Here is a 139,985-nt window from a genome sequence, read left to right on the forward strand (position 1 = left end):
GGGCACCAGGATGCATCTTAATACTTGTATGTTGAACATCAGTGGATCTGAACATCACAATCCCTCTCCATTATCCAACTTACAGAAATACGCTATATAAAACAGTAGTATGAGCTATCCAGCTTATCTATTGGCTGTGTAACATAATGTTATATGCTATACTTTGACATTTTATTTGAGATGTTTTCAAGAGAGAACTTATAATTTCAATTATATAAAGAATCTAGTAGTTTTGGGTGGTATCTAAAAACAATATTACATTGTTTATAAATATAAGCAACCAGTTATTAATGATAAGTGAACAATACATGAAAAGCTATTGAAATTAGTGAACTATTCTGTGAGCTTGTGAGTTCAAAGTCAGAAAAACTGTTCATATTTTAATGCTAAAAGTGAAAGATATCACCTCTATCATCAAAAACATTCTGCACTTATTTGTGAGTTAAGCTTATTTACCATAGTTTAGAAACTTCTGTTGCAATATTGTTTGTGTACTTTTGCCTACAGCTATAAGTAAAAATAGTCTGTTGCAAACATTCAGGAAAAAATCAACTCATTTGTTTTTACATGGACTGGATTTTACTAGATAACCCAAAATAACCTGCCCAACAAAAGAACACATCACAACAATAGTAAGTATCAAAGGGAGACACCAATCTTTGTGAATGTAAATAAATATGTTTAATGTTAGAATGTATGTTTTATTTTTTTCTATTTGTGTTTATGTTATACGTCTACAAACGTATTATGTTGAGTATCATACTTTTGGATACTATTTTACTTTTATATATCACAAATAGAATAAAGCAAGCACAACAGAAAAACCAAACACAAGAAACTGATAATAAACAAGTTAATATTAACAAAAATACAAGCTTTATTGATTCATGGCATGAAAATAAACATAATAAACTATTATTTTAATCTGCTGACGTCTTAGTTTTCGTACTACAAGCTGAAATTAGGTAAAACGCATTTTCGTTAGAAACTGGTGGAAGAATGTCATGTAATGTTTATACCTAGCGTAGCAGGCCTAATCATACACTTCTAACGTTATAGGCCGTGCTTTAACATACATAAATAAAAATAACCCCCTTGCTCATGTTGACAAACGCAGACTAATATAGCAGCCCAGACTATTATCATATGCCATATGCTAATTATAGTATTCTGTGTATAGAAGCACGTTGTTATAATATAATAATAAATTGGTAAAAATGATTTATAAGCATAATGAAGCGGTTTCATTACAGTGAAACGTATTATGCGTTTCGACTAAACATTGGTCTGTCTTCTCCAAGCACGATCTCAAGCATGTAGGGTTTATATACATGTATAAAAGACATGAGGATTTAACGTTAAGGAATGTTATAACCTAATCAAAACTAATCAAATGTGTAAGCGAAAGTTAGATGATTAAATGTAGCAAATTCAGTTGATGTTGTAGTAGAGGGCCTCGTTCCTAGACATTTTTTTTTCATTCTCGCTAATTGTATTGTTTGTAGTTAAGCTCAAAGCTACACAATGGCCTATCTGTGCTCCGCCCGCCACGGGTATCAAAACCCGGCTTTTAGTGTTGTAAGTCTACAAACATATTCCCGGTTACACCTTGGATACTGGGAATTCCCAATGAAAGTTGATTTAAATACTTTTTAAAACTATATTTTCAAAGTGATTATTAAAATCATGTGTGGTATAAATTCACTCAAAATAAATATAGAAAAAGAAACTATATTTTCATTTTACGACATAAAAAACACTATAATTAGTCAAAATTATTTTTTGTTTTCTTTAAAAAATAGTATTTTAAGAAGCATAGGGCATTAATAACTTTATCCTTAAGAGATGATCGCTGCGTAATTAAAGTTTCCTAAGACTGGAAATACTTGTTCACTTTCTGTTGAAGTTGGTTTGATTGTTTATAATCCATATTAGAGATTCTGAGATCAGCTGTTGGCTTTACAATAAATTCATACATTCCAATTTCCTTGTTTAAAATGTTATTGTAATCTGAAGTTAAGGCCTTAGTTTTCTTGGCAGCATTGATTTTATTTTGCACAGTGAGAAATCACTATCAGATTTGTCTGTAACACTTTTTTTATTTTTTCTTCAATCAATTTAATTTGAAGATTTTCCTTGACTGGAAAACATGGTAATAAAAGATTTTCCGCCATCTTTGTAATTTTAGACTTAAAAGACACGACAATGAAGGTGACTTTTTTATCCATTTATGGGCCGTAAATAAATTTAATTAACGATATAAACTTTTTATTTTTCTTTGTCCGATTCGTGTTCGAACAACAATTGAAAACTCTATAGCCAGATTGGTGTTTGCTTCTTCCAGCTTATTGAAGAGGAATTTCGAAGCGCCTTCTCTTCCAATAGTGTTGCATTTCTTTCCCCAAGAGCTGCTACAGTCACTTTTATTAGTTGTAGTAATGATAGCAGTTCATGCAGCGTTACTTTGTTTCCCTCAACTCACAAACTGGATGATTGAAAAATTTTCATTGTAGCAATTATATAATATTTAACACTTAAAAAGATTAGTTTACTGATTCGACGCTGTTTCACCTTTTTTTTTTCAATCTAATAGCACGCTTCAATTCCTTTATATGAGTAGATGTCACATATTTTTGGAGAACTGAATTTCAGACTGGGGAGTTCTGAAAATCTTTATCATATTTTGCATTTTCTTCAGCAAAATTGAAGATATTCTTTCAACTTAGGCAATTTCTTCGTAGGTTTATCAACAAATTCACTCTCACTTTTGCTTCAGCAGTTTTACAGTCCGCTTTAATTATGATATTAAGCTGAATCATTGTCATCTGATTCACCTGAGGTAACAGATTTGAAGAAGACACCAACTGTTTCTAGAAGAACTATATGATTGTAGCATTTATGATCAAATTCCTATCACACCAAACATGTTTGTCCTTTCAACCGTAGTGGCGTTATAAAGTGACGGTCAATCCTACTATTCGTTGATAAAAGAGTAGCCTAAGAGTTGGCGGTGGGTGGTGATAACTAGCTGACTTCCCTCTTGTGTTACACTGCTAAATTAGGGACGGCTAGTACAGATAGCCCTGGTGTAGCTTTGTGGTAAATTAAAAACAAACCCATTCTTTCCTTTCAGTCTCTTCCATGTTCCCAATTCTTAAGATTGTATAGGCTCTGTAGTGAACAAACTTATTACCAGCCGATGTCTGAAGATATGGAATATTTCTTTATAATTTGATCTTACTCCAAGTTTTTAATAGAAAAAGCCACTCAAGGTGCCCATCCTGTAACTCGACAATGCACCCTAACACTTAAACTAAAGTCTGAAAACTCAGATCATCAAACAAAACTTCAACATCTTTATTAACAGCCCTATAACTTCCAAAATTTATAAAGAACCCCTCTTTTTTACAGTTATGTACAAGATTACAGTAAATAAAAAAAATTTAGTGTGCAGTGTCATCCAGAAATCTACCCCTAGTGTGGACTCTGATATAATGTGTTGTTACAGAAAAAGAAAACATCATCTGCCCAGATGTTTACTCCACAACATCCATAACTGGTCCCAATGTAAAATTCCAAATGCAAAAATCATTCACCTGCCTTTCAACAAGCCCAATATCCATTGTATGCTGTGAAAAGTGTAACGGGTGATACGTTGGTCAAATGGGTCATTGCTTAGGGAATCGTTCACGTGAACATCCCTCTTACATAAGAAATAATGACGCTACAAAATCCGCAGGTAGTCACTTAGTAACCCTTCACATTACATGTACGACTTTTCCATACTTAAACTCATATTTGCTTTATCTACTGTAATGCAAAAAAACAAAAAACGTCTGGAAAAAATTCTCAATTTTTAGATAATATATGAATGAATGAAGAGTTCTCTTTTCTTTAACTTTATCATTTTCATTTCCCTTCTCTATACTTTTTCGTTACTTTCTCACACTGACATTTAGTACCTACAACCTCTTCCTTCAAGGCTTGCACAATTTTCCTTCTTTCGCCCGTTCCCTTTAGTTACCTTTATATTCGTTTTTCATTCCTATTAACTTTACATACACATTGAACAATATTACCTGTCACACGTATTCATTCATTTTTCTTCATTGTTGTCTGTTTTCATTCTACATGTCTATTTTTTATTTAATTTATTTACTGAGATTAACTGTATTTATACATTTTTATACTTTTATATATATTATTATTTCTATTTTTTACATGTTACTTTATCTCATTTCTAGTTTTAGGAACATATTGTTAAGCACTCGAGCTTCGTCTTATTTGGTCTTTCAACCTATACCTTATGTTAACAGCTTCATTGACACTGGTAACCTAATGAAGGGCTGTTGCCCAAGAAGTCATTTTCTTGTTTTATTAATAAAGTCAGGGCCGGATTAAGGGCAATTTATGCCCTAAGCACTGCCCAACAATGGTGCTCCCCTCGGCCCCTCCACTGTCTAACTGACAAGACATTAAGACTCAATAAGTGCTGAAGTGAAATAAAGCTTGAAAATTTATAACCATTCTTCAGTTTTTTTTTCCAGGCCAGACCCCACAACTATATTAAATAAAAACCTTTTTCTTTTATTTATTTAACAGATTGTACATGGGTCAAAGTCAAACAATGACTGAGGCCTTTTATTTAGAAATGATTAGGGAAATCACTTCTTTGATTAATGATAATTAAAAATAATTATTTTTAATGTATATTTGTTTTCACTCTGAGTTAATAATTCCCACTTTGATGTTAAACGTTCTCATTTTGATGTTCACAAATTCACACTTTGATGTTAACAAAAATGAAAAATTTACTCAAAGCCTTTTTATTCAAAAATATTTTCACTTTGATGATAATAATTTCTCACTTTGAACTTAAAACCCTATAAACAAATTATTTACTTATACCTTAATATTTATTTAAATTTTAAAAAAGTTTTCATCTAGATTTTTTAATTGCAAAGTCTTTTATCAAGTCCTCAAAACTAATTTGGCGTAACAAATCTGCTTTTATACTCAGCAGAGACAATGCATTCAGCCTGTCTTGTCGCGTAATTATTCTATTGGGATTTTTAATATGCTTGAATTGAGAAAATGAACGCTCGGCTGTGCAATTTGTGACCGTTAATGTTAAAACTATACGCAATGCAATATCTACTTTTGAAAACGCATACTAAATTTTATCTTCTGAAATTAGTTTATAAAGCTCAGCATGACTGAATTTGGGTTTTACAGTTTTTCTTGCACTGAACTTATGGTGCACAAATGAGTGAAACTGTTAAAGTTCGACAGAGAGATTAGTGTCCAAGCCCTCTTGGTAAACATCAATTAGCTTTTGGGAACACTGAAATTACCTTTCAATTTCAGCAGATGAAGTGAAATCATTTGGTACATCACTTAGGAAAGAAAATCAGTTTGCTATTTCTTTGTACACCTCTCCTCTTCTTCTCATCTGGGATTCTAGTTTGTCAACAATTGTATAAAGGTGGTGATACGAAATGTATTTCTAGCATTCAGATCTACTTCTTGTGCATATTTGTCATTGAGTACCTTCTTTCTGACACGTTTGCAAGTTGAGCTGCATTGTAGTCAACATCTGGTAGTGTTTCCTTTGTAACTGCTTCAAATCTTTCAAAGTAATTCCTTAAAGTGCGTAGATGGTCAGCTAATGACTCGTAGAGATGTGCATGTTTTTTTAAGTTCACATCCTCATTTTGCAGACCGGGCACCCTTGTATTTGTCCCTTAAGTAAATCTCTGCTTCAGATCTGTTTATATTATTACATAATCATAAGGGAATACATACATGCCCAAATACTCTTATAAGTTATATGTAATCAATGAACGGTGGCATTGTACAGTGGCATTCCTTTCTAAATTTTTTTTTTGGTATCATAAATTTCAAAACATGTACTGACACACAAAGTAGTTTTTTTTTTTTACAGCAAGTTGTTTGAAGCAAAAAAATAATACGGTTCAGAAAAGCTTCAGTGAGAAGCATTTATATAAATATTACAAAACGCATATGAATAATACAACAGTAACTAAAAGAACAACTAAAACAGACGAGACAATAACCCAAATACAACGTATGAAAACATAAAACTAGCCACTCCTCTGTACACATCTGTCACCATTTAGTTTGACTTATGTTTTTGTGGTATTATACTCTTATTTTTCTGTAGGTGTGACTGAATAAAGCAGTAAAAGGTAAAACTACTGTCTATAATTTATTATAAGTAGCCACAACAGAAGGAATGATTGAGAAAAATATTTCACCTTCAAGGTCAGACATCATAACATACAATCATCTTTTACCTGAAGTTTTATCAACATTTTGTACTGCTCTTTACAATAATCTTTCGCAAATCAATGACTTCTTACTTCAGATACATAGTTTAGTAGTTTTTCGAAACTTTAGTCACTCACCGAGCTAATGCAGAATAAAGTCGAACACGGTAAATAAAGACAATTACAAAAAAATCGTCTAAAGTTGGATCTGGCAGAGTTAAAGTTAAGAGCATTACAGCTAGGGGAAAACTCTGTGGTACCCCCCTTCCCTTTGTGCCATAAGTAGGTGCTTATTTTGTTTAATGGTTAATCCAGGGCTGAATAAAGTTATATTGGCAAGTTTTTCACTACTACCTTGCAATCTAATTCACTACATTTGCTTGGGATACTTGCTTTTGTTTCTTCAGTAGAAGTTATTTCAGGTTAGGCAGTAACAGTGTTTCCTTTGTTGCTGCTAAGCGTAAAACCACACAATGGGCTATCAGTTTACTACCTACCGCTGGTATTGAAAACTGACTTTTAGAGATATAATCCTTCAAATAAATGCTGAACCATTGTGGAAGCACCATGTAACGAAAGCAAATTAGTTATTTGGTATATTTTTAAGAATATTGCTTTTAAAATCATTGGTTTGAATAATGTTTCATTTTGTATAAACATGTGTTGTAACTTTAGACAAATCACGTAAAGCAAAATAAAATATAACGATTATATAAATGTATTGTATAATTCTTTTCCCCTATCATATTTTTATTTATCAACAGGTGGCGTCTAAGCTTAAACATCTTAAGACGGTTGGTTTGATGTGTATTAATGATGCTATTCGCGCCAATAATTTGATTGGACAAATAATTTTACTTTGTATGATCTGTTAGTTGGTTTGATCAATGTATTCTGAAATAAGCCTGCTTCATTCAGAAAAATCATGCTGACGTTTTTTTCGTGTTTTTCCTTTGATTGTTTTTTCCATAGTGTGCCACTGTTGTGGTTGATGAGTATGCCCTTTTTTGGTGCAGTATGGGGCGAATCTGTAGTGATTCAACAGTGTTTAATTACATTTGTATTAATTGCAAGTGGTTCTGTAGTTCCACCTGTTTTGGTGAGTCAGTTTACACACATGCGTATCACGTAATAAATATTTATGACTAATTAGAACGTGTATAATTGCGTAGTGCCTTAAAATTAACAATAACTGAATAACAACTTTTTCATGGGCTGGGTTATGGGATGTGCCAGTTGACACAAACGTGCCAAAACATACTAAATGAAATTAAGAATAACTTGAACCATAAATACATTTAATGGAATACATCTCTTTGTAGTCTTTATGTAAGTAATTGAGATTCACTTAGATTCTTTTGTAGTCTGGTCAATATAGAAACTAACACTGACAGAAATTAAAACGTTAACATAAAATTAAAAAGTTATGTACTATATCTGTCAAAAGACCTTAACATAAAAACATTAATATGATTAAGATAATAGATGATTGTTCTACTTTTGCATTTGTTGGGAATGAAAATCCAGCATTTCTGTTTATTTCATTGTAAGTTGTAATAAGACATAAAACTTATTTGTAAATGTTTTAATTGAATAATCTAATAAATCTACATTCAGGAAGTTTTCTACAAGTGTAATTTAGAATAGTGGTTTTCAGTTTCAACTGTCTGTGGAACAGTGATGGGTCACAGGGAAATTTCAGATAGCAAGACAGTTAAAAACAAATGTCTTTGAAAATATAGCTATTGAAGTATGTTGTTCAACAATGTAACTTAAAAATAATTTTAAAACTTGATATAAAAAGAGACAGTGGAATTTTGGAATTGAAACTAGGAAATCCTCAGTAAGAAAAAATTACAGAACCAATGATTTAGGTTGCTAAGTTTTTTACAGTTTATTATAACACAAGAATTATTAGTATGATGTAGGAATGGCTGCAATATTTCAGTGGGAAAATACCAATCTCAAATGCCTTTTAAAATAATTTCTATTAAAAGACTTTCAAAAAGTGGTTTCATAAACTGAAATATTCATTTAAAAAGGCTTAGTACTTACAGGCTTAGTGTTATGTTACGTTAGAAAGAGTGTTAGTTTGTTTGAAGTTCAGCACAAAGCTACACAGTTGGCTATCTGTGATTTGCTGACCATGGGTATTGAAAGTTGGTTTCTAGCTAGGAAGAAAGAACAGAAGTGTTAAACTTGTATTTAATGTAAAAATTTTTGTTTTTTTTTAGTTTTCTTCCCATGTTAGCATAGGTGGCTCATGAAGTGCAAGAAACATTGGACCATATTTTTATACAAGCAATGATGAGTCAGTGATTTATGAAATCAGAAAAACAGTTGTGTTCTGGTATTTCAGAATAAAACTTGCAAACGTTTGTTTAGTATATTTGTGTTTTGTGGTTGTTACTGGTTAATAAATGCAGATTTAATAACAAAACAGCCAGTTAAAAAGATATTTGATAAATTAAAGAAAGCTGATTAATACAATGAAGCTCTGTCACTATATGCAAATGCTAGATAAACTGTGTGACTAGCTGTCATATATGCACTTACCATACAACTTGGAACTGTTGTAGTTAAAATAACATGTAATGGGGATAACTGTTGTTAAGAATCACCATTGATATAGCAAACATAAATATAAGATGCCAAACTGATTAGTTTATACCACAAAATGTGGTAGTTTAAAATGCTAAATCCAAAAGAATGGCTTGTAAATAGTGAGTAATCAATTCTAACATGGCCTTTAAGGTCAATAAAATTGGAGTTGTACATAGGTAATGCATATAGTAATTTGAATAAGTGTTACTTTCAGTTACTTTATTAAGTGCTTTTATTTTATGGTAGATATTTTAATATTTAACAAGAATCAGTATTATTAGTCAGTGTGTTTTTAGCCATAAATGCTAATTGATGTTTGTTTTTGTTATTTACATATCTAATATTGATTTTTTAAAGTTTTGATGCTCCTATTTAGAACTTGGTTGAATAAAGAATTATTAGAATAGGTTATTAATTAAGTATATCTATATTTGGCTTATGTCTTAATAATTCCATAATGGAAGTCTCTAAGTTTGATGAAAGATTCATTACGTTATTGTCTATCTGATTATTGACAACATTGTTGCTAGCAAAATAATAGTTGTTATTATTATTTAAACAAAAGTAGCAATATTTAATTGCTTTTTGTACTTGAGTCTCTACATCTTCATCAGAAGAGTCTTTGCTATTATGTCAATATACAAAGTAAAGTAACTTTTTTATAAAACAATGCTTTAATAATATTTTTATTTTATTTTTTCAGAGAAAATGGATACCTTGCATTGATAGCTTTTTACTTATGATATTACTGAGTTGGCCATACCAGATTCTACCAAATTGTTTTATCTGGCTGACTTCACAGTTTTTTTGGTTGGTTGAACCTATCATCCAGGGAATAGAAGCTTTTACTTTAGTTACAGGAACATGCTTTCTTAGTGAAAAAGCTGTTGAGGTTATAGATTATCAACCAATGTTTGGCAAGGTAAGGCAACTGCTTATTTCATAGCACAGGAATATCAGCATATACAGGGTGTCAGACAATCATTTCTCCTACAAATGTTCACCCCAATGATAAGCAACTATAGTAAGAAATCCAAGTAAAATGTAGCTTTTCCTACCTGTATGTATACAAAATATATCATCAGGCAAACCATTTATTAAGTTTAACAAAAATTAATCCAAGTCTAGGCTTTTAAAATTTAAATCTGTCACCTCCATATTGAAATTCAAAGTTTCTACCTTTTCATTCTATCACTTAAGCAATTCACCCATAAGAAGATTGCACAATCACATAACAGTTTGGAACACCTGAATTAAATTATTTATAATCATATGTTTCAGTAAAGTTTAAAATGATTGAAAGATCGGATAAAGTTTTCTTTTTTTCTCTTAAATTAAAATTTTTTGTAGTTAAACAAATGTGTTGATTTCTAGGTTTATTATAATTTGTTTATATAGTTTACTCAGTACACTTACATGGAACATAGATTTTGACACTTAAGTTATGGACATTGTGGTGTAGTATTTTGTGTGAATTTATTGATAGTCAATGTGAAAGTTTGAAGTTTCTGCGATCAGTGTGTAAACAATATGTCACAAATCCAAAGGTTTTGTAATAACTCGTTTATTTAATTACTTTCTTTAGTACATAAAAGATTTATAACTGTATAAAAGAATTGTAAGAGCAAACTAATATGAGTTTAAGCATGTAAAGTTGATATGAAATGTTAAACTTTGCTGTAACTTTACTTCCATAGTTGTTTATCAGTGGGTTCAAAGGAAGTATACCAGGTTTATTTCTTGGATGGAAGGGTTATAATTACAAGGATAGGCCTTTAAAATTATTTTATTGTGAGTGAAGAAGGTTTAGAGGGGATCTGATTGAAGTGTTTAAAATTATAATGGGAACAGAATGGATTTATGCAACGTAAAGGAAAATAGGTTTAGAATTTGGTAGGGTATATGTAATGTGGAAATTTCTCAGTTTTAGTTTTTGAACAGAGTTGTCAACCTGTACAATAAATTCCCTTTAAATGTGGTTTATGCAAAATGATTGGGAAAATTAGAGAGGGATTGATGAGCTATAAATAGATAGGTATCTGATGAAATAAATGGAATAGTTATGATCTACCAAGGTATCTCTTTTTGTGCCTTAAATTTTACATTATGAAAATTAGAAAATTAATGTACTACTACAAACTAATTAGGTGACATAACACAAAGAATGTAGAGAATTACTAAGATCTTTTGAACAAAATTAAGCTAATTTCCTATCTGTATAAATCAGAATAAAAGTTACTTATAAAGTGATAATTCCAATTCTCTAGAACAAAATAACGAAGAAATTGGTGTTGTATATTAATATAAAAAAAATATATAATTATTGGAATGAAGTGAATCATAAGTTGGGTACCCTTACCTTGAACAATGTTTTTTTACTATAATCCCCTAATAACAGCTTATAATATTCAGTCATCTGAGCAAAATTAGTTTAGCTCCAAATCCATATAGTAATCAAACAGTACAAAATAAAAATGAAGAAATTCAACATTGTTTAAGCATCAAAACCAATAACATTTATTTGGCTAGCCAGTAAAGAAAATTAGCATAGCTCATTACATATAAAATGCATAAAAAAAGAGTTGGCTCTTAAGATACACACAGGTTACACCTTACTGATAGATAAATGTGTGAAGTTAAAACAAGACTAAAATATAACCTGTCCTGCAACTTATATTAATGTTCTGTTACTGAATACTTAAGAAAATCCTTTTTTTTTTCTTCAAATTTTGGGTCAAAACATTTCTAATTTTTAAAATAAACAGAATTACATGTAAAATCAAGTTACTTTCATTGTTTTAGTAAATTTTTAATATTTTAGTAGATAGGCAAAACCCCAACTCACCATTTTGGCCTTGAATTCTGGTCCTTGGGGGTTGGCCCTTAGGGTTAGCTGGTCCTGTTGGGCTAGATTCAAACAAGTACCAGTTTTGAGTGTTCTCAATGGGTGTTGAGGACGTTATGTATGATGATATTGTTTGAGTATAGTGCTCATAAAACTTGTATTGTTGCAGTGTCCTTGTTTGGCATTTTAGTGTGACCCCTCATAGGATTTCATGGAGGATGGGATCATTAGGCACTGTATCTTTTTCATTGGTTATGGATCCCCCAAATCCAAATAAAAATAAAATAATAAAATCCAGCTCATTGGTAAATGACCACATCTTGAAGACTGACCAGCAGTCTCTACTTTCTACATCTGCAACTCATTTTCTCATGCTGCATTTTTTGTTATACAAATCTTTAGAGCAAATGTATTTTTTTTATTCAGAAGGGATTAGAGGGGCTTGCTGATTTCCTTAGTCAGTCAAGAAGCTATGTTCTAGGGACATCTTGGTGGAAACATCATTCCCAAACACTATTAATTCCTCTTGAATTTGAAGGTCATTGGGGATATACCCATTAAGGTTACTCACCAAGGTACTTTGAATTTCTCATAAGGAATTATTGTTGAGAGGGATTTGAAGAACATCTGTGAGTCAGAGATCCTTGCTGGTTTCTCTACCCAAGGTGTTTCTACAGTGAGGCATATCTCTACTTACATGGATGAAATTATGTTGTCAATCAGTGTTCTGATTATTTATGCTTATGTCACCACATCCACTCAAAGTGTGTTATCTGAACTGTGGCAATGGTTTGGTCACTCAAAGACTTCATGTCATGGTTCTTTGACATGTGCTCATTGCATTAGTAAAACCATGACGCCTATGAGTGCAAACAAGACCCTCACTGTATTGATTGTAGTGGCTTTCACATCCCTCTAACGTTCATTATTGTCCAAGATGGGTAAAGAAGAAAGATGTACAGTATTTGAAAACTGTTCACAACATTTTTTACCCTACACAACTTGAATGTTATTCTCTGCACCTCCATTTCGAACATATGCTGCTGATGTACTATGTTCCTCTGGTACAGTGGGAGTGCAGAAAGATCTTTCATGCCTCCAACAGTGTAGTTTTCAAACCATGTGCAAAGTCTTTTGCACTCTTTGGATAAATGAGTTGACAATTCAATGTCTACTCTTGTCTCTGCTCCCTCCATTCCTACCAGCGACTGCCCAGGTTTACTTCCTTTGGTCCCATTTTCTGGCATCTGTTTGGGTCCAACATCTTTGACCCCTAGATGTAGAATGGTTATTTTTTCATGCCCTTAGTTGCTGGAATCTTCACCTACTGACAGAGCCCTGCCCACTTGATTCAGGGCAGAATCTAATGAAGTCGACAGACCTTTGAATAAATAAAAATGATGTAGTGATAAACCGAAGGGTTCTTTACACAGTTCTTCTCGACCTGAAGAAAAATGGCCACTGTCATATAGTGTAACTGTTGAGGTTTCAATTCTAATCTGGATTCATTAAAGCCTTGATTGCTTTCTATCAACCTGAATGTCTTTCTTTACAGAAAACATTTCTGAAACCTGCCAACACAATCACCTTTCAGCAGTTTTTTTATACCAGAATGATAGGCTGTTTGATGGGCTAGTGCATGGAAGCGTAGCTTTGCTGGTCGACCAGCATGTGTAAACTATGTTTTCGTAGTTAGATACACTCTTGGAGGCCATCGTCATCCATGTTTCATTGGTTTGTACCATCACTGTTTGCTTTTTCTACCTATCTTCTGGAGAGACTTAAGGTCAATCAGACCTTGATATTCTTGTTGAACAGTTGCCGTCTCCCTTTTAAATTCTGGGAAACTTATTGGACACAATCAACTCTGGGGTCGTTCTGTAGGGTATATACTCTCAGATCACAACCTTTCTCTTCTCAGTACTAGTTCTTCTACTTATTTTCACACATCTAGTCAGAATTTTACTGCCATTAATCTCTATTTGCTCCATTTCACTCCATTTCTTGGAGGGTTAACATAAACCCATGGGGCAATGATAATTTTCCTACCATCTTGCCCCTTGGTGTGAATGCCTGTACGTGGTGAGGGGACCTTCCAGGGAAGGTTTTGTTCTTTCAGTTTACATCCTCTGGGATCTAAATATCTGCCCACGTGTTTGCCGTGCGTGGTGATCCGTGAAGGAGAGGAGAGGATCCTGGTTGTTGAGGTGTCCAATCCTAACACATTACTTTGGTCTTGAATTCCTGTAGACGTGTAGCCTTGAGAGCCCCCTATGGTCAATTGGCTGGTCCATTTGTGCTAGGGTCAACCAAGTACCAGTGTTGGATGTTCTCAACAGGTGTTGTGGACATTGTATCTGATGCTGGTGTTAGGGTATAGTGCTGATGAAACCTTGGTGTTGCTGCAGTGTCCTTGTTTGGCATTGCAGTGCGTCCCCTTGTAGGGCTTCATGGTAGGTGGGGTAAGTGGGCACTGAAATTTCTTTATTTTATTATGGATCTTCTAAATAAAAACTTAACTAAAATAGTGAAAAAACAGTCCATAAGTAAACGTTCACATCTAGAAGATTCTGAGCAGCAATCTTCAACCTCTGTAACACCTGTACCTCGTTTTCTGATACTACGTTCTCTTTCAGATGCACTATTAGAGCAAACATCTTCCTTTTCTATTCAGAAGGAACTAGAGGGACTTGCTGGCTCTTCATGGTCAGTCAAAAAGCCTTGCTCTGATGACATATTGGTGGAAACATCCAAACTAAACACTGAACTCCTCTTACATTCAAAGGCAATTGGGGATATACCTATTGAGGTTACGCCTCATACTACTATGAATTCGTCACAAAGAGTTATTGTAGAGAAGGATTTGAAGAACATCCCCGAGTCAGAGCTTCTTGCTGGTTTCTCCACCCAAGAAATTTCTGCAGTGAAGTGTATCTTCACTCACAAAGATGGAATTATGATGCCGACCAATGCCCCATTCTGACATTTTCATCATCACATCCACCTGCTGCTATCAAGGCAAGTTATCTTGATTGCAAGGTATGACCATACATTCGAAACGCTCTCCGATGTTTCCATTGTCAGCAGTTTGGTCACTCAAAGACGTCATGTTGTGGTTCTTTGACGTGTGCTCGTTGCAGTAGCAAAGACCACGATGCCTATGAGTGTGAAATGGACCCTCATTGCATCAATTGCAATGGCTCTCACCCATCCTACTTTCGTTCTTGCCCTAAATGTTTGAAAGAAAAAGAGGTGCAGTGTTTAGAAACGATTCTAAACATTACTTACCCTGAGGCTCGAAAGTTGCTGTCCACCACTTCATCTCAGACATATGCTGCTGCACTACATTTCATTACTACAGGGGGAGTGCAGACGGATCTCTCTGCCTCCAAAAGAATCGTTCTTAAACCAAATGAAAATTCTTTTCACCTCCATGGTTAAAAAAGTTGATGAATCAACTTCAACACCCATCTCTGTCCCTTACATATGTTCCAGCAAATCCCAAGATCCACTTCCTTTGGTTCCAGGTACGAGCATTTCCTCGGGTACATCTTCTCCCACCCCAAGATGTAAAACGATCATTCGTTCACGTTCTTAGTCGCTGGAATCCTCTCCCAACAGCAAAGACCTGCTTAATTGAGCCAGGGCATGACCCATGGAGGTCAATAGATCTACCTCGAATAAAGACAATAAAGAAAAAAATACGTGGATTTAAACAGAAGGGCTCTTCACCCAATTCACCTACATATAAATAAGAATGGCTATCTTGATACAATGGAACTGTCGAGGTTTATGTTCTAATCTGGATGACATAAAAGTACTGATTGCTTCCTACCATCCTGCATGTCTTTCCTTACAGGAAACATTTCTGAAACCTGCCAATACAGTCACCTTTTAGCGGTTTTCTTTGTACAGAAATGACAGGCTGTGTGATGGACGAGTGCATGGAGGGGTGGCACTGTTGGTTGATCAGCATGTGTCCACCCTGACTTTGCCACTCGACACATCTTTGGAGGCTTTAGCCATCCATGTTTCCTTGGGTCATACCATTACTGTTTCTTCTCTCTGCCTCTCTACTGGAGAAACCTATGATCAATCAGACCTTGATGCTCTCATTGAATAGTTGTCATCTCCATTTTCAATCGTGGGGGACTTTAATGGACATAAACCTCTGTGGAGGTGCTGATATTGATGGGATAGGTCGCTCCATAGAACGTATGCTCTCTGATCACAACCTTTCTCTTTTCAGTAGTGGTTCTTCTACTTATTTTCATTCACTTAGTCTGTCCTTTACTGCTATTGATCTCTCAGTTTGCTCTCCTTCACTATTCTCCCACTTTTCATGGAGGGTTGACAGTAATCCACGAGGCAGTGTTCATTTTCCTATAATTTTGAGAGACTGGCCATGGTCGATGCCACCTGACCTGCTTGCCATGGTGGGAGCTGGATCAAGCAAACTGGCCCTATTTTACTGCTCTTGCAGAACTTGGTCCTGCAATTGTCTGTAAGCCATCAATAGACGACTGTGAGTGGCAGCAGTAACTGACTGTAATTTTCAGTGTATTCCTAAAACCTCGACACGTTCTCCACGATATCCTCGTCCATGGTAAAATCCTGCCTGTCACAAGTCATGCAGAGATGCCAACCATTACGATTTTGGTGTATACATTACGACTATATGCTCATACACACAAATATTACGACTTGTTGCAACTCCCAAATTATCATATATTATATAGGCCTGTACAATAAAGTGATAAATTGTTCCCCCAGGGCATGAAAGGGGTGAAAAAATTTCTAGTGAGATACAAATAAATTTTGATAATAAATAAAAGACATAGTCCAAATGGCTACTTGCGATAATCATGTTTGTGTTTGAAATAATAATAAATATTTGTATCTCCGACGTCTACCAATAGTTTGAATGCAGTTCTCCCTACTGGGTACGTGGGGAATTCATAGATACGTCATCAGTGCTTGTCAGCCAATCAGCCCTCGCGTAGATGGGTATTTCTCGTTTTCTAAGTGACATAGAAACACCGATGCAATTGTTCACAAGATGTAAAAAAGTGGTCTCGTTCACCAGATTGTCTTGTTTCTGGCAAATCTAAAAGGACTAAAACTGTGAATCAAAAATATGGGAAATAGTATAGTGCAAAATATCTGGTGATTGCATCCAAAGTCAGTGACAGTCATGCATTTTGTACAGTTTGTTACATCGATTTTTCTGTGGCACATGGCAGGATAAACGATTGTTCCAGACACACAAAAGCTGCATCTCACCAACAAAGGCTGAGGCGAAGACAAAAACGATGCAGATAACAACATTTGTGAGTAAGAATTCAGAATATGAAACCATAAATGCAGAAGTGCTCACAAGATGGAAAAAAGAGACCTCGTTCACCAGATTGTTTTGTTTCTGGCAAATCTAAAAGGACTAAAACTGTGAAAGGGCTCTGTTTACAATCATTACACTCAATCATTTGAAATAGTTGGCATCTCTGGTCATGGAAGGCTCAAAAACGGGCTTGGGATACTTTTCGTAGGTATCGGACACTCTCACACCACATAGCTTTCCAGCAGGCCCATGGATATTCTCGGTAGGTAAGATATCAAAGCCAGCAGGACTCTTGGATTAAGTTCACAACCAGCATATCTTCTACCACTACTTCCAAAGCCATATGGGACAAGATTTGAAAGGTCAGTAGGTAATATAATTTTGTCCCTCTCTCTATCTTGTTCTCTGATGGCCAGGAAGTAACTGATACCTGGAACGTCGCCAATAATCTAGGTGAAAGCTTTTGCCAGGTATTTAGCATTTCTGCTTCTTCCTCTACCTTCTCAGTCATCAATACTCGGGCAGAGCAATCACATCTTTCCTTTCGAGCTGATTGTCTCTATGACTATAATCACCCGTATACACTGGAACTCATATTGGCCCTTCATCAGTCTGGCAGTACATTGGTCGGACCTGATGATATACACTCTAAAATGCTGTGCCATCTAACTCATGCTTTTTTTGCTATTCTTCAGATAATTTTTAACTGGATCTGGCAGGAGAATGTTTTTCCTGATGTATGGCACCGGGCTATTGTCTTATTTTTCTCTAAGTCTGGGAAGGATCCCAAGATTCCTTCAAACTACCGTCCAGTTGCTTTGACGAGCTGTTTGAGAAAGACCTTAGAGAGGACTGTTAATGCTCAGCTTGTTTGGTTTCTCGAATCAAACAACCTCCTCTCACTCACCCAGTGTGGGTTCTGATGATAGCACTCCACGACAGACTATTTGATTTGACTTGAAATGTCAATCAAAGAAGCCTTTCTCAAATGACAACATCCTGTATCAGTATTCTTTGACATTGAGAAGGCTTATCATACAAGATGGAGGTATGGAATTTTGCGAGACCTCCATAGATGTGGGTTACGTGGCCATTTTCCCATGGCCAATGGGAATGGACAAGCTATTCCAAGTTTGTGTGGGTTCGACACTTTTCTGTTCTTTTCTATGGGAACTTGGAGTCTCTCAGGGCTGTATTTTGAGTGTCACACTTTTCAGTATAAAGATTAATGTCATCTCTGAACAACTTTCTCTTACCATTGAAATGGGCTCGATGTCCACGACTCTCACATCTCATATTAGGAGCCTGTGGTTCCTGAGACAAGTTCTTGGGGCTTATCTTTAAGCCCCAAGCTGACCTTTATACCACATCTCAAGCAGCTGCAGGTCAAATGTACAAGAGCACTGAACATCCTCCATGTCCTCTCTCCCACCACTTGGGGAGCAGATTGATCTTTTGTGCTAAAGATATATCGTGCTCATATTTGATTGAAGCTAGACTATGGATCACTGGTCGATGGTTCTGCCAGGACCTTGTTTTTAAAGATGCTGGACCCCATTTATCATCAGGGACTTTGGCTCTCCACTGGGGCTTTCTGCACTTCCCCAGGTCAGCACTTATACACAGAGGCTCATGAACTTTCTTTGCACCTCTGATATTTGCAACTGTCTTTACTATATGCTTCTAACCTTTGTTTTTTACCAAAGCATTCCACCTGGCGTTGTGTTTTCCTTCCTTGGCAGACAATAATTTTTCAGAACATAAGATCTGCCATTGCTCCTGTAGGCTTTCATATCTGGGCACAGTTGGATGAATTGGGTTTGTCCTTGGATAACATTGCTGTATCTACTGGTCAGCCCATCCCACCATGGTTTATTATTGTCCCCAAATGTGACCTGTCTTTAAGTCATCTGTGAAAAACAGACACTCCTGATTGTAAATACTGTCTGTTATCTGCTGAACATCTTTCTAACCATCCTTCCATTCCTATTTATACAGATGGTTCAAAATCAGGTGACTGTGTAGGCTATGCCATGGTTTATAATTTTGGTGGTTGTGTGCAGAACCCTCTACAGCTTCTGTGTTCACTGCTGAACTGTACACCATTTCTCTTGCCCTAGATCACATAGAAGCTAAGCAGTACTCAAATTGCACTATTTATACTGATTTGCTTAGTTCTCTACTGGCCCTGGAATCACTTCACATTATTTCAGACTCTGTTCCCCCTAATATTCAAAATTGACTGGCCCATTTCTCTTTAACATGTACTTCTATTTATCTTTTCTGAATACTGGACCACGTTCGTATTTGTGGGAAGGAGCTCGCCAACACCACAGCTAAATCTGTCTGCTCTGGCACTGTCACTGCTGTGCCTGTTCCATACATAGACTATAGTCTGTATTCAATGGTCCAACTGTATGGTCCATCTTGTTTCCATAAGGATTGGAAAGAGGAAGTTGTTCTAACAACTACACATTGGTCATGGTTTATCTCGTTTTCTTTTATCTTGGACTGATGCACCAATGTGTTGTCTTTGTAACACTCAGGTTACAATAAGCCACATTTTACTGTCTTGGCGTCATTATGACTATCAATGATGGCACCATTTTAAACATGTTCTGTCTTAAGGTTTATCTGTAACGTTATACAGTGTTATTGGCAATGGTGGCACTGTCCACCTTAGAAATGTTTTTAGTTTTTAAAGGCCATTAATCTTTTTAATGCTATTTAAGTTTTTTAATTTATACATTAGACCTTCTTTTAAAGTGATTCCCTTTTAAGAATGAAAGTGGATCTAATTCGATTTGAAATTAGAAAATGGCTGTGACATCAACTAACTCAAAACCAGGACTGGAAAGGCCAACTTCAGGTGACTAACACTGCTGGTTGAACTACCCATTTGTTATCTTGGCGAGTTACAATTAAAATGTTGCTACAAGTCTTTTAAAACTTTTATTACTTTGCTCTCTGAAAATGGGCATAATGTTATATAACTCAAAACCAAAAGTGGAAAGGCGAATTTTAAGTGACTAATGATGGATTTTGGACTTACCTGTTAGTCTTTCTGGTGAGTTATGATAATTACAATTATGCTACAGAAAGTCCTTTACAACTTGTATTACTATAGTTTTTCTCTTACCGCTATGGACTAAATGTAAAAAGTGAATTTAATCCTATTTGTCTTTTTAATTCAAAAATTCAACTTTGTTTTGTTTTACTTTAATTTCTGTTTATGTATTTTAATAATTCTACTTTAATTTTAACTTTTTGCCTGATGTTTGGTGCAGATAGCTTAGTTGCTTTGAGCCATAAAACGCCAACCATCCAACCAATCCTACCATCTTGAGGGAGAATGGTTGTGGTTGATGCCACCCAACTCACGTGGCCTGGTGAAACTTGGACCAAGCCTGCTGGTCAAGAGTCTGTATCATCCAGGCATCTGCTCAGTTTGTTCCTGTGACCTTGATTCGTTTTTTCTGGTATCCTTGTCCATAATAGAGTTCTGCAGTGAAGGCTCAAAAACGAGCCTGATATGTTTTTTGTAGGTATTCCACTATTTTGACCACATTGCTTTTCTATGGGCTCATGCACAGGCATTTCAGGTTAGACACCAAAGCCTAAAAGGATCATGGATTAAGTTCACAACTAGTATCTCTTCTACCACCAGTTCCAAAATCATATGGGACAAGATGGGGAGGGTGAATAAGTAGTAAAACAAAACAAAGTTGAATTTTTGAATTAAAAAGACGAATAGGATTAAATCTAGCACCAGTTCCAAAATCATATGGGACAAGATAGGGAGAGTGAATAAGTAGTAAAGCAAAACAAAGTTGAATTTTTGAATTAAAAAGAAAATAGGATTAAATCTACCACCAGTTCCAAAATCATATGGGACAAGATAGGGAGGGTGAATTGCTAGTATACTTCCCTTCCCCTTTCAATCTTGTTCTCTGATGGCCTAGAGCATCACTGTTACTCTTTGCAAAAACTTTTCTTTTGCATCTAGCACTTTTGTTTCACCCTTTACTTTCCTAGTCATCACAACTCGGGCAGAGCGATTGCATATTTCCTTTTGAGCTAATTGTCTCTATGTCTTTAATTGTCCCATTACACTGATGAAAGTCGAGTTTTCTTTTCATCAGCCTGTCAGCACATCAGTCAGATCTGATTATGTTCTCTATGAGATGCTGCACCATCTCTCTCCTGCCTCTCTTTCTATTTTTCTAGTTGTTTTAATTGGATCTTGCAGCAGAATGTTTTTCAGATGCTTGACACCAGTCTACTGTCCTCCCTTTTTCTAAGCCTGAGAAAGATATGAAGGTTCCGTCTAACTTTCATCCAACTGCTTTGATTAGCTGGCTCTGTAAGGTCTTAATGAGGGTAGTTAATGCTCATCTTATTTGGTTCCTTGAATTGAATAATTTCCTTTTGCCCATTCTGTGTTGGTTCCACCAACAGTACTCCGCCATGGATTGCTTGATTGAATTTGAAACGTCAGTCAGGGAAACTTTTCTCAAGTGAGAACATTTTGTTCCCATATTCTTTAACTTGAGAAGGCTTACAATACTACATGGAGGTACGATATTTTGGGAGACTGTAATTCATATGGGTTTCATGGCCATTTACCCACGTTTATCCAGAACTTTTTAGTGGACGTGTGATTCCAAGTCCATGTGAGTTTTATGTTTTCCCATTCTTTTGTACAAGAACTTGGAGTCTCTCAGGGCTATGTCTTGAGTGTCGCAGTTTTCAGTGTGAAGATTAACGCTACCACTGTACAACTTCCTCCTACTGTTAGAAACAGATTCTGTGTCGACGACTTCCACACCTCATGTGAGTTGTCGAGCATGAGTTTTATTGAGCAGCAGCTTCACACTGCTCTTGACCATTTGTTAAAGTAGACAACTGCAAACGGTTTTACCTTCTTTCTTCAAAACTTTTTGCATGCATTTTTACTGTCAATGGGATGTTCACTCCAATCCTGAGCTCTGCTCCAGTGCTATTGTTCTTTTCATAGTCTAGGAGTCGAATTTCTTGGGGCTTGTCTTTGACTGTAAGCTGACTTTTGTTTCTCACATCAAACAGTTGGGTCAAGTGTATAAAGGCACTAAACATCATCCATGCCCTCTCTTCCATCTTTTGGGGGAAGGGGTTGATGTTCTGTGCTCAAGATCTATTATGGCCTCATTCAATCAAATCTGGGTTATGGGTCTCTGGTCTATAGTTCTGCCCGTACATTAGTTTTAACGATGTTGGACTCCATTCACCATCTGGTACTTCAACTCCACACAGGGCTTTCAACACTTCTCCAGTCCAGAGAGTGTACACAGAGTTCCATAAACCTCCTCTTTACCTTTGTCATTTGTAACTTCTCTTTATAGTATGCTTCAAAATTACGATCTTTACTACAGCGTCCCATCTGGAGTTGTATCTTCGTTCTTCAGTGGGCTATGCTCTTTTGGAATGAAAGGTATGCCATTTTTCCTTTTAGCATCCATATTCAGGCAGAGCTGTCTGAATTGGGCCTATTTTTGTATGACATTGTTGTCTCCACTGATCAACCTATCCCAAATGGCTTATTACCATTCCTACTTGTGACCTTTGTTTGAGTCATCTGAGGAAGGTGGATACTCCCGATTGGAAGTACCATATTGTATTTAAGGAATATCTTTGAACCATTTTTTACTCCGTTTTATACAGATGGTTTGAAGTTAGGTGACTTTTTGGGCTCTGCCATGATATGTTGTGTCTCAGTGGTTGCTCACATTATCCCATCTACAGTTTCTGCATTCACTGCAGAGCTGTATGCCATTTCTCTTGCCTTGGATCCCATAGATACATTGCAGTACACTAGTTGTACTATTTATATTGAATCTGTTAGCCATCTACTCACCCTGTTCTCGTCGATATTCAAAACCGACTGGCTCATTGTTCTTCATCTTTCATATCTATACATTTTTGCTGGATATCAGACCACGTTGGTATTCTTAGGAACGAGCCTGCTAATGCCACAGCCAAATCCATGTGTTATGCCTGTTCCGTACATGGACTATGATCATGTATTCAAGGCTAGACTAATCCATGTGTTATGCCTGTTCCGTACATGGACTATGATCATGTATTCAAGGCTAGACTAATCCATGTGTTATGCCTGTTCCGTACATGGACTATGATCATGTATTCAAGGCTAGACTCCACACAGTCGACATGGAATGAAAAACTTTATAACAAGCTTTTCCAGATTAAAACTTCTGTTGCTCTTTGGTTGTCTTGTTTCTGTAAGGATCGAAGAACGAAGTTTTCCTGGCTAGGCTACGCTTTGGTCACAGTTTTAACTAACTGCTTTATTTTATGTGGGACTGATGCCTCAATATGTGGCCTTTGTGACACTCAAGTCACAATAGCTAACGTTCACTGTCATACCATCGTTACGGCTCTGAATGACGGCACATCTTAGATATGTTTCTTCCAGGGGACGGTGTCATTGGTGATGGTAACAATGTCCAATTACTTGCATTCTTAATGACCAGTGATCTCTTTAATTGTATTTAAATTTTTTACGTTCTTTTTTTAACTTTATTTGGTTTTACCTTGATTCATTTTTATATTTTATAACTATTTTACTTTTACATGTTTGGTGCAGATAAACTTGTTGTTTTGTGCCAATAATCCTCAACCAGTCAATTTTATTTTCATGGAGTTTGCGATGTGTAGTCCAAGAATCGAATCTCGAAAACTACCACCCCAGTTATAGTTGGGTTATATTTTTTATAAACGTTCAGTATTTTTATAGCTGAGCAATAAATAACACAATTCAAATTTTCAAGATGTAACCAATAAAAAGTACAAAAAGTATAAATATAGAACATTCAAAGATCAAACCTAAAAAATTATTTTTCTTTAGCGCAACAGAAAACGAAGCACTTTCATTGATGACTGCGTTTACAACAAATACTTTTATAAAATGTATTTTGTGATATAAAACTGAGATGATAGCTCATTTTCAAACTGAAATTTCAGTGAAATCCTTTCCTCACGGATGGTGAAGTGTGAGTGTAGAACTGTGAAACAATTCCCATAGCCATTGTAACGGATTTACCATTATACGTTTATTTTAATACCTATGTTTGTTTCAGTACATATTTTATGCATGAGACGTATATTGTTGGATGCCTACACAGGCTCTCTAATTTTGTAGGACATTTTAGAGAGTAAGAATCAACAATATATATTTAACGAAAACTGTAGCATGTTCTCTGGTATTGTTTAACGTTCGAGAATCTCTCGTGGATGGCCCGGCATTGCCAGGTGGGTTAAGGCGTGCGACTCGTAATATGAGGGTTGCGGGTTCGCATCTCTGTCGCACCAAACATGTCGCTTTTTTTAAGCCGTGGGGGCATTATAATGTGACGGTCAATCCCACCATTCGTTGGTAAAAGAGTAGCCCAACAGTTGGCGGTGAGCGGCGATAACTCGCTGTCTTCCCTCTAGTCTTATACTGCAAAATTAGGGACGGCTAGCGCAGATAGTCCTCGAGTAGCTTTGTGCAAAATTAAAAAAAACAAAAACTCTCGTGGATATATATAAATAAACCGACTCGTCGAGAGACAGAACAAAATATAATTGTTCAGCTATAGTCAGTGAAGTCTCTAAGTCTCGGAAGCTATAATTGTTAATAACACTCATTAATCGGAAAACTACACAATTTGACCAGGAACGTTGATAGATTTTGAATATTATAAACTGTTCAACTTCAGTATATTACTTCGGATGTTATTATTTCTGTAACGACATTAAATAGCTTTGCCGGAAAAACTGTACTTGTAACTGGTGTGAGGCCAGCCAGAAAAAAAAAAAAAAAAAGACACCGTTAGCTACCGCGAGATGCGACAGTGTCAAATGGGGTTATTTCTTTGGTCGTTGTGGACCTGGAACATTCAGTTTTAGACCATATAGAAGACTCAGTATTGTCTGTAAGTTCATAACAGTTAGTTGCAAACTCTCTCTTTGTTAACCTGAAGATGACGTAGAATAGTCGAAACGTTGTCCTCTGCTTATCAATAAAAGTGTTAATACCCATACCAGCCATTCTGAGATACATTTTTATTTTAAGTAGGTTTCTCGTCATCAAGAATGTCTGTAAGTTCCTAAAACTGTTGTATATAAATCATTATTTGTGGTAATTATTTGTTATGATCATCAATATCAATTATATTATTATTTGTGTTGTAAAGTATATTTGTGTTGAGAAAGAAAATCATGTGTATCAATCTTGTTGGCAAATATCATATATTTGATACATATTAACATTTAGCTGATATCTAAATTCAAATTTTCGATTATTTGAAATTGTAATACATTATATACGTGACATAATAAGTTGAAGACTCGTCTGAGATAAATTATAATACGGAACACAATAAACTGGAATCATCCGGTATCTGAATTAAAGACAAAATTCGAGCTAAATTAAAAGCGAAATATTAATTCAATTTATATTTATCAGAGCCAACAAGAGTTGATCATGTGTGATTTACAAGGTTTTCTTGAACCACTTCCATTGAACAACTACAAAAAATATAACAAAAATGAATTACTCGAAATTGCCCAAATCTTAGAATTAAAGGTGAAAAATTAACTAAAAAGTATATTGTTGAAATATTATTTATTGCCTGAGGAAGCATTATGGGAATTCTCTAGTGTCTCCACTACCCAATAAAAGTTGAGTGATAAATATAATTTAGAAATCTAGCTGAAACAACTCGAACCTGAACTCTGTCTTATCGAAGCTGAGAGAGAGTGAGAGAGCCCGTATTAAAGCCCGAAGAGAGAAGGTAAACGTTTTGAGGCAGAATGAGCTCTTATTCAGCGAGAAAGAAATTAGACTCAATTCTAAATGAACAAGGCAAAATGACAACTTTGAACTCGATATATCAAGACAACACCATTAAATGAAAATGAAGTTGACAAACATTCAAACATTTTGAGAAAGTGGCCACAACTCTGGAATAGCCCACTGAAAATTTGTCATTATTATTACACTGGTAAAGCAAAAAAGCTTATGCCAGTCTCTCTGTCTTGAAGATTGTACAGAGTATTATAAGGTTAAATCAGCTGTTCTTATCGCCAAAAGTTTCGAGGTTATCGTAAGCAAGCTAGCCAAACGAGTATGAAATTCACCCGTGAAAAAGAGGTTTATTTTGATCGATGGCATAATTCTATGCATATTGGTAACAGTTTAGACAAATTAAGACAACTAAGTTTAATTGAGGAATTTAAACGCTGTACAATGACGACCTCAAAACTTATTTGGATGAAAAGAAAGTTGAAATTAAAGGAAGCAACTTTCTTTCCTAAGAATACACTTTAACTCAAAAACAACTTTTCATAAAAAAAAATTCTGCTATCTCAGCAAAACCATGTAGATATTTAATCTAATAATGTTGAGGATTCTTTAGAAAACTCCAACATTTTTAGTTCTAAATCATATTACAGATGGGCCAAAACTTCATCAAAGCTTTTCTGCCATTTTTGTAAAAAACCTGATTATGTTATGTCTGTTTGTTGGAGTTTGAAAAAGGAAAACAAAAGTCAGCACCCAGTTCTTTTGTGCCCATATATGTACGTAGTTTCACCAAATCACCCAATATTGTAGATCTGGCCACTGATAAAAAGGTTGATATAGTAAGGATCTGTTGGTTCTGTGTTTCTGACATATGACACTACTAATCCTATACATATACACATTTTACGTAATACTGGGGCAACTCAGTCATTGTTGCTTGAAGGTGTATTGCCTTTATATTCGAGCTATACCACTGGTGAGTCTGTTATTGCTCATGATATTGAGGATAGCTTTGTTCATATTCCTTTTAATAACATTTATTTGGCATCAAACCTAGTTTCGGGACCAATTAAGGGCGTATTATTATTGTTGGAAAACGATTTGGTTGGAGAAAAAGTTGTTGCTGAACCTAAGATGGTTAGGGAGCTAGTCACTGTTTTATTTAAGGATGATGTTGTTGACGAGAATTCTGACTTGTGGTTGACTCGGGTGCAGGCTAAGGAATTAAGCCAAAAATAAATCATAGACACTTGTTCAGAGAACGATATTATAGATGTGTCTCAGACATTTTTTGGATCCAACAGGGATCTTACGTATAATTTTTCTTCTGAAAATGAATTGGTGAGTGAAAATGAAGGACTTGGATTTGTTTTACATAGGGAAGTTACGTTTGCTAGAAGTAAATTTATCTATAAGAAAGAAAGGGGTCCATAGATCTCCTCACTATTTAAATATGTACTCACGAAAGATGAACTGGATAAAGTTCCAAATGGTTACTTCAAAAATGGTGTGTCTATGAGAAAATGGAGATCACCAGATGTGCCAACTTCTGAAGACCATGTTGTAATTTGCCAAATAATAGTTCTCAAAGCACAATGATCTGAAATATTGAAAGTTGCCCATAAACTTCCCATGGGAGGTCATTTAGGAGTTAATAAGACATGTGACAAAATTACGAGACATTTCTTTTGGCCAAAAATTAGTCAGTATGTTTCTCAGTTTTATAGAACTTGTCACATATATCAATTGGTTGGAAAACCTAACCAGGAAATTCTTGCTACTCCTTTGAAACCTATTCCAACTTTCAAAGAACATCCCATTTGTGTGATTATTGATTGTGTTTAGTAAAAAAGATAATATTTGTGTTTAATTATTTTCACGTGCTTTGTGATTTTATGATCATAAGGCTATTTGTATTAATTGTCATGATTTTTGAAATTGTATAATTTATTGACAGTTTATTGTAATTAATGCATTGTTAGCAATGTATGTATATATATGTGTGTGTGTGTTTGTGTGTGTACTAATGTGTTACAAATTATGTGACTCTAATTTTTAATTCTCTAAGGAGAGAAATGTAACGGATTTACCGTTATATGTTTATTTTAATACTTATGTCTGTTTCATTATAGGTTTTTTAATGCGAGTGACGTATATTCTTGGATATGTATTGCGAAAGGCCCTTCTGTTCTTTAAATTTGTAGAAGACTATTGAGGGTAAAACAATATTTGTTTTACGATTTATTATGTATGTTATGTGTTAAGATTTTAAATAACCAGAAATTTTAATTTAGAAGTTAACTAAATGTTAACATATATCAAATTTGTAATATTTGCCAACATTGCATTGTTACATTGTTATTCTTTCTTAATACAAATATATTTTAATATACGAACAAAAAAAAACATTTTATAGTAACGGTCATTACAAATAGTTACTACAAATAATTATTTATATGCAACAGTTTTACGAACTTGTAGACAATACTGAGTTTTATATCAGGTGTAGAACTTAATATTTTATCGACGATCAAGGTCCATGATGAGCACATTACTTTTATCTTGATACACAGGTATACTTCGCTTGAGGGGAATACTAGCCAAATCTATTCTTGTCTGGCCTCAAACCATTGCAAGCTGAATTGTCAGGATAACGATATTTTATGTTCTCATAGAAATAACAACGTTCGAAGTAATTCATTGAAGTTGAACGGTTTTTAATGTTCGAAATCTATAAACGTTTCTGGTCAATTTTTGTAGTTTTTCGATTAATATCCGTTAATCACAATTATTGCTTCTGAGGCCTATAGCACACTGGCGGTGGTAGCTGACTAATGATAACAATATTCCATTGTTTATCGACTAAGTGCTTTTATATGACTCAAGCGAGTTTCGCGAAGTTTCAACAATGTTCGAAAACGAGCTAGCGTTTTCGTAAAACAAATATTGTTGATTCCTACTCTGAACAATATTCTACAAATTTAGAGAACAGGCAGGACTTGCGCAATTTACAGCCAACAATATACATCGCCTGCAAAAATGAAAACTATAGTGAAACGAGCGTAGGTATTAATATAAACGTATAACGATAAGTCCGTTACAATATTATATCTCGTCCGAGATATAGTATAATAGGTAACAAGATGTTGATGTTTAGCTAAAGAATCGTTTGCAGGAAAGAAAATAAATTTTATTAATGTATAAAATATTATTTTGTAAATTTATACAGATATGTTTTGTGAAGTCAACTGATTTAGTAGTATTGAAATATGAAATACCTTAATATGAAATGTAAATGTGGCATATTATTTCATATTATTGTAAGTTAACTTAAAATTATGAATTGAATTGTAAAACATCTACAATACCTTTTACTTAAGTTAGGCACATATAAGAAATGTTGCTGACAACATTGTAGAAATACCTATAATGTTTATCTTGTATCCCATAGCAACAGTGAACCTGATGCTCGTTTATTACACTGAAATAACTGTAGTAATTGTCTGGTATTGTCTAAAGAAGTCATGGATAAAATTGTCAGTCCTTAATAATAATAATAATAAAAAAAGAGCTAACTAATATTGTCTCTCAAATTTTATTCTTTTCAGTTTCTTTCACATTGAGAGCCACAGTTGCTTTATCTTAAGGTTAACATTAAGTAATTATTTGTTTACCTATCCAGCTGTAGACATCTACTGCATAATAACTATTTCTGAACAGTAAATTTTAATCAAATGTCACAGGTCAATTCAGTGGAGAATTGGGAAGTATCCTGTTGATACTGTGGTTAAAAAATCAAGGTTACAAACAATATGTATACATGCACGCATGCATACACACACACACACATATATAAAGAGAAATTGATTTATGTGCTAAAGAAAACACAACAAAGTAATACACAAATACACCCTATGGACACATCAAAACAAAAACCTAATGAATGGGAGAATCGGTCATTCTAAGGATGGTTGTTTTTATAAGTTTTAATAAATTTGTTCTACGAATATAATTTTTCATATGATTTGTCAGCAGTATGCGAGATAAAAGTAAAAAAAAATCTATAATAGCAAGCATGTGTGTGGGTTTAATTTGAATGTAGACTTTCTTTTAGCTATTATGTTGATTATATGTTAACCTGTTATATAAAACCATTAGTTGTTTATTCCTGTAGAGTGTTTCACTAAAGACAAGCCATGCAATTGTCAGCAGTATTATTTATCTTGTATTTATTTTTGTTTAGCACACCCTGATAAAAGTTTTCAAATGAGTTATTTCTCAAGGATATGAACTAACTTTCTAGTTATTCATCTTCCCTAACAATTTAATAATAATGCTTTTTTTTTTCAAAGTTTTTATAGCTCAAACCTCATAATCAAGCCATACTAAGATACTTTGCATGGATGTGTGTGAATGACTCATCCTTGTGTTGTAACAAGCAGATACACATACCTTTTATGTTCTAAATTAAATTATCTGTGCTATTGAAACTTAACTGATACGTTATATTTAAAAACAGAAGTTAAACATACATAGGAGTTGAAACTAAAGAAATATTAGAGTGACACACACACTGCAGCAAATAGTAGAGTAAACCCAGGTATAAATAAGACATACTAACACATTGGAGTAAAGAGGTGCTAGAGTAAAAAAGAAAGGTTATGTATACCCACAGATTGGGGTAATGAGGTACTGGAGTAAAAAAACAAGTAGAAGGGTTATGTGTACTCACAGATTGGAATAAAGAGGTACTAAAGTGAAGCCATGTAGAAGTATGTGTATGGGTATTTTCTTATAGCAAAGCCACATCGGGGTATCTGCTGAATCTACCAACAAGTAGAAGTAAAATGTGTACCCTCAATTTAAAGGATCTCTAACATAAGAATAGGTAGAAGTAAAACTTGTACCTGCACACTAGCGTAAAGAGTTGCTAAAATGAAAGTAGGCAGAAGTAAAACATTTACCCATACAATGTTTTAGCAATTTGAAGGAATGAAAATAGTAAATAACAAGATCTCTCACAATCTGATTTCTTCAAACCTGTTTCCTTGGTTGTGGTTAGGTATGGTAGTAGGTGGGAACAGAAGATATCTTGCGCATTCATGCACTTTACTGTATTAAAATTCTGAAAGACACACGTAAGTAACAGTCTATTAGATTAGAGCTTGTGGCAATGGATACATGTGATTAGCAACAAGTTAGATAGAGTAAACACTTTTGAAAGTGTATTAGTATACTATATATAACCTCTAATGGAGGACAGATGTATATGGTGTTGATTACTAGTGTATATCTTGAATGCTACATACAGTGGGATTTTGATTTTATTCGCCAGTCACGTGCTTAAATTAAAAAAGTATCTTAGAATATTATGTTGCTGTTTTTAGCAGTCTTCTTTTCATCCAGGTTTAAATATTTCCATTATTATGTGCAACCTATACTTATGGGGTCAAATATCCATGATTCTTGATGTACATCCATTCTTTAACAGTATATTTAAAATATATATTATTCTCGTTTAGTGGTTAATATGTATTTCTGGATAAGTATTTAAAATTTATTGTTGGAACCGATAACCTGTTTAGTGAACTGGTGAGTAGATGATCAGGTTTGTCAAACTTGATTAAAATACCCAAAAATAGACCGATTTGCTGTTTTAACCACCAATTCACAACACCGTTTGCTCATAGTCTTCAACTATGAATTGTCAGGTGATCATGCCTTACAAAAAAAATTGCATTAAAACATTGTGGATCAGGCTGATGATCACTCTTACTAAAGTTAATTTCCATTTTTTTTCATTAGTTTCATGAACAGTATGGTTTCAATATACCTGTGCACATGTCTGTGTTTGTATTATTATTTCTTACTTTTTGTAATTAAGATTATTCTGTATTGATAATGTAGTATATGGATTTAGGATTAAACCAAATCTAAGCTGGTCGAATCTTGTGAGGTATTATTGGGATTATGGTTGAAAGTATAGATAACATTGTAGGTACGCAAAGAATCAACTTTTTCTAATCTTTGTAAATCTTGTTGTTTTATGGCATTGTATAGTTTTGATCTATATAATTAGATTATTTAAATTAATAGTTGTTGTGAAGATATAGTAGTGTGCAAAAGTGTTAGGACAACAGATTATTTTGTCATTCTTTCCATTTTATTGGGTAAATTCATCTATGCTATTACATTCTGTAAATTTCAACACTATAGTAATGCTTTACTGATCCTTATTCACAACTGAATGAGTCAGAGTGAGAATACTTATCATTCTTTAGAATTCCCATATACTTGTACCAGGGGTATGTCATAAAGGCTCTGCTTGAATGAACATATTGATCAAATTTAGGGTATTAAATAAATGTCATAGTACTCGATATATGTTAAATTTAATAGCAGTCCACAAATAAACCTTGATTTTGAAAACACTGTTTAACACTATACATTAAATTTTGTTGTCATGTCACATTTGCGTAGAGAATTGTCAGTAGAGTAGAGAGTTCCTGTAAAAGCTGTACATCAATTGGTTGGACTCTCCGAGAAATTGCTACAGACTTGAAATGCTCCCCATATACTATCAAGTACACCCCAGATTGTGAGACTGAGACAGGTATATTTTAAAATAGGAAAGGAAGAAGCAGAATACTTTAATGGTACTGATGTTAAATATCTTCATTTATGCAGCCTTCTGGACAGAAGGAACACTGCCACTGATCTCAAGCATGAGATAAACAACCTTGTACCAAAGGACAGAAAAGTGTCTAGATATACAGTATCAAGAAGACTTCATGAGAATGGAATATTGGGTCGTGTAGCAGTTGGACAGCAGTTTCAAATGTTGTACAAAAACTGGACTGTTAATGATTGAAAAACGGTGTTATGGAAGGATGAGTCCATATTTGAAATATCTGGTTCAAAGCATATGTTGTATGTTTGGTGGAAAAAAGGTGAAGGATAGTTCAATGTATAGCACTAACCATGAAACATGGTAGAGGCTGAATGGTTTGAGAGAAGTTTTTCTGCTGAGGTAACAGGAGATATTTGTTAAATAGATGGTAAGTCAATGGTTTGGTAAGTCAGTATTGTTAAAGGATTCTTCTGTCAAAAAATAAAGACTCCAAACACTCATCCAATCTATACAGAAATGACTTAACTGGAAAGAAGCTGTCGAAGTCATTCAAGTGATGCAATGGTTCTCACAGAGCCCCACATCTAACTGAGCATATCTGGGGTTTGATAGATCTAAACTTGACAAATCAACATTTACTTTCAAAGAAACTTTATGGGAGTGTATTAGAGACATTTGGAGTAAAATCTCAAAGGGCACTTTGATTGAATATGTTGCAACAATGCCTGAAAGACTGTCTAAAGGTATTAAAACAATAGGTGAAGGACATAAAATATTAACTGTTTGTTAAACTCAAGCACTTCCACTGAGTTTATGTTGTATTAAATATGAAAATTAATAAAATTTTTATGTTTCACCTGTGATTTACTTTTCATTGTTCTTTGAAAGTAGCCTGAAATATAATTTTTGATTTTGTCCTGACACTTTTGCACAGTACTTTATATGTGTAATAAAATCGTTGTTATTATTTTACAGGCCCTTGTTTTGACTGCAGCAGGAGTAGCTTACATTTTCAGTTGTGTTGTTATTTGCCAGTTACTATTGTCAGAATCGACAGCTTTATATTGGTATGATCTTATTTTATTTTTTATTTATATAACTGTTTTAATGAGAAAATGGTTTTATTAGCATTAGAGTACATTATATGAGAAAAACTTTACTAACCTCAACATACATTATTTATTCATACTATTTATTTCGATGTTAATGATTACACTTAAAGAAATAAGCAAATGTCTGTATAGTAAGTGTAGTATTTTGCTAATTCTGAACAGGATATTGGCACTTCTTATGGTTTTCTTGGTTATTCTACATATTGCCAGCATCGTGAAAGATAAAGGTAGGTCGAATAATTAATACTTGACCTTTTTTCTTAGTCGTAGGGTAACGTTGTTGCCGTTTTTTTTGTTACTTTCCATATATTCATGTATACGAATATATCGAGAAAAGTATTTTTAGACCAGTAAGGTTTCTATATCGTTAGATGGCAGCACTAGACTGGCGTCAAGAAATGCATGTGATTTAATAAATGTTTATTCCTCGCTTTTGTTAAATATCTTAAAGATTTAAAATTTTCAAAAATGAATAATGTTATAGTATTGGGAGTTTAGTTTTTTCAAATATCTTCAATGGTAATTGAATTATTAAACAGTATAATAACAATACCATCAAATATTGTATGTTTATAGTTTAGTTTATATTAAATTAGCAAACAATATTTGTACCGATTTCTTTATTTTTTGATTAAATTATCAAACTTATAAACTCTTTCTTATAAACTGTTGGACGCATTCTGACTATTATAATGTTCTTTAAATTTTAAATACATGTGTAGAACATAGGCCATGTTTTCATTAAAAAAAATAATACGAGTAGTGTTGAGAAGCATTTTGTATTTATTTTCCTTCGAAAGCGGGCATCAGCATGTCCTAAATAACTGAGAAACGTAAACTTAAGTAACTTTTTAGCATAACTGAAAGGGTGAATTGTAATGTTAGTAAAAACATGTTAGTCTGTATTTTAAAAACTAGAGGGCGGTTGTTGTAATTTAACAAGGGAAATAAGTCGTTTTGAATTAAGCACAAAGCTACACAATGAGCTATCTGTGCTCTGCCCACCACGGGTATCGAAACCCGGTTTTTGTTGTAAGTCAGCAGACATGAGTCTGGCGTGGGAAATAAGCGATTCTCAGCATGTGGAGAAGAGAGTGGAAATTAATTTCCTGTTACTAATAAGACATTTTGTTCTAAGAGCCACCTTTAGAAGCAAGTTGACATACTGGTTAGTGATTAGTTGGAATATATATTTTAAGTAAGATTGCTGTGTAATATGTTCTTCGACCTCAATGTTATCTCGATCCTGACTTGGTTGTACTTTAATTCAGGTAATAAGGAACGTGCTGTAATAAAACTGTGTTGCTTTTTTTGTCATGTAACGTTAAAGTTGTGAAAAATTAAAATCTTTTAGAAAGTTGGTAGATTTAGAATGAAAAGTGAAAAGTATTATGAGTCTTATTGTGCTTTATAACTTGTCTGCTATTATCTAAGGAAACCTTTAATTAAACCGAGTTTTAATGACAAACTTGATATTGATTGTAGTTTTAAACTCGTGTTTATTAGCTGTGTAAATTATCCCTTTAGTTTATGTTCTTATATACTCACAACTATAACAGAACAAATGTTCACCTAAACGCATGTAGTGTACATTAGCGACATGTAAGACAACATTTTTTAATGATGAAACTTTGTAGAATGGACAGCAACTGCCTGTTGTGGAAACACAAGTGTAGAGGACGACGTTTCGAAAGTCTTTCGTCTTTTCAGCCATAATTTGCTAAACGACTTCTTTACATCTTTATGTTCATTCATTTTCCTTGACAGTTAATGTTTCATTTTTTATTTACTTCAACATACTAACCGTAAACAAATACGAAAATTTAGAAAGATGTAGTATACACAGGTTATACGTTTCTCTTTAAGTTGTTTAAAGTGCATTTGATATAAAATATGGCTAAATGTTCATTCCTGGATTTGTTAACCTTCTGATGGGCATTAGTGCTAGACATTGATATGATCTAAGTATTTCACGCATTTTGTTCACGGTTATGGTTTCATTTATCCGTTCCTTTTTTTAAACCCAGGAATTATTAGTGATGCTGCTGTAATTTGTTTCTTGTCATTACTGACCATATATATTATGAAAAAGGAAATGACGTCATTAGTCATCACTGTCTCTCCACAGACGTTAATAAGGTAGGTGTTTCAGTATTATAGATATGCCTAGTGTTTAGTTATCTACCTCTAATAAACAGGCTTGAGTATGATTATTATAATAACGTAACTAAAAGTCAAAATATGATAGCATTAGTTATTTATAATTTTGGTATATATGATCGCTTTATGTTTTGTTAGAAAATCGCTTGATAGGTGTTTTATTCCAGAAAATATCAGGAGTTTTCTCGCGACGTTTCTAAAATTTCAAGTACTATTTACGTAATGCAAATCGAATCTAAGTAAATTCTCACTACAAATACTCCACCAAATGTAGTGGATTGTCTGTACAGTAATGATTTTACTTGTATGTTTAAACATGTACATTATATATAAAAGGCTAACGTGTTTCGTGATGACCAATAAAAAAAGAAAGGTTATGTGTATTTTTAACAATCATTGAAGTATATTTGAAAATAATAGTTAAGATGTTGGCCCACTTGTTAATTTTACAGGTTCGTTCTTCAGGAACACGGGAAGCTAACTCTGTGCGCATGGTATTTTTAATGGTCATTGACCGTTTTAGGCCAGATGTCTTCCTCTGCTTTTATTATTCTGGCTTTAGTTCAGTAACGTTTTGAAACTCATTTTTTAAGCTGTGACTTCAAATAGTAAGTTAATTATGGCTCCGGAAACTTTTATACGAAAAAAGAAAGAAAGTGAATTATTGCTTTCGATTTGAAATTTACAACGCTGGCTGGTTTCAGTTAACTATTGTAAACCAGATAATTGGACATATGTTTGATATTAAAATCGAAGTGTTGATGCAACATTAGATCATTGTGTATATGAAAACTATCTTTATAAATTTAGTTCTAGCAAAGGAGTCTTGTAATTCTGGTATCAAGTCAAAGTAAACCAAACGTAGAAAGAGATGTTTAGAAATGAACAGTTACATTGACGTCACAGTGACGTAAGTTCCACTAGTATGCACCTGTTTATATTACGATGGCATGGAGCTGGATAAATATATCCTGCTGGGCGAGAATACTTTGTCCCAAGTTCTGGTATATCTATACATTCTTACTTATGTGTTGTTTTCACTGCAGACCACTCAAAGTCATTAATTGGCTTAGTCCAGTTGAACTTGATTATTCTTTTTGTTTTGTTCCATATCCATTTCAATCTTTTCCATTATCGTAATGAAACGTTATGTCTAAAGTATTCATACATGGGTGATTGGTGAATGTAATTTCTCTATCAGGTAAGACGAGTTGCATAGATGAATCTAAAACAAGTCAAAATTTAACTCTGAAAATAATTAGCATACGTTACAACTACATGAATGTAATCTGACCAGTTTTTTTTTTCTTTTATGAGTAAAGTATCTCTGGGTAGAGAAATTGCTGGATTTTGGACATTTGATATGTCTCAATGTCAGCTTGTAACATATACGTGACTGTATGAAAGTAGTAATAAAGGTAGAAAAACTAACAAAACAACTGGTTCGATGATGTGCAACACAAGAGTCATCCATTCCTGTTAAATTCTGAGATTACTTATAAAACAATTAGTAAAACGCCATTAAACAATAAAAACCAGAAATTTCGCTGTATACACATGCATTAATATATTCTGCTAAACAGAGCTTTCTTCTAAGCTTAAAGGAAGAAAGCATACAATGGCTTTTAATAAGCTAAACCCATGTTTCTTGTCACCGAAAAAAAGTTTGAAAATATATCAGGTGAGCCAATAGAAACTAACATCCTAATGAGATGACCAGTCAAACTGGGGAATGGAAATTAGACTCGCGATGAGTACAATGGTTCGAGCCCTTAATTTTCAAGAGAATTGAGTTTTAAGTCATAAATTAGGATATATATGTGTGTGTGTGTGTTAGTTACAAACTGCCTGATATATATATATAACTTACTGTGATTTGACAATAAAATGGAAGACTTCCGGATCTGTCATGGTAGTACGAACTAATATTTAGGACTAACTGGAAATCGGTAACTTTTGTATTAAAAGTTAAACTTCAAACAAGTTTTTTGTTGTACATTGTACATCATAAGTCTAAATATAAATGGGAAAGGTGAAACTACATAATCCAATATAATGCTTATTTTGTTTATATTTTTCATATACTTTGTCATGGAAGGTATGTGTAAGAATTTTCCTTGTAATTGGCGCGATTTTTTTTTCCTTAGTGAATCTACTTGTAGGCTGAAGATATCACACTGATGTTATATTCCCTGTGATTTTACAACGCTTTAACTAGTTTGTACTGTAAACCTTATGGTATTTTCCAGTATTTTAACTGGTACGTACTGTAAACCTTATGGTATTTTCCAGTATTTTAACTGGTACGCACTGTAAACCTTATAAATTGATCCTTATGTTTACGTATATTGTAAACTACTAAGACTCAGATACCAGGCAGGCGTTAGCATTGCCTACGTATGGATAGCTCGGATTGTTAATCAAAATGGTATTTTAAATAAGTTGTCAGAACGTTGCAATTTTATGCACTTTACTTTTATAACAATATATATGTAATGAATAAGTCAGGTTCCGGGAATGTTTGTGAATATCATAGCAAAAAGTTTGAATTTCATCTTCTTTATTACACGATAATTCAGAAATTAAAATAGTTTAATCAGATTACAGTTTCAAACGAAATATCCGCTTTCACGAGTATTATTGAAAAAAACAACAAAATTCCAGTGTAAACTATGTTATCGTTACCCCTTGAAGTTAGCTATCTTATAGAAATTTGGTGTTTCTTTAAAAAGCTTAATAACAGGGTGAAACAGAAATTACCATCTAATAATAGATAGACAATAAATATTACAGCTGGAACTTCATTGTATTTAGGACTTGGTTATAAATACAAACTTCTTATATTTGTTGAAACTGGATTAATATATAAGCAAACAAGTGAAAAAAACTTTTCAAAAAAGAAAGAAAATGTAGATATGCTATTTGCACTATTTTGAAGAATTGATGTTAGGGATAGCATTTACATAATTTCTGAATAAGAGCACAGCAAGAATTAACATATATCAATATGTATAACTATTTAATAACAACACAGTTTAATTTATCCTATTTATGTCTGTTAACATTCTAATACATTGTGTACATATACTATTACGTAGAGATTATGCAAATACCATCCGTATTTTCTTGTTTGTATTGTATTTGAAGGATTAATATTAGTCATCCGTACATTTACATTATTTTTGACAAGGTTTTCCTTTACTTTTGTATATTACAGTATTAATTATTAAAACTTAGATATGCTGTAATCTGAATGATTTGGCATGCTGGTGCTCAGATGTTTATGAGATTTAAATACAAGTTTAGATTTTCTGGCAAAGAAAAAAGAAAATATTAAAACCAAACAACCACCCACACACACACATGTGCGTATAGCTTGTCATTTTAATATACAACTTTGGACCGTAGAAGATCTAACTCGGCTTATCATGACGTCATTAAGCTAACAACTTAAAATAAATAATTGCATCCCCAAATGTACTTAATAGGAACTATCACATAGCCTTCAAATCGCATTTAATACGAATTATAGCAAAGCATTGAAAGCGTACTTAATATGAGTTAACTGCAATATACCTTTGATAGCGTACTAAATACGAGCTCAACATAACTTCGAATTATGTTTTAATTTCTATGAGGTGTATGTTAGTATAGTGAGAAAAGCATTGGTTTACCGCCATGGCGATTAGGCCTGATGTGAAAATAACGCACAAGCTGTTAAACATTAAATGATATACCTAATATAATTATTCATTACATTAACGATTAATAATTATTAATTATATAGCACAAGCTATGTACAAAATTAAACATAAAGAAATTAATTACCTAGATATGAACAGATTTCTTCAACGCTTAATGAAACCAGCTTATGTACAAATTGATGTTTAAAATTCTTTTGAATTAGAACATTTAGACGTCGAATCAATGAAGAAAACAAATATGGCTAAAGACGCGATCCTTTACAAGATTTCTTCCATCTGGTATCTCAAGAGTAAGTCTTTAGGCTTATAACGCTATTAATCGGGTTTCAATATCCGTGGTAATTACTCTGTATAGCTTTGCGCTTAACAACAAACATATATACCCTTATAACAGTTCTTCATAATAATTTTAATTTATCGGTTAAAAAAGTGCACCCAATTTCAAACTTTGTACATTTATTTCAGTTATTTTTACGTAATGAAGATGATTGTCCACTGAGAGGCAGACTGGGTGTCTTATTAACTTTCTTCAGCTCTGTTATTAGATGCTGATATATTGTGACATCATGAGCCTTGAATATTAGTTTGTATAGAGGGGTGAGTAATGACTGGGCAGGGCCCGGCATGGCCAAGCGCGTAAGGCGCGCCAAACATGCTCGCCCTCCCAGCCGTGGGGGCGTTATAAGTTACGGTCAATCCCACTTTTCATTGGTAAAAGAGTAGCCCAAGAGTTGGCGGTGGGTGGTGATGACTAGCTGCCTTCCCTCTAGTCTTACACTGCTAAATTAGGGACGGCTAGCACAGATAGCCCTCGAGTAGCTTTGTGCGAAATTCCAAAACAAAACAAAACAAACAATGACTGGGCAGAAAGGTTTAGGTGTCGTACATTTAATCTCTTGTCATCTGTAGCTTTTTATTCAGTTTATTTTTTTCGTGAAGAAGACCAGCTATTTATCTCACGAAGTTTCAGTCAAATGATAAAAAAACGAGACATACAATGATTGTGTCTTCATTTACTTCTTAACTTATGCTTTACGCTTTTGTTATTTGAATTCCGATTGCCATATTTTGGCGTATTTAATGGTTATTATTATTGGGAGTTTAAGTAATCTTTTTGCTAAATTGTTAAAACAGTAAAATTCGTCAGTCACAAATTTACGGCACTTGGAATTCTTTCAGACAGGATTATAGTAAATTAATCTATACCTTTTTTTTTCGTTTCTTTTAGTTATGTTTTTGTACACTTGCAATACTACGTCTGGGGCCACATATACCCGATTAAATTTTATTACTAATCAGGATCTCTACTAGCTTACCCTCAAATTGAAATTATTTTAGGCAGGATTAATTAATGTAAATTATTTATGAGACATTGAGGTCTTGTCGAGTGCGTTATAAAAATATATAGTTCTGTACATTTTCTGTTATCTAGTAACAGGTATAGTACATTAACAACAATTTCAAGGACAGGCACATTTTTTGTCCACCTCCCTGTATGTGTGAAGAACATTTATCCTTTTTTAGTATTTCACCAAAACATTTTTTGAGTATATTTGGTCATCTTCTGTTTGTGGCCCTTGATTTTAATTTTGACTTTTCCATATTTTTATGTTTAAATGTTCTTGTAGACTGAACCATGCGAAAAATTGATTCTATAAAAATATTATTAGATTGTCAAATGTAAGACCCTGTGGTTTATTTATTGTTACGGCAGAGGCACTGAATTTTACGATGAAACGCATGTACACTAACACTAAAGTACACTAAGTACACTAATTTTTTTCTAAAAATATTTATAAACATTTATAGTTAATTTTTAAATGTATGTATGTATTATTGTAATCTATTTCTTTGAAAGATAGTTTTTTCCATACTTACAACTCTTCGTGTTTATTATTACGTAATGTGATGTTATTCTTTACATAGTCTATAATATTATTCAAAATATTGAAATGTATCTTGTAATAGATATGACAATAAGTATATATATATATATATATATATAATGATAAATTAACAAAATTCCAACTCGACTGGAAGTTGAAGTGTAGAGTTCCGCTTGAGATAAACCACTAAGCCGATTTGAACGTTACTAACAGAGAGTACCTTTTGTATGTAGATATTGTATGAGAAAGTTAAGTATTTTGAATATATATGTATATGTATATTTACATGTGTGTGTGTGTATATATATATATCAGAGGAAATTGGAAAATCACCAATTCATTGCCGTGTGTAGAATGTAAATCGCAAAAATAAAGAAAACAACTGGAAACAAATTTAAAAATTGCAACTTTTATAAAAAGTTTTTCAAGGCATTAATGAGACTTCGTAATGTACCACTAATAGATCGATATGAAAAAGTCTACTAAGCGTACTTTAACGCACCATCTGCTAAAGCAACACCCACAGTGATCAGCAACTTTAAATATCTGAATTATACCTGCGTTTCAACCCTCAACCTTTCATGTCTTTAATTTATTGAACTATAACTGCGTTTCAACTCGCGGTATTTCATATAATTAAATATTTGAACTACAAACCGCGAGCTTTGACTGTAATAGTGAAATTGACTTGTCGCATATAGTTTGCACTATGGTATCGAGCGTCGAAGCAACACAACACAACTAATCTAGGTACAGAAATACATGAACCTTCTATTTAACCAGTTACTATCGTTTTGTTAAGAACGTGCTTCCTTTGTTCTTAATAACAAACAGACAGACTCATTAGTATTAGTAAATGTATCAACGTGGCATAAAACTATACCAAACGTGTTTATTTTCAACCAGCATGAGGAAATTTGTGTTGAATTGCACGGCATGTTGTAAATTGCCTCATAACTCGGAATGTATCCAGTAGCGCAACATTATGCCCATAGTGCTGCACCAGCATTGATCCCATTCCTGCAATAAACTTAGAACTAACCTAAGTCTACTGGACTGCCTGGTACTCGTGACATATTACTGGGTTTATGGCCGAAAGTACCAAACTTTGAAATAATGCATTGTAATAAGTATTAGCGTAAGAAAAGTATATTTAATTTGTTATTTGCATTTCCGTATTATGTGTGTGTGTGTGTGGGGGGTAGTTTTGACCTAAGTTGGGAATTAATCTGCACTGACTGGAAGTTAATATTTAATATGGTTATTTCTTAACATATAATACTGTGCAGTATGTTGCAAGTCAAAGTATTAAATATACCTTGGAGAACTGACTTTCTATGTGTGCTTCCTTATAATAGTAACCATGTGGAAATTATTTTCATTAGTTTGTTCTCACCTGAAACGATACATTTCAGAAAAATTATGGAACCTCATCCACTTTGTATTGTAAGTCGCTTGTTTCATTTTAGCTTCCATTTGTTTGTAACTTGTAATTATATTGTATTATCCGACCAACTCCTAACTACTTGGTTAGAATACAAGTAATAGAATCATTAGCTAGAAACCTATTCGTATATTTAAGTTTTATCGTATTTAACATCAGTAAACTTTCAGTTTCTCATGGTTAGTTGGTTGCTGGAGAAACATGAGGCTAAAAGTTTGAAATCACTAATAAGATAAAGTGACTTTTGTTTCATTGTTTATACGGATAAGAGGAACTTAAGTTTCTAATCGGGTTCAGGTGTGCTCAAGCTATTCTTTGTCCTTTGGGTGGTAATGTAAATTGATTTAGTGCTTTGCCAAGTGCAGGTGGCTTTAGGCAGCCATCGCCAAACACATTGGTGGTCGACATGTGTTCGTAGAGAAATAGGGGTAAGGCCGTTAGTTCGAAACGTACTGTGAATCCAAAAGGATGACTTGAAAAATCGCACAGCTAAATTTATGGATAGAAATATTTAAATAATTTCAGAAGTTTGTTCCAAATTTACCCATGATTCCAAACTTTTTTTTTTGTTTTAGAATGCATCAAATTGTTTGTGAGGTCATAACTTTTCTAATTACAGGATTCTTAATAACGTACAAGTCACCCAAAACATAAAATAAATATCATTAGTATCGCATTTAAATATTACACTAATTACTGTTAGGTTTCCCATGAATATTACATAAAAATGAGTGATTTCTTATATAATACAACTAGCATAACTATCCGCTTTCCTGGCAGATAGATAAATTTACTCAATTAATACAACTAGCAGAAGGCCCGGCATGGCCAGTTGGTTAAGGCGATCGACTTATAATTTAAGAATCGCAGGTTCGAATCCTTGTCGCACCAAACATGCTAGTCTTTTCAGCCGTGAGGGCGTTATAATGTGACGGTCAATCCCACTATTCGTTAGTAAAAGAGTAGCCGAAGTGTTGGCGGTAGGTGGTGAGGACTAGCTGCCATTCTTCTAGTCTTACACTGCTAAATTAGGGACGGCTAGTGCAAATAGCTTTTGTGTAGCTTTGCGCAAAATTTAAAAACAAACAAACAACTAATAGAAATACCCGCTCTCCAGACAGGTATAACAGTTTCTGTGGAAGGTTTTTGGACCTACGACCTTTTCTGGAATTGTCTGACAGCTCTGGAACAATGTGCTTATACTTGACATTCAGTAATGTTCACCATCCATGAGAAAAATGATTTTATTGTAATTTTAGTTTAGGAAAGAGCTGTCATCACAGCATTATGTCACAGGGTAAATTTTATTTATATCTTTGTAGACGCGATTATCAATGAAAGTGCCTTTCATTTCTGTTGCAACACTCATGAGATTTTCATTTAAGAAAAAGAAATATATTTTTAAGTTGAATTTTGATTGTTCTATATTTGGAACTTGTTTTTGTAATTTTTTATTAGTAAAATCTGAAACTCCTTTTTATTTATACTTTTTATTGGTCGAATCTGAGACATCATTTTTATGGAAATTTTAATTGTTTTATTTATTTCTCAGCTATAAAAATGTTGAAATATTGCCTAGTTTATAAATATTACCTAGTTATGATTGGTGATGATAGGTACAGTAGTTTCTGAGATCCGAGTTTTGGATGCATATTGCAAGCTCTATTATAATAAAGATACATGTACCTCGGTAATTTAAGGGCGAAGTTCCAAGAATACAAATTTATTTATTTTTAAAAACGAAAAGCATGAACCAACGGAAACCTTGAGATATCCAAACTTAAATAAAGTTTGTAGTTCCTTTTAACTTTATTTTAAATAAACGATTTTTTACACATAAATAAATTCCAACTTTTTTGTTCTGTAAAACTCTAAATATTCACGTTACGTTTCAGTACCTTGCAGATTTTGTGTATCTTTTACGTTTCAGTTTTAAAGAGAGAGTATTTTGTTGACTATATAAATTATGTATCTTATTGGTAATGATGGTTCCGAAACTTCCTTTTAATAAATATGTTTACAAATTTTACTGAGGTACACCCGTTTCTAACAACCGCGAGTGACTGAAGTTGATTTGTTAATGTAAACAGATTTATAGTATTCCATCCATTGTAAATATGGCCAGTATATATCATGTTTGATTACTTCTTAGTGAACGCATTAAGATATCATATGAGGCCAGTTGAGTTTCTTTGGCATCAGAGAATGTTGGTTATCGGCAGTAAGAGGAGTTATCCATAATTCAAGAAGAGTGTAGAGTTTTTAAAGAAAATATATTGAAGCTATGTTTTTTAAGTATATTAGGAAACATACATAAAGATATTAATTAATTTTCAGATGTGTAAATTTTGGTGTATTCCATATTAGAACTAAAAAATACTCATTTTTGATGAATTTTCGGTGTTTATGTTTGAAGCTTTTAAGCCTAATTGAGGTTCTAAGCTAGCCTAAGTAACAGATTGTAAACATGGTTTTAGCCTGTAATCTTTTTCGGAGTTGTTAATGAATATGATAAATTCTGATTTGTCAAATTGTTTGTTTGTTTTTGTTAAAGTAGGAATATGTAAATAAGTCTTGATTTATTCATGTGTTGCACAAAGAACATTAAAATAATTAACATTTGTGTGTAGACATAAATCAATTACATAGTTTGGTTTGCGAAATGTGGCGCATGGTACGAGTTGTCGTTGAGCACTTATTAAATTACAAGGACGACTATCTTTTCTACATAGCTGTATATATATATGTGTGTGTATACTGTAACATTGATTTTTATGTATTTAGATACTAAATAACGTTAATATCGCATCTACGGAATCAGTTTCAAGTGCGAATGAGCTCCCGCGTTTTTACTTTATGAATCTTTTATACGGCCTTTCTATAACAATTAGTATAGTAGATACTTTTATTTTATAAGATGCTTTACAAGCAGAGCAATGATTTGTTCAAACGAATCAAAATAAGAAGAGTTAATGTGATACTATATTCTGTTTGGGGTTAACAGGAATTAACGAGTGAAGGTTTCTCTGTTTTATTAAAGATACGCGACTCTCGTGCTAGACACCACTACTTCTGAAAAAGAAAATTACAATTCTGAACTGTCGTGAATAATAAACAAAGACACTCGAAAGTGTTGGCAAATTTTTATCGTTATTTTAAAGCAAAATTAATGGAAATGGCAAGTAATTACACGTAATTATGTAACCGATTATATGTCTGAATTACCTGTTCTTCCTTTTCAAAGTTATCTTTCCAAGACCTTCTCGTCTAAAGCGAATTGAAGTGCTCCAGAAAGCTGCCGTGCAACTTAACTGTACCGTTAAGATAACGATTACATTAAATTGTGCCTTTTGATTTGGGGAAATCTTAAGACTAAGGTAAGGGTGTCTAATCATAGGTGTTAATAATTTGAAAAACAAATACAGATGTATTCTGTATGCATTAAACATTTTCCAACATATGAAATGAAAAGATAACCTGTTTAGTTTAAACTATTTTGGTAAATTAAAATAAAAATTCAACATAGCAGTATAATTAAAGAAACTTGAAACATGAATTGTCGTATAATTAGGTGAAAAGTTTAATTACGATTTATTCGGTGTATTACAGGTAATATATCAATTGGGGAAAATATCACTATGTTTAATGTCTGATTTTGTTAGTCATTCAAACACTAATGAATGAGGCTGTTCATCCAGTAGAAATGGAGTGTGTCAGTTTACATCCATTAATGTACACTTAACAAACATTTATAATCTCTTTACGTAATAGACGTTTGACTCATTGATATTTGCCCTGTGCTGTAATTGAATTACTTAAACAGTTCTTTAGTACTTACGAAAACCATGTTGAAATGTACGTAATCAAATACTGTGTTATATCGATTACTTCATATTTATGGTTGAAGGGGTACTTTGGTAATTCTATGAAAATATCAGTATGTATTGGTTGTACTTCATCGTAGCTGAATAAATAGTAGTTTCTATAATTTTTGAGCAATACGTCATTTAGTAAGTTATTTTTTGTGACTTTGAATATTTAATGTTTGAAATAAAGATTTTTTTAAGATATTGTTTAATGGTAGCTGGATAAATAATATATACTTTTTATTCTGGTAATGAGTATATAAACACGTGCATTTATTTTCATTCAATGTTACTAGAAATCGTACTTGCTTCACTGTCTGCAGCCAGTTGTGGGAAAGCAGTTTCCATGAAAAGATCTTATAATTTTCCTTCAAGATAACGACTGGAACTAACAATGGATTTTGTTCAAAACGCTATAATGATTGTTTTATACGTTTATACTAGTGTTTTACTTTTCTTCTTGATTTTTTGTAGTAGCTAACAAATCATTTGCGTGAAAGATCAACTCGTTTGTGTCTTTAGAGTTTATTTACCTCATCATTGATTTACGTTTTTAAAAAGAGGGGTGTGAAATACCCGAAGTTATGCGTTACGCAGTAATAAGTTTGTTTTGTTGGGGTGAAAATCATACAGTGGTGAAGACAAGTTGGTTCTTTGTTTGTCTTAGATACGGAGTCTAGTTCTTGAGACACTTCTTGGAGAATAGTTTGGTTAATGCTTATGCATTTACAAACACATGAGATAAAGCTAATTATGGGTTGGTAGGAGATAACAGTTTAGTTTGTCTTTCTTTAAACGTTTGGTCGAGAGTTGTTTGGATGGTTTTGTAAGTTTATGTTGGAAAAGTACAGTGACTTTTTGGATATACATATATATATACACACACAAAATAATAGTTTTTTTTCACAGTATTTCATCTAGTAACTGAAAATATAAGGCGAACCACAGTTAGTACTTATTTCATATTATCACAATTAAATTATATTTATATTGGGTACAGGTATACAGAGGGATTCATAAGTCGCTCAACAATGGTGAGCACACTGATGATGAGATGGAAAAGATCAATTTCAGTATGATGATCCTCACTATATATAAATATATGTATTCTGTTTCTTGTTAATGTTATGTTGCTGACGATTTTAGGTAGCTACAGGTGTTGCTACATTAATTCGGGTTTAAGAAATGCTGAAAAAGACATTATTCTTTGTTGCTAAACCAGCTTTATATATCTCCAGAATATTCTCTAAAATAAAACTGAGACAATATAATCCGGTTACTGTGATGAATTATTAAAATAACTATATACATATATCAAAAATTCAATCAACTTTGGGTTATAAATTTTTGAATAAAATTTTAGTCTTTAAAATTATATTTTTTCATGAAATTATTAATTTAAAAGCGTCCGAAATTTTCAATCACCTCGACTTGTCTCGTTACCATAACATGTTTTCTGATATTAACTTGTTTCGATACCTTGTAGTGTTTCGTCACTTTGACATGTCTTAACCTTTTATTGTGTCTCTCCGCAATAAAGTATATGGTTACCGTAAGATATTTCTTTATTTTGCAGTGTCTTTTTACCTTCAGGTGTCTAGTCGCTTGTTATGAGACGGAGCATATCGTGTTGTAGCTTTCATTAAGTTGCTTAGATTATAAAGGAACGAATGACCTGGACAGTTATACATTGGTATGAGAAAAAAGAGAGTAGAACGAAATTGTTTTGTTTTGTTTTTAAATTGAATTGTTAACGGTGGTTCATTGACAAGCATGGTAGTTATGGAGCGCTAAGTTTCGAAGATCGATCCCTACGGTAAGCACAGCGCATATTGCTCACTTTTCAGCTTAGTGCTTGACGAAAAATAAATACATCATGTTGAGTTTTACCAAAGGACATCCTACGTCCTAGCAATTCCAGCAAAGATGAATTTCAGTTACACCGATAATGTTTGTTTGGAATTAAGCGCAAAGATACATAATGGACTCTCTTGACTGGTATCAAAACCCGCTTTTTAACGGAATGAGTATGCTGTGCCACTCGCGGGCGGACATACCGATAATGTAAGAATCTGTTAATAAAGTATATACCAGTAATTTCATTTAGTAAAGCAATTTTTAATAACCGTATTAGTCGCTAACCTCCAAGTAACTTCTCTCATAAATGAGTTGTTTCTATGAGCAAACATTTAATCTAGTGTTATTGAAATACTGCAGTCGAGTTAAAATAATGTTTCGGTTTATAATCCAAGTTTCATCATTTACTACCGGTTTTTTCTACTTGCGTTTTTAAACATCTTACAATTCTATTCATTTGGTTTTATTGAATCCTGTTCTATTATATACACTTGAAAGAAAAAGAATGGTAGAGATGGAGGTGGATCCCCAGCATGTGTTTGTAGCATCAAAACCAAATTCAATTAGTTGAAATTTGGAATTCTGTTTTTATGCCCCACCCTTTTCGTGTTCCATGACTTGCTATAACTTTTGGGTAGGATAGAAAAACCATACGCGAGCAGTCAGTTGACTTCGAAAACACCTTTGTCGTATGTATTGTCGTTTGACTGGATTTGCAGTCTCTTCCAGTACATAACATACTGTAATCATTCTTAACCGTTCTAGATGTTAATTATAGATCCAGTTAGCTAAAAACAATGGAACAACGAGCTCTTCAGCATCTGGTAGAAATCAGTTCCTAATAATGTTTTTATTCATGAACATGGTGTGTTAATAGTTTAGAAAATACATTATTCTGTCAGAAATGTAAAAGCATCCGTTGCACTGCACTGACAACAGAAACTCTCAAAAAGAAGAAAAACTATTTTTGCATAGAATTATTAACACCCAAGATCTTGTGTTACTCCCAGAGAAAACACAGTTCAGTAATTCTGAAATTTTCTCATCTTTTATGCGTGTTTATGTGTAAGGACAAGTCAGATTAATATCCGCTAATAATACTAGTACGCCACCTGAGGGATTATAACATTAAAATACAGTGTTCGATATCTGCGATGGATACAGATAGCCAACTTGCGCTTAAACGAAAGCGGGAAACAAATCGTTTCTTTATACGTAGGTGTGTGTGTGTGTTTTAATAAAGCAGATAATTATTTGAAATAGTTTCACATAATTTTGTTAAGGTTGCTTCATTCTTTGTTTAGTTTTGAGTCATAACGTTAGCTCTGATAGTACATTTTAAGGTTCACGCCTCATTTCACGTTCAACTGCCGCAAAAATACGCTCCGCCCTTTGGTGCTTAGTGTGTACAATAAAAGTTAGTCAGATCCCACTATTCGGTCAGAAAAGAGTAGCCCAATATTTAATATTTGGTGCTGTTGATTACAGAAACATAACTGTTAGGTACCTAAACGAAAATCCGAATTGACGAACCTTTTGTTGTGACAACAAAGACATGTATTTACATAGTTCCAACAAGCTTAGCACTAATAATGACTCACTTCCTTTTAGTAAATATCTGTCTTGACACTCCGCTAGGATGCTTTTTTTATTTCTGTGAATAATTATGATTATTTTCCATTTAACTGGTAATGCAGAATTGTATGTGTTGTTGATAATTATTCTTTGTTAACATATGTAATTCCTAAAACGCAATTCACTTTCGATTAGCATGTATTTTCATGATTGGCTTTTGTGTTTTTCTTAAAGTTGAGAAGCATTACATCCAAATAGAATTTATTTGGTAATTTTCCCAATACTTTATGATCAGTTTAATTTGAACTGTTTAGCACAGATTCTGACTCGGAGTTTCTGTAAAGCAACTTTTCACATAATGTAAAACAATATATTGATAGCCTGCACATAGATTCATAGATGCAAAACATATTTTACTGATTTTAGGAAGTGTTGTGTCAGTGTTCAACTTTGAAGACATAATTTATTTTCTTATCAGTGATGGCAAAACAAGACGTAACTTTGTTTTTAGTCTTCACTGTTAACCTGTAACAGTAGATTTGGGTGATAATAGGATCCCCCCCCCCAGCAAATAAAGTATATGGAAAATAGGTTATATGAGATTGCCTACTCCAGTTGTTGCATGTGTATCGTCTTTATGTGCGTAATTCATTTTTTTGTGTGTGAAATAACTATTAGTTTAGCACTCGCTTATAGTATTTGGTTGAGGAATAATTCGTGAGCGTTTTTTCAAGTTAAAAAAATATATTCATAAATGAAACGCTTTCGCAAAATATTTCATGTCATTTGGTAGATAATTTTTTGCTCTAATAGATGGTGTGTTTGATTTTCATATGTCTTTAACTTTTGCTTTCATTTTCAGCTCATTAAATGGAATGTCAAGTGGACAAAATCGAGCATTTTCGACACCATCTGCTTTTCGCATTTAATTTCTGGCAATTTTGTTTAAAACAATGCATACTATATACCTAGGTATTACATGAAATAAAGTATCATAATAAATGTTTTGGGTGTAATGTGTTCATGCATTGAAGTATTGTATAGTCTTGCATGTAATGCTTGAATGAAATTATTTAAAAACGCTCACGAATTATTCCTCAACCTAATATATATTCATACGTTGGCGTTATGCCGCATGTACGAACCCACGCGTCATAAGCAACATGTTAAATATCTATATATACAGTCATGTGAAAAATTTAGGAAATCCTATGAAAGCCTGTGTATTTTTGTAACATTTTTGGATATATATATATATATATTTAATCTTAATTCCAACAATACTGAGAGATTTCTGGAATATAACTAAACAATTAAAACTGAAGAAAAGACTTTTCAAGATCTTCTGTAAATGTAATTCTACAAAAATGCATATTTTAATTGAGGGAAAAGTTAGGACACTCTACTCCCTAATAGCTAGTGTTACCCCCTTTGGCTGAAATAACTGCAGTGAGACGCTTCTTGTAGCCATTTACCAGTCTCTGACATCGGTCTGAAGAAAGTTTGCTCCACATCTCAATGCAGAATTCTTTCAGCTGTGAGATGTTTGAGGGGTTTCTTGCATGTACAGCCCGTTTCTAGTCATCCCACAGCATCTCAATGGGATTAAGATCTGGGTTTTGACTCGGTCATTCCAGGACTCTCCATTTCTTAGTTTTCAGCCAGTCTCTGGTGGGTTTACTGGTCATTGTCGTGTTGCAAGGTCCAGTTCCACTTCAGCTTTAATTTTCGTACAGATGGTCTCACATGATCCTCAAGCACCCTCTGATACACAGTAGAATTCATGGGAGCTGTCCAGGTCCTGCTGCAGCAAAGCAGCCCCAAACCATGACACTTCCATCTCCATGCTTCACAGTTGATGTGAAGTTCTTTTACCTGGAATGCTGTATTTGGTTTACACCAAACATGTCCTCTGTTCTGGTGCCCAAATCAATTTTGGACTCATCTGTCCATAGAACATTATTCCAGAAGTCCTGGTCTTGGTCTACATTTTCTCTGGCTTACTTCAATCTGGCCTTGATGTTTCTCTTAGAGAGCAAATGTTTCCTCCTTGCACACCTCCCATACAAGTTAAACTTGTGTAGTCTCTTTCTGATTGTAGAGGCATGCGCTTTCACATCAACAGTAGCCAGAGCCTACTGTAGGTCCCGTGATGACATTTTAGGGTGTTTGGAGACCTCTATTAGCATTTTGCGGTCTGCTCTCGGGGTGAACTTACTTCGACGACCAGACCTGGGCATGTTGGCAGTTGTTTTGAAAGCCCTCCAGTTGTTGACTATTTTCCGAGCAGTGAAATGGCTGATTTCAAAATCTTTTGGGATCTTTTTAAATCCCTTACCAGACTCATAAGCTGCTACAGTTTTCTTTCTAAAGTCCTCAGACAGATCTTTTGCTCTCACCATGGTACTCACTCTTACTTCAACTGTCATGAGCACACCAAACTAAATGCCTGAGGTTTAAGTAGGGCAAGTCTCATTCAATATGCTGAGTAACGATCTTTTAATCATGTGCATCTGGTGTGATACACCTGTGTGTGAGTTGAGCCATTTTAAGTGGGAATAAATGTGGTGATGTCCTGACTTTTCCTCAGTTAGAATATGCATTTTTGTAGAATTACATTTACAGAAGATCTTGAAAAGTCTTTTCTTCAGTTTTAATTGTTTAGTTATGTTCCTATAATCTCTCAGTATTGTTAAAATTGAGATTAAATATCAATATATCCAAAAATGTTACAAAAATACACAGGATTTCATAGGGTGTCCTAACTTTTTCACTTGACTGTAAAAGGTTCAAGGCGAATTCTCGACCACGCAACAATGCAATTGCGCAACTGATAAATTTAAGACTAGATAAATATGGCACGACGCTTTTGAAAAATATTTATATAACGAGATAACATTTTGAAGAAGTGAGACTTAATGTCTCTGTGGAAGTGGAAAGTTCACACACCAGAGCGCTTGGAAACCAAAATCCAAATCAAACAGGAACAATATGGAAAGGTGTAGGCTATGGTTATGAGAGAGGAGTACCTCTGACTCAAAAATAGGTATTGGTATTGATACCATTAACAATATGGTAAACAACATTTCAAAATTAACAGTTTTTATCGTGAGAAAGCGACCTCTTCATCCTTTGGAGAAAAACTGTAATGTTAGACATTAGTTCGTGATTATGGATACAAAATTGAAATTGATCGATGATTGAAGACATTTATAATTTGCAAGGCAGTATGTGCATTACACACTGATGTTAGTGTAGAGTCGAACAATTATAATTCACTACTTACTACTGCTGGAAATAAAAATTGACAGTAACAGCTGTGATCCGGCTGTGATACCACGGTTAGCGTTCTTGGACTCGTGAGTTCGCAGACCGTTGCGTAAAAACGTTCTCCGCGCTTTGGGGCTGTGGGTGTGCTATAAGAGTAACCGTTAAATTTCACCATTGAGTTAGGCAACAGTAGTCTATTAATTAGCGGTGAGCGCTTCAGTATATGTATTGGACAACTATGAAATCAGTTTGATGCTGACTTCTCACTTTGAAGTAACGTTGAACCTTTACCAGCGTTATGTTCCATTGTTTGTGTTGCAGAATAACTAAAGAACCACTTTACTACCAGCTTCTTTGAGCTTAATTTTGTTTTATTGTGATAAGAGATTATGAATAATATCGTTACGATAAATTACTTTCGAGTTTTCGAAAAATCCTATTTGTCACTCGCGATATCTTTATAAGTTTTCTTTTCTTTAAGGATTCAAGCAAAATTTGTTATCAAAGTGAGATAAACTGTAAGTTACGCCTAAAACATATTTTAAAAAATTAAAAGGAATTTATTTCAAGATATATCTATGTAATAAACATTCCCTTATTTTAACCAGAATGGGTGGTGATGACTAGCTGCCTTTCCTCTTGTCTTACACTACTAAATTAGGGACGGCTAGCGCAGATAGCCTTCGTGTAGCTTTGCGCGAAATTTAAAACAAACCAATTCTTCTAAGTGGTGCCATTTAGTCGTATTGGAATAATTTACATCTGATCGTTTATTTATAACCAATATTATACACTTGGCATGGAAACGTCAATTTAAGCTTTGAGCACTTTGTCATCAGGTTCGAGTCTTAATGGTTGTGGAAATAATAGTTATTTCATTTTCCTCTTTAGGTTAACAACCTTCTACTATTCTTTCTTCGTTTACTCTGTACGATGTTGGCTTGTCCTTGTTGCTGGTAATGTTATTACCATCGTTAGACTAAAGAGAGGAAACCTTAATGGAACATCACATAATCATTTTAACAAACTTGGACGGATTTTATAATGGAAGAAACTTTAAGTGTTTATGGAACTGCGAATGTCAAATTTATCTGTGCTTAGGTGGTGATGTCAAGCGTTAGCATTCAATTAATGAGTAGATATTTTATACCAACAAGCATTGAATCATTGTCTTGTATATATATATATAGTATACGTTAACTTGTCGGTATAACTTCTGTGTGATTTTCTAGCATTCTCTTTATTTTTTATTATATATCTTTTATCATTTTTGTCCATATTGTTGTATTTGTTTTTTTCTAAATACATATCTTTTTGCCCACTTTTATCCACATATTTCTGTCGATATATTATACACATATTTTGTTTGTTTCCGCCTATTCCGGTTTTTCAATCTATTACACATCTATAATTTTTATGTATGTATCTGCTTGTTCTTTATTTTTATATCGTTATCTTTCCTTATGCTTATCTTTATTTAGTTTGCTTCGTTTATCTGCGTTGTTATTTAAATAAATTTATTCGTGTGCAAAATCTTGGAAAAATTCCTAATCTTGTTTCTGAAACTATTAAATACGTATATGTTGTTTTTTTTTCTCTTGTTGAAAGTTTTAAGCAAGATTCTTTGTAGAAAAATCACACCGTTAAATTGAAGCGAATTACCATCAATCGAATACCCTGATTAGATTTGTCATCATACTGGCTGTGTTTGTTCATAGACCATTGGACTTGCGTTTTAAATGAAATTACTTTCGATATTTGAGACCTTTTACTAATATATATTTTATTAAATTGTATTTGTATGGATATTTCGTGTAATTTGTGTTGAGCGAATAGCGTACTTCACCTTTAATCTTTGTTATATCTGGAAGCAGACTAGGTTGAAAATCAAACGAAAAATCTTGGGAACAGTATTGAACTAGTAAAACAGTATTTCTAAATGGGAACCTTTGGAAAGTGTCAGAGGGCTGTAACAAATACACAGTACCGTCAAGGTACTCGTGTTTCTGTAGATTCATTGGATGGTGGCCTCAGTAAGAATATTGAATGTTCTGGAAGGTCTTGGGAAAGTGTTAACAAATACACAGTATTGTTAAGATAGTAGTTGTAACGGATATACAGTTACGTATCTGTTTTAATATCGATGTTTGTTTTAGTTAAATATATATTTAGAAATGCATGTAAATTATAGTGTTAAGTATGTGTTGCGAAATTTTCATCTTTTCTCTAAATTTGTAGATACTTGAGTGTAAGATATTGTTTCCAACTAAACTTTCGAGAACTTCGCCTAAAGTTTATAAATCGTCTCGCCAAAAGACAGTTTTCACAATATTTTTGGTATGCAACGGTTATTATACTATAAATCCCGGCAGTTATAACTGTGAGAAACGCTTATCAGTCGTGAAACTATATATATTTGACCAGGAACGAAACGATTTCGAACATTAAAAACCGTTTAACTTCAGTGAATTAATTTCGGACGTTAGTATTTCTGCGAGGACGTTAGATATTTTTGTCGAAGAAAAGCCAGCTTGTGAATAGCGTGAGGCCAGCCAAGAATAGAGAGCTAGCTAGTTCATCAACTCAGAATCAATTCGCTCATCGTAAACCGTCGATAAAATATTCAGCTCCAGATCAGATAAAGACCTAGTATTGTTTGTAAGTATGTAAAACTTTTGTATATAAATTATTTGTAATTACTAGTTGTAATAACCGTTATTATAAGTTGTATTGTTGTTTGTATATTAAAATATATTTGTATTAAGAAAGAAAACTGTATTAATCTTATTTGCTAATATCATGAATTTGATACTTATCGATATGCAGTTAACTTCTAAAATTGAAATTCCCGGGTGTTTGAAATCGTAATACGTAACATGCGTAACATAATGGAACGATGACTCGTCCGGGATAAATTATAACATGTAACATCGTATATCTATAGATTCGGTAGATGAGGACGTCAGTAAGGATGCTCAATGTTCTTGGGGTCTTGGGCCGAGAAAATGTGGAAACTATGTAATAAAGAATATAATTAAAATAACTGTTGCTCTTATTGGGATGTTCTACCAAACTTTGATTTGCCTATAACTTCATTAAAACCGCGACTGTTGGAATAGGACTATGGTTTAAAGTCGCAGAACAGATTGCTTAAGAAGAAACAAATCATAGATGATATATTGATGCAATGTGTGGATTTGAAATGTGAAGTAATAGGTTGAAGAAATTTGCTTTGTAGTAAATGCCGAGGATCTGTATATTTTACAATATGTACATGTGTTTCTCTGTAATTACGTAGGTTACAATATTTTGTTTTATTCGAACTTACAGTTCAAGAATAAACAATGAACCATGCCTTTGTGCTTCTAGTGACAATTCAGTTCTTGCCTTCTCCAAGTTTTATTAAACGTAGCATTTTCATGGTTGGTAAGATTAGTTTTGTTTGTTTGTTTGTTTTTGAATTTCGCACAAAGCTACTCGAGGGCTATCTGTGCTAGCCGTCCCTAATTTAGCAGTGTAAGACTAGAGGGAAGGCAGCTAGTCATCATCACTCACCGCCAACTCTTGGGCTACTCTTTTACCAAAGAATAGTGGGATTGACCGTCACATTATAACGCCCCCATGGCTGAAAGGGCGAGCATGTTTGGCGCGAAGGGGATGCGAACCCGAGACCCTCAGATTACGAGTCGCACGCCTTAACACGCTTGGCCATGCCGGGCCAGGCAAGATTAGTAGTCGATTCATTTGTATAACTACCCTCTTGTGACTTTTAACAGATGATTGACGTGTGTTTGACATGAACAATCTTGAATGATATAAGGGAAGGAAGAAGGTGTTTATGAAAGGAACAGTGAAATAAAATATAACCATCTATTATTTTATATCAATCTTTTTAACATCTCTTATTTCTCTTTTCCTAACTTTATTTTTACTTATTTCTTGTCATTCACGAAGTATACATTTCTGGAAATCCATTTTCTGTTCACTTTGTTGTTTGTATTTTTGTCAATGTTTTAGTTGATTTCCTACTAATTCTCTTTTATATTTTCTAACTCGCGTTTGTAGTTTGAGCTTAAACTGACTCTATAATGTCAGTTTCTGGTAATCAGTCTGTCACAACTTGCCCCGCAAGTTCTTCATTTGTTCAAACCGGATACAACCCTGCTGAACAAGACACCATTTCTCAGTACAACTTGTTCTTAACGTACTATTCTATTCATACTTAAAGTTTAGTAGACAGATGCTTCAGTCACATAATTGCTCAGGTAGTTAAAATATTCGACTCATAATCCGAGGGTCGCGGGTTCGAATCCCTGTCACACCAAACATGCTCGCCCTTTCAGCCGTGGGGACGTTATAAAGTGACGATCAATCCCACTATTAGTTGGTAAAAGAGTAGCTAGTCATCACCATCCACCGCCAACTTTTGGGCTACTCTTTTACCAACGAATAGTGGGATTGACCATAACATTATAACGCCCCCATGGCTGAAAGGGCGAGCATGTTTGGCGCTATGGGGATGCGAACCCACGACCCTCGGATTACGAGTCGCACGCCTTAACACACTTGGCCATGCCGGGCCTGTAGCTTAAGTCACTTGAACATTTATCATCACTAACTTTTGAGTACATATCACCTTTTACAAGACGTTGCATTTTACATCCCATTATCAGTATACCACTTTTTACGTTACTTTTCCTGGATGATCCTGCCATAGAAAGTTGATACATAGTAAATTGTTATCTAATGCCGTTAAGGAAATCCAGATCTTGAAAATTCGAAATCTCAGATTTCGTTGCATCAGAAAGGAATGCAACGTACCTTTCTTAAAAGTATGCAATTTCCAGTAGAATCACAGTACCTACACGTAACGCTGAACGACATAGAAATGTCTTACACTGCACATCTGCCCATCACGAGTATCGAAACCCGGTTTCTAGCAGTATAAGTCTACAGACATATCACTGTGCTACTGGGGGCAGCCTGGATCGACAACAGTAATAGTCATTGTAATTTCTATGTTTTTCACTCTTTATTCCGTGTTTTTGTGTGTTGTTATGAAATGTATTTCTGTACATTGATGAGTTTATTCGTCTTTTGTAACAATAAGTAACAGTCTTTTAGTTATTAGATTATATGAGGCTTTGCTGCGATGTTCACTGGTTGGGTTTGTACCAGTCGGTACAGTCCAGACTCTGACAAGATATACCGTTCGGGTGCTGCGTTTTTTTTTTTTTATGTCTGCTAAAAGTCGATTTCAGTTACAAACAGTAAACACTCTATTGCTTTACTGAGTGACACGACTGATGGTCTTTTATAATCGTAAAGTCGTTAATTAGAGAACCAACAGTGGGAGCGTTTTTTTAGCTCATTAACCCCCTTTTTTTTTTTGACTACTGAACCAAAGACTCAAGCTGTGGCCGTGGTCCAAAAGTAAACGGTAAGATATAGCAGCTGTGTAGGCTCGAATGTTTGACAAAGCAAGCGCGTGACCAAGTGGATTCTTATTTTCGTAGCTTTGTCAGTTTCATACGAACGAGATGATACATTGAAGCAGGAGTGCCTCCACTTCGTTTAATAACGGCATCGTAACGCCAAGTAGCGTTAACTGTTACGTTTGTTTGTTTGGAAATTTCGCACAAAGCTACTCGAGGGCTATCTGTGCTAGCCGTCCCTAATTTAGCAGTGTAAGACTAGAGGGAAGGCAGCTAGTCATCACCACCCACCGCCAACTCTTGGGCTACTCTTTACCAACGAATAGTGGGATTGACCGTCACATTATACACCCCCACGGCTGGGAGGGCGAGCATGTTTAGCGCGACGCGGGCGCGAACCCGCGACCCTCGGATTACGAGTCGCACGCCTTACGCGCTAGGCCATGCCGGGCCTTAACTGTTACGACTGCTCAGTATAATATTGCGACTTTTTATGTCTAAAGAGCTAAACTCAAGTATTAACGCACTGCCTTTCAGTTCTTCCTTAAGATTCTAAACAAATAGTCTAATTTAGATTTTCATAATAGTTAATTTTGCTGAATAGGCCTCACTCGGTATCAATACCGACAGACTGTTAAGAGAAAGAAATATGAGGATGACACTAATAGAAATGTTCACCTGAAACAGGAGGAACTTTTTATTAATACCCAAGGGTCCATTTTAGTAGTAGAAATACAGTATGTGTGTTTAGAAAATTAAATAAAAAAAAAAAAATCTATTTGAAAGAGGACGAAACAGACCCAGGTGAATATATCACGACTTGAATATGAAACAGCAGATCAGTGTGTTGTAACATATGACCTTTTCAAGTGTCGAAGATGTGTACTTCTTCATTAAAAGTAGGTACAACCAGTCTGCCCCATTCAGCATGAGCACTGATTTCTTTTCAACCTGGATTACACATCTTAAAACTGAGAGTCAGGAGAAATACTATTTGAAAATATGCAAAAAAATATAAATCTTTCTAAAAAAATAACAAATTACCGAACAGCATTGATTTAAACAAATAACTTTTTAATGTTTTACCAATACTTTATTTTTTATTTGAAAAAGAAAAACTACATGTATCAATTCGAGACCTGGCATAGCCAGGTGGGTAAGGCGTTCGACTCGTAATCCGGGGGTCGCGGGTTCGAATCCCAATCACACCAAACATGCTCGCCCTTTCAGTAGTGAGGATGTTATAATTTTACGGTCAATCCCACTATTCGTTGATAAAAGAGTAGCCCAGAGTTGGCGGTGGATGACTAGCTGCCTTTCCCATAGTCTTGGGGACGACTAGCGCGGATAGCCCTCATGTCGCTTTGCGCGAAATTCAAAATCAAACACAAACAAACAATCTATCAATTCAGGGAGGAAGAGGTCAAATGTACCTGACCCTCCTGGGTATTTAACAACATCAATACCCAAATACCCACACAGTCAAACTCGACTCTATCAATTCATGCACCCATGTGGCTCAGCGGCATGTCTCTAGATTTATACTGCTAGAAGCTTTGTGCTTAATTAAAACAAACAAACAAACTATCAGTTCGTTAAAATAGAACTGGGTTGGAAGTGATGGTTCGAAAAGAAAATGTTGAAAATAATAGTAATGCTTCTGTCTTCAGGTCAGAAAATATTGGTGTGTTTATTTTGTTCGCTGAAACCATAAATGCTGTTTGTTTGTTTTTCAGAATTGCCAAACATTTGACACACACATAGATATTTGTTAATCATGGAGTAGATTATGTGGATCACACCCTAACTACTTATTGCTACTAATCATAATAACATGTGACAAAAGTCATTATTTGGTTGTAAAGCTCGCCTCTATTGTTAACATTCATGTTTGTCCAGTTCTTTGTTTCAACCGGCAGTTTCAATCTCAAATCCCAGTTGAGTAAGTATTGTTTATAATTTTTAAAATTATTAAGTCATCAAAATATTAAATTTCACTATGTAACAAAGTTTTTACTTTTCCTTGTTCCTGGGCAGAAAGTGTTATTTCTCAATTGATTATGCCTAAAGTAAATGGAATATACCTATTTTTCTCTTCAAACTTTGCTTTTGTGACCTGGGTAATGAAATTTTCAAAGTTACCCATTTTCCAGAACATTCTAGGTAGATTCAGTGCTGAGTAGTTGACAGGGAATTTTCTCGAACGTACAAGAATCTTCAAGAATGTTGTGGAAAATGGGTGTAAATCCCAGTATTTGTTGGCAAAGGAGTAGCCCAAGAGTTGGCGGTGGGTGGTGATGACTAGCTGCCTTCCCTTTAGTCTTACACTGCTAAATTAGGGACGGCTATCGCAGATAGGCCTTGTGTAACTTTGCGCGAAATTCAAAATCAAGCAAACAAACAAAATTAATAAATATTTTTTCGTGAACCTGTTTTTCACATTTCTATCTATAAGGGTTTGTCAAGAAGTTTTGAATACACGCAAGTAAAAAGGAGATGAACAAATATAAACAGCATTGTTTTCGTGAAATACTATAAAAATATTAGAAAAAAGATAACATTCTTTATACATATATTATTTCTATGATATAATTTATTTTTAGGAGACGTTCATAAAACATTTATTGAGATTCAGTTTTCAGAAGGGAAGTTAATCATCTTTTACCGTTTTATGACGGGTATTCAGCTAGTGGAATATATTCGGCGGATTACACTCCAGTTACTTCTTCCAAATTATGGAAGATTCGCCGGATCACATTCCGACTATTTGTTGCTAATAATGGAATATATTCGGTAGATCACACTCCAACTTTTTGTTCCAGATTGTGGAATAAATTTGATGGATCAAATTCCTAACACTTCTTGCTTATCATAAGTAGAATCGTTGGATCACACTATAGTCACTTTTGTTTTGTAACCAGTAGGGAAGATTCTTGATGCTTGACTTTGATAAAATGAACAGAAGCTTCATGAGAGTTGACAGTTGAATAATTTATTACAGAATAATGTAGTTCTTTTGGCAAACCTTTGTACAAAACATTTTATTGAATCTCGGATTATTTTTCTGGATGCGTGATTTTTGGGGGACCGAATCTAAGAATAAGCTTGAACACTTCCCTTCTCAGTAGGTGTTACTAAATAATGCACAGGTTATTGTTAAAACATCAAGGAATTGATTACCACTAATATTTCCTTCCTTCCAATTTTGTTCAACGTGTTACTAAGAAAATACATTCTTATTATACGTTTGAATACGAAAAATCATTTTCCATGTTATTAACAGTGAAGGTATTATGCAAAGTGTTAGAAATAGCAAATAAAAAGTCAATCGTTTGGAATCTTATCGTTTCCTCTGGCGTTTAATATTCCTAACTCTGTTTTCTGTGGAATAACATTTGATTTTTTATAGCATACATATTTGATAGTGATTTATTAGAAATAAATAAAACACAAGTTAAGAAGTCTTGAGAAAACAGAAACTTTATTATTTTAATAACTAGGCACAGTATAAGCCTTATTGCTAACCTACCATGTTATTTTATTTGACATTGCAGCGTTCAATTTATTTGGACAGTTTCAAGTTTATTTAGTTTTTATGTCTTTTTGTTGGCGTACTCAACTCTAAACTCCATGAACACACGTTATTTCTGTCAGCACCAACTGTGCTTGATGAAAAATTAAATCACTTTGGAAAAAAAAATGTCCTCTAGCAGTTTCTATTTGCAATCAGTTCCTTGTACGAGCGAGCTTCTTAGTGCTAGTGTGTTTCCAGTGGACATCTACACCGTAGTTGGGAAGCTGTCACCTCAACCAGCTTCTTTATAAAACAGATAATAACGTTTCCATACTTTCGGTTTTACTGTTGAAAAATTCGAGAAGTTTCTGACAAGCTAACTAAGAAGTGAAGCGTTGATTGTTTTATGAAAGACCGTGTATGGTTGTGATGATGTGAAAGTAAATAGGATGATCGAAGAGAAAAACAGCTGGTTGCTAATAGTTATATCCTTGTCACAGGCCTTCTTTTAGCTTTCCGCATAGAAATCTTAAATATCAGAAACGTGGCTGTTGCATATCTAATTTAGTATTGATGTTCTTTACTTTTAACATTAACTGATTATAGAAGGTACGCAAGGTAGAAATATATATTCTATATTAAATATTATCAGTTTACATTCGTTTAGTTACGCACTCATTCATTTATTTTTTTGCTGTCTTTGTCTATTTATAGCCCATTATCCGTGGGACTAAGCGTGGACTAGTGATAAGTGTACCGAATTGTAATCCCAAAGGTACATGCATGGCTCATGTCCAATCGGCACAAAATCGCGCTTTGCATTTTGTGAATAGTTATAACAAAGACAGTGAAATCGCACTTTTCGTATACCATACCCCACAGGTTATATGTGGGTTGCTTTCTTTCCAGCATATCAACTCAAAAGTAGAAAAGATAACTCTTGTGTAGCTTTTTGGAAGTATCCAAAACAAACAAACCAGTATACATGCCTTGTGTTTGTGCGTCGTGTTGTCCAGTTAGAGTACATGTTACGATGTGTGAAACCTCAAAACACGTGATTTCCCACAGAAACGTTTTCCATCTATCAGAAAATGAGTATTACTTGTATTCAAGCTTTAATGTTTTCCACGTTTACTTCATTATTAATTAGTAGGGTTGTACTTAGTAGTAAGGATCGTGATGAAACAAAATTGCGGTAATAAAAATCGTCCGTGGAAAACCACTTTTAAAATTTCTTAGTATTAACAATAATTTTTTACAGTATTGGCCGTGCAAAATGAAAGCTTATTGTACTTATAAAGGCGCCTAAATCGCTACATACATGTTTATGTGTTGAATCAAAATTTCAGTGTTTACATGAATTTTCATATAAGTGATTTTTCCAGACGAATGTACAGAAAGATGATGAATCTTATTTTGTGTGTGTGTGTGTGTATATATCGAATTCGGTATCTGCACGCCCCTCGCTTGACGTTTGTTTTGAATTTCGCGCAAAACTACTCGAGGGCTATCTGCGTAAGCTGTTCCTAATTTAGCAGTGTAAGGCTAGAGGGAAGGCAGTTAGTCATCACCACCCACCGCCAACTCTTGGGCTACTTTTTTCCAACAAATAGTAGGATTGGCAGTCACATTATAACGCCCATACAGCTGAAAGGGCGAGCATGTTTGGTGCGACAGGGATTCGAGTTCTCGACCCTCGGATTACAAGTCGAACGCCTTAACCCACTTGGCCATGCCGGGTCGGCTTCATATTGCTGGTTTGCAAAAATATATCTGATAAAAAGGAAACAAACAAGGACAATAAAGATATTTAAAGTTTTATAAAAACGAGTCGAAATCAATATGTACACAAGAGACTGACATAATGACAGTGATTTGCAAACTAGGAGTGATTTTGTTTTTAAATTTTAAGTGACTCAGTTTTTGTAGTTGTGATTTTCTTGTTTTCTTTTTGTAGCACTAAAACTTTTTATATTATTAGAGAAAACTAGGTTATGTACATGTTCATCCCTGCTTATTTTTATAAAATTCAAAATTTTTGTTATTTTTTTATATTTTAGTATTTGTAAATATTTCGCCTTTTTAAGGTAATTTTCACTTGGTTTCTTTAAAAACATGTTAACATCCGACCGAGGGCACTACTAGTTATATGGTGATAATAACAGCCTGCCCACTGTTAACAAACTATATTATGTATAATATGCCACAAACATCACATCAGCTAATCTGTAGTTACGTGTATAGACATATTCTTATGGAACTTCTTACGTAAAAAAGAAAAAAAATTCGGTGGATATTTCATGTATGCACGCGATTTTGCAAATCATTATTTAGCTTTAGAAGTTTCGTATCTTGGGGAAACAACCTCTCTTTGACGTCTTAAGCTCAGCCACTTAAAGTGATTGCTTTGAGATTAGTTTAGAACGTAGTAATAAACTTTGTTTATCGTTGATTGTATTAGATGGAAGTCTCAGTTTATTATATAGAAGTATCTTATTCTTTTCTCCTGAATGTAAAATATCGAACTGTTCTTCTCGTTTGCTTATTGACATCTTAATTTAGGATAGACGATCCCGATTGATATTCTGACACTGGAACGGTTGAAAGAGCTCTCATTAGTATACCAAAAACTTCATTCTTCATTTTATGCAAAACCTGATATAATGTATAGATCGAAAAATACCCAGGTAAAGATTTTCAAGTTAGATTATTTTTTTCTCAAGAGAAGGCCTGATATGTTTGAACGTTTTAATGTGTACATCATATTAGGCTCCATACTTGATTTGTGATACACAATCTTTTTGGTTATATTTCGTTTTAAAACTTAGATAACATTTGTTTTAAGAACATAGCATTTGATATAGATGTACCAAAAATTCAATTTTTAGCATAGTTGACCAAGTATTTCTAGGGAACATGCTCGCCCTCCCAGCCGTGGGGTGTATAATGTGACGGTCAATCCCACTATTCGTTGGTAAAGAGTAGCCCAAGAGTTGGCGGTGGGTGGTGATGACTAGCTGCCTTCCCTCTAGTCTTACACTGCTAAATTAGGGACGGCTAGCACAGATAGCCCTCGAGTAGCTTTGTGCGAAATTCCCAAACAAACAAACATAGTTGACCAAGTATTTCTATTGTTTTATTTTTCTTCTTTTCTCTACAGTTTCATTTCCTGCCTCGGAACATTAATGTATATATATATATATAAAACGCTTAAGTTTAGATGAATATGCATTGGTTCAGGATCTTCGTTCGATATATTTACTACAGTAATTAAATATTAATTTTAATACAATACATGTTTTTTTTATTCAGGATTTTGTCCAAGAGAGAAAACTTGTATATTATTTCTTTCATTGATTACAGTTTCCGCTATAATACAGTAAAAACTACGAAACGCAACAAGCCAATAAAACTATTTTTTGCTCAAAGTAAGTTCACTGTATTTTATTTTGTTAAATTATAGCTAGTCAGGTATAATGGAAAAATGTATATACACGACTAGCTCTCATGTAAAGTTGACTCTATTTGTGACAGTAAAAGTATCTAAATAATATATATATAATACGGTGGCGATATTTGTATTATAATCAAAGTATCGAAGTTTTTTTTTTATAACTTTACTGTATATTCGGGTATCGTTGTAGCGAAGTGGTTATATGAACATACAATTAAATGAATACTTTTTCGCGTATAAACCAAGTTAAATTATTGTTTGTCTAGAACCAATACCAAAGTATATATTTATTCCAACATTGTTTATATGTATACATTCTACACAACTTATAAAGTAATGAGGAATAAATTAATACATGCTTATATACTAGTCTATGTATCTGTCGTCTGTAATATAATTCAGGCTTAGCGAAATTTTTGTCTATAGTCAGTAAGATATAAATTAATGTATTTTGTAAAATAGCATAATAGAACAGTGGAATACTATTTGACACAGGTGAACAAACTAATTTGTATGTTTTTATATAATGAAAAAAATAACAGCTAATTATATTAGAGAAAATAATCAGGTAAAATGATATTATTATTTAATAAGTCATTGGTAAGCTTATAGTTCTAAGATTTAGGGATCGATCCATGCGGTGGACACAATGCCAATAACTCATTGCGTGGCTTTGCGCATAAGAACAGGAAATAATAAATACTACAGTACATGTTCGTAATGATAAATTACAGATTAGTTACAATAATAATGGTCTGTTAAATAACAGAAGAAGTAAAAGTTTCGGACAAACAATTTTCCCCAAAGAGTATGAAATATGTGCCAGAAGAATGTAGGATTTCTCTTTACGTTTAACAACTACCCCTTGTACATATGTGAATAGAAACAAACAAACTGATCAAATAGATTAAAACTTGGTTTAGATAAAAATGTTGAGTAAAACGTTCTTTAATTGTCTTATTCTGAATAAAGTATGTTTAATGCAGCGTTTAATATATTTGTATGTTAAACCTTACACTCGGATTAACAATATAGAATAAAGGTTTCTCGAGTCATGGAGGTTTGCAACACTCGATTTTACAAATACATTATTTTACTTTCGGAAGCGGGAGTGCATGTCTGTCATGTAAACTAAAATAAAAACATTGAATAAAAGTATGATCTTACGGATTCTATATACAGGGTGTCCCAATAAAATGTATACACACTTTTAATGATTATAGATACAACGTTTATTAAGATATATCTTGGTTTTATAATTCAAGTTCAAGAAGACAAGTTATCGCAGGTGTTCGAACTGATGAACGTTCTGATCCAGGCACTGCTGATAACGCGGACAGATGGAATTGCAAACTTCACGAATTACTTCATTTGGTATTTGGGTGCATTCTCTTTCAATTTCTGCTCTCAGCTGATTGATTGTTGCAGGTTTTGTGCTATAAACCTTATTTTTGATATATCCTCGTAGAAAAGAGTTCAGAGATGTAAGGTCTGGTGAACGTGGGGGAAATTCAGTGCTACCTCTTCACCCAGTCCATCTGTTCGGCACATTTTCGTCAAGATAGACCCTCACATTATGATGGTAGTGGGGAGGTGCTCCATCTTGCTGGAAGTAAAACTCCTTATCTTCAAATTGCTCTCGAATGCGTGACACGATAGATTTTTGTAGCACATTCAGATAAATGAGACCAGTGACTGTGTATTCGAAAAATAATGGTCCAATTCGCCTAACGCTGATAATCCACACCACAATTTAACCAATGGTAAGTTTACGTGGTTATTTACCACGTAAGTGGGCGATTGTGGTGATTAACTGAGCCATTTAACTTAAATGTGGCCTCATCGCTCCAGACAATCTATGAAACTGTGCATCCTCTGCAGATTTTACCAGGTACCACTCACAAAATTCAACTCTCCGGTCATGATCATCTTCATTGAGGGCGTGGACTAATGCTGGAATAAAACTTTTCCAATGAACGAATTTCAACATGCGATGAACGCTCGATTTTGGGATTCCTGTCTCACGGGGTGTTTGCCAAACAGATATCCTTGGAGATTGGTGGAGACTTTCCAACAGCTCTGCTTCTCGTGTGCTATCGGTGGACGACCGCTGACTTCCAGAACGCCCTTTATGGAGGTCTTGAAGAGTTACATTTGTTTCAAACATATCTGATGCGAGTAGGAGCCTGGCATGGCCTAGCGCGTTAAGGCGTGCGCTTCGTAATCTGAGGGTCGCGGGTTCGCGCCCGAGTCGCGCCAAACATGCTCGCCCTCCCAGCCGTGGGGGCGTTATAATGTGACGGTCAATCCCACTATTCGTTGGTAAAAGAGTAGCCCAAGAGTTGGCGGTGGGTAGTGATGACTAGCTGCCTTCCCTCTAGTCTTACACTGCTAAATTAGGGACGGCTAGCACAGATAGCCCTCGAGTAGCTTTGTGCGAAATTCCAAAAAACCAAACCATTTGATGCGAGTAATGGTGAGTCGCGTTAGTGGATCTGTTTGAAACTCCCTTCTAAATCGTCTTTGCACTTCAACTACGTTCTCACACATCCAGTAACACTTTAAGATAAATTTCCTTTTCTCAAAGCTTAGTCTTGTTTCTGCTATTACTTCACATAAGTTGCACCTGTAAAAAAAAGAAAGTTTGAGCGAGTTATAATCATTCAAAGTGTGTATACATTTTTTGGGAGACCATGTATGTGTATAAAAATAGCTACTTTGCCTCTAAAAAACTCCTGAACGAGAATTGAGAGTTCAAAGAGCCTTCAACGGTTAAATCGATTGTTGACGGACACTAACAGTAGCTATAAATGTCGGCCGGTGTGATCGAACACAAGGCTTATCGCTTGTACTTGCATGCCCAGCAGAAACACGACTTGTACTCCTATCAGTCTGTTTACAGTGTCTTCGTATATGTCCATTTTCTGTAGTGCTAGATGTCTTTAGTTTTATCACTATGTTTCTCTATAAAAAACACAATTTTCATGCGCCAGTCTTCACGCGATGGAGTAAAGTAACCTGCATGTTTTGCATCTTGGCAAGGAAACTTGACTGCTTGCTTTAGCCATATGATTTGAGCCATGTGGATTGTGTGTATAAAACTTGGAAAACCTCCAATAAAAATAACGTAATCTAGAGAACTTGAAGGAACGAACTTCGCACTCCTGTCATACCCTGCAGTAAATCAAGTACGAGAAAGAGCTAATATATAAATATTTCAATACTGAGGAGGGAGCGTGCATGAAAACAACTGTGTATAGAAATTTTCTCGCGTTCTCTAAGCACTTAACATGTGAATACTGGGAACAATTCTGCTTTTTCCATAATGAAGCTGTCACATCAAACATGCTCGCCTTTTCATCCGTGGGGGCGTTATATGCGACGGTCAATCCCACTATTCGTTGGTAAAAGAGTATTCCAAGAGTTGGCGGTGGGTGGTGATGACTAGCTGCTTTTCCTCTAGTCTTAAACTGCTAAATTAGGGACAGCTAGCGCAGATAGCCCTCGTGCAGCTTTGCGCGAAATTCAAAATAAACCATAATAAAGTGTTAACAAAGATTTTTGACATTCTTTGTATATTTTCTGTATAAGACCATTTACATGTTGAAAATAAGTTCGTTATAATGTTGTACTGGTTTTAATAGATGAAAAAGGGAGGTCATTGTGTTGTACTAGTTTTACTGGATGGGAAGTAGGTGAAAGGAGAGTGCTAGTTTTAATAAGTAGGTAGTAGTTGTGTTGTACTATTACTACATGGCAAAGAGGTTGTTGTAATATTGTACTCATGTAAGTAGGTGTGAAAGAGGTCATAACAGTGTTTAATACTGGTTTTACAATATGAAAAAGAGGTACAGTGTAAATCACTCTCTACAGTTAATAAACTTGTGATAATAACAGTTTGAACTTTACTGTAGAGTTTGTTAGTTATTAATCAGACATTAATTGAAACTCATTAATCATGGTTGTTACTTTCATTTTTAACTATTTGTTAGTGTAAGTTTTCTGAGAGCTCAGTTGATCCAAGGTGCAAACTTGTAGTTAATATTGCTAAAACTGTCATTAATAAATCGTGTGTTAATTATTTTATAGGAGTAACACGAGTCACGAAGTTTTCTACTATTCGGTTTTTTTTGTAAATAGTTTTGAAATGCATTAGTAAGTCATTATATAAAATATTCTCTAAGCAAGAACTTAATTGATGCATGATAAAAAGCAAGTAGGTAGAGATAAAGATATAGAGATGCGCAGAGAGGCATACAAAAATGATGGAAAGATAGATAAATAGGCAGGCAGATGGATAGAGAGACAAATAGAAAGTCAAAGACGAATGAATAAATTGAGGAATAAACAGGCAAAAGGATACAAAGATAGGTTAATTGACAAATCAAAAAACCAAAGGTAGTTACGCGAACAAATAAACATGCTGAAAGACATAAAACAAATGGATAAAAAGATAGACAGACAGACGAATAGATAAGTAGACAAGTAGAAAGACACACATGGGAAGATGAACTTGTAAGTGGATAGGTAGAGAGAATAGTTATACAAAAGAGTTAAGTAAAACAAAATCAAAAGAAAGGACTGCATTAAAAGCAGTATATTCAAACCTCTGACTAATGTTTGTTATAGACGAAAACAAGCCGAAACAAAAATAAAAAATGCTGCACCAATTGAAAGGTTCCCACAGTACAAGTTGTAATGTGGGATATAAAATGTATCCCTCATTGTAGTGGGGATACACCGTCTGTCAGTCTTAACCTCCATTCGCCAGTCTCATATAAAGAATAACTGAATAATAAAATAAAATAAACAAAGAATAGAAATAGAAATTAGGAGAGCGAGGTGTGGGTGCTCTAGCCCACAACGTCCCACATCTATATCACCCTGCAGACAGTTGTAAGAAGGTGACTGCTTTCCAAAGTAAAGAAGAAATGAGAATAAAAATAAGGTATTGCCATTTGGGGATAAGTAAGTTGACCGTTAAGGTAGTTGTTGTTTAGAGAAGTCTAATTCACGTGCTTCGTTAATGGGAGAAAGAATTACATAGATTCTGCGTTAAAAACAGAAATATTTCTCTTATTAGTGTAGGGAAATTGTAATGAATCTCAGTTCAGCTGGTATCGGTTGTTTATGAAATGTGTTACGTAACATAGAATATTTATTAGTGTATATGATAAACGTACATGTGTCTAAGTGACTTTAGTGACTATTTGTACTCGTTGTTCTTCAGTTACAGATATATTAGTAATTTAAAACCTATTCAGGAACCATGTATTTCAAAATTGACGTTTGATACTTGTTTCATTTTTCAGTGAACGCGACAAATCGTTTATGCGGTTACTGCTTGACCTACCAGAAGCAACTACAGGTAAGTTATGATACGAGTAAGTTATGTTTATTGTATTGAAGAAATCATTCGACATCTAGTGTGAATAAACAGTGATATACCAAGTTAAGTCGAAATGGATGAAAAGAGTATTAGTAAATCATTAAACAATAATTATTTCGTATTTCGTTGACGTAATTATTGTTGATTCGTCCAAAATGTATGAGACAAGTAATAATAATTAGTTACATGATGAATAACCAAAAAGTGCAAAAATTTCTGAAAAGGAAACCTTTAATGTTACTTGAAAGTTGAGAAATACGCAGAACAGAACTTTTAAAATAAAATCTATATCCCAAACTATACCGCTCCCCGCTAGTACAGCGGCATGTCTCCGGATTTACAACGCTAAAATCAGGGGTTCGATTCCCCTCGGTGGGCTGAGCAGATAGCCTTTGTGGCTTTGCTAAAAGAAAACACACACACACACACTCAAACTATACCCGTAAGTCAACATGTAACAATGCCTTCATTCGAAAAAATGTCATTTTGACGAAACTGGATATATTTTATTAGTTTTGGTAACAAGATAATAACATTTTGAGTTTTACAAAGCTTCCTGCCATAACCTCTAAATCAGTTACTCTTTTTTTTTATGAATAAAAATTTATATATGTCACTGAAAACCTCGGAATAACAATAATTCCATTTGATTTTCCCCAGATTTAGCTTGAATTGACTTATGCGGCTTTGATCTGCTTAAACCTGTTATTGTAAGCATACGTTCAAGCACAATAGAGAATCTTAGAAAGTGTGTGGTCAAAGGTAGACCTCATTATCGTGTGGATAAGCTTATTTCTAATAAATTGCAGTGTGAGGCAATATTGTATAATTCACTGTCTTTATATTAACAACAACAGCGATGGAGTGAGAAGTTTCAAGGGCAACATGGAAAGTCGAAAATCAGTTTTCTAAAGTGGTATTAAATTTTTGGTAAAGTTCTTATGTTATTACTGTTAACTCCCGATGAAAGTAAGCTACCCATATAGATCAGAACAAAAAATTATATACGCAGTAAAAGAATAGATAATAAAATGTACTATCTGAAATTTATTATTTGTAATGATTAGAACACATTATTTCACCAGTTGGGTATCTTCGCTTTTAACGATATTTTCGACCAATAATAAGAGATTCGCTCAGCCTAGGAGACTTCGGTTAGTCCTGAAATCCATATTGTAAGCTAACAGTGTGGAATAATTATCCTAACTAGACACCGAACACAGAAGTGATAAAATAAAATTAGATGTATTTATTCTAACTAATACTGTGTTTCTGTACCTTGTTAAAAGCCTCACTTATTCTTGACTTGCCCAACATAGTACATTTAGGCTTGTCTTAAATACATAGTTTAAGCTAATAAGTGTATCTCGTTATATAGATTGATAAAGCTAATAGATTTTAGACTTTGACATTGTTCGCAGTACTAACTTATATCTTAAAAGCAGGGAATTAAAGCACATTACCAAATAACGTTATTTGTTTATTCCACGAGTACAATTCAATTCATTTGAAGAATGTTTTATAGAAATTCTAAAGAGTTGCAATAAAGTGTCAAAAGTATTTCTACAGTTTTATCTTTAAATTTTCAGTTACAATCGGTATGAGTTTGTTTATATTCACACACTGTGTTGGTTGTATATGATGTTTAGTTATTTATATTCACACACTGTGTTGGTTGTATATGATGTTTTGTTATTTATATTCACACACTGTGTTGGTTGTATACGATGTTTAGTTATTTATATTCACACACTGTGTTGGTTGTATATGATGTTTAGTTATTTATATTCACACACTGTGTTGGTTGTATATGATGTTTAGTTATTTATATTCACACACTGTGTTGGTTGTATATGATGTTTTGTTATTTATATTCACACACTGTGTTGGTTGTATATGATGTTTAGTTATTTATATTCACACACTGTGTTGGTTGTATATGACGTTTAGTTATTTATATTCACACACTGTGTTGGTTGTATATGATGTTTAGTTATTTATATTCACACACTGTGTTGGTTGTATATGATGTTTAGTTATTTATATTCACACACTGTGTTGGTTGTATATGATGTTTAGTTATTTATATTCACACCCTGTGTTGGTTGTATATGATGTTTAGTTATTTATATTCACACACTGTGTTGGTTGTATATGATTTTGTTTAAAGATGTCGTTGAGTTGTATGATGAGTTCATCAATTGTTCTATTTTGTTAAGAATTCAAATCCTCTTATCGACCAATCTTCTAAGAAATATTTCATAATGACTTCTGATTTTCCTTTCGCAAGTTAAAATGTAAAATAGGTGTTGGTGGAGAGATGTGAAAAACTTGTCAATACTCTAAAGACTTGTATTCATAGAATGTAATTTCGGTGTGAGTGATGCATTATTACAATGCAAATTCTTCTGGTAATAAAATGAGAGGGGGGGGAAGAGAACATTAGCGATCGATCAAACTGTAGTTTTGAAGTTAGATGTCTGTGTATGTAACCCACGGAGAATACAGGTTAATACCCTCCAACTTTCTATCTGTTAGCTCTGTTTGTCTAGAGTAGCTTCGTTATAGTGCGAGAGTTGATCGATTTACATACATATGTCAGATGATAGTCAGAGTAAGTGTACCTGGTTAGCAGCAGTGGTTACATACTTGAAGCAGGGATAAATAAGCTTGTTCTTGGTTTCTTACCACTGTATTCAACCTTCAGGTTGTACTACGAATAAAAACGTAAAGAAGAAATTTAGTCCCCACCTCTGGGGATCAGCGAAATATGTATGGAACGTTAAAATACAAGGTTTTGTTCCCGCAATGGATATTGTAGTTTGCCTGCTTTGTAGGTTTCCATAAGAAAACAACAGGATAATGTTTATTACTTTGAACAAGCATTTTGGCAGAGAGAAAAAATCGTTTGATCGAGTTTTTTTTTTTTTTTAAATAATGTTGGTTTCCTCTAGAACGTAATCGTATACTGACTACATTGATAGACACTTCTCAATGGAGAAAGCTATTCATTTTTAGTGCACATTTCAGAATATCTATAGCTTACATTCGACCACTAAAGTGTTTAACACACAATTAAGTAACTCTGATAATACGGAAAAAGGGACCTTCCTTCCTACGACGTTGAGGTTAAGGCACTAAACTCTTAATCTGAGGGTCGCGGGTATGAATCCCCATCGCACAAAACATGCTCGCTCTTTCAGCCGTGGGGGCGTTATAATGTGACGGTCAATCCCACATTTCTTAGTAAAAGAGTAGCCAAAGAGTTGGCGGTGGGTGGTGATGACTATCTGCCTTCCCTCTAGTCTTACACTGCTAAATGAGGGACGGCTAGCGCAGATAACCATCGTGTAGCATTGCGCGAAATTCAAAACAGACCAAACCTACGACTGTCATAAATAATTTTTAGTTTAGGACACGAACTTAGTAAGATCTTAAAAGAGCTAGAATGTGATTACAATCACGTACTGCTAGGAAGTATTTGGGTTTCGTCAAAACAACATATTGCTACAGAATGCCAGAAACACTTATAAAATAGTTTTATTACTGTAATTGTTTTAGTGAAATTATGATTGCCATCATAAACTTATTTTGCTTTGCATCCATAGCTGAAGATCTTGTGTGTACATAGATGAATGTTAATTATTAAATTTTGGGACTGGGCGCGGTCTGGTGGTTAGTGTGTTAGGCTGCAGATCGAAGGGTCCAGGATTCAAGATTCTACACCGTTGAAAACAAGCTCCACACTTTCTCCCGTGGGAGATGTTATAAAGGTGTCAATCCCGTTATTGGATTCAAAGATCAGGACAAATTACTCTTTGCTATGGGTGATGCCTTCTACCTCTTCAGTTGTCCAAAATTAGGATAACTGTACATGAATCTTAGGGGTCTCTCACCACTCTATTGAGCTCAAGTTGACTTTCATGTTAAAAAGTTTAATTATATTCTGGTGAGAGTTTGAACCTTTTATTATGTATTTTCCCCATTAGATAGGAGCGCGAGAATAGGGTATTCAGTGTTCACTGTCTGTCAGTGTTGTTGTTTTTTAATCTGTGATATTACCTGCATGTTTTAAAATTAACTTTCTGTCTTTCTTCCACAAGTAACTATTCTGGTAAGATGTACTATCTTTCTTACTATATATCATTCTCTTCCCATATGTTCTTTCATCATTACTAAATGACTTTTATGGTTGTATAGTATTGACTAAACTATACGGCATGTTTACAGGATGATAAGTTGAACAGATGTTGTGATCATAGTACTGTCTAAATTTTAAGCCATGTTTACAGGCATATTTTGAAATTGTGCATACTGTTATCTTTTACGTTAAGGCTGGATTTCTTGAGTGGAATAGGGTGGTTTGCCTTTTTCAACTAATTATAAGTGTTAAAACAATTCTTTCTAATATAGATGGAAATAAACATGTACTTGCATCTCTGTGTGTGCAACAATCTTTAATTTAGAGCAGTTTGTTTTTTTCCTCTAACCTGTACCATGATTTAAATATGTAGTTAAATACTTTTACCAATATTTACCATATTTTTCATATATTTCAAATCCAGGTTCACTTTTATTCAGATTCTTATAAAAGATCCTTAACGGCATAACTTATTTTTTCTTACTTTTACCTCAAATAACTGCAAAATACTCTAGTGAGTATAAAACTTTGTAGATTTGATCTCGTAGATCCTGTCAAGTTGAAGTTTCTGTAGATTTATTTTCACAACCTGAATAGGGAATGAAGTATTAGCTCGTTTCATATGAAATGACTGATTATATATGTAAAAATTAAAACACCATATTTGTTACATACACCAATTTTACTAATCAAAAAGTGCTCCATTTTCTACGAGGGTTTTCTCGTAACAGGATACTGATGAAAATATCTCGTTTCTATAAAACTCCGTTGTTTTGGAGATAATAAATTCTTCAGAGACTTTGACAATAGTTTCCTGATCCTTTAATGTTTTTTTTTTCTGGAAAAACAGTTTCAAATGCCGGTAAAGGTAATAATCAGTTGGAGATAGGTCAAATGAATATGGTAGATGCTCCAAAATTTCATGTTTCAATTCTCTCAAATTTGAAATGGTGATTTGTGGGGTATGGAGTCTGGCGTTATCTTGCAGCAAAATCGGACCATGCCTGTTTACAATGATGGCTGCTTGGTTGTTAATATGTGATACATTTTATCAGTCTGTTGGCAGTAAGATCGTGCTGTAATTGTTTCACCTGGTTGAAGAAAGAAGTAATGAATAATTTCCTCTGAAGACTATCATACTGTCACCATAAGTATTTTAGGTGCAAAGGCGCATATCTTGGAGATTTATCTGCATTTAAACATTGTCCCAATCTCTTTCGGTTGTCGTATACGATACAATTTCGTCACAGGTAACGATTTACCTCAAGAATAACTCCCTCTTGTTCCTAACCAATTTCTGCCCTTCTGTAAATTTGTGTGGTAAGCAATTGTTCAATTTTTTAACCTTTACGATTGTAGCCAGGTAACAAGTCTGCTCCAAGTTTCCGAATTGTCATGTGTGGGTTAGCTTCCGCAATAGCTCTTAATCTTTCTTCATTCACAGCAGACTGAGATTTTCCTCGGGGCTCATTCTTGAGGTTCATATCACCAGAACGAAATTTCTGGAACCAACGTTGAATAGTCCATTGAGAAGTAGTCCCTTGTCCAAAGGGCAAATTGTTGTTTTTAGCAGCCTCGGTTGCATTTTTTTCCCAATCTTAACTTGTACAAAAAAGTAGTTTGAATTCTTTTTAAGACATCACCTTGTATATGGTCCCACAGAAACACAAAAACAATTATAATACAACTTGGCATGACAGACAAATGAGAAGCACAGCACTCTCATCAGTACTAAATATCATACTGTATCCAACTTACACTAATCGCATTCACTCTTCAACTAAGCGAAAGTCGGCCGTTTCATATGAAATGACCTAATACTTTTAGTGAAATTACGCAAGTGTGTTTTTGTCGTGAGTTGATAGACCATCATTATAGCTTATTTCACGTAAAAAATAACCTAAGCGAAAACATGCATTCTCCAAACATATTAACCGAGAGTAAACAAATTTTTGTCTTCATATTAAAGTAATGGTCTCTTATTGCTAGTTTTGTTATAACATTGTAATTTGTTTAAATATTGTATCAGTAAGGGCTAAAGTTTTCTCTCTCGAATGAAGACGATCACGAGTTCAGAAACATCAAGATCAGATGAGAATTTTAAATCAGCCGTAGTAAAACTTCAGTTATTATAATATGCATACTGCATTATTCAAGAATTATATGGACAACGAAAATAAAAAACAAAATTAGCCAGATAACACGAAACAAAGATTAAATTTGTGGAAGGTGCAGGGGCCTTCGTAACATTTTAATGCCGTGGGGGCATTATAATGTGACGGTCAATCCTGCCATTCGTTGGTAAAAAGAGTAGCCCAAGAGTTGGCGGTGGGTGGTGATGACTAGCTGACTTCTCTCTAGTCTTACACTGCTAAATAAGGGACGGCTAGCGCAGAAAGCCCTCGAGTAGCTTTGCGCGAAATTCAGAAACAAACAATATATATTTTTTTAAATTATACTGATTAAAGAAAAATAAATTAGTAATCACTTTTGAGTAATAATGGTACAGCAAACGAAGATCTTCTGATATTGCTTTGTTCTGGGACCGAACATGATTTAATGGTTAGCTTGCTGATCTGTTGGATACGATTTTGAGACCGTTGATACCTTACAAGAATGTAAAACCCTACTGTTCTGTCGTTGCGTTACAAGAACGTAAAAATCTCACTGTTTAATTAGAATAGCCTAAAAGTTGTCGGTGGGTGCTGTTGATCACCTGTCTTCTCTCAGTCTGTCAGTTTAAAATTATTGATGGCTAGCACTGATATTCCTTGTGAAGCTCGTGCAAGTATTCGAAACAGGTCTCACCTTTTGTTTAATGATAATGGGGTAAAGTTTATAGTTAATAATTTGATACATTCGTTTTCCATCGGCGGCTTAGCGATAAGCATGGCGGCTAATAATACCTAAATTATGTATTCAATGCATACGATGAAAATATTACTGATAGCCATTGAGCAACATTGTATTGAGTAACAAACAAGCATAACAATTTTTTTTTAAGTGACTGATGCGTTGTTTTGAGCTTCCGAACTTGTAATTAATAAGTGTGCGTGTTTTCTTAGAGCAAAGCCACATCGGGCTATCTGCTGAATTACTAAGTGAAGGAATGCCCTTCGATATACTGATCAATTTTCTACTCGTAAAAGGTTTCTGAAATTTCTCACTCCCTATGTCACAAAACTAGCATTAAAGGTTTCACAGTCAAATATTTTGTTGTGGGAACAAGAAAAATAATATTTTGAGGATTTAAAGAGAGATGTGTGACTTCCTAACACTTTATGGTTGAAATGTCATGCTGTTTTGTGGAATAGTCTTTGTGAAGGGTATGAGACCGTCCGTGGTCATCAGTCCTTTATCATAACAGTCAAAGGCCTGGTCGTAACATTGATAGACATTGCAACCTGACTGTAGTCTTTATATATGTATCATGTAACATATACTTGCAGAGTTATTCATATATATGTAAAAACGGCTCGTTTGGGTTGAGAAATTTTTTACGTAGAGGAGTGAACAACGTTTCGACATTCTTCGGTCATCGTCAGGTTCACAAAGAAAGAGAGAGATAACTGACCGGAAGCTGACCACATGTTTGAAAGGGGTTGTGTAATGAGTGTCGGAATGTAGAGGGCGGACTTAGATGTTGAATATACAATTTTATATTATTTCTTTTTATTATTATTTATTATATTATATTTTAATATAGATATAAAGGTGTTTCTTTGTATTGGTTTATTTTGGGCTTAAGTTGTTGTATAAGTAAGGCTTCTTTAATTTTGCGTTTGTTTATGTTTGTTTCTTTATTTAGTGTTTGAGTGTTTTCTATAAAGGTAACGCTATAGTCATAATGAATACGAATGAATACATTCAAAAAATGAAGAACATCCTATCAGACACTAACAAATTTAAACTAATACACACAAATCTAACAAAGACACACGAAACACAACTAAACAAAATACTACTAAAAATGAAAAAAAGCCAACACAATTTCACAAACACTTTATTCCTATCTACGCAAAACCGACTCACGCACACTACAAATATACGGCATCCCCAAACCTCATAAACTAGATTGTCCATTACGACCAATAATGTCCACATACGAGGTCTGTTCAAAAAATACGCGGACTGACGTCATAAAACAAAATGTACTTTATTTAGAAGTTACAGGTCTGGGACCCCTTCAAAGTACTCTCCTCCCCAACGCACACACTTATCCCAACGGTGTTTCCACTTGTTGAAACAGTCCTGGTACACTTCTTTTGTAATGTCCTCCAGCTCCTTCGTCGCATTTGCCTTAATCTCGGGAATCGTCTCAAATCTTCTTCCTTTCAAGGGTCTTTTGAGTTTGGGGAACAAGACAAAATCGCAAGGAGCAAGGTCAGGTGAGTAGGGGGGTGGGGAAGAACAGTGATCGAGTGTTTGGCCAAAAACTCACGATTTCTGAGGGCTGAATTTCGCAGCAACGCAGTGCATCTTCAATTTTTCGGTCAAAATCTCGTAACAAGATCCAACTGATATCCCACACTCTTCAGCTAGCTCCCTGACAGTCAGACGTCGTTTTGCCCGCACCAGGGTGTTGATTTTGTCGACGTGTTGGTCGTCAGTTGACGTGGAAGGACGTCCAGGACGCTCATCATCTTCAATGGACTGTCGACCATCCTTAAAACGTTTATGCCACTTGAAACATGCCGTACGCTTCATGGCAACATCACCGTAAGCCGTGTTAAGCATAGCAAAAGTTACAGTTGCAGATTTTCCAAGTTTAACACAAAATTTAACATCAAGTCGTTGCTCCTTCAGGTCATTCATTCTGAAATCCGCCAAACGAAAAAATAGCACTTCACTTAAAACCGCGTAGCTAATACACAAATGAAGATATCTGCAATCGGGAAATGGCGTCGTAATCAGCTGATCTGTGCGAACCTAGCGACACCAAGCGGATTCCCCTGGAACCAACTGGAGCCGAGCAATTCAAACAGTCCGCGTATTTTTTGAACAGACCTCGTATGAATCGTTTAATTACAATCTTGGTAAATACATAGCATGGGCATTCTCCAAATATGTAACATCAGCCAGCTCATTCATCAAAGACTCTTTTAATTTCAAGTCTAATCTAAATAAACTTAATCATAAAGCCTTAATGGCCAGTTTCGATGTTATATCCCTCTTTACAGAAGTTTCAACCACTGAAGCCTGCAAGATAGCCTTAGAACTCTATATCCGAGACCCTAACCCAACTATAGACATTCCCAGTAACCAGTTAGCATCCCTCATAGAATTCACCACAATAAAGACAAACTTCATGTTCAACAACCAAAACTATATACAAACAAATGGCCTAAGCATGGGCAACCCAGTATCACCAGTTCTAGCCAATATTTTTTATGACACAAGTTGCAACACAAGGAATTAACACAGCATTACATCCACCACTATACTGGTACAGATATGTAGATGACACGGTTGCGGGATTGAAATCTACAGAACACATACTTAATTTTTTCAATCACATTAACTCTATACATCCCAACATTAACTTCACATGTGAACAGGAAGAAAGCAATCAAATATCATTTCTTAATCTCAAAATTACAAGAACCGACACATAATTCAAAACAGAAATCCACCGAAAAATCACCCATACTGAACTATACATTCCTTGGGACTCAGCACATGAAACAAAACAAAAACTCATAATACTAATAAACCAAATAAACACAGCCATAAAACTATGCTCACCAGATAAAATTAACGATGAATTAGACAAAATAAAACAATACTTCATCAACATCAATAAGTTTCCTCCACAAACCGTAGAAAACATTATACGCACACACCTAGACATAAAGCAAAATCAACCAACAAAAGTAAATATATCTCATGAATCAAAAAATCACGAAACCATATACTGCTGCATACCATATATTCCCGATATCAGCAGAAAAATAACCAACATTTGGCAAAAACTAGTAACAAAATATGGCATTCCAGTTAATACCAAATTTATTCAAAAACCAGGCACAAAACTGAGGTCTATACTATGTAAAAACTACACTGACAAACATCACACCAACTTTATTTATAAAATACAATGTGATAACTGCCACGATTTCTATATTGGAGAAACAAGTAGAAAAATGGAAACCAGATTTAAAGAACATAAAAAGTCACCTTCACACGTTTTCGAACACTTAGTCAAATAAACACAACATAACCATAGTAAACACTCAAATGGTAAATAAAGAAACAAACATAAACAAACGCAAAATTAAGGAAGCCTTACTTATACAACAACTTAAGCCCAACATAAACCAATACAAAGGAACATCTTTATATCTTTATTAAAATATAATATAATAAATAATAATAAAAAATAAATAATATAAAATTGTATATTCAACACATTAGCCCGCCCTCTACATTCCGACACTCATTACACAACCCCTTTCAAACATGTGGTCAGCTTCCGGTCAGTTACCTCTCTCTTTGTGAACCTGACGATGACCGAAGAAGGCCGAAACGTTGTTCACTCCTCCACGTAAAAAAAATTTCTCAACCCAAACGAGCCGTTTTTACATATATATTTCTCCACAAGTGGGTTTTCTCGACATCACTGAGAGTTATTCATATACATACATCTTTATATACACTAGTATAAAATCCCCGCACTCCACTGTGGGATACAGAGGCCCCATTGTAGCAGTTAAGCTCCTCCATTATCTACGGTTGTTTCTGTAGCTACTACAAGGGGTCTTCTATTTGAAAATAAACCTCATTAATCTAAATACGTGTATCATGTTTGGTCTTCCTAGCTTATGGGTAGGAGTATGAACACATTTTGAAACTTGGATCCCGAAGCAGTCAGGAACACAAATCCTATGGCAGGTGAGAGTTCAGTGACCCTGACAACCTACTACTAGACTTCCATTATGTTTGAGTGATCTTAAGGGCGCTTTTTAACCTCCCCTTGGTAGGGATTTACTTAATATATAATATATATATGTAAAATGCCCCCTGGACCACCCAGAGTCCTCTTACCAAGTTTAGTTTTCCTATAATCAAAACTGTGGGAGGGGGGGGTGCTTTGAACAATAATAAATTCTAAACATATACATCTTGATTTAGTAGAAGTTTTAATTCTTGTATTACTTATAGGAACTATTATTTCATTACATGAAATAAAATGCATAGTATTTGCTCTCAACTTTCATTGTAGGTATCTACAAATGAGTCATTGTTTTAACTGCATCATTAGTCAAAGCACTTCTTTCTAGTTTTATATATTATACATTCTACTGTATACGTAATAGTCCCATAAAACTGTTTGTGTGTGTCAGTGAATTACATTATGTTTTCCAATCTCGATTCCTGTTTATACACTTTTTCAGGCTTAGCTGTTGAACTTGCAGAATTTAAAAGCTAAGCCTGATGTAGGGCATATGCCTGAAAGGTAGTAAATAGAGGTTTTTTTTAAATTACAGATGTGTGTTTTATCTCTTTACAATATCTATTGCAAGAACGTTTTTTCATGTCTTGTGTTTTTGTTTATTTACACATCCTGATGATTTCACTGTAGATTCAGGTTTCACTTTGTAAAGTTGTGTACCATCTTTTCTGATGACTGTACTTTAGATTCACGTTACCCTCTGTGAAACTGTATACCATCTTTCCTTATCATTGCACTTTAGATTCAGGTCTTTCTGTATAAAACTGTTGGCTACATTTTTTTTAGTATTGTCTTACTATTATAGGTTTTCTTTTTGCATAAACAAAGACCTTGTTTTCTGATGCTTTCTCTTCTATTGATAATTCTTTTACAGTTCCATTTCTTGTTATGTGAGTTAGTTGATGTTTGTATTATAACAATTTGATGACTGCATTTACAGTTTCAGGTTTCTGTGTGTGAATTGTAGCTATTTTTTTTGAAGTCTTGTCATGTAGTTCCTGTATAATCTTTCTGCTGTTACTGAAGAGCATATTTTATAGCTTTAGTACTCCTATATGTAACAGCAGACAACATTTTCTGATGTATTTTAAGTATGGGTAGAACTTAATAGAAGGGATCAAAAAGGATTTCAATAACTTGTGAGCTGAAAAAGCACCCTGCAGAATTCATAAGTGTAAACCAACAATTCAAAGTATAGGTTACAATATATTATGTACATAAAAACTAGTTGCATGCCAAAACTTTGGTAACATTTCTGGTATAACATTTTAAACGTACCAGAAGGAGCACCTTTTTGGTCTACTACATGCCTGTCTGATTACATCAACGAGGCTAATGCCTATATGCCTCGGACTATTGTTACAAGATTTCTCCAGCTTACATTACTGGTCTATGGGCATCTGCTTTTGAAATTCCAAGAAGAATCTATCTAGAGAGAGGTATAATATAAATGGTAAAGATATCATGCATGCACTTAAATATTTTTTCAACCCAACTGATGGTACTAGATTCATAATAACAAATTTATAAAATTTAATTATTTTTTTCTGTAGTTTTATACATTTATCTGTAGGCTGGGGATTTGATGTAGGGTGGCTCAGATTATTCACTGAATTGCTATTTTAAATATATTTTTAATAAGTCATCTAAACACTATACAGTGTTTCATTTTATAACAATATCTATTTAATAACTGAGTCACAAATTCTGGGAATGTCTGTAAGCATTGTTTTAAAAGTTTGAATTTCTTGTTCTTTGGTTTTTCTGCTTTTTTTATTACACAATAACTCAAAAACCAAAACAGTGGTGTCAATCAACTTCACTGAGATGACATAAATTCAAATTGAGTATTTCATTTTACAAGTATGTATAACTAGTAGTAATTAAAAAACAAATCATAATTCTAGTACAAACAGTTATTATTAGCCCTTGAAGTTAACTTTCTTGCAGAATTATGATGTCCCTCTAAAAACTTAAGTATAGGGTGAAACAGGAATTACCAGTCAATAACAGATAATAAATATCACAGTTGGAACCTCACTGTATTTAGAACTTCATTGTTAGTACAACCTTAGGGGTGGCTAATATCAAACCTTTGAAACAGTGAAAACAACATAGTAGGGATGTTATTTGCATATGATAGTATTAGAGGCAAGAATTAACATATAACAATATGTGTAGCCATTTAATCAGTAACAGTTAAGTTTAATTTATCCTATTTTTTGTCTGTTAGTATTCTACTACACTATGTAAATATGATGAAAATGACATTCCTCCTATTTGTGTGTATTGTTTTTGAAGGATTGATATTAACTACCCCTGCATTTACTTTCTTTTTCAAAACGTTTATCTTTATTTGTACATTTCATTATCTGTGTCCTACAGCTGCAGGTCATTGTGCGTGTATCTTCAAACCACCTAGTGTCACTTAGTTAAAGGTCACGTTCACATAAGATATCCTTGATATATTCAGCAGTATACGACGTGCTGACATCGAACTTTTTCAAAATTAACCTTGCTTTCAAAAGACATGTTTTTGGACCAGTTTGCTCACTGAGCCAACACAACTCATATAATTTGTTGTAAATCCAGGACACTAGTCATCCTTATGATGCCATTAATTAAACCATTATGTGGTGTAAGGAAAAGCTGACCATGCTGGTACATGATTACCCGGGGGTTGAGCAAGCAGCAGACATATATATTTATATATATATATATATATAGTTTCATTTCCAGCCTGGAGAGAGAAACTCTCTATCTAATAATGACTTTTGCTTTGTAAGATAATGAAGGAACAGTGGAAACATCGATCGTTTATAAGTATGCAGCAAATCAACCGGAAATAGCTCATCAGTGGTTTCGAAACTTGTAATTGAATTCTCTGTGCACAACATGATAGGCCTCGGATTCATTGCGTACTCCTATCCTTACTCTTTGCTTTATCAGGGCCTGCCCCATCACTTTCTAATGTTTAGGAACATTTATTCAGCAGTTTTCTTCTTTTTTTTATAGCTGTTTAAGTTCCAGAGAAATGCAGGTAATGATTTCAGAATTGAGAAGAAGTAGCGGCCATCTTGAAACTTCGAATTTTATGTTTTATACTTTATATGAGACGTAAATACCAGATAGAGGTCTCAAATTACAGATATACAATTATATTACTGTAAATACTAGACAGGTTTCAAATTACAGAGATATACAATCATATTACTGTAAATACTAGATAGAGGTATCAAATTACAGAGATATACAATCATATTACATTTTTCACTGTAATTCACTTAATAATATAATAATTCCTGAGGTAAAGTAATTAACAATGATGTCGTTATACCTTCCATCGATAGGTTTGAAACTTGTAGGTATTTCGATGTACCTTACATAAATTATCCAAAAATGTCGTATTTGTGTAGAGTATAAAAAGTTCATGATTTTCAGTATACTCTTTGGTTCAGTATGTGAAGTTTGTAACAGAATAATACGCAACTGGTTTTATATATTAAAGTCTAATACTATGTACTAACTATACTGAGATTTTAAGAATACTTTTTGTAATTTTTGTGTAATTTAAGAATGAAGTGTTGCCTTTACCTTCTTATTAGATTGTTTAAGATCTAAATTTAATAGCAAATTGAACAGAAAACGGCTATGAGAGAAAAATGACATTTGTGACGTTACAGTAGTTTGTTGATTTTGTTGGACACGAGGAAGTTTTAAAAAACGAAAAGAGTAGTTCTAACGTTGTAATTTAATTTAATGAATGGTTTAGGTTAAGATCTCAACACTGGTTTGAACCTCTTTCTAACTACTGGTGTTAACCTACTTGTAAACCGAGGTGTTTAGTTTGAAGTTAACAGTATAGAGAACAGATTAAGTTTCCAAAGTACTGATTATATTCTAGATGTACTTCTGCAGGGCCCCCGAAAGTGTTCTCTGTGAATAGTAAATAAAACTGTAATTGAGAGTAACAAATATCTTTATTTTTTGCTTATGACGATCATATATCATACTGTGTTGTAGCCTACAAAATGCATAGTTGTTCTCGTGATTCATGGCATGCGGACGCTTTTCTGACGTCACTACAGTACAAATTGCAACGTTAAGCGCCCTTTTTACTTTATTTTAATGTCTACTGATTGACTGACAGAGAATGCACTACTGTATAATCCTAGTAGTAGTTAAAACAGCTGACGTTTTTAGGCGGCCTTTGGCCCCCATTTGGGGAAATAAAGCATTGTTGTACTTCTGGTGTTCTCTTGAGACTAACAGGAACTATTATGCGTATTGCTCAGTAAAATCGAAACGTAAGCAAATACATATTTGCCCGATAAACGTGATAGTAGGCATTCTTCAACGATTTTGTAATTATTTTTGTCATTATTTTCCAACTATGTGCAATTTAATGTCTTCCTGTTTGATTTGCCTGCTATTTTACTTATTATCCAACATTTTCATTTCAGCTTTCGCCAACCAGCCGTTAAAGTTCGCTCGGCTGTTGTTTGGGCCGGTGTTTTGGATAACGGTACTAGTGAGAACAACCCTAGTCATTTACTTCGTACAGCATTTTCTGTATAACAAAGAAGAGGTGAGTGTTCGTCGTCTTAGGTACATATTTGTTTTGTTACCTCATCAGGAAGATATGTATGAAGTGAAAGAGATAAAAAAAAGGAAAACAAGTAGATTAAAGTTTGTAGTTCTGCGAAAAAAATTACTTTTGTGACAGATTATGTGAACAAACCAATGATTTTTAATTGTTTTTAAGAGCGATGACATATTCCATTTTGTTAACTTGCCTTCTTTAATACTAATGGTTGTAATAGGTAAAAAAAAGTATTATTATTTATTGTGGTTGGAATTTAGAAATATTGTTTTGAACTGTTAGCTTTAACCTCGTAAACAGGTTGAACCTCGTGAAATATTATTTAGCTTACAGTTGAAAATAACGTTATTAGAAGGGATACTACTGAATTCATACCGGATTTAGTTTGTGTGTGTAGATGTATCAGCAAGTTATATCCTAGTCTTGAACTGCATAATTTACGCTTGATGAGCAGGTTATTGATAATTTCTTTACTGCTGGATTTTTATTCGTGTAATACACATGCTAATTATCTATGGATGCGTGCTCTAATAAATCTGTATTAAAGAAATAATGAAATACAAAGCTTTCTCACCATCTGTTTTCCTCCCTCCAACTTTTCAAGCGATGCATTACGTGTATAAGATATAATACAGATGTGTATAATAACCTTTTCCTTCCCTGTATGTGTGTGTGAAAGACGAAAGGGGACCAACATGTATCTACCAAAGGTTCAGCTGGTTTTTATACAGATAACTTCAACTTATGGAAATTAAAGAATGAATAGTAGTTTGAAATTGGCCTGATGGAGGGCTTCGTGACTGAATTTAGCTGAACAAAACCTAGAAGATATGCATACATTTTGATGCAAAAGTAGAGATGTTTAACGTTCGTTGAAGGCGTAGGTTTTGAATGGATATCATAAGCTTAGTATGTTTGTTTTGTTTTTGGAATTTCGCGCAAAGCTACTCGATGGCTATCTGCGCTAGCCGTCCATAACTTAGCAGTGTAAGACTAGAGGGAAGGCAGCTAGTCATCATCACCCACCGCCAACTCTTGGACTACTCTTTAACCAAGGAATAGTGGGATTGACCGTAACATTATAACGCCCCCACGGCTGAAAGGGCGAGCATGTTTGGTGCGACGGAGATTCGAACCCGCGACCCGCGGATTACGTGTCGAACGCCTTAACACACTTGACCATGCCGGGCCGATAAACTTTGTATTTTTAACTTGTGGATGATATAGATAGATGTCTCGGTATAATATGTGGTTTTGATCTCCTTAATTTGTTTATTCAATCAATAAAGTTCAAAAAAACAACGAAATTTCTTCTGCTACTGTTTAAGTAACAAGTTTATGTCGTGTGATACTTTAAGACCTAGAACCTGCGTTATCAGATATTGTTAACTGGAACCTCGTCTTCTGGGTTTATTATAAACAGCTGATCGTGTTTAACGTGTCTCTGTTCTGGATTCCAGTGATTCGCTGACTGCGCCACCTTTTCACGGTTTTAGCTACCACCTCTAAGTTCACCATGTTTTGCAGCAATGCAAGGTGGTAAGGATTGTGAAATTGGATAAAACATTGATAAAGGTTCAACATGAGAAAATTACTCCAAGCGTTTTGTATAAGCACATTATAGTCAGATCTGAATATTGCAAATCAGTCATATAACTGTTTCAACAACTACTGTCTCGAGACAAACGTTAACACCAGTCTGTGTACTGTTTTTATTATTTAATATATCAGGATTCTTCTCAATTGGGGTTAAGATGTATGAGTTAATGTTTTTAGTGTCCTGGGGGGGGGGCAATTACGACAGTTTCCAGTACAGTGAAATCAGGATTTACTAAGTAGACTCTAGAAATACTAAACTGATATAATAGTTGTACAGACAATAATATGTAAACAAAAGTCTAGTTTTACACTTTTGTGTATGAAGTCACATGTTTTAAGAAAAGCTCACGTTGTAGAGGTCAATACAAACATAATCCATTGATTTTTATTTAATGATCTTCTTATTTTGACGTCAAAGATTTCTGCAAAACTTTCAGAATTTAGCTTGTTACTGATTTGTCGAAAACGTCTAGAAGCAATAATGATAATTTTAATCATACAATCGAATACTTATGAGAAACGTTTTTCAAAAGGATGGGGTCGCTTTGTCTAAATATAACAATAACTGTTATTTTTTGTGTTGTGATATGATCCATTACAAATTACATCGTAACAGAGGTTTGTGTTTGTTGAAAGGCTTTTGGTTTTCTAGACAAATATATGAAGTATATAGTCAATTCTCTACTAATTACGTATGTTGCATGTTTTGGTTTTTAACTGGTATTTTGATAAACGCTGCTACATCATAATAAAGTTAAAAATTTAAAACAAAAGTTAAGTTTTTATAAGGTAAAGAGATATCTGTTTTACAGTTTTCTTTCAAAGATACCGATTGCTGTCTACGTATAAGTTTGAACTGATAGACAAAAGACAATAAAACTTGTCAAATGCACTTGCCGCCAGCTATTGGGGTACTCTGATATGATAAACACTTTCACAGAGATAGATAATTAGATAGTTAGACTAAAAAAAAATGCAACTCCAAAATATGAGTACTTAGCGATAACATTGGATTCGATACACAATAGTTATAGTACTCGCCTCGATCATTTTGTTTTTATATTTTTCTATTTGTAAAATTTTCTTTTATAGCATGCGGAAAAACGTGTTTATGTACTCGTGGTGCTTTAGTACAAAAAAATTAACCTGACTTTATGTGTTAAGTGATATTTTTATTAGTGTTTCAAGCGAACCCGGCATCATGGTATAAACACCATTATTACTCACAAACAACAACTGAAATATCTTTTATTTCTCACCTTGTCCGCCCATCAATTTATACATACACTATAGCAGTTACTTGGGTGATGAATGAAATTAAAGCATTACTGTCTCTTCTCTTAAATTAAATTTAATTAAATGTCATTTGTCTTTAAAAGTTAATTTGAATAATTAAAGTCTAATAAATACATCCCTGTGAATATTACTTACACTAAGGTTCTTTATGTTATAGTTAATTAAAAGCTGGTTACAGGCCAAGCGTATTGCTAAATGCATAACTTTTATGTATGTATTTGTGAGAAATAACATGAACACACTTATACAGAAAAAAAATTGTTTAGGAGAGACAGCATAAGGTTGTTCTGTTTTACAGAAACTGGTTTATCAGCAATATATTCTATATTTGTGTATGAAGTTTCGCATCCACACAAAAGAACACATGGTTGTGTTTTTCTTGTTTGTATCTGCTGAGCTCTGTTGGGGCAGCCGTGTTTTAATCTTCAACTTAGTATTCTAGAAGGGATCAAAGGTTGTGGAGCAAGATGACATTTTGTGGCATACTCTACCAACAATATTATAAACGTACATCCGTCTTTTCATCAAATCCAATGGCTCTCGCATGTGAACCTCAACCATCTACATCCTTTGAAGACATAAGCCTCGGGTGTAAGCGAATGGTGCTTACATCACTCGAATTTCGTGAAACTAAACGTCTGAAGCAAAATAAAAATACATTGAAGAAGGTACAGGTACAGAGAGTACCTAAGACACCTGATTGTGAGGATCCGAATTCCCAAATACAACAGTACGAGCAAAGGCACAGACAAAGACTACTTTTGTTCAGCATATGTTGTCATTATTTTATTAAGAATGGACAGCAATGTGACTGTGGAATGTTTTATCATTGAAGCTGACTGTAAGGAGTGGCAAAAATCGTACAAGCAGTAGATGGCGATTTTAGGCAAAAGTAAGACAGAATGATGAATTGCTGATTGAAGAAGCATGAGGCGAATACTCTGGCATCTCCACTAGCTGATCAGAGTTGAGTAATAAGGATAAATTATAAATCCAATTAAAACTTACACAAATAGAACTTGAGCATGCCTTCATCGAAGCCCATCAAAGCGGAAAGAGATAATAAACGTCTCGATATCGAACAAGCCCGTATTAAAACCGAAAATCAATATATTAAATTACCACAATTTAACTAAAATGAAGTTTATAAATATTTCCAATATTTTGAGAAATTTGCACAAGCCATGCAATGGCCCAAGAAAAATGGTCATTATTGTTACAGAGAATTTTGACTGATAAAGCCCAAGAAGCTTATGGTGCAGATTGCACCATTTATGATAAGGTTAAAGCAACTAACCTGAAAACATAGGAATAAGTTTCGGAAGTCTTCTCGCCAAATGTTTGATGTTATTGCAAGCAAGACATAGTCAAACTTGTATGGAATTCAGCCATGAAAAAGAGATTTATTTTAATCGATGGTGTAATTCTATGCATGTTTGCAACAGTTTCGACAAACTAAGGCAGTTATGTCTAATTGAGGAAATTAAATGCTCTACCAAAGACAATTTCTGACGTATTTGAATAAAACAAAAGTTTAAACATTACAGGATGTGGCTACTCTTTCCGTTTATTACACTTTAACTCATAAAACCACTTTTCATAAAAAGAAATTCTTGCCATCTTAGCATAAAACAGTATCTGTCCAATCCACTAAAGTTGAGGATTCTTCAAAAAATCCAGTTCCTATAATTCCAAATCTTTAGAGAGTCATGATAAAACTTTATCGAAACCAACAAGGCCTGTCTGCCATTTTTGTAAAAAAAAACACCAAAACCAGAAAAACCTGGTCATGTTATACCTGACTGTTGGAGTATGAAAATGAAAAAAAAAGAAAAGGAGGCAACACTCAGTGCTTTTATGTCCACACATGGACGTACGTTTACCAGATCACCTGATGTTGTTGACTTGGCCACTGATAAAAAAGCTGATATAGTTAGGGAGGAATTTAGACCTTTTGTGTCTGTTGGTTTTGTGTTTTTAACAAATGACATTACTAACTTCATGCCCATACGTATTTTATGTGATACTAGGGCGACGTAGAGCATTATATCGGAGACTCGTTCAAGATAAATTGCAATACGTTACATCATACATACAGTACTACTATCAATGATAACAAGATATTAGGAGCAATAATCATCAAATCTGCATGATGTCAATCGAAAGGCTGTCATTGTTTCCCAATAAACATCTACACCAGCAACGTATTTTATTAAATTAAACTGTTTTTATACATATTTATGTCCATGACAGACATAAAAATATAAACAAAATTATTAAACATTTTTTAGTTAAAGAGGGGAATAGAGATCGTAAAATTACAGAAACAGATAGCTGGTAAGGAAACAAGCTGAACGTTCGAGACAAATGATAAATAACGAAATTTAGTAATTTTTGTTGTGGTTTAGAAAAATATTTCATCATTTTTTCATGTGAAATATAACTTAAATATTATTTTCCGTTGTTCAACGAAGTTGCGATATTCTGGAGTGTTTGTGGTCTGAGGTTACTGTAATATATAAAAAAAATAACTTGAAATCGAGTTTGAAAATATTGGCCGAAAAAAAAACCAAATATATTTGCTTAGAAGGGGTTATTGAGATGACAGCCTTTCAATTCCGTGTCTTACACACTGTAAATATTCGATATCTCTGTTGTACTTTTTAAGACAGGTCTTTGATACTGCGACGTATTTTCCGCGATGCATGTGCCACTTTTCTCCAAAGTGACATGACACTCGATACTCTGACATATTTTTTCCAGATGAAAAGGTCATTAGTGACGTATCATAGTTCTCTAGAATAAGTTAAACACTGGTATGTCTTGGTGTATAATCGATCTGTATGACACACTAATCAGGGATTTAACAATCATTAACTGCAGTTGGTGAATATTGTGTAATGTAATAGTTTTTCTAAAAAAATCTTTCTTATACAATGTTAACTAATATTATAAAATTACTGTATATGTTTTATTCTTTAAAATTACTAGTTTCCAAAACTATCTAATATATAATAGTTAGCATTACACTGAAATTAGCTGGGGTATGACTTTCAGTGCAATATTTAGATTTACCCGAAGTTTAGTGGCCAGTATTACATTCTATAGTTACATAGGATATAATGGCCATTAACACTTCAGTAGCTTTGCGCAAAATTCAAAACAAGCTAAACCAAATACTCCAGTATTACTTAGCTGCTAGAGCGTAGAAAGTAAAGAAGGCAACTACACTTGGCAGAAGATGACAGACTTGGGTTTATACCATGCTGTTAAATCAGGCAAAAGTACTAGAGCGGTATCCCACAATTCTAAATTGCATATGTATATTATTCCAATATTGCATATTCAGTGCGAGATTTACTCTTGGCCTGTATGAACTTGTACAGATGTCTTCATTACTCACTTGAGTATGACCCACGTAATGTGGGTGGTATGGAAGCAAATACAAACTTAAGGGAATGGCTACTGTTACATGTAACCTTAACCCGAGGTGAAGAGTAATACAGATGCATGACAGTTTTATATTCCAGTCACGAGGACAGCGGTTAAATGAAGAATACTCTCCGATTTCGTATTTAAACATTTAAATTAATATTGGTAATTGTAATTACATTATTTTCTAACCTAGGAAAGGGTTAAATACAGACGTTTTTCAACAGCTGTATTGCTAATAATGTCTACTTGGTAACTTACTTAAACATTTGGCCCGGCATGGCTAAGTGGGTTAAGGCGTTCGACTCCTAATCCGAGAGTCGCGGGTTCGAATCCCCGTCACACCAAACATGCTCGTCCTTTCATCCGTGGGGCGTTAAATGTGGGTCGATCCCACTATGCGTTGGTAAAAGAGTAGTCTAAGAGTTGACGGTGGATGGTGATAACTAGCTGCCTTTTTCCTAGTCTTACAATGCTAAATTAGGGACGGCTTGTGCAGATAGCCCTCGTATAGCTTTGCGAGAAATTTAAACCAAATCGTGTTACAGAAACACGTCCCGCTTTTAAAATTTGTGAGTGTGCTCTGAGTGGCAGTTATCCACAAGAGTTGACGGTGGGCGCTGTTTATTTGACTTTCTTTCAATCTGTGAGTTCGAAATTAGACTCAATAATGCGCAGATAACCAATTGTTTAAAGCTCTGTGAAGATTCTGAAATAAACAATAACAAACGGAGTTCAAACTCACTCGTTGGCTATACGTCTTAACCAACTAACCTTTCGAGTTTCTTTAACTACTCTTTATCAACAAATAGTTGGAATAATCATAATATTATGACGGCCCCTCGGCTGAAAGGGCGAGCATGTTCGATGACACGGTTCGATCCCGTAATCAACAGGTTACGAAATGAGCTCTAACTATCGGGTCCTGCCATGCTTTTAGGAACGAAACATTTATCATATGAAGGTTTAAAACTGGCTGTAAACAGAAAGTTGTGGTGTTTTTTGTAGCACTAGTATAAAGCACTCAAGTGTGGACTTCTTCGAACAATCAGTTTTTAGTATTATACTATTGAAGTTTTGGAAGGTTTGTTTTGGTATTAATAATATCATATTGATGTGTATTTTTTGTTCATATGTGTTACGTGAGTCAGTGTAATTACGCTATACGATGCTGTGTAAAAATTGGGTTAAAAGTGTAAACCACGCTAAATTAGTGATGATGCTATAAATATTTGCGTGAACTATATATAATTTTTCGAAGTCATCTGTCAGGTTGTATGCAATTAAAATAACTTGTGAAGTGTTAATTGTTACATAGATTGTAAGAAAAAGAAAAAAATTAGCACGTGCGTATTGAACTGTAATCTTCTATTGATTTTTCACCGATATGTGTTAGGATGAAACTGTATTTTGAAATTCAAGGCCGACATTTATTAATACAGACATACATGTGATTACTTGATAAGCTTGAAGTTTATAGATAAATTCGTATTATTATTTTTTAACATTTTTTTTCAATTTGTTATTTTACGTCGTTTCTCTCTAATGTAAGAGACGAAGCCTTCACGATGGACTAGGAGGCTTTAGACATCATGTTGATTGACAGATTTGTCAATATTCTTATGACTTTAGGAAACCGGTACCTCCTTTTTGTGGTATTTCAGTAAATACATGCATATTATCGTGCTGTTGCTTTCTGTATATAACATTATCGGACAGTATTTGGAAGTTTATTGATTACCAAACTTAATTTTGGATATAAGAATCGGGAGTTTGGTAAAGGTTCTAGTAGCCTTTGAACGGTTAATTAGTATTCGTTCCGGAGAAATTTCTTTTCTTTTAAGCACGCGATTTATTTCCATGATTAATAGATAGTATTTTTAAAGTCTGCCGAAAAACAAAAATAGAAAATATTAATCATACACACAAGCCGTTTAATGATTTTTAACTTAACACAAGACCACAAAGACTACTTTAGTGCTCGTAACAACTGTAGTGTTCCAAATATCGTTTAAAGTCAAATAGTGATTAATTTTGACATTGAAAGATATGTTAGAGATAATTATACTACGTTCTTTCGTTTATGTGCCAGCTATGGTCTAGTAGTTAGTGTTTCTAGGTTGTGAATCCAAGAATAAATGGTCAGTTCTCTGTTGCCGCAGTGATGCGCCCCATATTCAGTGAAGGTAATTCAAGAGTTGGAAGTGGGTGTGGTTGGCTAGCTGCCTTCTTTTTACTAGCTAAAAATTATGGATGCCTAATACAACCTTTGGGTGACTATCTGAAATAAACTAAATTTAAGAGAAAGTCCATAATGTAGCAGCTGTTGTTTTGAACAGGCAAGACAAACGTTTGTAAAACCGATGGTGCTTTTTCCCCATTCTTCATTTCTACAGATTTACAGAAGATAATATATGACAAGCGTCTATATCTTTGTACACTCTTGTTTAATACATACCATGTGCATTATTTAGGTAATATTTTATGCCTACTTTAAAAATTTAATCCTGCATACCTACTTTAAAATTTAATCTTCTGGTGAAAGGTCAACTGTAGGATAATATTAAGTGTCTGTGGAAGTTGTATAAAGAGCCTAGATGGTCATAACGGTGTTAACGCGTGATAATGAGAGAGTTTGTAACTCTCATATTACCGATTTATTTTTATATCGTTCACAACCGGTAAGGTACAGATATTAAACCACACTGATGAACATATTATTGTCTTTTACAATACTCAGTATGAAGAATTGACCAACAAAGCTGGACAACATCTCTAATTTTCCGTATAAAACGCATACGATATTTCACAAATAATTAATTGGATTAATTGCAATTTTGACGGTATTTTTGTTAGCATTGTGTTTGGTGAATTCATGTTACTAAGAGCCTGTAAGTAACAATATCATGGATTCGCAAATAGTTTGGTGCTTAAGTAGTTTAATGTGTTTAGAAAGTGTTAGTTAAAGATGCGTATGTACAAGTAGTTGTATGCACCTTTAACACTCTAAACCACATTATATCAAGCTTGTATTTGTAAACAAAGAATTACATTACATTAATATAGTTAAGTAACCCTAAAGTTATCAATAGGTGCTTATTAGTTTCTTAAACATTTTTCTACACAATTTTGCAACATTGTGTTATGGGTTCACGACTTTATTAGTTGCAAGTTCTCTAACATATAAATTATCCAAAAGAATTAATGAAAAACAGCATAAATATTTAATACCGCTAATTAGTATTAGTATTTCTTGTGTATTTTACGTAGAGAGTTGCATATTTCGTCTCATTTTCATTTTGGTCTTTTTTTTTTTAACAGTGAATGTAATGTAATGTGTGATCCAATAGTGGGTGGTATAAAAAACAAATTGGAATTGAGTGCTAAAATATACGTTTGTACGTGGAAAGTGAAAAATTAGGATTTTTAAAGCTGTTTTGGAGCCTCAATAATGAAATGAGATAAAAGGATCTAATTAATAATATCTTCGATGCGTACAAATTACTTCGCTGTCAAAATTAATTCAGTAGATCATAAAAAGATGCACTAATACATTGAAGACAATAAATACATTATTCGAGAAGTTTCTCAAAACTAGTTACGCTAGAATAGTAATAAATATACTTTGGTTTGTAGTTTAATATTTTGAATAAAAATAGATTTTTGATTTCTCTAATAGGAGGACCTACTTTGGCCAGAAGGTGTCTTCAAGCGCGATCTTCTAGAGCGTCTTCTGTCTTCTCAAACAGTCTTAAAGATGGCAGCAGTAATGGTATACACGCAAGCGATTTGCTATCGTCTGCATGGGGACTGGCCAGTTGAAATAACAAGGGAAGAATTAGGTTTAAAAGATGTAGGACTTACACGAGTTTCTCAAAGTTTTAGTTTAGGATTTATGTATTTGTGGTTACTGTTTTGCGAACATGACGTGAATGACAGCTGGTGAAACACATTCTGTCGCTACTATGGAAATAATAAAGTTTCGTTTTCTATATCTCACCTAAATATAACCCGAAACTATTTCAAAGATATGTGTTAAAATAATGAAATAAGAAAGATTCCGTTTTGGTCGTATAACTTTCATCACCAACGTATTCAGCCTGTTTTAGCAGAACTGTTGGTATTAAGACTAATATCTGATTGATGTGTGGGTGTAACAAGCTATTAATTTGCTCATGTTAGATAAAGAAAATATAAAACAAGAATTATCTTTAGATAAATATTGTAGTTTCATCTTTTAACCCATCCGTGGCCATTAATTGTTTTTTTTCTGTTTCGTAATAAATTATTCCTTGATCTTTATGATATATATTTCTGAAAAAAAAAATGGTCACATTTGAATTTGAGGTGGTCTGAATCAAAACCTCAATTTTCATTTGGAATGAGTTAATCACATTTTTAACTCTGAAAAGTTCGCGTAGTTAGAACATTTACAGTATAGTAACTCCTGTGCACTCAAGTATTAAGTCTCGAAACAGAATTTTTCACAACAATATTTCTCTCTACCAGTATAACGTATAGTAAAAACAGTGCTCTAGCATCACGTCAGTAATACATATGTATGCTGTTTAATTTTTTCAAGTTTTAAGTTACACACAATATTTTTCGTAAACGGAATAAGACAAAAAAAAATCCATAAAATTATATATATCATCGAAACATCCATGAAATTCACAAATAAAATAATTATTTTGTAAGTCAAGGACCAATCACAGTGTACCACGTGCCGTGTGTAACAGTAAATACTTAATGATTTGTTTATTCCTCAAGAGAAAAATAATAAGCGTACTTAAAACAATGATTAGAGTGAAAAATTAACACAGTGAAGAATAATAGAATGCCTGGTACGTAAATAATAATACAAATAATACCAAGAATGTAACGGTAATACAGTTATAACTCACCATAATTATTATACTTCAAGCAACACGAAGTAATCTTATTGAAACCACTAAAAGATATAAAGAAAGAATAGTAATCTAGATACAACATTATGAAGCCTAACTCATAAGTGTAGGTTCTCCCAATTTCGATTGTTCTTCTTGCTACGTTTTACTATTACATCACGTTTGAAACATTTACACTAATTGCAAATAAAATAAAATAATAAAAAGACCGACAGGGGCTAAAATAAGACCAAAATCTTAAGTAATTAGTATGTTATTTCATATTTACAAATGGTTGAAACATTTAAACTAATTGTAACTAAAATAAAAATAAAAGACCAACAGAAGCAAAAATAAGACACGAAAATCTTAAGTAATTAGTATGTTATTTCAAATTTACAAATGGTTAGTGTGTTTCACAGTGGAGATGAGGTTCCGTAGTTTGCAACCGATTTCCGCCAAAAAAAAAGGAAAAAAATCGTGCTCGACACGATGTCATTCTAAGTACGTTTTAAGAGTGGCTATCAAATCCCACTATTCGGTATGGCAAGAAGAGTCTACGTGATGGCGTTTGCTGGTGTTGACTAGCTTACTCTCTCTGGTATAGTACTACAAAATTAAGGACAGCTAGCGCGGACAGTCCGTATTTTGTTTTGAGAGAAAACCTAAATAGTTTTTCTTCGGCCCGGCATGGCCAGGTGGGTTAAGACGTTCAACTCGTAATCCGAGGGTCGCAGGTTTGAATCCCCGTCTCACCAAATATGGTCGCCCTTTCAGCCTTGGAGGCGTTAGAATGTGACGGTCAATTCCACTATTCGTTGGTAAAATAGTAGCCCAAGAGATGGCGCTGGGTGGTGATGAGTATATAACTTACCTTTAGTCTTGCATTGTTAGGGACGACTAGCACAGGTAGTAACTTACCTTTAGTCTTGTACTGTTAGGGACGACTAGCACAGGTAGTAACTTACCTTTAGTCTTGTACTGTTAGGGACGACTAGCACAGGTAGTAACTTACCTTTAGTCTTGCACTGTTAGGGACGACTAGCACAGGTAGTAACTTACCTTTAGTCTTGTACTGTTAGGGACGACTAGCACAGGTAGTAACTTACCTTTAGTCTTGCACTGTTAGGGACGACTAGCACAGGTAGTAACTTACCTTTAGTCTTGTACTGTTAGGGACGACTAGCGCAGGTAGTAACTTACCTTTAGTCTTGCACTGTTAGGGACGACTAGCACAGGTAGTAACTTACCTTTAGTCTTGTACTGTTAGGGACGACTAGCACAGGTAGTAACTTACCTTTAGTCTTGCACTGTTAGGGACGACTAGCACAGGTAGTAACTTACCTTTAGTCTTGTACTGTTAGGGACGACTAGCGCAGGTAGTAACTTACCTTTAGTCTTGCACTGTTAGGGACGACTAGCGCAGGTAGTAACTTACCTTTAGTCTTGCACTGTTAGGGACGACTAGCGCAGGTAGTAACTTACCTTTAGTCTTGTACTGTTAGGGACGACTAGCGCAGGTAGTAACTTACCTTTAGTCTTGTACTGTTAGGGACGACTAGCGCAGGTAGTAACTTACCTTTAGTCTTGTACTGTTAGGGACGGCTAGCGCAGGTAGTAACTTACCTTTAGTCTTGCACTGTTAGGGACGGCTAGCGCAGGTAGTAACTTACCTTTAGTCTTGCACTGTTAGGGACGGCTAGCGCAGGTAGTAACTTACCTTTAGTCTTACACTGTTAGGGACGGCTAGCGCAGGTAGTAACTTACCTTTAGTCTTGCACTGTTAGGGACGGCTAGCGCAGGTAGTAACTTACCTTTAGTCTTACACTGTTAGGGACGGCTAGCGCAGGTAGTAACTTACCTTTAGTCTTGCACTGTTAGGGACGGCTAGCGCAGGTAGTAACTTACCTTTAGTCTTGCACTGTTAGGGACGGCTAGCGCAGGTAGTAACTTACCTTTAGTCTTGCACTGTTAGGGACGGCTAGCGCAGGTAGTAACTTACCTTTAGTCTTGCACTGTTAGGGACGGCTAGCGCAGGTAGTAACTTACCTTTAGTCTTGCACTGTTAGGGACGGCTAGCGCAGGTAGTAACTTACCTTTAGTCTTGCACTGTTAGGGACGGCTAGCGCAGGTAGTAACTTACCTTTAGTCTTGCACTGTTAGGGACGGCTAGCGCAAGTAGTAACTTACCTTTAGTCTTGCACTGTTAGGGACGGCTAGCGCAGGTAGTAACTTACCTTTAGTCTTGCACTGTTAGGGACGGCTAGCGCAGGTAGTAACTTACCTTTAGTCTTGCACTGTTAGGGACGGCTAGCGCAGGTAGTAACTTACCTTTAGTCTTGCACTGTTAGGGACGGCTAGCGCAGGTAGTCCCCATGTAGATTGCACTGTTAGGGACAGCTAGCGCAGGTAGTCCCCATGTAGATTGCACTGTTAGGGACAGCTAGCGCAGGTAGTCCCCATGTAGATTGCACTGTTAGGGACGGCTAGCGCAGGTAGTCCCCATGTAGATTGCACTGTTAGGGACAGCTAGCGCAGGTAGTCCCCATGTAGATTGCACTGTTAGGGACAGCTAGCGCAGGTAGTCCCCATGTAGATTGCACTGTTAGGGACGGCTAGCGCAGGTAGTCCCATGTAGATTGCACTGTTAGGGACAGCTAGCGCAGGTAGTCCTCATGTAGATTGCACTGTTAGGGACAGCTAGCGCAGGTAGTCCCCATGTAGATTGCACTGTTAGGGACAGCTAGCGCAGGTAGTCCTCATGTAGATTGCACTGTTAGGGACAGCCAGCGCAGGTAGTCCTCATGTAGATTGCACTGTTAGGGACGGCTAGCGCAGGTAGTCCCCATGTAGATTGCACTGTTAGGGACGGCTAGCGCAGGTAGTCCTCATGTAGATTGCACTGTTAGGGACAGCTAGCGCAGGTAGTCCTCATGTAGATTGCACTGTTAGGGACAGCTAGCGCAGGTAGTCCTCATGTAGATTGCACTGTTAGGGACGGCTAGCGCAGGTAGTCCCCATGTAGATTGCACTGTTAGGGACGGCTAGCGCAGGTAGTCCCCATGTAGATTGCACTGTTAGGGACGGCTAGCGCAGGTAGTCCCCATGTAGATTGCACTGTTAGGGACGGCTAGCGCAGGTAGTCCCCATGTAGATTGCACTGTTAGGGACGGCTAGCGCAGGTAGTCCCCATGTAGATTGCACTGTTAGGGACGGCTAGCGCAGGTAGTCCCCATGTAGATTGCACTGTTAGGGACGGCTAGCGCAGGTAGTCCCCATGTAGATTGCACTGTTAGGGACGGCTAGCGCAGGTAGTCCCCATGTAGATTGCACTGTTAGGGACGGCTAGCGCAGGTAGTCCTCATGTAGATTGCACTGTTAGGGACGGCTAGCGCAGGTAGTCCTCATGTAGATATGCGCGAAATTCCAAAATCTAATGAACAATCTTCCATTTATTCTTGTCTCGGAGAAAAAATTTCAAAGGGAAAATAGAAGATTGAGAAGATTACAACATTCACGAACAATAATTATTGTTTTCAATGTATATGTGCCACTGAAGTGATTCAGCAATCATTATAGAATTTGGTATAATTTAATTTCAGTCGTTTCGTGGCTAACTATGAGATAACTTGATGTCAATACGTCTGGGTATTTCCTGCATTTACTCTGTCGAGAAACAGAAAATAATTTCGGAAACATTTGATGAAAGATAAGCCTATTGTTAATTATATTTGTCATGAGACATTATGTTAGGCGTATTATATTTTAACACTACATTCTTAATCTAGTCCAGTTAGGGATTTTCAGTAATAAAAGAGTTTATAGTAATACTATTCTTACTACATCACATTCCCCATTCCCGATGATGCATTTTGCCCAATTCGGAGCTCTTCGGACTGATGGCCAAAATTTTAAGGCCAATGAACATAAAGAAAAAATATGCATTTTGCGTTGTTAGACTCAACCACTTATTTGAGTAGAGTTTTGAAAGATGAAAATAAGAAAAGGGAAAATGTGAACGCTAGGAATTAGTGGACAATACACTACAATATACAAGTGGTTAAACGGGTTACTTTCCAGGTCGCTGTCGGCTCCCTTTCGGGGAAATAAACCCAATACCTTACAGTAAGGCAATTATTTTTAAATAATAATTAAAAGTAATGATGTAAAGGAACAGTGCAATAACAGGAACAGTTATTTTTGTCCTTCTGTGGGTTAGAGTTAAATTTATGAATTTACGATAGTAAAATCGTGGTTTGATTCTCCGCGGTGGACACATAAGGTTGTCCAATGTGGCTTTGCTCTAAAATAAACAAACAAATGATGTTAGCGTTTTTTAAATGAATTTTTAAGCATATAACTAGTGTCTTCCATGACATAAATTATTCGGCTAGAAAATATATATTTCAGTTTGATATGTAATTTTATTTGGCTAAACTTCTTCTGCAAGACTTTATGAAGCACGCATGGTTAATATTTGTTATAAATTAAGTACGTATAGTTGAGACTAAAACTTATTATGGGTTTGAGCATGTAGTTCGGTCGAATACTTGTTATGAGTGTGAGTATTAGCAAATTCAAGTATTGTCATCAGCTGGAATCTGTAGTTAAGCCTAATACTTATTATTAGCTAGAGTTCGTAGTCAAGCATATTTACATATTATTGATAGAAACAGTTTCTTGAGAGAAAGTTTTTTACATTGAAAGATTACTTCTTTTTACCTGTCGGTTACACCGATATTAATATTTTGTGTTTTTTTTTTTCATTAGGGACAAAAGTACACAATGGGTTATCTTTGCTCTGTCCACCGTGGATATTAAAACCAGATTTTTGGTATTATAAGCCTTTAGATGTACTGCTGAGCCACAGGGGTAATGATGACTACAGAAAAGTTATGTAAGCTTCAGTCATCACTACAATGTTGTAGTAAAAACTTTTGTTACACAAGGATTGTCGTCCACAAATGAGTGAACATTTCTTATTTAGGCAAAATAATGTTATGAAACTTTGCATTAAACTCGAATACTTTTCGACAACAATCCTCATATCCATTTCTTGATACATATATTACACATAATGTGTATGAAAGTTGTTACTTAGATCTATTTGTTGGTTGATTTCAGCCATCTTTCAGAAGGCGTTTCAACCAATGGTGCTACTAATGAGCTAGGCTGAACCCATGCCGGTTAAAACTACATGTAATGATATTTATTTGTATGCAGTACTTAAAAGTCAATGTTATGGATGAATATACTTAAGTTAGTGAAGCATGTTGAATATAACATCATAATACACATAATACAGTCCTCTTAGTCAGTTAGTTACAGATTTACTTTAAATCATAGTTGTTGGAAATAACAATCACATTGTATCTTCTTGCCTGCTTCAAAGAGGCCTTTCAGTATCAGCTAGGTTGAAACTCACCTACCAAAAGTAAATGTGAAATTCTACTTATATGCAATATAACAAACTATCTTTTAAAGGCTGAAACATCATGTTAAACTGTATAGTTTTTTTCACAATCCTCTTAGTCAGTACATTATAAAAAACTAAATTCAGTGGTGTAAAACATCGAAAGTAGCTAAGCAAAGAAGCTCTTTAGACCTATATATGTTGTTCAAATCAGGTTTGATTACAAACGTTTTGTATTACATTCCTCCTTAATATTTCGTTACGGATATCAAATGAGAAGTATCTAAAAAAATACCATTTTAGTTGTATGCTTTGTCTGCCATAAGTTATTTCCAATGAGGCTTTTCGCTCATTATCATAAGTCACCAAGTAAGTGGCATATGTAAACAGTCCATGAAGCCTTTTGCTCAATACCAGAATTTACCAAGTTGGCAGTATAGTTTGTTTCCTAAAAGGCATTTCGTGCAATATCAGAACTCATCGGGTAAGCAGACATTTTTCTCAATACCAGCTCGTGAGGTAAAGTTACTACCTAGGAGGTCTTTTATTGAACATCAGTCGTTCTGAACGATTCTCACAGTTATACGTTAAAAGGACTGAACTGGCGAAGTATGAAAAGTTTTTAGGTGTACTAAATGCGATATAACACTTCGCTAGGCGTATTACACTATGTAGCAGTGTTAAACAATTATTCTTTCAACCGTATACCATGGTGCCATTAATTATAAATATACTACAAACGAAGGTCGTCAGGTGGCATCTTCATCAGTAACATCATGCATGTAATTTCCTAGGCTCTCAGTAAACAATAACATGTTTTACAGAGAAACTACTATTACCAGAGCATAATCTGTAGTTACAGAGAATGATTACATTTTGCAGGCACATTATTAAAGCTCTGAATTTTGAAAAGCACAAACCTATATAAATATAATAATAGTACTGTGTGTTGTAGGTGGATGTCACTACTTCGCAGGATATGGATGAATTTTCAACAAAATTTGTATGGAGATTCATTATTTCCATGCTGGTGTACATGGAGATTTTAATTTTTGTGGGTTTTATGAACGTTTTTGTGTTTCTCACCACTACTTCGCCCTCTGTAGATGGATCTTAACCAAATCTGGTATGAAGGTACATTAGGTCTGTGGAAGGGTACATACAAATTTCCAGTTTTGTTTTTAGCATGGGCGTTTTTGTATTTTGCAGTTTTATGTGCATTTTTGTGTTTCTTACAATTACGTATAAGGGAAGCAATTTTTCATTAATCACGAAGTTCTGTAACTTCCGTCCAGGAAACGGGTACTTCAGCTAATAATAATAACTTTTGTCTGAAATTCCTTTGTTGTCAAAGTATTCGTATGAATATTCGTTCACTTGTATTCTCAAAACTGTTTCAAAAGGACTTTGAACACATATTTTTCATTCCATTAATTATAATGTGACGGTAAATCCCTCTATTCGTTGGCAAAAGAGTAGCCCAAGAGTTGGCGGTGGGTGGTGATGACTAGCTGCCTTCCCTCTAGTCTTACACTGCTAAATTAGGGACGGCTAGCGCAGATAGCCCTCGAGTAGCTTTGCGCGAAATTCAAAACAAACAAACAAATTCATTCCATTAGAATAAACCGATACGTTTAATTCTTAATATTTGAAGTTCACAAAATGTTCATACTTCACTTGATTTTTACTACACAGCGAATAGCAGGCAAGTTTCGTTCCATTCGGTTTTCTTGTAAATGATGGTATATACATTACCTACGCACGTGCGCACTCACACACATTAGCTTATGCTAGATTATAACTGAGTTCTAAATCTTATACGACATTATAGTGGCTCGTATAATATTACAGATATTTCTGTTGTTTGTAATTTCAAGCTAGCGTTTTTGCTAATACTTACGTGGTAAGTTCCGGATTGACTTCATCTTCTGGTAAGAAAGGCAGATATATGCGTGCTAGAGATTTCTACTCTAGACGTATTGTTTTGATAAAAACATAACCAAAGAATACTGTCACCTCCTTTACAACTCTTATTTCTAGACATGAAGGAACGTGGCTCTGAATAATAAAGATTTCACACAGTTTGTGGCAGCCAGCATGTGCATCAAGCAACGTGTAGATCACTTTCGTGTATTATACCGGTTTGGAAATTCACTTTGAAAGATTTAGTTTACAGATCGAAAAGTGGAATCTACTTTTAGTTCATCTAGATTCAGTTTCCTCACGTTCCATGCCAACAACAATACGTGGAAGCTATATTTTTTTCGCTCTCTTATTTAATTACTTTCTAGTTGTTAAAAAAGGGGAAAAAATGCTTTCAAGTTAATGTGACAGCAAGTGGGTTAGGTGTGAACAGAGAGGCTGCAGATTAGAAAGTCCGAGGTTTGACCTCACGATATGTCGATAAATATGATTCGTACTATCAGCTACGATCGTATTATAAAATCAGTAATCCTGCTATTCGGTTAAGAGTAGCTATGCAGTCGATAAATGCTGCAGACTGGTTAACTTCCACCTGTTGAGTAGTTCTAAATTATGAATACAAATGCCTAAATGTTGGAGCCTTTAGTACGGCTGTGTAACTCATATGTTGCATGAAGTGCCATTTAGGTTGAAATTACCACATATCATGGCAGCCAGTAGTGCGCTTGTAGCCCACGACACACACAAAGAAAACATTTTGTACGTTCATAAAATAATTTTTAAAACATATACAATTATACTGGAGTTCCTATGGTACGATTCAGTTGGCCTTTGAAATAAGATCAGAGTTTATCCTGTTTAGTCCATGGGAGCAAAACTATGTCAAGTGACCACGAATGAGTAATGTGTGTGTGTTAGAACAAAGCCACATTTACTTTAAAATAGCGGGGGATGAAAAATAATTCGTTTTTCGTAGCGCGAATTTGAAATAAGCTAGTTTTTAATTTAAAATAAAAGTTTCATTAACGCTTTTAAAAAATGAAATAAAGGCCTATATTTGAAGACTTCGTTCAGTGAAGCCTGGAACTAAAATCTTGAGATGTCTTTCGGAAACAGAGGATTATGTTCCTACAGTGCACGTGTAAGATAGAATAAAACTCATAGACGTTCACTTGTAACCGATGCACCCCTTTTTTAAAGTAAAAAGTAATAAACCCTTACTCGTGAAAACAAACATTTAGTTGTTACTTTCTTTTTTTGCTTGATTTTATAATTGTTCGCAAACATATACTTTTGGACTGGTTTTACAAGTCATTTTCAGACTAGCTATTTTGGGTTGGTAGGTGGAAAATAATGCCAAAATGACCACAGAAGAGTACAAAAATGTCTAACCTCTTTTATAGAATTTTTTTTTACAAACTCCTAGTATATATTCATCAGTTTAACTTGACAATGTAGATTTTAAAACCCATGAAGATATCGTGACTACATAAATGATATTTAGATGGTTATTTTGCTTAAAACATTTCGCTTAAAAAATGAAAGTTCTAAAACTAACGGGAGTTTTAACGGTAGCAAGAGAAATGCTTTATAACTTTCAATGTAAAAGAATTTCTTGAAAATATGCTGTATTTCAAAACTTCTCCATGTGTTTTAGCTATATAGTAAAAACTTACTATAGGATTAACGTTGAAAGCTGTTAAGGTGTCTCAAAAATTGACTTACGATTAATTGTTACGGACATGAATTGATTAATTACAGTGTTGTAACTAACAAGAATATTACTAAAACATATATACAACTACATGCAAATGTTCAAGAAGAAATACTTAATTTTTAGACATACCAAAACATACCTATTTGGTTTCATTATTTGTAACTAAATACAAAGCTACACAGTGGGCTATTTGTGATCTGCCCATCACGGGTATCGAAACTTGGTTTCTGGCGTTGCGAGTTTGCAGACGTACCACTGTGTCACTGGTGGGCTGTATTGTTTGAAACATATTGTTCTAAATGTAGAATACCGCTTACTGGCAGGTACATCCCGTGAGTTTGTGTGGTTGAAAGGTGAGACGAAACCTAATCTCAATTTTTGTGGTGCACTTCTTTAAAAGAATAAAGATAAACACTAGAAGTTTCAGAGGAATGTCTGATGGATCCACCAGTGTTATCGCTTAGCCTAGCAAGAAACGTTAGAGCTAAATAGTTCAAGGTTTACATTCAACATTTCCATACAATGTGGAAAAGATTTTGTATTAGTTATTGTAAAAATAATAAAAAATCTGTCTCTGCGAAATATAGATAACAGTAGTAAAATTATATTATACTCAAAATGCACTGAAGCCAACAGGATTAAGTACCTTTGTAAAGATAAATTTGATCTGTTTTTCACTGGTTTTATTTTCATTTTGTTCTATAAAAATTATTTATTGGTTACATTTTACACAAATTATCTATGATAGAACTGTACTCAGGGCGGTTGGTATGGCTATTAACACTTTTACCAAAATAAAGCAGAGAACAACGTTTTGACCTTCTTAGATGACCTACGAAAGTCGAAACGTCGTTCTTTGCTTTGTTAGTAAAAGTATTAATATCCATACCAGCCAGCCATCCTGAGATACTTTTTTACTTCAAGTGAGTTTCTCATCATCACGCATGTTAGAACTGGTTTGTATAAGTTCATATTTGCCCATAATTACGCTCGTAGTATTCATTACAGTTGTAAGAAAAAAGCAGTGCTGGTTTTTGCGGTAATTGTTTGCGAAACATGAATTAAATTAGTGATGTAAGTGTAATCAAATTTCATAATAGTGATAAAAACGGTTGTATTTAGATTTTGTATTTGTTTTGAGCCTTAAGCTTGTTTCTGTCAAAGGCTCAAAACTGTGTATCAACCATTCTACATTAAAACTGAATAATAATTAGAAATTCCAAAGTATCCTTTTTATTAGAATTCTTGTAGTTTCGAATAACTTATTGGAAGTGAGTATGATATTGATAGGCTACTTACTGTTAGGCTGCATTAATATTCTAGAGAACAAGGTAGAGAATACAATATTTAGTTATTCAGGTGCTAAAGTTATGTTGATGATTTGATTTATTTCTGTTTTCACATATGTTTTGACCAGGAGATCACTGGTTAACTCCCTTGAAACATTTGCGCATGCACGTAGGTGTTTCATTATTATATCATTTGGAACTGTTTTAATTTTCCTTTCCTGTGTCAAACATTTATGGGGCATCTCAAGAATTAAAATGTTCGTCAAGGTGTAACAGGATGCTTTCAGTATTTTATTTAATATTAGTTAGTCATCTCTTCATAGTTCAAAAAGTCCGTAAATTTAAAACATTCAGTGAATACGAGAAAGATACATGCTGTTATTGAATGATGGTTGAGTAATAAAATTTCACTATTCTGTGAGGACAAACCTTGCGTCCTCTCTAGTAGAATAATATACCTCTTGTATATTCGAAATTATTCTAATAGAAGTGTAATGTTCTCGTTTTCTTTATCGAGGTATAACTTACTCATATTATTTTATTACTATCTGATGCCTTTGAAATAAATCAGCGGTAAACTTCCTAAAAAAATAATGATAAATAAATAAAAGATGTAAAGTGAACCAACTACTTTAGATCATAACGTAAATGCAATATGATTGTCAAATGGGCTGTTGACTGTTGAAATTTTATCATTTCTTGAGTTATTTCAATAAGACACAATGCATTAGTTATTTTTTTTTTAAGCAAAAGAGACTTACTACATATATTGTTGGCAAAAATGTTTGGCTTTCGATGCAGTGAGTGTATCCAGCCTTAACAAGGTAAGTAACCGTAGGGATGCATTGCTCTGGATGCCATCGTTCGTTGTTATTTTTTCGGGAACAAGAAAAAACAGTTGTTACAGAGTAAACGCTTTTTGATCATAATTTCTCTGAGAAGTTTCTCTCGACATGGTACAATAAAGTATTGCATGTATCCAATACCGACATGAATATATTCGCATATAAACCGAACAACAACCATATACTCATACACGTTCATCTCTTTATGTGTTTTTTTCATTAAATATTCTATCTGTGAAATGTTTATGCTAATCAGTCGACAGAGAAAATTCAGTTTTAAGAGTGATACTCATATTTGAATTCAGTTAGAGCAGCCTAAGAGTTAGCGGTTGGTGATACTGACTAGATGCTTTTCTTCTAGTCAATCAGTTTAAAATCAGCTAAAACAGACAGATTTTGCGTAATTTTATGCAAATCCAAAACAAAACAACCTCGAAAATTAACTATGCCATTATTATGGCTTAAAACTAATTGCTAATTGCTAGAAAACTGTCTTCCGCAATTCTTCTGTTCTCTCTTCATATTTCAGGTGTACTAGGAAGTATTGAAGTGCTCCTTTCTATTCTTACCTTGTTTTCTTTCTACTTTTCTGAAAATCTAGAGTGTGAGTGGTGAATCCATCAACACCAAAACTTTTGTGAGTTAAATGTAAATTCAGTTGAATTGATGGACATGTTACACTTTTCTTTTTTCGTCCAACTATTCTCGAAGTTGACTATCAGCTAGAAGAAACGAGAACAAAAGATAGAAGAAAAAGATTCATTGATCAGAGGGACTTTAATCTGACTTTGAAAGGAGATAACTCCGCGAGAGGAGCTTCTATCAGATGAAAGATAAGAAGGGATTCTTCTTAATGTCGTTTAAAATGAAACCTTAAAAGTTTACGAAATCTTTTTTTTTCTCGGTATGAAAAAAAGAGATGTTAAAAGTGACGAACAAGGAAATTTATGAAATCGTTTGAATGTCTATTGTGCGAATAGATTTAAGTTGTTAATAGTTTTAATCACTTCGTGTAAATAATTAAATCAAATATGTGATATCTGTGACCATTCCCACATTTATTCTCACAGAAAAGAAATATATATATATTTTTAAATCCTATGTATGTACTTACAAAAGGATTTTCTAACATTATGTAAATACGAAAGGTGGAAAAAACGTCATGAGTTGTAAGTGCATAATCCCTAGTTCGGAATGTATTTTTTTTAACTATTGTTAATGCACTGTTTCTTGATTTCATCGTTACTTAGAAAGTCTGATTGTTGAAATTATTGAAATAATCCCTTTACTAGTAAGTTTTACAACTAATGAATCTCTTCCATTAAAGTAGTTTCAAAAGAATGGAAAGTTTTTATGTTATTACGCTTAAAAGTAACCATTTGTTAACCTCACATTAATATCTTGATGATAACAAGCTTTTAAACAAAGTATTTCACGATGGACTTTTTATTCAGCAAGAAACCGGTGTATCGCAAAAATGCAATTTTTGTGTATGTGTATCTTGTATTTTTAAAATGTTTTTTACTTAATTTCTTTAAAAAATTACTCTCGGACAGCGTCGTTAAAAATAAACCAAACCAATATTTTTGACTTAAATATTGATTTTCTACGTAACTGAATTATTCATTAATTGATTGATTTTTAGTTTATGAGGTGCATTTTACATCACTGTTGTCATAGCAACTAAGTGTTTAAATTTTCACCCTACTGATAATTTGATCTCGTTAATTTAATTACTTTATTAGTTAGTTCCCGAGATTTAATGACAGTTAAGTTATAATTTATAACTGAATGACGTTTTAGAACATTTATTACTGGAAGCAAAAGTTAACCAGCTGTGTGATACGAAGGGTGGTTTTGTTTTTCACATAACTTGGCTCTTCACCTTGAGATCAAACGTCGGGACTTCATGATTAAAGTATAATGATTAATTGCTTGATTTTAAGAACTGGAAATCAACATTAACTTTAATATTAACTAAAGTCTCTGTGAACTTATGAATTTCTTTAAAAATTCGTGCCAGTAATAATTCGTCTTAATATATTGTACTTTGTCTACCTGTATATCTATTAACCTATCTGTCTTATTATCACTTTAGGACTAAGTTTTTACTTTCTACTAATTTTAGTATATTTCGAAAATGCTATTTCCTTGTTGCTCTCAGTAATTACTTACAAAACATATTTAGAACGTAAAAATAAAAATATATCTGCATTTTAAGATTCACAAGTTAAACTTATTTTTCGTACAGTTATAGTAGTAGTGTGGTACCTTAAGAAGGAAATTTATTATTCCTAGACCAGTTACATAGTCTGTTAAATAACAGGGGAGCTGACAAGATATCTCTTATAGAGTAATACTATAAATATCCGAATTCGTGGGAATGCTGGGGTTCGAAGAGAAAGACAACGTGGACAGTTGGCTGATCGGCCATCATCTGCCTCCCAAATGACGTAACTGGGATTAAACTTGATCATGTAAAGCTAGGGCAATCACTGATTGTAAAACCAATTACTGAAATGGCATTGTGTCCCTTGATTTTAATATAATGAGTGGAACTGTCAAATATAGGAAGCTGTTCTGAGCTACAATGTCTGTGCAAACCAACATTTTGGCAAGTCATCTAATTTATAGAAAAAGTCAGATGAAGAAGTATTAAGTGATGTCACTCATAGAAACAATTCTGAGAATCAGAATACGAAATTAACTTTCAGTTAAAATGATAAAAATGCAATCCTAAGTCTTGTAAACCAAAACTACTTATCTGTACGAATAATATGAACAAAGAGCTGACTTTTGTAGGGTCTCGGCGAACCTTTTTATGTAGTTTACAGAATACTTAAAGCAAAAGTACTCCGAATTACACACAGATGAAAACGAAGATTATATCTATTATTTTTATTTAGTTCTTTATGGACATGTTCATATTGAGGTATTTCGAGTATTTGTTGTGGTTATTTCATTTGATAAGCAGATTAAGCGAACGGAGTCACCAATGAGAGGTGGTCTTGGTCCGTTTGGTAAAAGAACTAGTTTGTTGCGGTTGATAAACTTTAATGTAATCATTGGAAGACTCGGTGAATGCTGATGAAACACGAAGGTGAGCCATGAAAACGAACGAACACCAGTTCATATACAAACGAATTCAGCATGTTTATACAGAAAGCAAATGTGAACAACTCGCACATTCATCAAAGCAAAAACCACTTCAAATAAATCGGATGTGAATATTGTCTATGTTTCAACAAAATACTTACTAGAAAATAATAATTTTCAATCTTAATATTTTTGAAACTCAAAATACATTGTGATATATTTGGAAATGATAAACCTTAAAACAATCTATTAAAATATACCAGTTTTGATGTTAGACTACGTAGTAAAGGCATTTTGAAAGAGAAAATAAAATCATTATTGACATTTTGTAAGGTGTTTTACGTATCACAATTTATCTCACATGAGCTTCCGATGTATTATGTTACGTATTACGATTTCAAATACCCGGATATTTTAAGTTAAAAATCAGTTGAATGTCGATATATATCAAATTCATGGTATTTGCCAACGAGATTGGCACCTGCAATTTTCTTTCTTAACACAAATGTATTTTAATATACAAACAACAATACAATTTATAATAACAATTATTACAAAGTTAGAAAACAGGCTGGTCTTTCGCAATACACATTTAACAATACAAGTTACTTGCATTTCTAAATATATATTAAACTGAAACAAACATAGATGCTAAAATAAATATATGATATTAAATCCGTTACAAAGGTAAGATACATTTCTTCCAACTTCTGATAATCTTCATCATACCAGCTCTTCTGTGTGACGCTAGTGTGATATTACGAATTCATTTACGTAACGTTATTCTAATATTGTCAAATGTCGTTTTACACATTCATGACAGAACAAAGAATCTAGAAATCACAACGTGCTAAGCCAAACCTTAAAACGATTATCCGGAGTTTTCCATAGTACTTGTTACACGACAAACAGTGTGACACATGGCATTATCATATTGTTAAAGCATAGAATAGCGGAAGGTTATTAACAGGAGCAAATAGCCCAGAGAGCTTTGTGTCATGAAAACCAAATAGTAAATCAATCAGTCAAATGTAATTCACTTAGAACCCATTTATGAAAATAAAAACCTGTTTCTTTTCAGCATACCACTTACTGTGTTTGTCTGGAAAGATACCCATCCAGGCCCGGCATGGCCACGTGGGTTAAGGCATTCGACTCGTAATCTGAGGGTCTCGGGTTCGAATCCCCGTCGCAACAAACATGCTCACCCTTTCAGCCGTGGGAGCGTTATAATGTGACGTTCAATCTCACTATTCGTTGGTAAAATAGTAGCTCAAGAATTGGCGGCGGGTGGTGATGACTAGCTGCCTTCCCTCTAGTCTTGCACTGCTAAATTAGGGACGGCTAGCACAGATAGCCCTCGAGTAGCTTTGTGCGAAATTAAAACAAACAAACAAACAAACAAACAGACTCCCATCCAAAACAACAAAAATAATCAAAGAGGAATAATTATTTTCTGCACAGTATGAGCCAAGCCAGTCTTATGTTTTGTTTTTGTCGACGTATATTAAATATACGGAAACAAAATTGATGATTAATGTGCATATGTATAACACCGTGAATGTTAAAGTAATGTAAAACTACATTGCTGAGAGTGATTGACGCTATTATAACTGCTCCTCCTTCCCGTCATGCTACATGTCGTTCTACATAATAATTATTACAAGCTTAATTGTCAACACACGTTCGTTGTTATGTCAAGCTTCTCTGTGTGATCATGTCGTATAACATTCCACGTATGAATAACCACTTTATGCAACAATTGTTAACTGAACGCTGAACGCTTTATGACTCTTGGACTCTTCTCACTTTATTTCTCTCACTAAATGTGAGATTAATAAAGGCATTTTAATAAAATACAGCTAACAGAACTTTGCTTTTAGTTTTAAATCCTGTATAAACGGAATAAGCCGTGAACTGACTTAATTAACGAGTGTGTGCATTTGGTTCACCGCAGACGTACAAGAAGACTTCAAGTTGTTGTTGTTGTTTCGAATATTTACGGACACTATGTAAATGCTTTCTGCGCAAATAATCTCTAATTTAGAAATGGTACACTGGAAGGAACTCAGTTAGTCAACTGTATCTACTACCAACTCAACGCTACTCTAATTGAAAAAAAACATTTCACCGTCACACTCATAACGCACTCACGACCCCAAAGTGCGAATTATAATTTTATGATAATATGATGTGAACTATAAATCCTCAGATTATTAGTGTGGCACTCTCCAACTACTCGACCACACCGTATTCAAGACCGCAGAATACGACGTCTTTGTTCTCGGTTTTTGCAAACACCGATATGTATACTTCTTACCCATGGTTCGATTAAATATAATTCCAGGATATCTTAAAATAACATCAGAAACAATGGTGGAATAATATATGATGTAAAACATTGATTTGTTATGAGCTGGGTCAACACTTAAAGAGTTGTATTCCTGAGTGTAGTCTGAAATTTTTTATTTAAAGATTTTATTGGTAATCTTGTGAACCAATATGTTTTGCAAGATTGAACTGTTAAACTATGATTGTTTTGCTTTATATTATTTGCTTATATGCGACGTGTAAATTCACATTTGTTTGTTTTTGAATTTCGCACAAAGCTACGTGAGGGATATCTGTGCTAGCCGTTTCTAATTTTGCAGTGTAAGACTAGAGGGAAGTCAGCTAGTCATAACCACCCACCACCAACTCTTGGACTACTCTTTTACCAACGAATAGTAGGATTGACCGTCACTTTATAACGCCCCCACGGTTTAAAGGGCGAGCATGTTTGATGCGACGAGGATTCGAACCCGCAACCCTCGGATTACGAGTCGAACGCCTTAACCCACCTGGCCATACCGGACTTAAGTTAACATTTGGCGAGACCTTCTCTGTGAGATACCAATCCATTCCCGATGAGAAAGTTTCTAATAATAATATATACCATGTTTCCTACTGAAAACTTTTGAATAGGGTCAATATACAAAGACTGAATACAATTACAATTATTTTAGAACCTCAGCACGTCGTTTTAGTCCATATTGCCACGTCTCTTAATGTCATATCTGAGGGCCGTCTTTCTTAACAATAAAACTGCAGTTTAGCTACCATTGGAAATTATTCTGCCGTAAATCTATCATGTCCATAGTACAAAACTTCTCTTTGGGAGCTTTTCATATTCTATATAGATTACGACGAGGAAGCATAATTTCCCAGATTCCATTTCCCATCGCCCAGAAATTCACAGACACTATACGCAGCAACTTGACCAATATGTTTCTGCATGGAATAAATTTCATTTTTCATCTAATTCAAGTGTGCAACTGTTTAATAGATAGATTGTGAAAGCAATCTTGTGTCATACTTTAAAACAGAGATCCTTTTTAATTATGTTGGTAATGCTACATGGGGCATGTGAACAGATTTTACTGTTTAATTTGTATTCGTGGATTTTCATGTTACAATATATCGCATTTTGACTACCACAGTTAGGGTATGACTCTTTTTTTATGAATGATTCTAGTCTTCACGTTTATTCATATTTATTTGTTTTCAAGATTCATTAAATCAAGGATATTCTCATCTTGAAAATTCTACATCCTCGACCTGATCACATCTTAAAGGTCTAAGTGTATGTACATAAAGAAAAAATATGCATTTTACTTTGTTAGACTCAATCACTTATTTGAGTATAGCTTCGGAAGACGAAAACAAGAAAAGGGAAAATAAAAAAAAGCAAAACTTTTGTAGCATTTAATAGGGAAAATGTAAACACTATGTAATTAGCCTAAATACTAGCTGGTCAAAAGTTTAAGACTATATCAAAAGTAAGTCCTAAACAGGGTAGGAAATGTCCAACAACAGGTCTCAGTAGTGAGTTGCTCGGCCGTCATTACGAATAACTGCAAACCTTCGCTTTGGCATGATCGATATAAACGTTTGCTGAAGGCTGGCTGGAATGTTATTCCAAGTGGTGAAGATGGCTTCACGAAGATTATGCACTGTTTGGAATTGACATCCATTTCTACAGACTTCCCTTGCCACCCACCCCAAAAATTTTCAATGGGGTTCAGTTTGGGCGAACACGCGGATTGTCCAAAAGAATCACGTTATTTGCCATGAAAAGTCCTTTATCCTGCTGGCATTGTGGATTGCAGCATTGTCCTGATGAAAGATTCAGTCATTTCCACACAAGTGAGGGCCTTCAGTCAATAAGGATGCTCTCTCCAATATGCCAATGTAGCTAGTTGCTATTTGACGCCCCTGTATAACCTGAAGCTCCATTGTCCCATGAAAGGAGAAAGCACCCCAGATCATGATGGAAACTCCTCCACTATGTCGTGTAGAAATTGTCTCCGGTGGGATATACTTATCGTGCCAGTAACGTTGGAAGCCATCTGGACCGTGCAGGTTAATTTTTTTTCTCATTAGAGGACAAAACCTTTTTCCACTTTTCTACGCCCCATGTTTGGTGCTTCTCAGCAAAGTTTACCGAGCTGTTTCGTGGTGTGGGAGGAGGCGTGGTCTTTGAAGACGTTTACGTTTTTTAAAGCTTTTCTCTCGTAGATGTCGTCTTATTGTTTTTGAGCTACATTCTGCGTCTGTAAGGGCCTTAATCTGGTTCGACGATTGGCTGGTGTCTTGCCAGACAACCCGTCGAATCCTCATGCTCAACGCTAGTGAAATTTTCTTGGGCCAACCACTTGAAATTCTCGTTCAGGGTCTTTTAAGAAATTTGGAACAACAGTTTTACTACGCCCAATCTCACCAGCGATGACACGTTGAGAGAGATTTTGCTTTTGCAACTCGACAATTCTGCCATGTTCAAACTCTGTCAACGTTTTAGCTTTTGCCATGTTTTTACCCAATATAACACAGGAGATGTCAGTGGGAGATGTTGACAACGCTAATGCTTGAACATAAATGACTAAATTTCGTTACGTGTTTACCGATTAACGCTTCGTTTCAGTATGGTCTTAAACTTTTGACCAGCTAGTATTTAGGCTAATTTCAAAGTGTTCACATTTTCCTATTAAACTAAAATAGTTTTTTATTTTCCCTTTTCTTATTTTCATCTTTCGAAGCTCTACTCAAATAAGTCATTGAGTCTAAGAACGCAAAATGCATACTTTTTCTTTATGTTCATTGGCCTTGAGATTTTAGCCAGTAGTGTATATTTTGTGTGAGGAAGGGTTTTTACGTACCATCCTGAAAAGGGATCGATTTTCGGTGCCATCATACGTCACGCCAAACAATATCAAGATGTAGTTCTTATACCTACCATACTACCATGGATGACAATTTTGATTTACATATTGAAAATTCAATCATTTTAATATAACCTAATCAACCCTCTATACAGACGCAGAGTGTAGGATTCTTGGAGTCAACATTTTGTTTAATTCATTTTTATGTTTGTTAAAACCAGCATTAACCACGGTGTAAGCTGCGAATTTCTAATAATTCTTTGTTTTTGCACACGAATAGTTCATGTGCGTGTGTGTTTGCTTTCTTATAGCAAAGCTGAGTCCACCGTGATAGTTCATTGTTATATATTATATTCATGAGGTAATATTTTATATTTTCAAAAAGAACTAATTGATGAATCAAACGTTTGTACAGAATTGAGTGTTTAGAGTGAAGATACTAGTTTGTCTGGCAACAAAATGTTAAACATTTTCCGCAGTTCAGTATCTTGGCTGATTAAAATAAAATGTTTTACGTTTGGGCACGTCACTTCACGTTCCATGCGCGTCATAACATTAATCTGCAAGTGAAGAACTATGTATTCATCAAGTACGTTTACGCTTTTCCACACTCATGCTATGGATTTTCAAACGCTCATGTTAACTTACTTTCCGGTGAACGATATACACAGTACCTCGTTTAGTGCTGCTTTCAATCAAAAATGCTAAACAGCATTTTCACATAGAAAGTTACATATCAGAAAGTGAAAATCTTAATTTTTATGTTCATTTAGTTGTTATATAAGTTACCGAACGCAGATCATATGTATTTAACATGCAGTAATCCAAGAGAGAATAAGGAGAAGAATAATCATAAAATTTTTTACCTATGTTATATTCTTTCGTTTGTTGATATGCATTTGTTTCGATGTTATCATACTAGTTGGTTTGCTATTTGGCGTTTATTGACGCAAAGCAACTCTGCTATCTGCGCCAAACAAGCGCTAAAAATAAAAAAAATACAAGTAGAATTATTAAAATATGTAAAAAGTATTCAAGATAAAACAAAACAAAGGCCAATTTTCGAATTAAAACTTAAATAGAATTAAAAAGGCCAATGGACCTCAAAAATAAAAAAAAAATCAACTGAAGTGGACAGTGCCACCATCGCCAATGACGCTGTCCAATATCAGGGGTGAACCCATAGTGAAAACGTGTCCAAAATGGTGCCGTAGCTCACGGTTGTAATGACGGCACAACAGTAACATGTACGCTATTGTGACTTAAGTGCCACACAGACCACACATTGGTGCATTGACCCATATTAAAGAAAACGATGAGTTAAAAACTGTGACCAACGGGTAGCCTAGACAGGACAAATTCTTCTTTCCGATCCTTATAGTAGCAAAACGGCCAAAGTCCAATAGAGGGTTTAATATGGAAAAGCTTATTGTCGCGTTGCTCATTCCAAGTCGATTGCCAACCGGCATGGAGCCGAGCGTTGAATACGGGACCATAGTTCATGTGTGGGACAGGCATGGCCATGATATCACCATAGCAGACGAACGTATTTGCGGTGTCAGTGAACTCGTTCCCACGAATACCGATGCGGCCAGGTATCCAGAAGAAATGGCTAAAAATGGGTGATAAAAATGGGATAGTCGGTTTTGAATATCAACGAGAACAAGGTGAGAACTAACGTGAAGTGAATACAGGGTCAGTAGAGAACTAAGTGAGTCAGTATAAATAGTACAGTTCGTGTACTGCATAGCCTTCACATGATCCAGGGCAAGAGAAATGGTATATAATTTGGCAGTGAACACAGAAATTATAGAGGGGATCCTGTGTGCAACCCAACCATCAAACCACAACACACTATAGTAAAACCCACATAGTCATCTGATTTTGAACTATCCCTATAAATGGGAATGGAAGGGTGATTCGAAAGACGTTTAGCAAATAAAAGACGGTATTTCTACTCGGGAGTATCCATTCAGCTTCCTCAGATGACTCAAAGAAAGATCATAGATGGGGATGGTAATAAGCCATAGTGGGTTGGGTTGACCTGTGACGACAACAACGCAATCCAAGGACAGACCTGATTCAGCCAGCTGTTCCTGTATGTGAAGGTAAAAAGAAACAATGGCAGATCATCTGTTCTGAAAAAGCATGGCTCACTGAGGAGGGAAATCACAATCCCAGGTGAGATGTCGTGGCAAGGATTGAAGTTTGAAGCACGTAGTAAAGACAGTTGCGAATAGTGGAGGTGTAGAAGAAGCTTATGAGACTCAGTGTACAGACTCTGGACTAGAGAAGTGTGGGAAGTTCCCTTGGAGAGCCGACGTCCCAACTGGTGAATGGGGCTCAACATATTCAAGTCTGAGGTCCTGGCAGATCAACAGATCAGAAACACACAGTCCAGTTTCGACTGAATGATAGCATGATAGATATTTAGCATAGAAGATTGATCCACTCCAAAAGAGGTGAAAGAGAGAACGTGGAGAATGCTCAGTTGCTTTGTATGCTTGATGTGTGGGATAAAAGTCAGCTTAGGGTCAAATATAAGCCCCAACAAATTTGCCTCAGGGACCACAGGAAGCACTGCTTTATCCAGATCGAGCAAAAAGTGAATGCAAATGGTTTTAGAGAAAGAAAATGAGAAACCGTTTGCTGTGGTGTACTTCATTAAACGCCTGAAGGCAGTCTGTAGATGCCACTCGACAAACATCATGTTCGACGACTAACGTGAGATGTGGATATTGTCGACATATAGTCCCTTTGCAACTGTGGGGTTAATCTTTATAATGAAAAGTGTGACACTCAAGACACATCCCTCAGAGATTCCAAGTTCCTGTAGGAAAGAACTGAAACGTGTCGATCCCACATGGACTTGGAATCACCAGTCCATTAAAAATGGGCAAATGGCCACACAACTCTTATAAGTGGAAATCTTGCAGAATGCCATATCTCCACTTAGTATCATAAGCCTTCTAAAGATAAAAAGATACAGAAACAACATATTGTTACTTGAGAAAGGCTACTCTGATTGACGTTTTAAGTTGAATCAGGTGGTCCATGGTGAAGTGGTATCGTCAGAACCCACATTGGGTAGGCAAGAAGAGGCTGTTTGATTTTAGGAACAAAATAATATGACCATTAACCATCCTCTGTATGGTTTATGCCACATAAAAGTCTATGGAGCTACAGCTCGTCAAAGCAATTAGATGGTAGGTTGATGAAATGTTGAAATCCTTCCCAGGTTTAGAAAAAGGGAAGACAATAGCCTTGCGCCAAGTATCAGTTAAAACATTTTCCTGCCATATTCAGTTACAAACAACCAGGAGAATAGCAAGAGAGGCAGGAGAGAAATTGCACAACATGAATATCATCAGCTACAACTGATTTAATGCCAGACTGGTGAAGTGTAAGCTTGTATTCCATCAGTGTAAAGAGGTGATTATAGTCATAGAGACGATCAGCTCAAAAAGAAAGAGGTGATCGCTCTGCCCGAGCTTTGATGGTTAGAAAGGTGGGGAATGAAGCAGAAGTGCTAGATGCACGAGAAAAGCTTTCGAGAAGAGTATCGTCTATACTCTGGGCATAAGCAACTTCTTGGCCATCGGTGAGCAGGATCAAAAGGGATAGAAATACACTACTCACTTTTGTGATGTCTTGAGATACATTTATACTGCCGCTGACTATCCAAATCTTGTCCAATATGATTTTGGAATTGATGGTAGAAGAAGTGCTAGTTGTAAGCTTAATCCTAGATTCTTTCTGGTTTTGACATCTCATCTTCCAAGTAAGTGCAGGGACTCACTGAAAAATGATACAGTCTAAACTGTGGTATACCTTTCATGGCATATATCAGGTAGGAAACCATCACTGACGAGGATAATGTAGAAAGAAAACATGTCGAATTTTTGAGAATATATTGAGCAACTGCCTGGATAATACAATCAATCACTGCTGCCATGTAATCGTCCATCAGTGGCTTATAGATGACGGAAGAATCAAGTTCTGAGAGAGCAATGAAAGAGAACTAGTTGGCCTGGTCTAGCTTCCACCGTGGCATGCAGGTTGGGTGGCATGGACCACGGCCAATCTCCCTCAAAACGACATGAAAATGATTACTGCCCCGTGGATCATTGTCAATCCCCAAGAGAAATGAGAAGACAGAGAGATCAATAGCAGTACAAGAATGACTAGGTGCATGAAAATATGTATAAGAACCAGTACTGAAGAAAGAAAGGTTGTGATCTCAGAGCATATGCTCTATGAAACGACACTCAGGATTAAAAATGGAGACTGTAATTGTTTAGTGAGCAATGACAAAGACAAAATGGACACATGCTAATTGGCCAGCAGTGCCACCCCTACATGCACTTACCTGTCCATCACACAACCTGTCATTTCTATACAAAAAGCTGTCAAAAGGTGACTGCATCAGAAGGTTTCAGAAATATATCCTGTAAGGAAAGACATACAGAATGATAAGAATCAATCAAATCCTAAATATTGTCTATATTCGAACTAAAACTCAACGGTTTCACTGCATCAAACTAGCCATTTTTATTTAGATGGAAGAGAATTGGGTGCATAGCCATTCTGTTTTTATCATATTTGTTTCTTTATTAGAAAGTCTATTGACGTCCATGGATCCTGCCCTGGATCGACTGGGCAGGTCGACCAAGGATAGATGAAGATTCTAGTGACTGAGGGTGTGAATGAATAATCGTTCTGCATCTAGGGACCAAAGAAGAGCCATAGGAAGTGGATCTTGGGAGCCACTGGAAAGAACGGTAGGGACAAAAATAGGTGTTGACGTTGATTTGTCAACTCTATTAACATCGAAGGGCAAAAGTCTCTTCACGTGGTTTGAAAACGACTCTGTCAGAGTAACAGAAAGATCCTTCTGCACTCCCACCATAGCAGTGGAAAATAGTACAGCAGCATCTGTCTGATATGGAGTGAGGGATACAGTAATGTTTGAGCCTTGGGGTAGGAAATGTGTAAACCATTCTCAAATGCTGTAGTTCTTTTTATTTCACCCACCTAGGACAAGAAAGAAAGTATGATGGGTTAGAGTCACTACAATTAAAACAATAAGAGTCCATTTTGCACTCGTAGCTATCGTGGTCCTTGCTAACACAACAAGTACACGTCATGTGACCAAACTGCTATATGGAAAACATCTGAGAAAGTTGGGAATATATGGTCGACCTAACAATTCAGATAACCTGCCTTGATGGTGGCAGGTGGATGCACTGATGTAAACGTCAAAAGTAGTACGTTTGTAGGTATCATTATTCTGTCCTTCCGAGTGGAGATACGGCACACCTCAGAAACCCTTTGGCTGAAGAAACCAGCGAGGATCTCTACCTCGGGAATATTCTTTAAATTCTTCTCAACAATAACTCCTCGTGACGAAGTCAAAGTAGCATGGAGATTAACCTCAATGGGTACATTTCCAATGGCCTTCGAATGCAAGAGGAGTTCATTGTGTTTTGCAGTGGATTTTTACACCAAGATGTTCCCATAACGCTTTTGACTTAGACGAGCCAGCAAGCTCGTATAATATCTTCTGAATAAAAAATGGAGCCATTTGCTCTAACAATATGTTTGATAAAGAATGTAATATCAGAAAATGAGGTTTGAATTTCGCGCAAAACTACACGAGGGCTATCTGCACTAGCCATCCCCAATTTAGCAGTGTAAGGCTATAGGGAAGGCAGCTAGTCATCACAACCCACCGCCAACTCTTGGGCTACTTGTTTTCAACGAATAGTGGGATTGATCATTATATTATAACCCCCACAGCTAAAAGGACGAGCAGGTTTGATGTGACGGATATTCTAGCCTGTGACGCTTATTGCTCTAATCACCTGACCTTCCTACCGTGCTGAAGGATGTCAACGTCATCCTGAACTTTATGAGACTCAAAGAAACTACTTTCACCAGAACTACTGAGATAAAAAAGGTCCTCGACAATACTAATAGACACCTACTTGGACTGCATGTAGAAGAACATAGACGGAAGAAGCAGCATCTAACCAACACAACTGGAATACAATATACTGAACTTCAACAACTTTTCTCCACAAACATTAAAGCACTAAATATCCTAAACCGCTACATCAAACGCTATGCATTCAACCTAGAAAACATCAAGAAGAAACAAGTTAAAAAATTCAACAGACTGATCAAGACGCATAATTCTGGTCTATAAACATAGTTCACAATTACAGTTCGAGAGTACTAAGTGCTACAAAAATTAAATCCTTAACCTATGTATAAATTTCGCCATTCAACCTAGCACAGTTCCAACTGCTGACATAGCTGCAACCTTAGAATCTGCTGCACAAAGCCTCCCGAACCCTATGGCTGAACAATTCCGACATCAAACTTACACCATTCTCAGGAAGGCCAAGGAACCAAAACCTAACATCACTAAACACGAATGTAGTGCATCTGAAGTGAGAAAACAACATCAAAATTCTACCAGCAGACAAAGGAAACAGTATAGTCATCCTAGACGTTAACGATTATGACACGAAAATCAAACAGTTAATAGACAAACACCAATATAAAAAATCACCATGATCCTACAGAAAACACAGAGATTATCATCAATAGAACACTGAACAAACTAAAGAAACAAGGCTTAATCAATGAAAAACTAGCCAAAGGCTTAAAATTCAATGAAAATTTCCCTCCTCATTTCTACGGACTGCCTAAGGTACACAAACCTAATATATCACTTAGGCTTCTCGTCAGTGCTTAAAACGCACATTGTCATCAACTGGCTACCTTCTTAGTATCCATCTTATCTCCACTACGAGGAAACACTGAACATCACATTCAAAACTAAACAGATTTCATGGGACAGTTCAGAAAATTACACATCAAATTCCAGGATATTATGATCAGTTTTGACATCACAGGTTTCTATTTACCAATATTCCAATCTCAGAAATCCCCCACATCACCAGACAACGACTGCTGAATGACAACTCTCTACTTCACAGAACAGATATGAAAATAGATACCATAATGGAACTAACAACTATTTGCCTAAATCAACCTATTTCCGATACAACGAAGATTGTATCCAAGATTCCACGAATAAAATGATGATCTAGCCATGGGTTCATCAGTCTCTTCAATCCTAGCAGACATTTTCATGGAATACCTTGAAGAAAGAGCCCTTTCATCCACATCTATAAAACCAAGTTTCTACAGACGTTATGTCGACAACACCTTCGTTATTTGGCCCCAGAGACATGAAAACTTACCAGTCTTCTTAGAACATCTCAATTCTATAGATAAAAGAATCCACTTCACTATGGAAATAGATAAACAAAACAGTCTACCGTTTTTTGACACACTCATCAGCAAACAAGCAAAACAAATCATCACAACTGTATACAGAAAATCCACCCACACGAACAGATACCTACACTTCCAGTCCTATCATCCAACCTCGATAAAACTTGGTATAATCTAATGCCTAAACAAAGAGCAGAAAACATTTACAATAAGGCATCCGTCGAAGCAGAACGCCAAAAGATCGTAGAGTTTTAAACAGAATAGTTACACCTTCTCCTTCATCAAAAACTTCTTGAAGAAGACCACGATAGAAAGAAAATATCAGAAAGTCACCACCACTATCACCATTTACCTACCATACCTGCAACATTTCAGTGAAAAACTCAAATGCATAGCCAAGAAATGCAATATAGAAGTCCAGTGGAAATCTTACAATATCTTAAGGTCTATTCTGGTATAAAAAAACAAACAGTGATTTACCAAAGAGAATTTCTAAAACGTCAGCTATGAAATTCCGTGTTCCTACAATAATACATACCTAGGAGAAACAAGAAGAAAACTTGTGAAAAGAATAAAATAACATAAAGATAGTACAAGACTCATGAAAATACAAAATTCAGCCATTGCAGAGCATGCCACGTCAACTGGACACAGAATGAACTGGAAGAAAACTAGAATCATCGACACAGACAAATTCTGGAAGACAAGAAAACTCGATATTACAACGTTCAATGTGTTTTTATTGAAGATCGTGGTGCAAGAAATGCTATCTTTATTGGACGCATATTTTCAGAGAAAACAATAGAAATAAAGAAAAACCTGGTTTTGTATTTTATTGATTATACCAAAGCGTTTGATAAAGTCGTTCATGTGGGGTTAATAAAAATGCTGAAAGAACTGAACATTGGGAATCTTAAGAAACTTCTATTGGAACGAGACTACATCAGTGAAGATAGAAAAATTAATTAATTGATTTCATCCAAATTAAGAAAGGCTGAGGCAAGACTGTTTTATTTAATCTGACTTTTTTAGCTTTTACAATAACAAAAACATTGGAGAGATTGAGGGTTTACCAGGGCTGAACATTGGTGGACAGAATTTGAACAACTTGCTTGATGTAGTGACACAGTTTTAATAGCTGATTCAGAAGAAAAGCTGCAACAGTTTTAGATAAAATTGTTAGTGAAAGTGAGAGGAAGATTTTAAGTAGTAAGTGTAGGAAATCAGAGTGTATGGTAATTACAAAGACAAAGATCTTTCCTGTACATATTGTTAGAGTAGATAAGGCAGGTCAATAAATCCAACTACCTGGGAAGCTGAATACCATGAGATGGTAAATGTGGTCATGAAATAAAATGGAGAATAGGGAGGGCAAAAGATGCATTTCTGAAAATGAAAAAAAAAAAATAGTGACAAATAGTAAAATCTCTTCGGGAATTAATTTAAAAGTTTTGCATTGTTATGTTATACCAGTTCTCATGTATGCATCAGAATGTTGAACAATATCGCCAAGTCTGAAAAACAGAACGAAGTAACTGAGTTGTTGTTCTTAAGGTACGTCTTGAAGGTATGTTGGATAATTCAAATTTAAAATGAAGATATTTTGTCAAAATAGAATAAGGATGAAGTTGCTGAGTAACATCAGAAAGAGACAGTTGGAGTTACTAAAAAACGTTACGAGGAACGAAGAAATTGGAAGTTTTGTCGTAACTAGAAATAATGAAAGATATTTTAGACTGTGGAAGGCAAAGGTTGACTTATACAAATAATATACCTAAATGGATGAATTTATCGACATCATAAGTTTTTTGAGACTCATGAAAAAAATATCTGGGTAAGGCCAAAATCACCAACGTTCTGTTTGAATATGCTACATAGAAAGAGATACACGATGTGTTTGGGCGAATGTCCACAACCCAACAGCGTCCATTTTGTCGAAAACTTTCGGTCATGTCATCACCTTCAAATATAGATACTTCTCTTTGCCTTTAGCTACGACTCCTGTAGTTCAAATATATTTCCATCCTGTTATGTTATCTTATGTGTTGACTTGTTTTCAAAGAAAAATATCTCCTAAAACTTGATTAGTGTTTTATCCATCTATATTAATTTTTATGACAATTTGTAGAACATAAATGCTTTATCATAATCGTACGTGAAACGGTAATGTGTTTCCTGCTTTTCATTTACTGTGAATTCTAACGCTTTGTATGTTCCGAGTTCAAACCCGCCATATTTCACACACCAAGCGAGGGCTTTGCTATCAGGGCTATATGGTTTATCCTTGCAGCTATGGTTAGTAAGGTATTTTTATATCAACAATATGACTAGAGTGTTTCCTCCCTTCTACAGATAAGGCCAGTCTCAATAGTTGAACTCCAATTCGACTTGTGATATTGGCCCAGCATGGCCAGGTAGTTAAAGTACTCGACTCGTAATCCGAGGGTCGCTGGTTGAATCCCCCTCACACAAAACATGCTCGCCCTTTTAGCCGTGAAGGTATTATAATGTTATGGTCAATCCCACTATTTGTTGGTAAAAGAGTAGCCCAAGATTTGGCGGTGGATGATGATGACTAGCTGCCTTCCCTCTAGTCTTACACTGCTAAATTAGGAATGGCTAGCGCAGATAGTCCTTGTGTAGCTTTGCGTGAAATTAAAAAAAACAAACCAAACTTTTGATATTACAAAGGTATCAGTATTTGTCGCCACGGAGGAGCTAAAACAGTTCACTCGCTACCAACTTCCGGGCACTGTATATCAATTCAAACTACTACACAGTTTCTATTGCTGGTCCTAACTCAAAGAATATACTACATTTCTCAAGTTATTTCTAACGATTTTGAACTAATATAATTATTCGAATGATATTATCCTTGTATTTGGACGTATTTTCTAGATGTTCTCCCCACTTACTAGGCTTTAAGTTTCCTCTTGCAGTGCATTGTGCTACGTTTCAGTTGAAATGCATCTTTTCAATCAATACATTTTAAAACCATATACTTTTGACTTTGTAAACCAACAAATGATGCTTGCTTTTACTACTTAATTTTAAATTATTTTTCATAGAATTAGTCATGCTTAAATTTGTCAAATATTTGGATGATGCTTGCACTGAAATTAATCTAATAGAAATAAAGGCGTTGGTGATTTAAAATAGGCATGAAAAGTAAGTGTTAATATTAATGATAAAGAAGTCAATCCAAATTTAATGTTGTCTAGTAGTAAACGTGGAATCATGTAATGATAATGTTTTTATGAGGTACTGTGATTATAAGGAACGTGTTTTTATGACGCGAAGAAACAAATCTGAAGAGTTTCCTTTTTTTTTAAGGTTTCCATTGCAAAGTTAGTATTTACTTCACCACTGGTACTATATGTACTTATAAGGGTGGTAGATGTGTATGAGTATTACGTTTTCTACTTTCTATGCATTTGTAATTGAATACAGTTTTCTGTTCTTGAAAGTAAAATGCAATAAACATGTGTAATTGTTAAATTATCATTATTTTGCTTTACTGATCGTACTCAGTCATTTCACAACGTAACTTTGTTACAATCTCACACTGGGATGTTATTTGTATTACGTCTTTTTTGTTTGATTACAGAAGTGTTGAAAATGTACTTTAAAAACAGCATATTAAATTCTTAGCCGAAACAAGTACCAACTTCTCTAAAGCTGTACATATATATTAAAAAGAAAATAATGAAAATGGTCAGAGGTTTTGATATGAATATACAGTTCGTCAAGTCCTACGAGTAGTATATATAAACACACACACACATAGCAAAATAAACCAATACACAATTTGTACAAAGATTGAGTAATACAAATATCGTGGAATACTTAGCTCAACACATTCATTATAAAGTAAAACGTTGAATTTGATGTTTCTAATATCAATTATGTAAATGAATGTTGCTATTACCAAAAATTACTATTCTCGGGAAATTGATTACAAATTAATGCCAAAAGAGAATCGATCAAAGTGTTGTAGACGGTTCTTGTGTGACTGAGTCACAACAAGATATTTGGAAGTTTCTTATAAAGTATTCTCACCTAAAGTTTAAATAATTAAAATAAATATTACTACAGTTATTTGTTAATAAGATTCTGATTCCAGTAATTTCGAGACAACCTTATAGTGCTTATATAGCTTACCCTTGGTTTGCTTTAACTGCAGAGTTAAAACTGGTTCACATAAACTTGTTCTGCATCATTATAAAAGGAAGAGCTCCCACTGGTGACACAGTAGTATATCTGCGACTTACAACGTTAACCGGGTTTCGAGACCCGTAGTGGGTAAATCATGGATAGCCCATTGTGTAGTTTAGTGCTTAACTTTAAACAAACAAATAAAAGAAAGATTGATAAAAGCTTGCAGTATTCAACCTGGACTTAGATATGGTTGTTTTGCTTATAGTGTTAAACCTCAGGACAGGACAATCTTCTCTTCTTACAACGTTAAGTCTGTGTGGAGACAAGCTTTCTGTTTGCATTGTTAAACCTGGTTTTAGACAACTCCTAAGCTTGCAAACTTGCAATGCTAAATCTGTTATGAGGGATATTTTCACTTCTTAATTGAAACAAATTTGTTCTGCTTGCAGTGCTAAACTTAGGCTATAACAATCTTATTTTACTTGCATTGTTAAACTCAAGTTGAGACAATCTCTTTATGATGACAATGTTAATCCTAGGTTGTGACTGTCTTGTTCAGTTTGCAGAGTTAAACGTAGGTTGTGACAGTCCTATTCTGTTGGTAGCGTTAGACTGAGACAATATTTTTTGTTTTTGTTTTCAGTGTTAAATGTGGATTGAGAAAATAATAGTTTGGTTTGCTTTTTTTATTCTCACTTACATTTAGGTTGATATACCACGATAACTAAACCTCTCCCTGTCGTTATAAAATATTGTTATTAAAATTTGAGAATTCATCTTTTTCTATTATTCTAATAATATTCTTATTAAAGTCTGAAAATTAAATCTTTCACTCTTGTTTTAGATCCAAAATTTACCGTTCCACATCCTATTCATTAGATCTAGTTTGTTTTTTCACTAGACCTATATTTTTTTTTTAAATGACCCAATAAATAAATATGTTTAATCAAGTTGTTCTTACGCAGGTTCCTTTGTATCGTTCTCTAACCTTAGTTACAATACAATCATATTTGGTTTTTGGAGTAACAGTCTGATTAGGAAATAAACTTATTTTTTTGTAACTATAAATGACCCGTTTGGAATCGAAGATATGACAGAATTGCTGTTGCATATCGTTGTTTCTGTACTGGAGTAATAAAAAAGGATCTGATTGAAATGATTTATTACGATCTAAAAATCACATCTATTCCCTATTAAAGTTTCAAGCTTCGACAGGTTAGATTTTATACACCATTAGTTTGAAGTCTCATAAATGATGGTCTTAAATAGGGTTTCGTCAAACAAATTGTATAACTCAACCATTTTGGTAAGTTCAGTTGAGCAAATAACTTTATTAACAGCGACGTATGACAACGAACGAAGTGTAATTGAAATTCTGTTATACTCTCTACTTTCAATAAATAAATAAATAAGCCAGTAACAATGACGTTATTAAAATTATTGTGGACCTTTCTGTAATGAAGTATGAAGCCTCACACTTTATTTCTTGTCGAGTAATCATACTTTGCAAGCTTAGGCCTTGTATACTATTAGATAATATAACAGTTTAGTTCGAAGCTTTTATCTTCCTCGTGTTTTTAATTTTTATATGGCAACTAATTTTTCAGTACATATAATAGGAGAAACAGTGCAAAAAGTAGATTGTAAAGAACGTATTTTTAGCTTAGCGATAACAGTTTTTTGTTTCGCCCTAATTATATCAGTTATTAGAATTTTTAATTGCTTGAATGAATAGCTAAAAGAAGAAACTAAAATACTGAAAGACAGTTTTGAATATCAAATCTGGCTCACGTTAATTCTACGTGTTTCATTTATGCGTAAAATAAATTTTAGAAAATAACAGTAAGTGAATGTTCCTTCATAAATTTCTCTCATAGGTCTAGCAGACTAAAATGTGCACGTGACAGGAAATTGATACTTATAGCAAGCATACTTACAGCTGGAACTGGACCAGGATTCTTGGAAACATTTAAATCATCATACAACTACTTTATACATGCCAGTCATTACCAGGCTTCAAACCTAAGTTCAATAGTGAAGCGCTCTTTAATTCTTCAATAAGTATCATCAACTGCAGAACAAACTTACTCTTTATCCAGTTTATTCACACTGTTTAATATGGAACTGAATCAGTTAATATTACTTTAAAAATAGTTGTTACAATATCTAACGTACGAAGCTCGAGCCTGCTTTTTTGATATAGAATCATCCAAAATTGCACCAATTATACTTCCAAGAAAACGGATCTCTGTAACACTATGAAGATAGAACGAATCTGTAATTCGAGAAAACAAAGTAACTTACTCTTTAGACGTACTTCCGGATTTTCAGCTAAAAACTCAACTTGTGCTTTCAGTTTTGCCTTGTACTTCCACTAGAAACGAGATGCTGAAATCGTTATTTGCATTGATATCTATCTACTTATAGGATGAGAAGACAAACACAGATAGGTAAAGAGACAGATACTTAAAAACACTTCCACGTGAAGTCGAACTAGAAATATTCAAATAGATTGATCGAACAGAGCAACCACATACTGAATTAAATAATAAGAAATCACAATCTGATTGTGATTATCACATTCAATATTTATAGACAAATTTACACTTCATCTCCTTGAACAATCTTGAGTTACCTTGAAGAAGGTTGCAAGCACTTTTATTTTTTGGAACATTCTGAAATTAGTTTATAGAGGACGGAAGTATTTCATCTCTTAGGTAAGTCTTGAGTTATCATGAAGACGGTTGCAAGCACTTTATCTTCTGGAGCAGTGTTGAGTTTAAATGAAGATGGCTGCAAGCATTTTTATTTCTTGGAATAGCCTTGAGTTAGGAGTTAGCTTGAAGAGACTGCAAACATTTCACCTTCCAGAACATTCTCGAGTTAGCTCGAAAAATGCTGAAAGCATTTTACATCCTGGAACAGTCTAAAATTATGTGGATGCTGTGTTGTTGGAGACTGAACTGGTCTGTGGGTTCCATGTTGATGTAGACTGACCTGTAGATTCTGTGTTGGAATAGACTGACTGACTTGACCCTTAGATTTTCTGTTAATATAGAATAACTTGACCTGTAGATTCCGTGGTGATAAACTAACTTGACATATGGATGCTATGTGATACAGACTGAGCTGACCTGTAGATTTTGTGATGATACGAATTAACCAGAATTGCAGATTTTGTGTTGCTAGATTGATTTGACATGTGAATTATATGTTGATATAGCTTAATTAAAGCTATAAATTCCTGTTTGTATAGACTGACTTGACCTGTGGATTTTGTGTCGGTAGATTGAATTAACTTGTGGATTTTGTTTTTGGTATGGAGAGGCTTGATCTGTATATTTTGTGTTGATAGGATGGCTCGGCCTGTGACTTCAGTGCTGGTATAAACTGACTCGACATGCGATTATGTGTTGGTAAAGACTAAAGTGACCTTTAGATTATACATAGGCCCGAGATGATCAGATGGGTTAAGGCATTCGACTCGTAAACATGCTTGCCCTTTCATCCGTGGGAGCGTTATAATGTGACGATCAATCCCACTATTCGTTGGTAAAAGAGTAGCCCAAGAGTTGGCGGTAGGTGGTGATGACTAGCTGCTTTTCCTCTAGTCTTAAACTGCTAAGTTAGGGATGGCTAGTAGAAATAGCCCTCGATTAGCTTTGCGCGAAATTAAAAAACAAACAAAATTCCACGTTGGTATAACTGACTTGACTTATGGATTTCGTGTTGATACGATCTAACCAGACATGAATTCCGTGTTGTAGAGTGACATGATTATGATTATATATTGATATACAAACACTTGGTCTACATAAATGATCCATCCACTTCGTGTGATATTACACAAGGGGTTGTCTGCGCATAGTCAACTCCAATTCTTAACTGGCTTAGACTAGAGTGACAGCAGTTTGTTAACACTGTTCAACTGTAGGGCCACTCTTGTTTGACCTAATAATGGGATTGTAACGTACTCGCTGTCCCAAAGTTTACAGAGCCAGTGGATCGCAAATTATGAGACGTAAGATTCACAAACTGTGTTTCCCAACTTGATTATGGTTTATAATGTTCTATTTGTTGAGTAAAACTTTCAAGCCATTACTGTAATTCTTTACGTTTACCTGTTATATTGTGTAGCTAAATTATAACTGTCAACTAAGTATTAATGAAGGCTACACTTCCCTGTTTTAAACATGTTACGGTGTATATACAAAGAATAGATGCAGAATGATTCCAGGACCGCGATAACCGTTATTTCTTTCTCTTATTATAGGGTGGGTACGGCCAGGTGGACCCCAGGGCGCTTGAACAGCAATATGAGGGTCACAGATTCGAATACCCGTCTCAATAAACATGCTCTCCTTTACAGCAGTAGTGGCATTATAATGTAACGATCAGTACCATTATTCACTTATAAAAGAGTAGCCAAAGAGTTGGCGGTGGGTGGTGATAACTAGCTGCCTTCCCTCTAGTCTTATATTGTGAAATTAGGGACAGTTAGCGTAGATGGCCCTCTTGTAACTTAGCGCGAAATTTAAAAAAACAAAAAAAACCATCAAAACCAATTCTTATTATAGTTTTGTGTCTACACTTTTAAAATATTTTCAATGAAGGGACGATCTATTAGACTAGATATCTCTTCTTTGGCCGTTCTTGTTCGATGCTTGCCAAGATAGAAATATGAAAACACTTTATTTATAAATATATATATATATCAATGATTTCAATGACAGTGTTTATTTTGTCCGTTTGTGTGACAACTATGTGAGAAATTTTTGGCATGGCAATATTTATTATAATAGATAGCATTGCAATGGTTGTTTTATTTACGAAAATAATAATTAGCATTGAATTTCATTGCACAGAGTATATTCTATAGAGTATTACGAAAGAGCACAGTACTATCTCTCCTACGAAAACGTACAGTGGTAAGTACTGTTTCTATCGTGAAAGGATAAGGTTGTCAGAACCTTTCTTAGTGCATAAATGCAAAATAATCATTACTCTACTTATTGCAAACAAGAATGGTGGATGCTGTCCTTGTTACTAAAAGATAATGTGGTCTGTACTATCCCTATTGCAAAATAGCAAAGTTTTATGTATGTCTCTATTAAAAGAGGATATAGCAGTCTATATTATCTTTATTGCAGAAGGTTATAATGCTCAATATAGCCTCTATTGCAAAAGGATATAGTGTTTATTCAGGGTGCTTACCTCAAAGGGCGACAAAATCTACATTGCAATCAGAAGTTTTTATAAATTTTACAGATGCAGGGGTGCTAAATACTAAGTTAGCACAGACACAACTTCGCCTAGGAACGGGTATATGGTTAGCTATGCTTCTATTATGAAGGGCATAGTGTTTAGTACTGTGATGTGCTGAATTATTTTCACTAGCGAAGTATGCTTCACACTATTACACGAAAAATTTAAAAGTGTAAAATAAGGATTAGTTGCGGTTTGCAAACAAAGCTGCAAATTATATATACAAAAGCAGAGGGAGAGGGACATGTAGATATCTTAAAAAATTATTTAATTTTACAAAAACAAAACAAAACGAAAACTGGTGCGAATTTGAACATAAAATGGCAACAGAAGGAGAATACGATGGAAAAAGCGTCGTCGTATAGCAGCTGATTGCTAAATTATAGCAAAGTGGAATTACGTCATCATTGTACAGCTGCAATTAGGCTGTAAATAAACGTTCTGTCAATAAATTAATTTTTATTGTTGTTATCAGTGGCGTGTTTAAGGCTGTATGGGCCCAGGGACTAATAATATTTGTGAGCGCTAAATCCTATGTAATTTTACATAAAATAAAATTATCAATGGGACCCCTTTAAGACCACGGGCCTTGGGGCTTAACCCTCTCTAGCCTTTACTTAAATATGCCACTGGTTGTTATTCATTCGTGAAAGTAGTTAGATTGGCAATTCAACATCCAAAGGATCCAACTGACGCTGATTGACTGACTGCCTTAGAGAAGGAAGGGGGGGGAGTTGGTGATGTCGTCAGAAACATGTTGCTAGGTCGCCATGATAAGCAATCATGGCGTCATAGTTCAACTTAGTGTCACCTGAGGGCGCAATTAACTTAATGAGGGCTGAAATTATAGTTCAGTATCACACAGACAGACAAAATGGATGATTATGCAATAGTACCACAAAGTAGAGAACGTGTTTTTAAGACGCCAAGATAAGCAGCCATGACTCATAAAATACATGTTTCAACAAAAATATAATTAATTAATTCGTTCCAAAAAGGACGCTTAACACTAATTAATCTATAATTAATGAATTAAATCATGTATAATTAAATCATCCTGAAAATAACTATAATTAATTAGTTAATCCTAAAAAGGACAATGAACCCTAATTCATTAGTTAATTAATAATCAAATCATCCTATCATAAAGTAGAAAACATGTTTCTAGGCAGCCGTGACTCATTCAATACATGTCTCAACAAAAACACAATTAATTATTAATTCATTTATAATTAAATCATCATAAAAATGACAATGCTAATTAGAATGACTAAGTCTATTTCGCAATAACTGGCTAGCTAGTCCAAGGATCAAGTGATTAAAGTTTTTTTATCGCTAATTGACTTCAATTAGATTGTAATTTCAATGCACAAAAAATTTAAAAATGAACTCTACACATGTACGTTATACTTTAATAATAATTAACATTCATTTATACTTTAATTACTGAAATTTAAAGGTTCATTAGATAACGTTAGATATTATGAGATATTAGATATTATGAGAAATTATCATAGTGTTTCAGTGCGTTTAGAATAAAATGCAAGCTCAATTTAAACTTACGGAATTTATATTTACTAGAAACTTTTATTTAAATAAAAGTTAGTTATAACACATTATTGCTACTTATGTATTTACAATGTATTTAAAATACATGGCTCACTTTACAAAACCGTAAATATATAGTGACGCATATCAGTTAAATACATTTAAGTAAACTGCACGTTTTAAAACCCAGTTATCAACAATGAAACATTGTCGTCACCTATGTAAGTTTATCACATTGTCATACAAACAGTAACTGTGTATTGTCAGTATTTGATAGGTTAGTGTAGAATTATGACATACTGTCAGACTCTATCAGTCAGCTTAGAACAACTGACCACTTTTACTTAAATATGTGAGATTTCGTTATTTTAATTATCTCGTGTTTAAAAGCATTGTTGCTATATATTAGACGAAGATTTCAAATCTTCCATAATGCCCAATTTGATCTATCTAACAGCACCAATAAGTTTATTTTACGACACTTTTTAAATCAAATACAGGACAAAGGTTTTGCTTGCATAAACATTTCTATCATAATTTATTACAATTACATATAGAATATACTAATTTTATAAAATATCTTGTGGAATACCAATCATTATGTTAACTACACAAAAAACATGCGCTTTCACCTTTATATTATTTTTTTTATTAATTCATTTTTGCTAAAACTAAAAATGATAAGTGAATGACCTGTTGTTTCTATTAAAATTTCACAAAACATTGAAGCTAATGCGCAGGTCATACGACCTAGAACTTGTGTCATAGATGATAGTGTGGTTTCTCTTATGCTTTCAGTGAACAATGATAACATCCTCTTAATAAAGTCATTGGAGGTTAGAAAGAAGAAACTGACACTGAATTTTGGGATCATCAGACATTATTCTTTTAAAAAATAATTTACTGATACTTAAAGATTAAAATTACCATTTTATTTATATTATTCACTTTGAATCATACCATACAACTAAAACATATGAAACTTTACAGCCATAATTCTATGTCATAGGCATAAAATTCAAAGTTCTATAAATTAAGTAATATTTCAGTTAAACTTCAACACTGCTATATTCCTCGGTAATTGTCATAGCAAATATAATGCTTTTGAAACAGTGAATGTAGACTTAATGATATATAGAATGGTTATTTTGAATTTCGCGCAAAGCTACACGAGAACTGTCTACGACTAGCCGTCCTTAATTTAGCAGTGTAAGACTAAAGGGAAGGCAGCTAGTCATCACCACCCACAGCCAACTCTTGGGCTACTCTTTTACCAAAGAATAGTGGGATTGACCATTACATTATAACGCTTCCACGGCTGAAAAGGCGAGCATGTTTGGTACTACAGAGATTCGAACTTGCGACCCTCTGATTACGAGTCGAACACCTTAACCCACCTGGCCATGCCAGGCCTTACGTAGAATGGTCACTCTAAGTTGACAAAGTCTACTTTACAATACACATCCGGATGTGGTAGCTAGACCATATTTACATGAATTATCTTTTATTTACACTTTATCAAATGTAGAAAATAACCAGAATTCTGTGATTTTATCATATGAAACTCATTTGTCATCCTATCTTTAGCATACGTAAGTAAAATCTCTGAGTTAAGTATAACACATATTGAAACATTTGTTAACAAAACTTTAAAATACACGATGATACTGTTTACGAAAATTTCTTAGCTTATAAATAAATGTAAAGCTTAGTCTTTTACGGTTAAATTACACACATCATGAATATTAGTTTCTAACGAACATCCATTTGATTTGTTTGTTTGTTTTGAATTTCGCGCAATGCTACACGAGGGCTATCTGCGCTAGCCGTCCCTAATTTAGCAGTGTAAGACTAGAGGGAAGGCAGCTAGTCATCACCACCCACCGCCAACTCTTGGGCTACTCTTTTACCAACGAATAGTGGGATTGACCGTCACATTATAACGCCCCCACGGCTGAAAGGGCGAGCATGTTTGGCGCGACGGGGATGCGAACCCGCGACCCTCAGATTACGAGTCGCACGCCTTAACACGCTTAGCCACATCCATTTGATACAGAAAGCTTATGTTTCATGATAATTGTAATCATGCTACATTAGATACTGTTTTTGACATTTTATTATATCACTGAAAATCTTTAAACATTTGGTTAATAATTAAGAGAGTAAAATATCGTCCTTTTAGGACTAGTTAATAGTAATAAAGGGTAATGTTCTTTTTGAAACAATGCTTTTGTAAAGCACGAAAACAGTAACATATGTAAGTTATTTTGTTACAAATTAGTGAAAATGTTATTATATAACAAATGTTTTATTTACGACATAAATTGTTTTATAAAATGAAATTAGCAAAAGTGTAAGTTTCAATTATTGTATTATATTGCCTTTCTAAGTGCGATTTAAACCTATACTTATGTATTGTATGTTTCAGATTGAGTAAGATGTAGCTCTATTAGGACAGGAAATGTAATTAACTGATGAATTAGTGTTAGGCATCATTTATAGTATAAATTAATTATAATTTAGGACGAATTAATTATTTAATTATACTATTGTTGAGATGTATCATATGAGTCACACCAACTTGTCATAGAGGCCTAAAAAACACGTTCATTACTCTGTGGTACTATTGCATAATCATCTATCATGGTTGCCTGTCTGGTATCGAATTATAATTTCAAACCTTCTTAAGTTGAACTATGACACCATGGCCGCTTGTCATAGCGACATAAGAACGCGTCCCTATATAATAAATGTTTTATTTACGGTATAAATTGTTTAATAACCGGAATTATGTGATTTTATTATATAAAATTCATTTGTCATCATAGACTATTACTCTAGTATACGTAAGTTAAATCTCTGAGTTAAGTATAACATACATTGAACAAAAACCTATAGTTATGAATTGTATGTTTCAGATTGAGTAAGATGTAATCCTTGTTTTTGATCATGAACCATATTTACCTGAATTATCTTTCATTTACACTTTATTAAACGTATAATATAATAAATAATAAGTCAGCGTGAGGTGGCATCCTTTGTATGTTGAAATGTCAACCGAATCACTGATGGATTTATTTATAGCCTCAAATATCGATGAATTAATTAAATGATGGATTCTGAACTGGTCTTGTGGTTAAGATACACTCTACTTGTAAGCCGTGGGGTGCGTGTCCGAATTCTACCACCAAACATCCTTACCCTATAAGCCGTGAGGGCGTTTTAATGTACAGTTATTCTCAATTTTCTTTAGTAACTAGTAGCCCAAGAGCTGGGGATGGGTGGTGTTTACTAGTTGATTTCCTTCTTGTCTATCACCACTAAGTTATGGACAGCTAGCATAGATAGCCCTTGAGTAGCTTTGCTCGAAATCCAGCAAACAAGCAAAATCAAACTATATATACAAATCATATTGAAATTTCGTATGCCTGGATTGGCTAGGTAGAAACTAGTGTATTTGAATTATCAACATTTTTAGTAATTTCTTTTTGAGACTAATGTATACATTCTGTAATCAGTAAAGCTCCCTTAATTTAGTATGCCCAAAAAAGGAAAGACAGTCAGCCTGATTGCATACCAGTTCATTGTCGATTTGTTAGGCAGAGGGATTTTGGTTAATTGTGAATTCCGCTGACCCCTCTTAAGTTCTTATAGTAAAATAGTCTATCTTACAAGCACACAATTACAGTTTAGATGTACACGCATTTCTTTGAAGGAGATTTAATGAAGCCTTTAGTATTAAGACTATAAAAGCTAAAAAAATTAAACATAAAAGTTAGAATAAATTATATCAACGAGTCAAGCGGTTATATCAGTAACATTTAAAACATACCCATTGCAAGAATGTCGTAGGAAAAGAAAAGAAAGCAGATGACTTCTTTTACCAAATAAGTCTTTGAAAGTAACAGTCCTTTCCCCTTTTACCAACTCGTGGAGTGAAGAACCATAGACATTAATCAACTGCACTCTTTGGAAGATCTATTATTATAGTTTTTCCGTTAGCAGTTGAGACGCGGCAGCGAGATTCTAATAGCAAACCCTTATCATAGCGACAAACATGTGTACAAACAACATCATCACGATATTTTTAATGTGAC

The 139,985-nt window shown here is 34.6% G+C and overlaps 1 protein-coding gene across 4 annotated transcripts; it reads left to right on the top strand.

Moving 5' to 3' along the window:
- The first annotated feature begins 7,065 nt into the window (after positions 1-7,065).
- Positions 7,066-97,540, top strand: LOC143240405 (uncharacterized). Of its 4 annotated transcripts, XR_013021752.1 has the most exons (9): positions 7,066-7,389; positions 9,598-9,816; positions 33,529-33,620; positions 33,828-33,892; positions 35,693-35,804; positions 65,740-65,804; positions 71,143-71,198; positions 86,776-86,900; positions 96,922-97,540. XR_013021752.1 is itself a non-coding variant. In XM_076482792.1 (8 exons), exons 1-8 carry the CDS (start codon positions 7,216-7,218, stop codon positions 97,186-97,188), a joined length of 1,110 nt encoding a protein of 369 aa, XP_076338907.1. In that variant the 5' UTR covers positions 7,066-7,215; the 3' UTR covers positions 97,189-97,540. The 4 variants fall into 4 exon arrangements, 3 of the variants coding, with proteins under 3 accessions (XP_076338907.1, XP_076338909.1, XP_076338910.1); XM_076482792.1 differs by lacking the exon at positions 65,740-65,804; XM_076482795.1 differs by lacking the exons at positions 7,066-7,389; positions 65,740-65,804 and adding an exon at positions 7,467-7,619.
- The last annotated feature ends 42,445 nt before the right edge of the window (positions 97,541-139,985 follow it).

Source organism: Tachypleus tridentatus, chromosome 13 (genome assembly GCF_004210375.1).
Source record: "Tachypleus tridentatus isolate NWPU-2018 chromosome 13, ASM421037v1, whole genome shotgun sequence".
NCBI classification, from domain to species: Eukaryota; Metazoa; Arthropoda; class Merostomata; order Xiphosura; family Limulidae; genus Tachypleus; species Tachypleus tridentatus.

Coding starts and splice junctions, on each gene's coding strand:
- LOC143240405 (XM_076482792.1), top strand. CDS start 7,216: ATGCTGACGTTTTTTTCGTGTTTTTCCTTTGATTGTTTTTTCCATAGT. Junction 33,893..35,692: donor CAGCATCGTGAAAGATAAAG/GTAGGTCGAATA, acceptor TTTTAAACCCAG/GAATTATTAGTGATGCTGCT. Junction 71,199..86,775: donor CCTACCAGAAGCAACTACAG/GTAAGTTATGAT, acceptor TTTTCATTTCAG/CTTTCGCCAACCAGCCGTTA.